The sequence below is a fragment of the Schistocerca nitens genome, chromosome 2, assembly GCF_023898315.1.
Source record: "Schistocerca nitens isolate TAMUIC-IGC-003100 chromosome 2, iqSchNite1.1, whole genome shotgun sequence".
NCBI classification, from domain to species: Eukaryota; Metazoa; Arthropoda; class Insecta; order Orthoptera; family Acrididae; genus Schistocerca; species Schistocerca nitens.
This window is the reverse complement of record NC_064615.1, coordinates 285,374,024-285,518,202: the sequence shown is the minus strand read 5'-3', so window position 1 is coordinate 285,518,202 and position 144,179 is coordinate 285,374,024. Positions and strand designations below refer to the sequence as shown.

The 144,179-nt window shown below is 39.8% G+C and overlaps 1 protein-coding gene across 1 annotated transcript; it reads left to right on the top strand.

Moving 5' to 3' along the window:
• The first annotated feature begins 45,428 nt into the window (after window positions 1-45,428).
• On the top strand, window positions 45,429-139,685 carry LOC126236035 (transmembrane protein 104 homolog). Its single transcript, XM_049945067.1, has 10 exons — window positions 45,429-45,752; window positions 45,836-45,957; window positions 56,486-56,570; window positions 86,583-86,649; window positions 118,023-118,087; window positions 120,947-120,977; window positions 129,021-129,120; window positions 134,044-134,149; window positions 134,251-134,344; window positions 138,775-139,685. The coding sequence occupies exons 1-10, from the start codon at window positions 45,708-45,710 to the stop codon at window positions 139,551-139,553; spliced, it is 1,494 nt and encodes a 497-aa protein (XP_049801024.1). The 5' UTR covers window positions 45,429-45,707; the 3' UTR covers window positions 139,554-139,685.
• Window positions 139,686-144,179: the final 4,494 nt, after the last annotated feature.

The window sequence follows — 144,179 nt, the reverse complement described above, 5'->3', positions numbered from 1 at the left end:
AGGATGCGGTACGTGTTATTATGCCTACCCAGGAAAACAAATTCATAAAGTTTAGGAATGCTCACCACCAGGAGCAGTGTCCGTTTGTAGTGTATGCCGACTTTGAGTGCCTCCTCGCTCCTGTGACCCGCTTTGAAGGCGATCCTACGACCTCCCACACCACCTTTACAGAAAAACACGTACCTTATGCTGCAGCGTACCAAATTGTATCGTCATATGACACCAACCTTAACCGATACAAATCTTACGTCGGCGGTAATCCATCGATTTGGTTGGTCTCTGAGCTTGAAAAATTTTCACTGGAAGTTGATAAGCTGTACAGCGGCAACGTTCCAATGACCAAATCGAAGGAGAATGAAGATTTGTATAATAAAGCCACCGAGTGTCATATTTGTGGGCTGCAGTTGGACAGAAAAGCGGAAACTCCCCTTAGGGACCACTGTCATCTTACAGGGAAATTCCGTGGCGCTGCTCACAATGCGTGCAATTTGAAGTACCAGTTACCTAGGCACATACCAGTTTTCTTTCATATGACGCTCATTTTCTAGTTGAACACTTGGCCGATTTCGGTTGGGAGAAAAATCAGGTCCTACCTGAGAGCGTCGAGAAGTAATCATTCTCCAAACGAATGACGCCAGGAATTACGCTGTGCTTCCTCGATACACTACGTTTTATGCAGGCACCACTACAGAAACTTGTTGAAACTCTACCTCCGGCGGATATGCATATCACTCGAGCTGCATTTCCCGACGAGGAAAAGTTTCAACTTGTGACTAGGAAAGGGGTTTTTCCATACGAGTATGTGAATAGTATGGCCAAACTCGACGAAACCACGCTACCCGACATAACTGCATTCTCCAGCAACCTCACAGGCGACACGATAACGAATGCAGAGTATGAGCATGCCGTGAATGTCTGTCGGGAATTCAACATTTCTAATTTAGGAGAGTACGCACGTCTTTACATGGACACAGACGTGCGCTTGCTTGCGGACGTTTTCGAGAAGTTCCAGAGTCTATGTATGACCACATATTCTCTGGACCCTGACTTTTATTACACGGCACCTGGGTTGTCTTGGGACGTGATGCTCAAGAGAACGAAGTGCAGTATTGAATTATTGACCAATCCTGACATGCTTCTTTTCTTTGAGCGAGGGATCCGTGGGGGGCTCTGCCAATGTATTCATAGACATGCGAAAGCAAATAAGCCACGGATGGGTGACAGGGTTAACGCATCCCTTGATTCAAGTTATATGTTGTATCTCGACGTGAATAACTTATATGGACACGGTATGAAGCAATGTCTCCCCATTGGCGAGTTTACGTGGCTGTCCGAAGATGAATGCCAGGGATTAGGTGGAAAAATCAGGGGGGGGGGGGGTATAGCCGCCGATTCTGATGTAGGGTATGTTGTGGAGGCAGAACTCAAATACCCTATTAGTTTGCATGACGCGCATACCGATTTGCTGCTGTGTCCAGAGCAACTAGTTCCGCGGGGAGGTTCCACACCGAAACTGATGACAACGCTGGGGGACAAGCAGAGGTACATCATTCACTATCTTAACCTCCAGCAGTGCCTCAGCTTGGGTATGGAGCTGGTTAAAATCACCCGGGATATCTCCTTCAAGCAGTCCCCCTGGTTGAAGGAGTATATTGATCTGAATACGAGACAGAGAACTTCCGCGTCATGTGACTTTGAGAAAGATTTTTATAAATTAATGAATAATTCAATTTTCGGAAAAACTATGGAGAATTTCAGGGAACGACGTGAAATTTTTATTATAACGCAATGGGATGGGCGTTATGGCGTACGAAAATGCATTGCCAGACCAAATTTTAAACGGGTGACCATTTTCAATAAGAATTTTGTTGCGGTGGAGATGGCTAAAACTGCAGTAGAGTTTACTAAACCTATCTATGTGGGATGTGCATACTAGACCTATCCAAAATCCACATGTACCGCTTTCAGTATGAGTTCGCGAAAACTCATTTCGCTGATCCTAAATTACTTTATATGGATACAGATAGTTTCATCTATTGGGTGAAGAACTGCGATCAATATGAAGTAATTAGGTACCACGCCAATGAATTCGACACGTCTTCTTATACGGCCGATAATCCTTATGGTATTGTTCCGTAAAACAAGAAGGTTATCGGTCTCATGAAAGACGAATCGAATGGATTGCCGATTGTGGAGTTTGTAGGTCTTCGGTCCGAGATATATGCATAGCGCACATTGGAAGGTCCCACTCAGAGACGGGCTAAGGGGGTACGACGGATGGCATCACGAGCTCTGTCTATTGAAGACTATTTGCAGTGCCTACGTGGTGGTGTTCGCGGTGCTGAGCTACAGCCGCCGCATATGGTCCGGTAAACTAGTATTTGATCGATAGCGCACGAGGTGTACACTGTGCTGCATTTTAAAATCGGTCTGTCGCCTCATGACGATAAAAGGGTCATCTGTGATGACGGCGTTGAAACTCGCCCGTACTCACACTACTCACTTGTAGCGAGAGAAGGGGTGGGGGACCCTGATTGTGAGGGAGAGAGAGATAGTGAGAGAGCGAGACAGAGACGGCGAGAGTGTCTGCAGAGTAGTAGTATGACCCTTTTATCATAGTGTAAATACTGGATGAGAGTGTTTTGTAGTGTGTGTGTATCAGCTTGCGTACTTCCGTGTAGGTCTGAGTGTGTGTGAATGTGTGCGAGCCTGTGTTAAGTGTGCATGTGTGTAAATATTATTTATTCTATCAAAGAAAACAAAAAAATCATAAAAAACAGAAAAATCTAAAATAAACCCATTCATAAAAAAGTCTTTATATATATATTTTTTCGCCACGATTACTAGTCAATGGGTATATGACTGAAAACAGATAAAAATTTTGTTGTTGTTGTTGTTGTGGTCTTCAGTCCTGAGACTGGTTTGATGCAGCTCTCCATGATACTCTATCCTGTGCAAGCTTCTTCATCTCCCAGTACCTACTGCAACCTACATCATTCGGAATCTGCTTAGTGTATTGATCTCTTGGTCTCCCTCTACGATTTTTACCCTCCACGCTGCCCTCCAATGCTAAATTTGTGATCCCTTGATGCCTCAAAAAATGTCCTACCAACCGATCCCTTCTTCTAGTCAAGTTGTGCCACAAACTTCTCTTCTCCCCAATCCTATTCAATACCTCCTCATTAGTTACGTGATCTACCCACCTTATCTTCGGCATTCTTCTGTAGCACCACATTTCGAAAGCTTCTATTCTCTTCCTGTCCAAACTATTTATCGTCCATGTTTCACTTCCATACATGGCTACACTCCATACAAATACTTTCAGAAACGACTTCCTGACACTTAAATCTATACTCGATGTTAACAAATTTCTCTTCTTCAGAAACGATTTCCTTGCCATTGCCAGTCTACATTTTATATCCTCTCTACTTCGACCATCATCAGTTATTTTGCTCCCTAAATAGCAAAACTCCTTTACTACTTTAAGTGTCTCATTTCCTAATCTAATCCCCTCAGCATCACCCGATTTAATTTGACTACATTCCATTATCCTCGTTTTGCTTTTGTTGATGTTCATCTTATACCCTCCTTTCAAGACACTGTCCATTCCGTTCAACTGCTCTTCCAAGTCCTTTGCTGTCTCTGACAGAATTACAATGTCATTGGCGAACCTCAAAGTTTTTACTTCTTCTCCATGAATTTTAATACCTACTCCGAATTTTTCTTTTGTTTCCTTTACTGCTTGCTCAATATACAGATTGAATAACATCGGGGAGAGGCTACAACCCTGTCTCACTCCTTTCCCAACCACTGCTTTCCTTTCATGCCCCTCGACTCTTATAACTGCCATCTGGTTTCTGTACAAATTGTAAATAGCCTTTCGCTCCTTGTATTTTACCCCTGCCACCATCAGAATTTGAAAGAGAGTATTCCAGTTAACGTTGTCAAAAGCTTTCTCTAAGTCTACAAATGCTAGAAACGTAGGTTTGCCTTTTCTTAATCTTTCTTCTAAGATAAGTCGTAAGGTTAGTATTGCCTCACGTGTTCCAACATTTCTACGGAATCCAAACTGATCTTCCCCGAGGTCCGCTTCTACCAGTTTTTCCATTCGTCTGTAAAGAATTTGCGTTAGTATTTTGCAGCTGTGACTTATTAAACTGATAGTTCGGTAATTTTCACATCTGTCAACACCTGCTTTCTTTGGGATTGGAATTATTATATTCTTCTTGAAGTCTGTGGGTATTTCGCCTGTCTCGTACATCTTGCTCACCAGATGGTAGAGTTTTGTCATGACTGGCTCTCCCAAGGCCATCAGTAGTTCTAATAAAAATTTTACACCTCTTATAATCAAATAGAAGAAAACCAAAATACAATTTTGGCAGTTTGTATCTGCTTTGATCTTAGTAGTAGTTGTAAGTTTCACCTGCCGCTAGCCATCCAGTCAGAACTAGTTTTTTAAGAATGTGAGTTCCACCAATTAAATTCTTTATATATACTTGACTGTGGAAAAAGAAATCTTTATACCGAGAAATGTGTTCACCTGCTTGTTGTAGTGGAAAATGTGTAGAGCCACTTACTTCAGTGAAATGTAATTTAAATTGCTAGTGGAAAATGTTTTAGATCCACTATCTTGAACTAAAAATACGTTTGCCATTAGTTAAAAAAGTGTTTCCGGTGGAACTTCACTAGAGATATTATTTACCCTGTAAGATACTATAATTACTTTTTAGTACCTCTGCTTTATATATATATATATATATATATATATATATATATATATATATATATATATATATATATATAGAGAGAGAGAGAGAGAGAGAGAGAGAGAGAGAGAGAGTTATCGCTGCGCTATTAACATCGAGTATAGATTTAAGTGTCAGGAAGTCGTTTCTGAAAGTATTTGTATGGAGTGTAGCCATGTATGGAAGTGAAACATGGACGATAAATAGTTTGGACAAGAAGAGAATAGAAGCTTTCGAAATGTGGTGCTACAGAAGAATACTGAAGATTAGATGGGTAGATCACATAACTAATGAGGAGGTGTTGAATAGAATTGGGGAGAAGAGGAGTTTGTTGCACAACTTGACAAAAAGAAGGGACCGGTTGGTAGGACATTTTTTGAGGCATCAAGGGATCACAAATTTAGCATTGGAGGGCAGCGTAGAGGGTAAAAATCGTAGAGGGAGACCAAGAGATGAATACACTAAGCAGATTCAGAAGGATGTAGGTTGCAGTAAATACTTTGAGATGAAGAAGCTTGCACAGGATAGAGTAGAATGGAGAGCTGCATCAAACCAGTCTCAGGACTGAAGACCACAACAACAACAACAACAATGCTTATATATTTATGAATAATGTAAAAACACGTATCTGCTAAGATCAGAACTTTCATATTTTTACTTGAAGACAAATAATGTATCTGTAAACTCATATAATGTGAAAAAAAAGAGTGAATCATTTTACTGTAAACTGATATGTCGCAAACAACGTTTAAAAAAAATCTCAATTGAATAATAAATTCAATTATTTTATTGTAAAAAACATTGCCCGAGTTTGTTATTATTTCACCCTCAATCATGATCCATATATGATGCACTGGCATAGAGAGAGACCTATAAGGTTTTTACTAATTTAAAGACAGAGATGAAATCTGAATGACACGTGCTGAACTTCGTCCGCCGGTCACAAACAGACCCCGCCACTCTCTTTGTGGTCCTGTCACTTTAAATGGCGGGCATCTGGCGAAGCCGACCCCCAGCACTCTCTCTTTCAGATGCTGTCACTTTCAACAGTTGAGTCATCGCCGCGCCGGCGAGGTGGAAGCAGGTAAACTGGCTCAGAAAGCCCCAGTAGAATCCGCTTCACGCACAGTATCACCAATAAACTTACTTCTATGGAAGTAGGTGTCACAGAAAGAAAACAACATGATTTCTTATGGAGAAAAAAAAAATTATTTATTTGTGAGCCATTTTAAAAGTAATTTTACATTTCCAGATGCAGACACAAAACTATTTTTTTCTTCTTCACACGTTTGCTGTCTAAGTTGATGGATAGGTGGACAATCGTAGTATTCCAGGTTCTGGATAGCCGCATATTTGAAGATTCGACGCAGCCAGCTACTCTTCTCATCGCCTTTAACGTAGATTATTGTCTCCTTGTGATCAAATACTCTTAGCAATTGCAGCAAATGTTTATAAGAGATGCCAGGGGCATCCCACATAATCCCAAGATAGAACTTTGTTAGCCACATCGCGCTTCTGACTGTCTTATTGCACTTGACGTCTTTAAATGTTTTCGGCGATTCAACTCTTGATACAAATGTATCAAGAGTTTGCGTGAATGCTATTAATGCACAATCTTTAATTATGAAACGCCTGCACTCATCATAGTAAAATCCTTGAACGTCAGCTATGATCCTCACACCGTCAGGTAACATCGTGATCTACGCTAGAGCTAGCAGAGTGCATATTAATTTATACAACTCGTTGCACTACACCAGTGAGCGGACAGTAGTTAACGAGACGATCATGCAGAACGAGAGCATATGCCGAAGTCTGATCAGGGAAGTTTGCTGAAGATTCAAATTCAATCCGTACATCTATAGGTCCTGATTTAATTATCTCGTTCTGTTTTGAACAGTCAATCACGACTATTGGCGCTAGCTTCTTGAAACCCTGTATGCTGAGTAGGCATCCTTCATTTTCAACACCTTCGTAGTAAGATGCTCGGAATCTAACATACATATCAAATGCCAGACTGTATACATTGCTGTCCCTCTTAGATGTAGATTCTCATATGGGTAGTATTCTGAATTCAAGTAGACTCTGGCGTTAGTTAACCTGCAGTGATCAAATTCAGTTGAGTCCTTTGATACATTAGCATGCCTTTGAGTTTGAAATGCGAGTATGATGAATCGAGGTGCTTCCAACTGCACTGATGTTTTAATAGTCCAAGTATGCGTGGACGCTGTAGGTAGGACTGGGTATTCAAAAAGCTCCCATGATCGGAAAGTTAGTGGTAGGTAGGTGCCAGCATTCAGAACTTTTAAGAGCTTCAAGTGCTCCTCGTCGGCAACAGTGATGTGAGACATTTTCCATGTTATGCTATTAATCTTGATTTGAACATTCTCTGCAGCTGTTTGAGAGAATGAATTCGTGTCACTTGCACTTCTCACCAAAATAAGTTCCTGTTTAGCGTTGATAATTATTCGCTGCATATCCTCAGAATAACCCATAAGCATTTTTAGTGGCACGCACGCGGTAAATCGGCTTTGTCCACCCTCACCATCTGCTGCATCTGTGAACCACCCAGCATTTTCCAAACTGTTTGAATCAGAGGGTGAGGCTGAAACGTACGTCTTAAGGGCTGATGTAATACCAATATTACGTGTTTGGTCTATTTCAATTCCGTTGATTTCGTAGCGTATCTATTGAAACAGGAATGCTACGGCATTTCGAGTGAGCTTCGAGAGCGCTACGGCAGCTCCGTCAGCTTTCTTAAATGTGTAGTCCCGATAGAGGAAGCTCTAGCTAGGCAGTTTTACCGCGTCCTGATGCTGAATAACAATCCTAATTTTATCATTTTTGTTAAATGTGCTTGAACCGTAGGGTTTGTGTGATTGGTATTCATGACGAATTATTGGGTCATCATACTCTACTGACTTAGTTACGTTGAGCGACGTCATTCTGCGGTTTTAAACCTGCTGAAATGAGGAATTCGTAACGAAGGCGTGTTATCACCTTGCTCTTCTGCGTTGCACTGATGGGTTGTGAGCCTGGTGTGCTAGCTTTATACCTTATTCCCATCTCGCCTTAGATGCAGGCGTACAATGATCTCTTCTCCTCTAAAGTTAACAAGCTGATTATTCTGGTCCACAATACCCAGTTCAAGGTATTCCAGTGTCTGAACAGTCACCGGGGGATATGCAGCTTTTGTGGGAGCTTGAACTATTTTATACCCTGTGCCGACTGCAGGAAAGAATCCGTAAATTGAGTGAATCAATTTATCGTTCAGGTATGAGTCTGTGGAAATATTACACTCAACGTGGATTGTACTCACTGGGAGTATATCTACAGCATGATCTGATGCGTAAAATTTACTTCCGTCCTTCACCAAAACACGATCCTTCGCAAAACCTAGCAGTGGACCAATTGAATGTCCCTGTGTAAAGTCGATCGAAGCACTCTCTGTCTGTATTTCAGATTTAAGGGTATTTATGTTTGCCTGTAGTTCAATACCTTTTTCTGACTGTTTTAAGAGTTCGTTTAACTCATCAATATCGTAGACACCAGGTTGTATTTGTAGGATCTCCTTCCAGCCATCAATTTCAAGATGTAGTTTATTGTTGCTCTGTGTAATATTTGGAATGCTGTTATACGTCTCTAGACCAATCAGCGCAATACTCCAGTCCCCAGCACTTAAATCAATCAGCGGAAAGTAATTTGCGCGTAATACTGATCCCCGCTCTTTTAAAGTCAGAGTGTACGACATTGCATCTAAACATCAAATGATGGTCATGTGCTCAGTGACAGCTCTTTTATATATCGCGCACATGATCTGACGATGACGCATTCTACATGGGGTTCGCCGTCGCTGTGATGAGGAACATAGCGCAGAGATGACCACAGAGATATGTGTTAAAGTCCTGATATCGCCGGACATTGTAGAAGACGCGTCTTTTGCTTGTGAAGTAGCGTTGTAATTCTTCGGGCGGCTGTAAATCGCCGAATGAATCGAAATACTGAACTGTATTTGGACTTTTCTTAACATACGCAACCCAATGGGTCCCTGGACCCCCAGCAACATCTAAATTTACAATTCCGCACTCATTAGTCCGCCACATGGTCTTCGGTAATGTATTCCGCATAAAGACGCCGCGGAATCCACGAATGTGAAGTTTTTGTTTAAGGATTTTAACTAGAACTTTATTCGTGAGCGCTCGGTCTGGTAGGATAACTAACGGCCTTTTTTTTTTTTATTGAAGAGACCTAGTCCTTTCCTGTATGGTTTCAAGTAGAGGCTTTTTCCGATAGCTGCTGCTTCCATAGCGCGATTATGTCTTCTGGCTTCCTCTAGTTGGGCTTGTGCATTCTGTGCGTTTTTGACCGTTTTGGCGACAGCTGCGGCCCCGCCTGTGGGTGAACCTACAGCGGACAGGGCTGCAAGGGCTGGAACGAGGAACGGGATAATTCTGCCCGAAGTCTTTGGTAGTGGTAGGACCCTAGGTGGTTTAATTGAAGTCGTGTTTTTCTTCTTGTTCCCACCATTCAACGCACGTTTAGCTGCAGACATCGAGGTGAGAATACAGTTTTTCAAGCAACCGGGTTTGTTGTTCTTCTTCCTGTTCTTCTTCGCTCGCAAAGCTGTTTGCACTGCTTTCATAATTCGTTTGAAATTCATCACACCCAAGCCCAACTTAATTTTTCCACGCATGGTTTTATCAACCACGAATGCAGCAATGCGTTGGCCTATTCCGAGATCTTTTGTTCGCCTTATTTGCTTGGCTTTATCTGCTGATATCCGGTCGGCGACGTGGCGTGCTGGGAGATCCTTATTTGCTGCGTATGCGAGGTCGTTTTCAAGGCAGGCTTCGTCTAGTAGGTTAATACCTTTATCGCCTCGTGCCACGCGCTTCTGAAGCTTTGTTCCAGGCCCACAGAAGTTATATCCGGGAATGTGCAATTCAACAGGTAACTTGTCGAGAATACCGCCTCCACCTCTCATTATGATGTGCCTCCTATCGTACATGGTACGCTACTGAGGAGATACAGGTCCACTCTCCCTGTTATATAGTAACATGTCAGCTTCGATCCAACTGTTTTCTGATGATGGAAATCCTACCCATTTAACCAGTGCTCTACTCCCACAACGTCTTATCACGCGCTCGATGAGAAATACATCTGGTTCAGAACTTTTCTGCAATTCCTACGTGTAAAAGCATCCTGCAATTTCTTCGCACTTGACGTCCTTTATGATATATGTCCTAGGGTTGGTTCGCTGCACTTTGGATACTGTGAATATCTCAGCCGAACAATTTGGTAAGTACGATTTCTCGAACGCTGTCTTGTGTTTTGAAATACGTACTAAGTCGCCTATATTGAACCTCTGTTTGCGAGGGTTGAGCATTTTAATCCGGAAATATACTGTGTCCATGAGTGAATAATCCTGAACATCGATCGGTCTCATTTTTATTGTACTACACTCCTGGAAATGGAAAAAAGAACACATTGACACCGGTGTGTCAGACCCACCATACTTGCTCCGGACACTGCGAGAGGGCTGTACAAGCAATGATCACACGCACGGCACAGCGGACACACCAGGAACCGCGGTGTTGGCCGTCGAATGGCGCTAGCTGCGCAGCATTTGTGCACCGCCGCCGTCAGTGTCAGCCAGTTTGCCGTGGCATACGGAGCTCCATCGCAGTCTTTAACACTGGTAGCATGCCGCGACAGCGTGGACGTGAACCGTATGTGCAGTTGACGGACTTTGAGCGAGGGCGTATAGTGGGCATGCGGGAGGCCGGGTGGACGTACCGCCGAATTGCTCAACACGTGGGGCGTGAGGTCTCCACAGTACATCGATGTTGTCGCCAGTGGTCGGCGGAAGGTGCACGTGCCCGTCGACCTGGGACCGGACCGCAGCGACGCACGGATGCACGCCAAGACCGTAGGATCCTACGCAGTGCCGTAGGGGACCGCACTGCCACTTCCCAGCAAATTAGGGACACTGTTGCTCCTGGGGTATCGGCGAGGACCATTCGCAACCGTCTCCATGAAGCTGGGCTACGGTCCCGCACACCGTTAGGCCGTCTTCCGCTCACGCCCCAACATCGTGCAGCCCGCCTCCAGTGGTGTCGCGACAGGCGTGAATGGAGGGACGAATGGAGACGTGTCGTCTTCAGCGATGAGAGTCGCTTCTGCCTTGGTGCCAATGATGGTCGTATACGTGTTTGGCGCCGTGCAGGTGAGCGCCACAATCAGGACTGCATACGACCGAGGCACACAGGGCCAACACCCGGCATCATGGTGTGGGGAGCGATCTCCTACACTGGCCGTACACCACTGGTGATCGTCGAGGGGACACTGAATAGTGCACGGTACATCCAAACCGTCATCGAACCCATGGTTCTACCATTCCTAGACCGGCAAGGGAACTTGCTGTTCCAACAGGACAATGCACGTCCGCATGTATCCCGTGCTTCCCAACGTGCTCTAGAAGGTGTAAGTCAACTACCCTGGCCAGCAAGATCTCCGGATCTGTCCCCCATTGAGCATGTTTGGGACTGGATGAAGCGTCGTCTCACGCGGTCTGCATGTCCAGCACGAACGCTGGTCCAACTGAGGCGCCAGGTGGAAATGGCATGGCAAGCCGTTCCACAGGACTACATCCAGCATCTCTACGATCGTCTCCATGGGAGAATAGCAGGCTGCATTGCTGCGAAAGGTGGATATACACTGTACTAGTGCCGACATTGTGCATGCTCTGTTGCCTGTGTCTATGTGCCTGTGGTTCTGTCAGTGTGATCATGTGATGATCTGACCCCAGGAATGTGTCAATAAAGTTTCCCCTTCCTGGGACAATGAATTCACGGTGTTCTTATTTCAATTTCCAGGAGTGTATGTTTGGATTGATTATACTTTGCAATAATAAGATTAAACTGCAGCCACATATGAGCTTTGACTGTTCTGTTCAACAGCTCGACAATACTAGCTTTAAGGTGGGTAAACGTGGAGTAGTGGTGTATGCCATACCGCTCCATCACAGTCTTGAAATGTTCATTGTAAAACTCCCCACCGTGATCTGTTTGAAGATTGGCCGGGCATCGATTCGTTCCTGTCTGCAGCAGATGCTCAAACACCACAGCAATATCTCTATCGGTTTTCGTTTTCACAGGTAATGCCCATGCGAATTTAGAGTATGTATCAATAACCATTAAAATGTATTTGAATCCATTATTGTGAGGTGAATATCGATTCGTATCTACAGAACAGCTTGCCACAGGTCATCCAGCCCTTTAATCATGACATGCCTACGAGGGTATGTTTTGCGTGCTGGCTTGTGTAGTTCTCGAACCACGATCTCCATACTTATTCGATGATATCTCTCTCTTGAAGCTTGGAGATTATGGAAACAACCTCATTCGAATGAGCTGTATTGCCCGCAGCAGCCGAAGCCATCAACAGTCAAAGTCTGTCTATTAGTTCATCTGGGTCATCGTAATATATATATATATATACTGCGGGACTTGATTGCTCACTCCTTTATGCTGAAAGTCTACACCCTTACCGACACTTTTAGCTTGCTCGTTGAGCAAAGGTTGTATAATGGTAGTGTATTTAGAGTTTTCAGGCTTTTTCAGTGTTCCGTCGGGATTTTTATACAGATCAGCCAAGTTAAGTATTTCCCGATAGACTTTGCGATCATCGGCAGAGTATTTTAAGTTTTTGATTGCCTTTGGAAGATTAGGTTCATTAAGCCAGGTGTTCTTTTAAACTCTGTATCTGTGGTGTCACCGCCAGACACCACACTTGCTAGGTGGTAGCTTAAATCGGCCGCGGTCCATTAGTACATGTCGGACCCGCGTGTCGCCACTGTCAGGATCGCAGACCGAGCGCCACCACAAGGCAGGTCTCGAGAGACGTACTAGCACTCGCCCCAGTTGTACGACGACGTTGCTAGCGACTACACTGACGAAGCCTTTCTCTCATTTGCCGAGAGACAGTTAGAATAGCCTTCAGCTAAGTTAATGGCTACGACCTAGCAAGGCGCCATTAACCATTTGTAACGTTGCATGTACCTCAAGATAGTCTCACTTGTATCATCAAGAATGCTGTATACCGAAGGACGATATAAAAGTTAAGTGTTCTAGTAGCTACGTTCTTTTCTTTATCACATTCATTACGAATCCTGTTCCAGACTTAACGCCAGACGGCGTGAGTTGACGCGTGCCCTTTCGGCTACTTCACTGTGGACTGGCTGCCTTACCAGTCCACTACAGTATCCCCGATGCATATTGTGCTATCGGATAAAGTTATAGTTTGAGAGCCTAGCGTGTACGGTCTCGCCCTGCTGACACCAAATGTTCTATCTATCTTAACGGTCGAATACTGGTTGGTGAATTCTGCGATTGGGTCATTATTATGCAAAGATATCTTGGTGATAGATTCTGTAACAGGTTTAAAAGTTTCATTTAGTGTTTGCTCGCGATCTATATGTCCCAACTTCAGCAAACGTAATTTCTCTCGAACTAATCAGAGCTCTGAATATCATGTGGTTTTATATATGCTTTGTTGTGCTTCTTCTTCTCCTTTTTTCCTACGCCACCTTCTTCAATAACAATGGCCTCAGCTTCTATCTGGCCCTCAATTGCGCTAATTCTGTTTGCTATCCGGTTTTGGTTAATGGCAAGAAGTTTCTGGGTGTCCTTTATTTCCCTTGCAACTTTAACTAGTCTGGACTCAAGATTTTTAAATTTGATATTGGTGTACATTCGGGCATTCGGGCACACCTAATCTCTCAGACTGCGCGTCCGCCATGCGTGCGAATTATGCCATGGTGCAGTGTTAACTGATGAGATAAGGTATTTTCGTACGTTTATATATGGAGAAAGTCTTGGAAGTTCCGGCTATACCTACTGTCATTCAATTTACGGGTTTTATCAATAACGAGAAACCCGTATTGTGAGTGGTTCCAGCAATCAGCGCATTTCTTTACAAATTCATTGTATGACATGTCGGTCCCTACGTGAGCATGGTCAATGTGCTTTAAATTGAGGTTGTCTTGTTTGTATGCTATAATGAGGTTTGCGTTGTCCGTCACCAACTGTTTTGAGATCCTGGAATACGTTTGACTTAGATAAAATACATCAACACCCATATGATGGCCAAAGCAGAAATATTTACGGATTTGATCTTGCTTTTCAACAGCGACATCGTCAAATATGAAGGCAGTGTTAGGCTTTACCTCTTCAGGTGGGGGGACGTCGTCGCTTTCACTAAAGGCTCTGTACGTTTCACCATCTAAACCATCTAATATTTTCTTTAGTAACTGGTACTTGGGCTGAAAGAGTGTTTTGGAGAAGACGAAAAGGTGCTCGAAGCGGACTCCATCTATGTGCGTTAACAGAGCCATGGGGACATTTGTCTTACCACCGCTGGATGGAACTACAATTATACCTCATATGCTGTCAGGAAGGAGTGGTCCATTCTTGTTGGTCTTCCGGTCTTGGTCATCATCACAGGACCAGTCACCTACAACAAAGCCCTTGAGGCGAGGGTGTTTCACCCAGCCCGCCATGATACCTACTGCGGTAGGTCAAGGTGTGGAATACGATTTTATATGATTAAAAAATTTGTGTGTGTATCACTATAGCACAGTCACCTTACCAACTGAGCTACAACGGCTACACAATAGAATGAACTCCATGTGGTGTATTTAAAGGGAAGACTGTCATATAGATTAACTTAGGTGACATTTTCTCTTGACAAATAAAAAACACGCAATGACAAATTTAATATTATAAAGTAATATATTTATTTATTAAAATATTTACAAATATGATCAGCATGAGAAAAAATCAGTACATTCTTTTTTAAGTGATGCAGCAGAAGTACAGTATTTGGAAAATAGCTGCTTCTTGTATGCTTGAAATTCAGCACGTATATCTCGCAATGTTATGGGTGAATTACAATAGACCAGTATTCCATCAGTAAATTTGAGTTCGACATTTTCAACACTTATTTGAGAAATAGCACAAGACTTGGGAACTGGTGTTATACACATACTAAAACAATATTCTATATCATCTATGTGGATGCTACTTGTGTGAAGCCAGTTAATGATGTCGGTGTATACTGCCTGAACATATGGGCACCATCTATTTAGTCTTATGAAACGTCCCCTTTGAACAATTATACATGACTGAGCTTAAACTGACATACAAAATTTTTTAGCGCAACGCAGTCTGACTTTCAATAATCCCTACAAAAGAATGGCCCTGACTAACATTAACCTATACCTTTCACAAATCACTTACCTCACAAAAATCTTCGTTACTCAAACTACTGCAATACAGCGAGCGCCAATACTGACAACTAAATAAAAGATTCAAACTACTGAAGGCACTAACTACTGATAGGCACAGTTAGCAAATGAAAGATTTTAATAGAGAACAAACAATGTATTTACCTTAATAGTGTTGAAAAATCATAATATACATAGCAGTTCATGACATCCAGTCGTACAAATTTCCAAACTCCGCCATTTCTCTCCCCACATCCACCACTGCTGGCAGCTCACCTCCAACTGCGCAACGCTATGCGTTGTTAACATCCAGCTGCCCAACACTACAATGGCAGACAACAATGCAAACCAGCCACAGACCGCACACAGCACAGCCAGTGATTCTCACACACAGCGCTACGTAACGTTGCCAATAATAAAACATAAACAGCCTACTTACATAGCCCCCATGCTCCCCACAAAAAATTTTACAAATTATTTTGGGCAGTGGCCAATACAGATTTGAAAAAAATTTTCACAATTACAATAACAAAGAAATCAAATGCACACACTTATCGATACAATGTTGGTCAAAATCTAAAATTTTCTCACAGTCCATAAAGACAGTCCTGATCATTCATCACAGTAAAACTGCCATTTCTTTTCTCAAAGTCTGAGCAGTAAAAGACAATGCACACGGAACTAGTGGATTTCCATGCAGTCTTGAAGAAGTAGTGTTGTCCTTCCAACAGAAAGACAGTGCTGACTCTCGACATGCAGACAGGTAATGGACCACAATAGAGCAAACCCACAGCAGAGTCATTCGATGTTTTGAAGAATATTGGTAGGTAGGTCATCACAGAGCAGACCCACTGTAGTCCTGGTAGAGATGGCCAGCAGCCATCTGTTTGACTGTGCAGGTGCACAATCACCATTGAAGAGTCTTGCGGATAATATAGCAAGTCCATAAACCACCACTTGTGCACTCACAAAACTTTTTGGAATGTCCTTAGAACTAGCGATGCTCTTATCCAGTCCCTTGCTGAATTATTAACACACGTGCAAACACTAACAGTCCCTACTTCTCACATATTGTCCATATACTATGGCTAACAGAAACGTGTGCAGTGAAATGTAACTTACGAGTTAATAATTTGATGAACTGGTGTCAATTACAATTTTATAACATAAGCATACAATATCAAAGGTACAAAATACATCATTAACGAACATAACAATAGAGATAACATTTGTAGTAACACAGACTTTACAAAAGAATAGAAATAAACATATACATCAGTGTTACAGGAATTATGACATAAGTAAGTACATAAAATATCAGAATAACTTTTGAAACATCAACTCACCCACGAGCATTAAAACAAAACAGAATAAATAATGTCTAAACATCTTTACAAAGAAAATAACATATTATTAGAAAAATTCCAAACGTAACTCATATCAGCTAAGCACATAAAGACAGGAAAAACACAAATATACAAGAGTACACAAACACATAGCAGAATAACACAAGAGCAAAGGGCAGGGTTTGTTTTCAGTGTAACATTTGGTACTGCAGTCCAACCTAAAACTTCATTCCATAGATCTTTCGTCTTATTTCAACATTTGTTTCCACCAAAAAAATCCTATCCAAGCATGCTTTCTGTATTTATATGTTCACATATTTCTTACCTCATTATTTATTTTCCATTATCTTACCTCATCATTAATTTCCAAGAAAATCCTACGTAAACCTGTTGTCCCTAAACCCTACTTTTTTGCTCATATCCTCTTTCTAAATACTTTTTTGGCCAAACCATTTTCTTATAGCTTCTCAATGCATTTCTTTCAATTCATCACAACTCGTTCTCTCATATAGCCTACCCATCTTAAACTAACTTAAATCTACTGAGCTCAGATGCTAAACTAAGGAACGAGGCAGTGCAGCAGCACAAAACAATTAACACAAACAGCAATGATAAAAAATACAAATGGCAAAGAAAGCAGCATAAATTAGCAAAGCAAATGCAATATTACAACTAATATAAGGCAATGCACAGCAAACAAGAAAAATAAATTCGTAGTAAAACTGGCTTAACAGAGTAATATAAAGTGAAATTTAGTAGCACTATGCCTGGCAAACAGCAGCAGCAAATGCAATAACTTATATCTAAACATGACATAGCTCAAGCAGAAAAAATATTACACTAAAAATGGCCATGTCTAATACCTATGTCACATCTTAACACTAGAGTGATGCATCACAAAAACTTACTCTGCAAGAAAGTTACCAAGTCATTAAAAAAATTATTTATGCAATTCCTGTGAAGGGAAATGTCTATTTGTGCTCTCTTTTCCAAGAAAGTATATGAGAAACGTATTCTTTACTGTATCCGTAGACAGAAAATAGTGATATTAGTACATCGATAAAATTTTATTTTAACCAATGCTGCAGTGCAGCTAGAAACTAGATATTACACAAAATGAGCAAATATATACAAAGCAATTTGTGAAACGTCGTTCACTAGGCAAATGGCGTCTCCAAAGGCAGTAAAAAATCACTCAACTAGAAAGACAATAGATGTAAAATGTTTCTCATCATTTCATTAAGCATTTTAGTAAATATCATAAATTAAGAGCTCCACAGTATAATCATATGTTTTCAAGTTTGAGCGTGTCGTATTTGCGATGCTTTCGACAAGGAAATGTCAATAGTGAGGATAATGGCCTCCTTTTTTCTCCACCTGTGCCTCTGAAAGGCACACACTAATGGCTTTTTTCCAGGCGACTGTCGCGCAGGTGCCCACGTAATGCGTCGTGCCCACGACGTATTATGTGAAGGTCACTTAACTTTGTTACTGAAATATTTACAACACCAGTTTGCACTACAGTGGCAGTCTCATATACAAAATTTCACGGGTCGAGAATTTGCGTTGCAAATGTGTGGAAACAAAATCTTATGAATATAACAGTGTCCAAAAAATTTTCGCCGGCATTGTGATACACTCACGCATATACACACATTTCATAACTCTTAAAGTATGATTCTTGGTTTCCAACATCCTTTTCATAAATCAGAGTCCCTAACCACTACTCCATATTCCTTACCTTATTACACATGTACATATTCGTCGACACGTCAATCTTGCAGCGACACTTCAATATTTCATCATAATAAATACATAGCATAATCAAATTCCTCATATAGCATCAGCTTATTTATCATAAACATACCTCAACAGCATAATACACATTGTCGTCGTAATAATGTCATAACACCTCAGTCAAATCTCAAAAACGTCGTAGCTTTCTGCAATAATTTCAAAACTTAAAAAAAATTCTCTGCTCATTTCAATAGTGTCATCTACCTCAAACATACTTTAAAAATCATGATCCCATATCAAATATATCATTCAAAGCCCTCATAGTATCACAATGGTTCCGAAAAAATATGAACAGTTCACAAAGTACAGACAAAATACAGTTTCATAAGTGTGAAGTTATCCAACTGTGTAATTGTGTTAACATGTGTCACTGATGTAGTAAAAAAAATGTTTGTCTCTCTCAGTTAAATGATCATATAGCTGTGTAATTTATGTGTTAGAGAAATATGGTACCGATCTGTAAAGTTGTATAAGCAAATACCATATTAGCTAGGGTTCCTTGTGCTTGCCAAACACATGGTACACAAAGTAAGCAGTACCCCCCTGAGGATTAATGTAATTATACCCTCAGGTGTTACAGATTACAGCAATGGAATGAAATGTATCATGGAAAACCTTTGTATCATTGTACTTCAAATATCCTTAAAAATAAATGTTTTAAGTACAAAATTAATCACTCAAATACGTGTACTGTAGCGCTAAACTGTGCGTCTTGTTGTAAGATAATCTCTGTGGAAGTGTCATAGTCATCGTCCTCCGAAAGCTGAGTTCTGCAGAAGTCATTGTACTTACCTCATGATAAACAAAATTGAAATGCTTTGCGTATAGATATCTCAGTTATTACGCTTATTGCCATGATGAAGAAAGTACTGTGCTGTAACGTATTGTTGTGCTATGGAAAAGGCTGTCTCCTTGTAGCTATACCACAAAAGTTACTACTAAAACATGTTTTACTTTCCAGAAGAATTCAAAAAAACTGTGCAGATATAAAACAGATACACCACAAAAGCAACAATGTAAATTGTGTCACATATTAATAGCATCGTGATATAATCGTGTAGCTATCAAAGAAACCAAATGCTAAGTCATCTTTAATCTCACCGAATGTACTTCAAATAAAGAGTATCTTTTCAAGTAAACCAAAATGTTGCATTAATATCTCATTAGCAGTATAAGTTCTAAGTATGTAAGCCTGATAGTCGTTACGTAATCGTGCAACTTGTTGCAAGAATGTATAACACTGTGTCGTCTGTTCACTATAACAATGCATTCGTAATTACTGTCTAAATAAGTTGCCCAGGTTCTTGACTGGATATTTAACTTTAAACATTGTTGCATGGTAACAGTTTCATAAGTCTGACAAAGCATACTAGAAATGTGAAGTGAAAAGTTTTATGGCAAAGACAAAGATAAAAAGCAGATTATCTTTCAACAAACGGTTTTACATGTGAAATGTGGTGTAAACCTTTACTCTTCCTAGTACGCAGAGCTCCAGCTTCATCGGAATTGTCATGTGGTATATGGTACATCGGTAAAGAATGCTCAAATTTTTCTCAAGGTTAGAGTCTATGTTATTTTTCTCTGAGCCAGCCGGCGCACGTGGCTGCCTGCGGTGCGAGTCATTGTCTGCTATCTCTTTGTTGGCGTGCGTCGTTATTGGGATTAGGAGTCGTAACTTCTACAAATTCACCTTGCCGAGAGGGCCCAGCCCTGTTTAAATCCCGCCAGTTCTGACGAAATTCAGGTCTGTCGTTATGATCAATCGTCTGTAGTCATGTCGGTAATTCCTGTAGTTTCTTTCTTGTTGGTTAAGTGGTGGAGAATTTCTCCCTGAATTATCACTGCACGGTGGACCGTTGCGTCTGAAGTTATTTTGTCTCCCGTGATAATAATAGTTCTGGTTGCCATGTTGTCTGTTTCTATGATTGTCTCTGTCATATTCGTTACTACGGAAATGCGATCTTTCTCTGTAACTATTACTCTGCCAGTGGTTGTCATATGGGTGGTGTCTGTTTTGTTCACGATTTGCGTTATAAGAATAGCCTTGTCGTGTCCAGTTATTATTTCTTTCATCGCGGAATTGTGACGGATGTGACCTGTAATTGTTGTGTTCCTCTTTTCGCGTCCCGCGGTTGTCAGTGTCAATTTCTAATTCTTGTAAGAGTCCCTGAAAAGCTTCAATGTCGTCTTTGCAACGTCCTGCCAAAATAATATGTCGTAAATGTTCAGGTAATTTGATTAAGCAAATGCGGATGAGTTCTGAGGGGCTGTATGGGTTTGACAGGTACTGATTCTTGTGCAGCATGTCTTCAAAATATTTCACAAGACTGGAAAATTCAGATTGTTCGAAATGTTTCATCATTATGATGCTATGTTTTACTCGGTCTTGTGTAGCTTGAGACCAATATGCTGAGAGGAAGGCATGATAAAATTCTCCTTCACTGTAGCAATCGTGAATGACCGATCGCATTCTTACAGCTGGTTCATTCTCTAAATAGCCACACATAAATTCTAATCTGTGCTCTAATGACCAGTTGGGAGGAAAACAATGAGAGAATTGATGGAGCCATGCTTGTGGATGAATGTCGTTGCCAGAATTCTTAAATGTTTTGAATTTACGTGTAGTAATGAACAGCTTATAGTCAAAATCATCATGTCGGCGAGTCGCATGTCGGTCATTGTTACGTCGTTTCGGCGGTTCCATCTCAAAATTCGGTGTACCTTGCCAATTTCTTTCATAATTTCCGAAGTGCCCTGAGTTATTATTTTGTGGCTGTTCCGTATTTCTATGTCCCTCTTCCCGTATTGGAGCACGAGTGGCTTCTCAAATATGTAATTCCTGTATTACCTGTGTCAACTGATCTTGTACTTCCCGGATTTCTCTTTGGTGTTGCGTATTAATTAGATTCTGATTTTGTTTGAATTTCCTAATTTGTTCGCACTCTTCTGTGTCATTAAAGACTACCGGTTTTGTGTCATTCAGATTATCATCTACCTTCGTAGATAAATTATTTAGCTGATCCGAAAGTTCAACTACTTTCTCTGATAATGAACTAATTTCCTCCATGTGTCTTTCTGAACCAATTTTCAGAGTATCTACTGTGTCCTTTAAGTTTTCCTGAGTTTTTGCAAGTTGCGTAATTTTTCTGATAATGAACTAATTTCCTCCATGTGTCTTTCTGAACCAATTTTCAGAGTATCCACTGTGTCCTTTAAGCTTTCCTGAGTTTTTGCAAGTTGCGTAACCGAATCGGTAGATGCAACTGAGTCAAATTTAGCTTGCAAGGTCTCATGATTTTCGTGAACAGTAGTTTGCAGTTCCTTTATGGCTGCTTCGTGATTCTGTAATGCATTTTCATAATGCGAAAAAATAGGTTGGAAATGCTCACAAATTTGTGTTTTTACGTCATTACAGACTTTTTGACATTTCGATTCGATTTTATGTAACTCAGTAGTTAAATCTTCACGTGTTTGTTCAAGTGTGGTGTCTAACTTTTGAAGATTTTGTTCCATTGTGTCTAACTTTTGAAGATTTTGTTCCATTGTGTCTAACTTTTGTAGCCTTTGTCCCATTTGTTGCATTAACTGTAATAACAATGCACTGGTGTCTGAAACATGTTCCTCAGTGCTTTTCGGCAGTGAAGTTGCACCGGCAACATTCACATTTTGACAAGCAGAAAATGTGTCTTGACTTATTTGAGAAAATGGTAAGGACCCAAAACCTGAATCTGCAGTATTTGCAAAATTGTGTCCTGTCATTCCCGATTCCTGAGGCGGGCTGTTGCCGACCGATCGATCGATAACGCTTCCCTGTTCACTAATTGTTTCACTGTCTACACCATTGTTTGCCGCCCGCTCCATTTCCCTATGCACAATTACCAAATTACTACTTTGAACATTAGTTAATTCATTACACGGTGGCGCTAACACACTGCTTTCGTCTTCACTGTCATTTCTCAGTTTACTTTGGAGCCTAGTATAACGTTTTTCACACGCCGTTATTGTCACAATATTTCACACGACAACACAGAAAAGCATAATTTGAAGAGCAAAATAAGAAAACACATTAACATAGCATTGAAAATGATATCTCGTTAATTGGAAGCGCAGCTGCGAAATACTTGGTGCAAATCTACATGGATGCTGCAACTGTTTTACTGTACAAGAATGAAAAACTACAACTACAAAGGAAATTCTCTCTACAATTACGCGCTAGCAATAAACAAAAGCTACACTAATTACACAAACTACAAGAAAAAAATCAGAAGATTCCAGCGAGGTATCCTGGCAGGGTCGACATATGAAACGTCCCCTTAGAAAAATTATACATGACTGAGCTTAAACTGACACAAAATATTTTTTAGCGCAACGCAATCTGACTTTCAATAATCCCTACAAAAGAATAGCCCTGACTAACATAAGGCTTTCACAAATCACTTACCTCACAAAAATCTTCATTACTCGAACTACTGCAATACAGCGAGCGCCAATACTGACAACTAAATAAAAGATTCAAACTACTGAAGGCACTAACTACTGATAGGCACAGTTAGCAAATGAAAGATTTTAATAGAGAACAAACAATGTATTTACCTTAATAGTGTTGAAAAATCATAATATACATAGCAGTTCATGACATCCAGTCTTACAAATTTCCAAACTCCGCCATTTCTCTCCCCACATCCACCACTGCTGGCGGCTCACCTCCAACTGCGCAACGCTACGCGTTGTTAACATCCAGCTGCCCAACACTACAATGGCAGACAACAATGCAAACCAGCCACAGACCGCACACAGCACAGCCAGTGATTCTCACACAGAGCGCTACGTAACGTTGCCAATAAGAAAACATAAACAGCCTACTTACAGTCTCTCTATCGTACTAGTTAGAGCCATGTCTAAATTGAACAAGTTATCAACAGTGGGGTGATGCATGAAAATACTATAAACATCAGCACTTTTAATTTTTAGTGTAGCATCATCATACATTGATAGAATACTCAGAGTTAGACTGCCAGTACATGTCCTGGTAGGAGTGGGATGGATAATATTCGGTAGTCATATGGTCCTTGATGTGTGTTTTTAATCGATGCAGTTCATCCCACTTGTAGTCAGAAAATTTCACTTTAATATATTTGAGCACATTTTCCATCACTAACACAGTTGAGAGGCTACCGTATTGTGAAACTTCAAGTTCTACATGGATATGTTTTGAAGCACTAGCTGTTAACACATAGCTTGAGGCGAATAGTAAAGGTTGAGGTGAAGCGGCGGTCGATATCTTCTCATCCACGACATCCACACCAGCACTGTTAGCCTGCTGTTCTTGCACTGATGGTGGGATGTCCCTTGAGAGATTATGATCAGTGGACGGTGCGTACGAAGGAGCCCAGTACTGTGAAGCCCCGTCAAGTGCAGCCTCTGGCACCGACATTAACAACTGGCTATCCTGCTTCAGTATGCTGAGAAGCTGAGCTACAGGATCCTGCGTGGACGAGTCCAAGGCCTTCACGTGTGTGGACCGGTACGTGCTGGGACCTGCTGATGCTGGCGTCATGGGTGGAGCTGCAGGAGGACCAAGACGAATATTCATATGAAATGATGTGATGTTGGTAGAGAAATAGTAATAATAGCAATAATAATAATAATAATAATAATTTGGGGACTTACTTTTCTGGTGCTGCTTGCTCCTCCTCCTATTCTGCTGTGGTGGTGACAGACGCTTCATCTTGACCGACTGGAACAGAAATGGAGGAGCTGCTGAGTGCTTGCGTGCTCCTTATATAGAAGCCAACTACGTCATCAAGATGCTGTGCTGCTATTGGTTGAATGAGGTGAACACGTGACCTATCGAAGTGCCCTCTAGCGAAGAACTCGTGAACTAGATCAGTTCGTCGCTCTGCTGGATCGGAGGCAGTCGTCTCTTGTGGGCTGGGAGCTTATATGTGGGCTTTAGAAAAGGTAAACAGTTCCAACAATAGCAGATGTTTCCATGAGATGGGTAATGCATTTTTAAAGCATTTCGCTGGAGGGAATTTATTTGGAGGACTGTGTTCCTGTTCTTATTCATATGTTCCAGGATTAATGCACGTTTGCATTCAGCATGTAGGAAGTTATGGGGACAGTCCTCGGCTGTATGCTTGCAAACTACACTGCTGTTAAACTCTTCGCGGTCAAACACCGATAACTCATCGACTGAACACATTCTGCAGGATGGTCTTCAATGGTTTATACGTTGTATACGAATATGCTTACGCCGAAGCGAATTGGTGTCAACTGAACGTCTCTAGCGTTTTGGAAGAGTGAATGTTTGATGGTAAATAAGCCTGCAGTTTGCACATGTGCATGAGCATATGCCGGATATGGGGTGCACCCTGGCTCCATCCCTCTGCATTGCCGAAATCTGCTGAACAGAATTCTTGTATTTATTGCTCCGACACACCTCCATTATCATACGCTTCCACACCTCATGTAGTGAACTGTGGCTACAGTCCTCCCCAGAATGTCTACATCAAATGCAGTTATTGAAATCTACTCTATCACCCACATCCATCTCTATGATCGAACACACGCCAACAACAGTCCAGCAAAGACTGAATGTGAAGAAGAACTGTAATGGTAGTTCAGTGGAGGTAGCACAATTGTCTTTCTTCCCGCCAAAATCAACCATCTTTAATGACATCACAGTGGCGCTCTCTGGTGGCAAGGGTATGAACAAACACATGTGCATGATATAAATAATAATAAATAATAATAAATTATAATGAATGTTAATAAATGATAATGAATAATAATAAAGATAAGTACGGATTTGCATGCATTATCCTGTTGGAATTCAAACTTCCCGCCATTTTTTTCTTCTGGAGGCTTAGGTTAGTGGACTTAGCCCAATTGGCCTATTTTCCCGCCAAAATTCGAACTTCCCGCCATTTTTTTAGGTTAGGTTAGTGGACATAGCACAATTGGCCAATTTTCCCGCCAAAAGCCACCATCTTGATGTCATCGCCGCCATCTTGAATAAATTTGGCAACAATGCAGCGTGTCGTGACGCGATGGTTGCCCTACTACTGATATGGCCAAATGCTACCCACGTGTAAAAATCGAGTCAGACAGAAATACTTCACTGTTGGATCACAAGGCTATTACTCATAAGTCAAGTTCAGTACTTAATAAACTACATGACAATAAAACGCTATTAAAATGATAATAACAATTAAACCCATATATTTTTAAATAAACCAAGATGTTTGCCCAAAAGCTTACATCACACGCTTGCAAGGACCTTATAATAACAGAAACACTGAGGAAATTACTTCCTCAGAATTACTAAAGTCAATTCCTAGTCCGGCAGTACTCCCACCACGGCACCATACCTAAGGAATGGCAATGACTTCCTCAAGTTGAGGCAGGAATGGGAGATCTGCAGAAGCATGTGTGACCTGCCAAGACCTAGGCCTCCTGCGATGTTGGGAAAGCTGCTGAAGCAGAACGAAAATGCATCCTTGCTCCGGACCAGCAAAACAGCAACACATCAACCATTGCCGATACAAGGATGTCAACATATACCAAACCACAAACAGCAAACAAGTTTGATGGAAATTAACATACACAGCAATACTTAAATGGGCAATTAAAGATTATTTTCAGGGAAATGAACCATTAAAACTTGAGTACAGGAGCGGTCCACTCATAAACGTTGCAAGTTAATCTTCCTAGCAATAACAAGAAACAATGTACAAAGTCATTTAAAAGAATAATTACACAATAATTCAAAAAAGGTTACAAAAGGCTAGATAGACCTTTACTGGGGTCTCTTAGGGACTTATGGACACTGTAATTTGGATACACACCAAGTGGCGGATGGCCAGTTAAAATGTGCACCTATAACCTGAAAGACTCCTCAACAAGGAGTAAGAAAGTGTGCAAATACAAGCATACACACACACACACACACACACACACACACACACACACACACACACACACACACACACATGACCCACACATACATACCTTTAGCCTCAGTGGACACAACTTTAGTTATAGGCCAAAACCAATAACTCGAGCCAAGAAGGGCCATAAAGGCTACAACAAACAAAAATTACAATCAGTAGTATCAAATACTCAATGATAACAAAAAATGATTTCTAGTACCAAATTAACATTGTAATATACTGGATTGTTGCTTACAGAAACCTCCAGATTGACACACCCAGCCCTGAAAGGCATCACTGAAAGGCATAAAGGAAACGGATTCCTGGCCAGTTCATAATAGGGCAAAATTAACAATATTTAAGTACAGCACTTACTGAATGGTCTTCATACATAGTTAGAAACAAATGCCAAGGAGGCCAATAGCTGCAGGACTCCAGGCAGGTACCAGATAGTACTGCCCTCCTGCTTGTAGCTGCTAACAAATTGTTCAATACATCACACGTATTTAGCACACCACAACTAACCTATGCACTTTGTAACCAGGTTGCACGCAATGAGAGCGCTTCTTGCCCGCTAAACACGCCGATAGCAATGGTCAACGTTGCAGGAAAAAGCTGCCCCCATGACCAAATGGTCAACGGTTGCAACTCACTGCAATCGCCATGACGCCGTGTACCCAGGCATATCCATCCAGCACCATGGCCCACCATTCCCTACCACAAAGCCCCAAAGGGAACACATAACCAAGTAAAGATGACACCACAAGGTCCAGAATTGATGGAATGCGCACACCCTCACAAGAGCCACCACGGCCCATCTGCACTAAATTGTAAGTTGCTGTCATGGACTTTTATCACCAAATTCTGGTATTTCGGTTCTCATGCACAGAACTTAAGTTCCTATTTAGCAGAAAAGACTTAAAAGTCGTATCACAGACGCCATATGTAACAGTACTTGCAGATTCCTCATGTGACCATTACGCCTCTGTATTTGAAATGTCAGATTTGCCTCTATATAGCCTTACCTTACGACAGGGGCACTGAAAGAATACTATATCTACAACGAATGTTTTGGTCGCCAGGAGGAACTGAAAAACTTTCTTTCAGTTTATGTTTTTGAATGTGCCAGAAGTAAATCTACATTAATGACTTTTGCAGAAACAATTTTAAGTGGAATCAAGATTGAGGCGGACTGAGATATTCTTACTTTGGCTGCCATCTTTACTTTGAATAATTATGTAAAGTTAATATTCCGCTAAAGCAAATTTAAAATGTAAGAAATCTCATAAAACTGAACTTTACAATGACAGATCAAGGCGACCACACTTTTTGTCTCTTCAGAATGAAAGTAAACAATTATTGTTGGAAGTTACTTTTATTTGACACTGAAAGATTGTCATAGCATTAAAATTAGTTAACTACGATCTTCTGAGCATACTGAATGACACTAAAGTTACATTTAAGAAAATGGGCACCAAAGTTTGGATCAGTATATGACTATGGAACAATGAGTTAAACAAACACTTTTAAGAAAACTGTACAAAAGCTTTGGCAAACTACGAGTTGACTGTAACATCCTGAGACACTGCTACATATGGTTAATACGAAAATTTCTTGCCTTGTTGGTTACAGTCAAATCGGTATTGAAGTTGTTGCTTGCTGAATGACAATTTGGAAGGCTCTTCACGTCTGCAGTGGTGGAATTAATCCATAACTACCATGAACATGCTGTAGTCATGTTAGCTTACTGTATCTTCAGCTCTATATTCCATACTATTAAACTAGTTGGATATTCTTGCTTTCCAACACCAAATACATTGGAGATGACTTCAGGAACTATAACCCAGTGTTATACCAAATATTAAGAACTTCCACATCGAATTTCTTACTGTTCAAGCATCACATCGCCAGACATGGAATACCACGATACGTACACTGCCAAGGATCGACTCCAACTGCCTCTGGTTTTCCGTTATTTGCCTCCCTTGCGCTGCTCACGCCAAGGTCATCCAGAAGACTTGTGGTCGGAAACTACTTGTGGTCCCTAACTTTATTATTTCAGTTTGTTTAAATGAATTATATGTTCTGATATCCTTAGAATGTTACTGTCATTGTTGTGGTCTTCAGTCCTGAGACTGGTTTGATGCAGCTCTCCATGCTACTCTATCCTGTGCAAGCTTCTTCATCTCCCAGTACCTACTGCAACCTACATCCTTCTGAATCTGCTTAGTGTATTGATCTCTTGGTCTCCCTCTACGATTTTTACCCTCCACGCTGCCCTCCAATGCTAAATTTGTGATCCCTTGATGCCTCAAAACATGTCCTACCAACCGATCCCTTCTTCTAGTCAAGTTGTGCCACAAACTTCTCTTCTCCCCAATCCTATTCAATACCTCCTCATTAGTTACGTGATCTACCCACCTTATCTTCAGCATTCTTCTGTAGCACCACATTTCGAAAGCTTCTATTCTCTTCTTGTCCAAACTGTTTATCGTCCATGTCTCACTTCCATACATGGCTACACTCCATACAAATACTTTCAGAAACGACTTCCTGACACCTAAATCTATACTCGATGTTAACAAATTTCTCTTCTTGAGAAACGCTTTCCTTGCCATTGCCAGTCTACATTTTATATCCTCTCTACTTCGACCATCATCGGTTATTTTACTCCCTAAATAGCAAAACTCCTTTACTACTTTAAGTGTCTCATTTCCTAATCTAATTCCCTCAGCATCACCCGACTTAATTTGACTACATTCCATTATCCTCGTTTTGCTTTTGTTGATGTTCATCTTATATCCTCCTTTCAAGACACTGTCCATTCCGTTCAACTGCTCTTCCAAGTCCTTTGCTGTCTCTGACAGAATTACAATGTCATCGGCGAACCTCAAAATTTTTACTTCTTCTCCATGAATTTTAATACCTACTCCGAATTTTTCTTTTGTTTCCTTTACTGCTTGCTCAATATACAGATTGAATAACATCGGGGAGAGGCTACCTGTTACTGTCATTAAATTTATAAATTACGTTCATTTCCACATTTTGTTTCCCATAGAATTATTAATGTTTTCACGACATACATTCTCATTCCAACGAGCATTTATTGCAAATTTGACAGTTTGAAATCCTGACATAGTTACAGAGGTTTCCTTAACACTAATTTTACTGAGACAGTTTCCATTCAATACTGTTTAAATAAAAAAATTAGACATTTCAATTTGAATTTAACTGTATCATCACATACTACCTTCTCCCAACCCCTTCAGTTCCTTAACAGAACCAGTTGACGTACAAGTCATTAAGAAGATTAAGCAGGGTAGGTAGAATGTAAAATGTGACTCCTTCACATAACGTTTGTAAATTGTTTTCTGTCTGATGCTGTATGGTTGTAACAGCCTAAGAATTATGTTATGTACCTTGGTGCATAGATATTTACAGGTTTATAATAAGTTTGGTACTATGTATTAAATGAAAATAGGTTTAAGATTTTCGACTTATTTGTTATCCATGAGGAATATTTCATTTGTGATGTGAAGAAGAAACAATAGTATATCCCATTTATTTGTAAATTTGTGAAATATTGTTTTATGAAAAATTCTGCATCATTGTGGGTATCCTCAATTAGTCAGTTATTTTCATGTTACATGGATCATTAGTACAATTATAGTTCATTTGACATCCTCATTACACTTTCATTTGTAAATATGGTTGCATGCTGACCATTTACAAGTGTTTTTTATTTTAATTTTTTAATACATATGTGAACTAGTAATTCCTATCTAGCTACCATCGTTTATGGATTACAAAAATGTAAATACTGGCTCAGAATATGAGTTGTCAGGTAGAAATTTTTCAGTTTGTTTTCAAATTGGACTGTGCTGTCAGACATTTTATATCACTGGATAATTGGTGAAACTGTTTGGTTGTAGCACTGTGCACCCCATTTACTGATAAAGACAAATTTAATGTGGAATAATGAATGTCTTTTTTTCTTCTGGAATTGTAATTATGTACATCATTATTCCTTTTGAACTGCAGTAGATTATTTACAACAAATTCGTGAAAGAATAACTCTACTGTGAAGTAGTAGTCAGGATGGTTAATACCTTAAGCAAATTTCTAGAGATGATCATTGCTCAGCACCACTTAGACTTCCAGTACAGTTTTGAACAATGAAAACTTTCTTTTTTAATGGTGAGTTACCCAATAACATAACATTTAGTTGGTTTCATGTTCCATGGATAATTTTGCAAATGAATTGTAATGATGTCAGATGTGTTACTTTACATGTCGCAAATTAAATTTTTTTATTATACAGATTTGAGTTAGTAATTCCTACCCACCACCTTTCACAAATTACTACAATAGATATTTTTCTAAAGAATAAAAGTAGTTGTCAAAGAGAAATTTTTTCAGTTTGTTTTCGGATTTTACTTTGCTGTTTGTCACACATTTTATATCACTTGTTAAGTGATCGAAAATTTTTGTTGCAGCATTATGTAGCCCTTTTCATGTCAAAGACAACCTCAATGTTGAGCAATGCATGTCATTTTTCCATCTAGTATTGTAATTATGTGCATTATTGTTCCTTCTGAACTGAAGAAGATTATTTACCACAAGGCCGGCCGAAGTGGCCGTGCGGTTAAAGGCGCTGCAGTCTGGAACCGCAAGACCGCTACGGTCGCAGGTTCGAATCCTGCCTCGGGCATGGATGTTTGTGATGTCCTTAGGTTAGTTAGGTTTAACTAGTTCTAAGTTCTAGGGGACTAATGACCTCAGCAGTTGAGTCCCATAGTGCTCAGAGCCATTTGAACCATTTACCACAAACTTTATGAGGGCATAAATATATTATGAAGCAGTAAACATACTGCTCAACTCATTAAACAAATGTCTACAATGTGATCATGGGCGAGCACCACATATATTTATTACAACTTGTTTCTGAGCAATGAAAACGTTGTTTCTTAAAGATGAATTTCGTATGACATAACTGAACGAAAATATGCACTATGCTCTATGACATTACTGAATGAAAATACGAAGAATATGTGAACTGATGTTTTTGTTTCCAATATTTGTAGTGACTCGAAATGCAAACATTGATGCACTAAGTTGTTTTAGGAGTTCCAATATGCGTTTTTCTGTTTTAAATTATAATCAATAGGTGTACCTAGAGTTTTTGGTTTCTCATCCTTGTTATTATTTCTTCACCACGTGTTACACTATCATTGGTGTAGTACCACTAGGTGTGCTGAACTGAAGATGTTGCATTTTTTGGAAATTGAGACTTATGACATACTTTCAAGAACATTATTTATAATTTTTTTCTGTTATTGTATGTATGTTTGGATTGTCATCCTCAAAAAGAACTAATTATGCTTGTATATTAAATGGAAGATTGTATGTATACAATCGAAACAATAAAAGCCCTAATAATGAGCCTTGTGGAACCCCATGCATAAAATCTCCTTGTCAGAAGAATCCCCTTTCTGCATTCTTTTGGTTAGATATGACATTATCAATTGGTTAGATATACCATCCGTTCTGCTGAACCACAGTGACTGGTTTGCTACTTTAGACACAAAAAATTGTAATTGTCTCAGTATACTGAGCTCCAAGCTCTGAAAATATTGAATTTATAGAGAAAATTAATGTTTTAATGTTGCAGTTGTCCAAATATAAACAGATTAAAATTATAATTGATGGTAATATTATCATAGATATAAGGGCAAAGAGAGAAATATAATCCATGTGATTAATTCTCTGATATCACTGAACTATTACTGTGTCAATGAAAAGCTGGCTAGACTGCATATGCATCTTGATAACATAGATAGTAATGCACACAGAGACTATCTTGCATGTGATGTTACAGAATTAGAAATAGCAGGTGGTGAGGGGCTGTTTCTTCAAATAGAAAATTCAACTTTCACTACTAGAGAAATACACATATTGTATAGAACTCTTTGTGAATCAAATGTAAACGATATAATAAATAGAAATAGATTAGTTTCATGTAATGGATTATAATAAAACTATTGATAAATATCTTTCCATTTTCCTGGTGGAGATTAAGTGAACAGTAGGACGAACATGCTCCACTGTAACCAAAAGATATACTAATACTAGACTTAAGCAGTATCATACCAAAAAGTGGTATAGTCTTTAATTTAAAACAATCTCTGCTGATTCAGAAAGATAAGTCTCTTGAAAGTGATATGGAAAAGGAAAATTACATAAGTATGAGAAAACTCTACAGATCCAAAATGAAAATTGATAGGGGATGTGGAAATGATGAGTATATTTTAAATCATAAAAATAAATGTAAAGCATTGTTGGATGCCAATAAAATGTAAATTTATAATACCAGAAAATAGAACAGTATCTCTATTGACTGTGCTACTCTCAATTAATATTATGTAAACACTGCCAGCATCACCACTTCACTCAGTAATTTTACCTTCAAAGCAGAGGCCCTAATCACTTGTGCAAGCAGACAAGTAGTGAGAAATTTATCTGGACCATAGTCACTGTAAATGACATCTACAAGTCGTTAGAAAACTAAGCACTTCCAAAATAGAAAACTACTTTGGACTCATTAATTTTATCATAAAGTGTATAGGAATGGAAATCAAAATGCCACATCTCTCACTGTCAAACAGAATGCTAGATGGGGTAATTTTCCCAAAATGCCTCACAGTTACATTGCCTATGCATAAAAAGTGATAACCCTTTATGATAACTACAGACCCATTTCAGTAACACCAATTACATGTAAGACAATAGAAAATTGTAAGCATAAGCAGATCAACAGCTTTTTTGAAAAAACAAAATTTTAAGTATGTAACAGTTCAGGTACTGGGCTCACCTATCAACTAGCCAATATAGATTTTTGTTGGATAAATTAAGAGTGTGAGAAATCAGTTGTTACTCCACTCATACTTTGCTTTCTTCCATTAACCTCTGCAGTATGAAATATCGTTTTGCGATAATTCCATGGAAACTAAATGTATTTACAGGGTGGCAAAGAAAGCAATCAGGTGTGTATTAGGGTTAGCACTGAGATAGTCCCATAGAAACTACTTTAAACATTTTGTGGGGTTTGGTTGTTTTGGGGAAGAGACCAGACAACGGGGTCATCGGTCTCATCGGATTAGGGAAGGTCGGAGAAGAAAGTTGGCCATGCCCTTTCAAAGGAACCATCCCAGCATTTTCGTGGAGCGATTCAGGGAAATCATGGAAAACGAAAATCAGGATAACTGGACGTGGGATTGAACCATCGTCCTCCCAAATGTGAGTCCAGTGTGTTAGCCACTGTGCCACCTCGCTCGGTTAAAATATTTTGGCATGATGGCAATGTACATGAGTAGCTGTTTAATATACATTGGAGAAAATATGAAAAAAATTCAAAATGAATTGTGGTATACATCTACACAAGAGCGGAAAGTCACTTACTGGGTTTGCCTTCCTCAGGCATTGCAATAATCCATAACAACTAAAAGTAATTAAGCGTAATTTCTTAAATAAGTTACCATACTCAGCTCATACAGGACTACTAAATGTAAGAATATATTACAAAACTGGTAAAATATAACTAATTCTATTCAACTGAAGAATTCTTCAAAATTAATCATAATATATACTTTTCCTAAGTGATAAAGAAAAGCTTCCAGTTCTTGAATAAGCTAGTTGTTTTCAGTTACTTGCCATACACTTAACTCATTATTGAATACAGCTCGACTCAACTGTATACTTTAACAAAACCAATAATTTGAAAAAAAACTGAAAGGCAATTAAAGATTCCATCCTGTCCAGAAGGATACTGCTCACACTGTCAAATGCCTTAGATAGGTCACAGAAAATACCAGCTGGTGTTGTTTTGTTATTTGATGCTTGTAAAATTTGATGAGTTAAGGTGCAATGGCATTCTCAGTTTATCGATTATGATTTACTGAGAATACTATTGTTCTGTCTGTGTACACTGGATGTCTCTTGTAAGAGTCATCATGTTGTAATCTACTTTTGATACAACCACAGAAGGCGATTTTACTCATCACCATCGTCAACTATTCATAGTGTTCTGAGGGAAACACTATGAGAGGGGAACGAGGAGAACATTGAAACACTGATAATGATTGGTGGCAAGAACATATGCTTTTATCGACACATGCTAACTTTGTACAAATCGGCTCAGGCAGCAAATCCTGGAGTTCGATTACTATTCCAGTAGCTAAGGCTGGATAGTAAACACTTCTTACCCCACTAGAATGTACACTGAAGGCTGGCTGGTGTGGACTCGCTAGAAGCAGATGATGTGAGAAGCACACAAGTAGAAGGAGGTCTTTTCGGTGGTAGAGCTGTCTTGGAAATGTTTGTTCTGTTGTGGAGCTGGTGCATATCGCTTCTCTGTCGGCGTCATTGCAGCGATTTCTTGGTGTGGCAATCGTTGGGGTATACGCTGTCTCTGGAGTGTGTTGTCAACCTGTGGCAATGCCTGGTGGTGTGTGCGGTGCTTGTGACACCACAGTGCTCTCCCCTAAATCTCCTGGCCGTGATCACATATAGTTGCAGTGCTAACCAATGCCAAGGGGGAGGTCGGGTAGTAGTTGCAGCAGATGGGATGGGAACTGGGACTGAAGCCAGCGACAGGCTGCTGTCTATGACCTGGCATTCACCCTGGACTCCCATGTGAATGCCTGGCAAACTACAGGGAGGGCGCACGCCTACATCCAGGGTCAGAGTATCAAAAGCTGGAGGACACCACTAGGAGAGGAAGGCGGCAGGGCACAGAGGCATCACCCACGGCGACATAGTCTGCTGTGATCATGGCGTTAGGGAAAAGGGCGCGTCCACCTCTATGGGAAGCGCCTTAGGCTGGGATGCCATCTGGGCAACAGCAGATAGCTGCAACCCTGGCTCCTGAGTGCATGCTGAATCTGTAAAACGAAATGCAGTGGCAGGGTCATGGAGTCTCAGAGGGTGAAGCTGGTTCTGGTGTCTTTTGAGCAGCAACCCTGTAGGGGAAGGAACCAAGAACATGGTGTGTCTAAAGGCATGGGAAACGGTCTCCTGTTGCCATCACTGTTCAGACCTGAAGGTCCTGAAGAGTATTGAGTCCTGGATCTGAAAATGAGACTGTTTGTATTGATCAGTACTCCTCATTGGTGGCTGCAGTAGATGAAGCAGGATGCGATTCCAGTGGCCATGCAGGGGTTTGACTGGGGAGGTCCATCTCGAAGCATGGCAAAGTAGGTGCAAGACCTGCTCCCGTGAGTGAGTTCCATGGTATTTACTCATGTGCACCTTGAATGTTCGCACAATATGTTCAGATTCACAATTTGATTGCAGCTTGAATGGTGCTGTGGTCACATGTTCAGTACCGTTCGCAGAGCAAGACTGTTCAAATTCCTGTGAAGTGATCTGTGGTCCATTATCAGACACTAACACTTCCAGGAAGCCATCGATGCAAAAAATTGAAGTAAGTGTTCTGATAGCACTGGTTGATGGCATAGAGTTCATCAGAGCCACAAAGAGAAAGCGACTGGAGGCACCCACCACAATAAGCCATTGTGTGTTCCAGAAAGGTCTAGCAAAATCAATTTGGATGTGTTTCCATGGACCACTCGCGTGTGGCCAGTGAGAGAAACATTGGGGTGGAGCTGCCTGTTGCTCTATTCATGTGGCGCAGCATGATATCATGTCTTCAATATTGGCGTGCATTCCTGGCCAAGAACAACCCTAAAACATCCTGCTGAATTGCGCGTGGGATGTTGACCTGGGCCTGGTCATTCTCAGTGTGTAATAGTAAAATACCATGCTGTACTGACAAGGCTCGATGGTGAACAAAGTATCGATATACTTCCGGGCGAACAGTGTTTTTCACTCCCCTTGACCACACTGTGCACATATAACGTGCGAGGTGACTGTGGTTAGCACTCTGGACTCGAATTTTAGACTTCGACAGTTCAAACCCGCATTTGGTCATCCAGATTTAGATTTTCAATGATTTCCCTAAATCGCTCCAATCAAATTCCAGGATGGTTCCTTTGACAGAGCGCAACTGATTTCCTTACCCATCCTTCCCCAGTTCGAACTTTCACTCTGTCTCTAACGACCTCGTTGTCGACGGGACATTAAACACTAATCTCCTCCTCATCCTCTTCCTCCTCCTCCACATGTACTTCAGCACAACGCTTATATGTCCATCCACAGCTGTCTCTGTGCTATGCGACGAAAGTCCATGGGAAAATAGTGAACTGTGGAAGCGTCCAGAGCATCTATCTGGCAACACGATGCTTCAGAGGAGTCGAACCGATCACCCTTATCCACCAGCAACCTTGATAACACGTCGGCGTTGGAATGTTGAGCTGTAGGGCGGTGTAAGACTTCATAGTTGTAGTTCGACAGCAATAAAGCCCATCGTTGAAATTTGTGCACTGTTTATAGCGGAATAAGCTTGATTGGGTGGAAGAGTGAAGTGAGTGGCTTCTGTTCCGTGACCAAGTGGCACTTCCTTCCATAAAAGTAACAATGAACATCGGTTACATCATAAATCATCTCCAATGTTTCTTTTTCAAATCTGACTAATTTGCCTGGTCTTGGTCAGAAGTTTGGAGGAAAATGCTATTGAACTGAGATGCTGTTGAACTGACACATTGTGACAGAATGGTGCCTAGGCCAATAAAAGAAACACCAACCACTAACACTACTGGTTTAGCTGTATCAGAATATATGAGGCACATGTTACTAAGTAGCACCCATTTCAATTGATCGATAGGCAACTAACATTCGTTGGTCCATGCAAACAGAACATCCTTACACTGTAACCTGTGAAGTGGAGCTGCAATCTGAGAGACATGGGAAATGAATCTGAAGTAGTAGTTTAGCTTGCCTGACTCTGCTTACAGTTCGTTTAGAGTTTTGGGAGCCAGCAAATCTCTGATGGCTCGCAAAAGGGTCTTGGTGGAGAGGATAGATGCACATTAATGACAAGCAACATTTGAGGCTGCCGATAACAGTACTTGAAAAATGCACTCGAGATTGGCTAAATGTTCTTCTGCAGAACGTCCAGACAACAATGTCATTTAGGTAATATGAGCAAGAAGGCATCTTGGCAGTCACCTGTTCTAAAAAGTGTCGGAAGATCGCCAGTGCTGAGGCACTAACCGCAGGGCAGGCACTGAAATTCAAATAACCCAAGATGAGTGTTAATAACGAAAAATTTCTTTGAGTAATCATCCAAAGGCAATTGGAGATATGCACCTGCCAACTCTCTGTCTTGGAAAACCTGTCCATCTGCGCAGGGCAAAGGATATGTGTCTATCACTATCGTAGAATTCACAGTCGACTTAAAATCAACACACAGTCGAAGACGCCCTAAAGGTTTGTCAAGGATGACTAATGGGGAGGACCACTGACTTGTGCTGTTTGGCTTGTTGACTCCATCAGCTTGCCATTGCCATAACTGCTTAGCTACCTGTTCCTTGACGGCAATAGGCATTTGCCTAGCTCAACAAAACTATCATTGTGTATTATCTTTGAGTGATACATGAGCTAAAAAGTTGTTCACACAACGGAGACCGTTGCTAAAAATTTCACCAAATTTGTCACATAGTGCTTGAAGCTTGTCCGTAGGCACATCTGTTGAAATTTGCAACACTGAAGTGTGGATTGACAATCCGAAAATGTCAAAAGAATCTAAGCCAAAAATATTCTGTGGAGACTGGGTGGAAAGCACTGTGAATACAACTGTCTTCGTTAGACTTTGAAAAGTAGCTGGCATCCTGAATGTTCCCAAAACTGAAATTTCTTGTCTGGTATAAGCTGACAACACATGCATAGCTGGATTCAGTATTCATGAACCTAATCGTCCATAAGCAAGTTCGTTCAGAAGTGTAACTGAAGCACCATTCCCAGTTGCAATTTGACATCTTTCTTAGCTACCATTAAAATAACAAACACCTTGTCTCGACTATGTTCCACATCTAAGAGACAACTATCATGTCCTGCCTATTACTGTGAGCTGCTGCGATGTACGACGGGTGAAGTTGGAAAAGATTTACCAGTGGACCTGGCCTTGCATTGGCGTTACTTGTTTGGCACATGAGAATCACCCCACTGATGTTTGCTAAATTTTGTACTTGGGCGACCTTTTACAACATTTACTATAGCTGCTGGGTGACACTGTTTCGTGGCTGGCTGTGCCGTGACAACGATAATGATTTGAACTGGTTTAGTGGCTTGTTCCTAGGGAATTTGCTGTCCACTCTGGTTTTTATGCACACTGACGGAACATGATCTTTTGTGTTGCAAAATCAAGTAGCGTTGCGACTAGGGCACTGATCACGCTTATGGCAACTAAAGCACTTTGGGAAAGACTCTCTACCAGCTTTCTGCCAGCGCAGCATGCCACTGTTTGTTTCTGTAAATGATATCACATGTTGTGTCACACTGGCCCAGTGGCCACGGAAGTGTTCATGTTCCACAGTACTACTAACACTGTCACTATCCAATTCGTTATTATTTGGCATTTGTATCTCTAAAGAAGGATCAGATCGTTTCAAAGTAGCAACACGAATTTTGTCCTCACAAATATTTTGAGTTATAGCGTCACACAGCATGACATTGCTGTATGATTGTCCACAATGTCACAAAAATTTGCAATGTCCCATTAAACCTTTTAATCAGTGATCCACTGTTTATGTGTTTGACCTGCTGACCACTAAAGGTAGAAAAACTTGAACTTTGCAGCAGCTAAGAGGGTTTGTTCATGAAAGTAAGTGATTAACTTGCTAACTAAAGTCTCAAACTTTAAATCTTTTGATTGCTTGTCCGGAAACAATTTCACTATGAGCCTGTAAACTTCCCTGCCCACTAAAGAAAGAAAAAAATGTTTTGCTGTTGGTGCCTTTCAACTGGTGTACGTCCATACGAGTCATCAGTTGAGCTAAGTATTCCGACCAGTCCTCATACTGTTTGTTGAAACTGTGGAATGGTGGAATGGCTGATGAAGTCTGCATCTGAGGCTGCTCTGCTGCTTGTAGATTCTGCAGTTGTTATTATGTTAGCTGCACCACGATTTGCAGCAACTGCTAGATTTGCTCACTCTGTAACTGAATAACACACATTAGAGAACTGTTTTGTGATGCAGAGGCCATGCCCCTAAGGAATATAAATTAGACAACACAGACAAATAACATACTCATTCAGGAGTAGTGTGTATCCTGCGCCAAAAGTCCACATACTTATGAGGTAGACATATAAAAAGAAATACCAAGAAATAAATAACAAGTAATAAGGGTTGGTGGACAAAAACAAAAGTTGATTCTGTAACTTGCACAGACCCTATCCTATCCTTGTTGCCAGCTGTTGTACCGTTCGTTTGATACAACCACAGAAGGAGATCTTACTCGTCGCCACCCTCAATTACTAGTAGTGTGCTGAGGGAAACACTATGAGAGGACAACAAGGAGAACATTGAAACACTGATAACGGTTAGTGATGAGATAACACACATTTATTGATGAATACTCAACTTTGTACAAATCGGCTCAGGCAGCAGATTCTGAAGTTCAGCTACTATTCCAGTAGCTAAGGCTGGATAGACCTGTCCCACAGAATATCCACTGATGGCAGGCTGGTGTGGACCCGCTAGAAGCAGATGATCCTGTAAAAAGTACACAAGTACAAGGCAGTCTTCTCGGTAGTCGAGCTGACTTGGAACTTCCTGCTCTGCTATGGCGCTGACATGGCGACTTCTCAGTGTGGCAATCACTGGGCTGTGTGCTATCTCTGGAGTGAATTGTCTACTTTTCGACGTCTGTGGTTCTACCTGGTGGTGTGTGCTGTGCTACGAAACCACACATCTGTTGCAATTTCTCTGGTGTTTAAACAGGTACTTGCAATTTTTTTAATGTATACTGGAAGTTGGACAAAATAAATGCATTGTCCAGCATCAAGGGAAGATATCGATTTCTGTCCCACTGCAAAAAAATGATTTTTAAAGTGGAAATTTACTTGCCTGTTCAATAGAGCAGTCCCAAATTCATGTGACATTCATTTTTTCGGTATTTATTAAAGGAGACAATAAAACAGGAAGAATCTGTATTATTACATGACTATCCCAGCGGATGGAACAGGGACTCTGTCGCAGTTTGGTTATTTAACAGTTCCAGGGGAAAGCAAAAATCTTTTTTTGAGTATTTCATGTAATTAGTGACCAAATTTAAAAACTTAAAATGCTGACATAATTTGCTCATTGAGGAGTGTAATCTTATGTGAAACGTTTGACGCAGTAAGACCAGTATTAAAGTCATAAGCTGGGTGTACATCTTGAGGCAGTGTAACTCACTAAGCACAAACACCCAGACTGTATTCATCCAGTATTTGAGAATGAGAGCACTTATTTACCTGCAAAAAACTTTAAACATAATATCAAACCTTTATGAAACTTTTCCTCTCTTTCACACACCAGAAAATGATTAAAGGAAAAACAAATGTTCCTTATTACACTTTTTCTGTTCACGGAGTAAAACTGCCACATCATACACAGAGTTTCAATTTTTTGGTTGTTTACTACTAACTCTTTTCGCAACACATTCTGCAGACAGTATCCACATGTAGCACTGAATGTACCTCCAAAATTATATCAGTATATGATATATGGATCAGGAGATATGACGTTATAAATACTGAGATGCACGAAAAACTAGCTTTTACTTAAAATGCAGTGCAAATTATCTAGAATATACTGATCCAGTTTTGTTAATAACAGCTCTTAGCGATTTCATCCCATTAACTTTAAACATAATTTCAAACCGTATCTAAACTTTTTTCTCACTTACTTGCTGAGCTTCAAATATTTAGCACATTTACTCATTTGTAAAGTAATCAGAGGTTTGAAGGTGTTTTATACATGCTAGTTCTATTCTTTAAAGAGTCGAGTGTTTACCGGGAAACACCATTCCAGCATTGATTAGCATGGCGGCCTACCTAGACTTTCTGCTACCGTCATGCAGCAGCGCTACTCAGTCGCTGCTGGAGTACTGGTTATTTTTCCTATTTCACTGTCCCTGTAGATACACATCGATAAAACGAATATCGAAATATAATAATTGTGGATCTCTCCATCCAATGGGCTCGTAAACTCCACTTTAAGAATAATTTTGCTTTAAAGTGGAAGCCAACTGAGGCTTTCTGTTGACAATGCAGGCCACATGAAAGACGTGTTGAGCAGTATTGGTTGGGCTCACTCCAGCTGCACACTGCAAAACTAAATTGCAGATTTCTGCCGAAACACCGGGAAAAATGTGCATGATGATTCTATCTGTTTTGAATCTTTGTGTGCTCATGGTGTATTAATTAGGCCATAAAATCATCTATCGACTTATTTATTTAAGCAACTGATAATTATCTGAGCTAGCTCCAGACTGACTTTACCCACTGAGCAGGTATCTGTTGCACCAAGCTGGCCGAAATTTAAACATTCGTACTGTGGTTTAACTAGTTTCTCAGAGTTTACAATATTCTTTTTATTATGCTATTACTTATTATCGAGTACAAATAGTCTTAGTCAGTTGATGATGTATGTAGGAGGTGGTTAGGTTAGGATGGTTTGTGACATTGCAGGTATTTCAGTTTTGTGTCTGGGTCTATTAATCGTTATACAATCTATAAAAGGAGTCCCACATTAGACATACTTTGTTTTCGAGTGATGTACTTTAGCTTTGCGACACATCGTATGATGGGAGAGGATGTCCTGCAGTTGAAAATGTTAAGTAAAATAATGGCATCAGCACAGTCAATTCTGAGGAGTCCATTAAGTCATATTACATGAAATTTCTGGTACATTTCCCTCAAAACCATCAGAAGCATTGGAAATGCCTAAAACTAAATTTACATGATTCCAACAAAAATGAAAGAAGGAAGAAATTTTAGAGTTTGACATGAAGTCGATGTAGAGTTTATAGCAGATGTAGAAATAAATCATGAATAGACAGGAACATGGAAGAAATTTTGTGTGTTCTAGTTTAAGAAACCAAACCAGCATTCAACCAAAGTGGTCAAAGACCCTAAAAAACTCAGGTAAAAATGCCTAGGAGAAATAGTAGATGATGTACCATTATGTCTGTTTGCATCGACAATTGCAGTGAAAGAATTTCCTAAAATAAAATTTTCGATTGGTTGGTTGGTTGTTGGGATGTTTAAGGGGGACTTAACAGCTAAGGTCATCAGTCCCCCAAAATTTTCGAAATTAACACAAAATAGAAGTACAAAATAAAGCTGTCAGAAAAGGATTTATGTACAACATAATGCTATATAAAGAAAGATTATTATTGACCTGCTGAACTTGATAGAAGGATGGCAGAAGCAATCCATGAACGTAGTTTACAGGAAGATAAAGCAAGAAAAGAAATTTCAATCGATTTGGTTCGGTAGCTCATAATTGGGGTACCCTTCTTGAATAGAAGGGTAACCACCAAACCAAAAGAATGAAAGAATGGTACACACCACAATTAAACAATTTAAGAACAGTTATGCTCATGTATTGTGACAGGTCTCACAATAGTGAAGCAGATAAAAATATGTACAAACTAGCCAGGAAACACTATAGGTCTGAAATCAAGACAGCAAAATGCAAAGCCAACGACACATTCATACTCAATTCCACAAAAAACTGCTAATCACCATGGAAGGTCATTAAAACAGAAATAAACCGCCAAAAGAAAGAAAACAGTATACAGATTCCTTCACATATATTAAATGCACGTTTTGCCAATCCTGTCTCCTGCATTAGGATAGAGGAAGATGTGAGAAAGGCAGAAGCACTGCTACCTGCAATACACAGAAAGCTGAGTGATTAATTTTTAAATGGGCATTAGTAACTCCTAGACAGGTTAGTGAGTCAATAGCCAAGCTCATTAACTCCAGAGCTGAAGACTACTATGGTTTACCTAATTATGTTATCAAAATATAAGAGAAGAAATAATAATTCCCTTAACAAGGGTAATAAATAAGATATAAAATGAAGGTGTTTACCCAGATTGTTTAAAAATTTATGTTATCATACCTGTGTATAAGAAAGGTGACACAGGTTTACCTTGCAATTACCGACCCCTATCGCTAGTATCCTTCAGCAAATGAGTCAGTGTTTTGAATTGAATAAACTGCTATGCTCCACACAGTATGGGTTCAGTACTGGTCTCTCAACTGTTAAGGCAGCAGAGAGCATTGTCACTAAAGTATACAGCCCTCTTGAGAATAAATCCATAATTAGTGTGAGACTATTTGACCTTCAGAAAGCATTCGATACTGTATCCCACAATATTATTATAAGCAAGTTACAGTATTATGAGATAGGGGAGAGTGCTCTTCAACTATTACAATCTTATTTATGCAACAGAAAACAAACATTGGCTATAAATGATAAAAGATCCACTTTATAGCCAGTTACCAAAGGAGTAACACAGGTTTCCGTACTTGGACCTTTTCTTTTTGTAGTCTACATAAATGATTTGCCTTCTTCATTTCCTTGTGACACAGTGCTGTATGCAGACGATACAACGCTAATCACTCAGGGAAACAACTTGGATGAATTACAGAATAATGTAACAATAGCAATGGACAGATGCATCAGCTGGTTTCAGGCAAATTCCTATCAGATAAATAATATTAAGACAGAAGATATTGTATTTAATTTGAATGACCCCAGATATGAAAACAAATCTGTATAACTATTACGGTTCCATATCGACCAAAAACTTAACTGGGAAACTCACATAGGCATGCTATGCAAAAAACTCTCACATGTTATCTTCTTGTTACATAACCTGATACTCTCTGTTAGTAGAACACTCCTACTATATGCATACTTTGCCATCTTCAACTATTGTCTCGCTGATTGGATTATGCTATGAGGAAACAGCCCAATTTCAAAGACTGTGTTTAAATGGCAAAAAAAAAAAAGCGATCAGATGGCTTGTAGGACTACCACCCAGAGACTCATGCAGGTAGCATTTTAAAGAATTAAGTATAATGACAGTCCCTGGCTTGCATATTTATAGTTGTCTGATATATGTCAAAGAAAATTTAAATAACTTTGATCTTAGGATGGTAATGCATCCACATAATATAAGAAATGGACATACAGTTGACATACCATTGCCAGACTATCAAAGATTCACTGCAGTTATAAGTATCTAGCACCCACATTTTTAACAAATTATCCAAAAGTGCACAGATAAATTTAAGGTAAATTTAACAAAATAGATAAAAAGTAAAGTATTTTATACAGTTCAAGAATTTCAAGACAGTGCAGTAAATAATATTGAATTTTGATGGTGCTTTTGTGAAGAAGTATATATTACAAAATATATAATATAAAGTATATATAATATAAAGTATATATTACAAAATTAGAAATATAATATTATGCAGGCAATTTGTCTTGTCAAAAATATGTATATGTAGATGTATACAATGTATCTGTAACTTTTGTTATGACACCGATTACATGTAAAATGAGAATTTTCACTCTGCAGCGGAGTGTGCGCTGATATGAAACTTCCTGGCAGATTAAAACTGTGTGCCGCCCGAGATTCGAACTCGGGACCATTGCCTTTCGCGGGCAAGTGCTCTACCATCTGAGCTACCGAAGCACGACTCACGGCCGGTACTCACAGCCTTACTTCTGCCAGTATCTCGTCTCCTACCTTCCAAACTTTACAGAAGCTCTCCGCTGCATAGTGAAAATCTCATTCTGGAAACATCCCCCAGGCTGTGGCTAAGCCATGTCTCCGCTGTATCCTTTCTTTCAGGAGTGCTAGTTCTGCAAGGTTCGCAGGAGAGCTTCTGTAAAGTTTGGAAGGTAGGAGACGAGATACTGGCAGAAGTAAAGCTGTGAGTACCGGCCCTGAGTCGTGCTTCGGTAGCTCAGATGGTAGAGCACTTGCCCGCGAAAGGCAAAGGTCCCGAGTTCGAATCTCGGTCGGGCACACAGTTTTAATCTGCCAGGAAGTTTTACATGTAAAATGTTTAAAGGTGAATAAATATGAACAGTTTTGTGTAGCAACTTGTTGCGTCCCGAACAAATAACCCATAAATTTTGTTCTTAGATCTCTTATACATTTAGCGGCGGAATGTACGTGTTTTTTAATATGCCGTGATGCCGTTTTAGTTGAAACCATTCAAGTAGATAACCGTCGCTTCCACCAACACTCAAGGCTTATTGACAAAGCGCTCCCACAGTCTAACGTGGCGCTCCTGAGTACCGTTCCAGTCAAATAGATAGAGAATACTTCCACTTAAACTCAGGTGTCTCGTGCTTAGTTGACCGTTACACTAAACACAGTGTAGGTACATCAGGTTCGTGGAAGTTTCTTTTAGGTAAATATTGTCTCAGCTGTGGTTGTTTTCCAACTCCCGAAAATAAACATGTCCACCTGCCACTGACGCATGTCGATACCGTTTTATCGATAGTGGCGAGGTACACAATGAAAAAATGATTTGATAGCTGGTGTGTCAGACTTTTACAAAGGAATGTTGGCGGAGATATGCGTGGTTTCACACTTGACTGTGCCAGTAAAATTTGACGCGTCTGATTATGCCAGGAATAGTGTCACATGTGGAAGATCAGTACTCAACATGGGTAAGTGTGAGGTTAGGTTTCGTGTCAGAGCTCGCAGCTAGGTGCTTTTTTTTCTACTGTTTGTTGTTAATTGCATTTTTCAGACTGGCCTAGTATACGTATTCAACCTCATTGTCGGCACCGGGGCATTAACTTTACCAGCCGTTTTCAACCGAGCAGGATGGCTGCTAGGGCTAACTGTCATCTGCACATTGGCTTTCATAAGGTATGTTTCTCAAAGACCTGTTGACCCCTATTTAAAGCACAGTATTGTATTCGATAAACATATTCAGTATTCCAATATGGACACATAATGATGTACCTGTTATTATTTCTTTATGTCACTTGCTGTATAGACAGTAAGCAATGAAGAGGTGGGTTTCCTGCTGATTGTGATACCCAGCGTACACCCCATCAGACATTACACGGTGACTTACAAAATGGAGATGTGTTTAGCAGTATTGTATTTAGGATGATAGTTGCTTTGAAATTCAGAACTTAATATGAACTGTGAAACGGCTGTAAATTAAGTTTTAGCATAAACTTAAAAAACTGTCCATATAGAAAAGTTGCACATTATCATTGGACGAGTCAGAATGCGAAGAGGGATAGGTTGGTGGGGGGAGGGGTAGGAAGAAAAGGAGATGGCTGCTAAACTCTAACACTACCTAATGCCACAGAGTCCTCTGGCAAGCTGGATCTGCCAGTAACTGCCTAACTTCCTGTACCACACATTCATTAGTTTTGTCATCGTCTTAAAAATTGTAGATGGTGCTGCTTCACTCATATAAATGGAATACTGTGTAAACCCTTACAAGCTCAAACATTTTATATGAAATAATGGTGCTTGAAAACACAGAAGATTTTATTCAGACAAACTGCCACAAGAGAGTTGGATGATAAATATGTCTAACTTCATGTAGATAAAAAATCTACTCATCAAGCAGTGGCAGAACACACATAGAAGATTGTTGTGATTGGCAATCTTTCGGAACCAGTAGTGGCTCCTTCAGGCAGAAGGGTTGAAGGGGAAGGAAGAAGGGTCAAGGAAGAGGACTGGAGAGGTCAGGGAAAATGTGTAGATTTTGTGAAATTCACCCAGAACCATGGGTCAGGGGAGAGTTACCGTATGGGATGAGAAGGAAAGATGCAGACCCCAACAGTCAGTCTTTCCTTCTCATCCCATACGGTAAGTCTCCCCTGACCCATGGTTCTGGGTGAATTTCACAAAATCTACGCGTTTTCCCTGACCTCTCCAGTCCTTTTCCGTCATCCTTCTTCTTTCCTGTTCAAACCTTCTGCCTGAGGGAGGAGCCACTGGCTCTGAAAGCTTGCCACTCACAACAGTATTTTATGTGTGTGTTCTGCCACCAATTGATGAGTAGATTTTTTAAATCCATCCAATTAAATAATTTTATCAATCTGTTGTTTTCATTGTTATAACTTCATGCAGAGCTGTCGGAAGCATAGTTTCTTTCAAAAAGTTTCAAATGTTGGATACTTTGCTGCAGACTGAAAATTTCTTTCTTGATAGCACCTCTTGACAGTTGTGCAGCTTGCCCTGCTTACTCAATTACTCATTTACAAATTTTGTTCTTTGCTATATTCAATTATTCCACAACTCTGAGTGAGAAGGTTCTCATTAATGCAGAACATATCAGCTAAAAGAGATGCACCATACATAATTTACACAAGTTTTGATAAGACAAGATGTTATGTTTATTTGGTATCTGAAGAGAAATGGCCTTAAGGAAGTGGGAAAAGTCAATAGTTGATTCGTTTCCATTTAAAGTACCTAATACAGTAATTTCCATAACTAAACATGTTTAAAACACTTATAATTTGTATTCTGTTGTAACCAAGCATCATCAAAAGAAAAGTTAGGATTAGTTAACATTGCGATACCATACATAGATCGATGGCATCACTAACGTAGCACAGATATGAGCATTAAAAAGTGACCAAGAGACTAAAAACATTAATGACATAAAAATTGTTTTTGCTGATGTGTGTTCATGCTATTCATGATTATTATATATCAAAAACCTGAAAATATCAAACCAGAGTGGGAAAATAGAGGGATGCGAATGTAATTATGTAATGTGGAACGTTTACAAAAACAAAAGTAAAATAGTTGTGGCACATTGATTGAAACAAGAGTTACTTGAAAATTGACAGGAAAGTTAGGTTCATTTTGTTGTAATTCAGCCAGTGCACAAGATCAGTTTAGTTAATTGCATCAGAATATCAGAGGAGTAAGGGGTAAGCTTAATGAGTTCCTTATTTGTGTTGAAGAATTAGGGGTGAGCAAACCGGTTGATATAACCTGCCTCTCTGAACGTCATGTGACCACTGGTATAGGTATGCTGAATGTTGCAGGATTCAAGTTAGCTCCTTACTTCTGTTGAGAAAATATGGAGAAAGGCAGAGATGCCACATTTGTGAGAAACTGTTTTGATTTCAAGAATATTGATATTAATTGATTTTGCTCAGAGCAGCACTTAGAAGCTTGTGCAGCAGTAGTAGTATTTCATAAGTCTTTTATAATAGTAGGTATATACAGATCACCTTCAGGAAATTTTGACCTCTTCATAAAAAAATCTGGAAGCCCTGTTGTCCTATCTCTCAGTAAAAAACAAGGTAATAGTGGTTGCTGGTGATTTTAATGTGGGTTGATTGAAAATATCTGTCAGTGAATAATTATTGCAGTCAGTAACATAATCATTCAATTTAATTCCTACTGCGAACTTTGCAACTAGGATATGTAAATGCTCTGAGACTGGTATTGATAATATCTTTGTAAACAAATCTAGGGAAAAAAATTATATCACAAAACCAATTGTAAATGGGCTATCTGATCACTAAATGCAGCATCTTCTGTTTAATGTTGAAACTTGTCAGGATAAAAAATTTATTAAATCTGAGTACAGGAGTGTAATGAATAAGTCGAAAATTGAGAAACCCAGGAAATTGCTCAAAGACGTGAACTGGATATATGTTTCCAATACTCCTGACTCAAATGGAAAATACAAAGCATTCGTTAATAAAGTTACCTCAGCTTTTGAATATCATTTTCACCTAAAGGTAACTCGAATCACACAGAAGTCAAAAAATAAACCATGGATTACACAAGGATTAAAGATATCATGTGGGACAAAGAGGAGAGTGTATCTACTTTCTAGGAACAGCTCGCATAATTACAGTAGGCAACAAAATTAAAGCAGTATGGGATATAGTGAAGACAGAGACAGCTGGGGCCAAAAAGGAAAAGGGACAGATAGCTCTAAAAATAAATGACACGTTGGTAACAAGAGCATGTAGTGTTGCAAACCTGTTAAACAAGTACCTCATTTCTGTTACGACAGCTTGGGATTATCAGGTTTGGTGAACAGTGTAGTGGAGTATCTGAGATCAGACTTGAAAAAAGACTTCAGTAAAATGGAAATGACACTCGTGCCTCCAAAAGAAGTAGCATCCATCATAAAATCCATAAAATCTAAGTTTCTAATGGATATGATTATATAACAACGAAGTTAATCAAAGAGTGCTCATGCGAGTTGAGGTCTATCTTAAGTTATTTGTATAAGCAATCTCTTATCAGTGGAACATTTCCCAACTGCATAAAATTTGCTGAAGTTGTGGCACTTTACAAGAAGGGGAATCAAGCGATACCATCAAACTATCAACCAATAACACTTTTGCTGGATTTCTCAAAAATATTGGGAAAGGTTGTGTTCAAGCACTTTCCTTTAAAGCATCTGATTGCAAATTATATGTTGTCCAAATCACAGTTTGAATTTCTTAGTGGTTCTGATGGAGAGAAAGCTGTTTACACTTTTTATGGAAAAAGTTCAAGTCAATCCTAAAATGCGTTTTAGACAGGTACGTGCCAAGTAAAAACGGGGACGGGAAAAACCCACCGTGCTTCAACAACAAAGTTAGGAAACTACTGCGAAAGCAAAGAGAGCTTCACTGCAAGTTTAAACGCAGCCAAAACCTCTCAGACAAACAGAAGCTAAACTATGTCAAAGTTAGCGTAAGGAGGGCTATGCGTGAAGCGTTCAGTGAATTCGAAAGAAAATTCTATGTACCAACTTGACAGAAAATCCTAGGAAGTTCTGGTCTTACGTTAAATCAGTAAGTGGAACGAAACAGCATATCCAGACACTCTGGGATGATAATGGCATTGAAAGAGAGGATGACATGCGTAAAGCTGAAATACTAAACACATTTTTCCAAAGCTGTTTCACAGAGGAAGACCACAGTGCATTTCCTTCTCTAAATCCTCGCACGAACGAAAAAATGGCTGACATCGAATTAAGTGTGCAAGGAATAGAAAAGCATCTGAAATCACTCAACAGACCACTGGACCTGATGAGATACCACTTCGATTATACACAGAGTACGCTAAAGAACTTGCTCCCCTTCTAACAGCCATGTACCGCAAGTCTCTAGAGGAACAGAAGATTCCAAATGACTGGAAAAGAGCACAAGTAGTTCCAGTTTTCAAGAAGGGTCGTTGAGCAGATGCGCGAAACTGCAGGCCTATATCTCTGACATCGATCTGTTCTAGAATTTTAGAATGTGTTTTTTGCTCACGTATCATGTCATTTCTGGAAACTCGGAATCTACTCAATCAACATGGATTCCGGAAACAGCGATCGTGTGAGACCCAACTCGTTTTATTTGTTCATGAGACCCAGAAAATATTAGATACAGGCTCCCATTTTCCTTGGCTTGAGGAAGGCGTTCGATACAGTTCCGCACTGTCACCTGATAAACAAAGTAAGATCCTACGGAATATCAGAACAGCTGTGTGGCTGGATTGAAGAGGTTTTGGCAAACAGAACACAGCATGTTGTTCTCAATGAAGAGATGTCTGCAGACGTTACAGTAACCTCTGGCGTGCCACAGGGGAGTGTTATGGGACCATTGCTTTTCACAATATATATATAAATGACCTAGTAGATAGTGTCGGAAGTTCCATGTGGCTTTTTGCGGATGATGCTGTAGTATACAGAGAAGTTGCAGCATTAGAAAATAGCAGCGAAATGCAGGAAGATTTGCCACGGATAGGCACTTGGTGCAGGGAGTGGCAACTGATCCTTAACATAGACAAACGTAATGTATAGCGAATACATAGAAAGAAAGATCCTTTATTGTATGATTATATGATAGCAGAACAAACACTGGTAGCAGTTACTTCTATAAAATATCTGGGAGTATGTGTACGGAACGATTTGAAGTGGAATGATGATACAAAATTAATTGTTGGTAAGGCGGGTGCCAGGTTGAGATGCGTTGGGAGAGTCCTTAGAAAATTAGTCCATCAGTAAAGGAGGTGGCTTACAAAACACTCTTTACAGGGTTATATGGTAAGTGTGATAGTGTTACGGAGATGGTTAGCAAACTCAAGTGGCAGACTCTGCAAGAGAGGCGCTCTGCATCGCAGTGTAGCTTGCTGTCCAGGTTTCAAGAGGGTGCGTTTCCGGATGAGATATTGAATATATTGCTTCCCCCTACTAATATCTCCCGAGGAGATCACGAATGTAAAATTAGAGAGATTTGAGTGAACACGGATGCTTTCCAGCAGTCGTTCTTCCTGCGAACCATACGCGACTGGAACAGGAAAGGGAGGTAATGCAGTGGCACATAGTGCCCTCGGCCACACACCGTTGGGTGGCTTGTGGAGTATAAATGTAGATGTAGATGTACAGTGAGAGTGTACTTAACTCATTAGATAATAAATTAAAAGCTACTAGCATTTTCTGTGACCTGTCAGAAGTCTTTGACTGTGTGAACCACACTATTCTCTTCAGTAAATTAGAATATTATGGTGTCACCAGCAGTGCTGCGAAATGGTTTGAGTCTTATGTAATTAACAGGAAACAAAGGGTGTTGTGGCAAAATACCTGTGCAGTAAGCAGTCAATCTTCATCTGATTGGGAATTAATTACATGTGTTCCTCAAGTTTCCACCTAGGGTCCATTGCTTTTTCGTTTAAAGCTAATTCACTGTCATTAAGCTGTGAAAAAAAAAAAAAAAAACTATATGCAGTTCAGAACATGTAAGAGATTTCCTTCCAGCATGCATATAACGTGAAGACATGCAGATCGGAGAGGTTGACAGTGTTAAATTTCTGGCATTACAACTTGATAATAAATTCAGTTGGCAAGGGCATACCGCAGAATTGCTTAAGTGCCTACACAAGTCTGTTTTTGCAGTGAGAATGATGTCATATGTAGGAGATATAAATATGAAAAAATCTTGCATACCTTACTTCCGTTCTATTGTCATGTGGGCTGATATTCTGGGGTAACTCATCAAACCGAGCAAAACTTTTTAGTGTGCAAAAGTGTGTAATAAGAATCATTTGTGGTGTAAATTCAACAACATCATGTAGAAACATTTTCAAGGAACTTTGTATTCTAACCACTGCTTCTCAGTATATTTATTCCTTAATGAAATTTGTTGCAAGTAATATATCTCTGTTTGCAGCCAATAGCTCAATACCTACTAGCAATATTAGGAATGAGAACAATCTACATAAAGACCTAAAATCACTTACCTTGGTCCAAAAAGGGGTCCAATATTCAGGAACACACATTTTCAATAAATTGCCAGCAACCATTAAAAACTTGGTTTCAGATAAAGCACAGTTTAAACAGAGTTTGGAAGACTTTTTGATAGGCAACTCGTACTCTATAGATGAATATCTTAACTGGTACTGTTAGGCCAGGTTAAATAAAAATGTCTGCTACATTTCAGTTTTGACAGCACTTGGTCAAAACAGTTAAGATAAGGTATTTTGTGTATAATAAGTTTATTAATATTGCATAACAGCGATTCATTCTGACAGCGTATTATTCTGTAAATATTAGCTGCTCCAGTTTACTGTATTGTATTCACCTATTTTCACAATCTCTTGACAAATGATCAGGGAAACAAGTATTACATTCATATTTTTTTGTTTTTCATGTTATACTTTCTGACATGTTCCACATCCAAGAGAATCGTCTCATTTTTTGGGTCTGTGAAATGAAAAGTCAATATAATCTAATCTCTGTCACCAATTTGCAATGAGGCTGTCATCTTCCAACCATTCTAGACCTCAGGCAATAGTAAATTTGTCTCACTGCAACCTAATAATAGTAAAATAAACAAGATTTCATGTAGGTTGAGTCACATATGGACATATTGCTCATTAATCATGTCTGAAATAGTATGGCTGATCGGAAAAATGTTACCGAGAGAAGTAGCCCAGTTGTTAGTGCACTGGAAATGCATTCGGTAGGACAATGGTTCACATTACTGTCCGGCCATCCTGATTTAGGTTTTCCATTATTTCCCTATAGCACATAAGGCAAATGATGGGATGGCTCCTCAGAAAGGGCAAGATTGATTTACTTCTCCATCCTTCCCTCATCCTAGCTTGTGCTGCTTCGATAATGCCCACTTTGTTTACGGGACATTAAACACCAACCTTCCTTCCATTCTTTTTAGCAGCATGTTTGCTGTGGTCCTCCGGCAGCCACTGTTGTTCCTTTGTGGAGTCTTGCACAAAATGGAATTAGAGCTTCCCTAGGAAAGCATCCTAGGAAAGCACTCAGGACCTCTTTGACCCATGATGCTATGATGTTTAAAGATTGATTACTGTAAGCGGGTGTTAAACAACATACTGAACTCTTGATTGGATGGTCATGTTTCATTCTGTTGTCCTAATCACTCCTGTATTATCATTTACATAATCTGTAGTGTAAAGTTTATCTGAATCACTTATATACCTTCCGGCGTTCTGATTTTAACAAACATATGTGTATTAAACGTGAAAATACTATCTGCTTCTGAGCTGCACACACCAGTAAAACTGAGACCTCACAAAAAAGTTGATGTTGTCATTCATCCAACTCGTGTTGCCATCATCATAAGGAGGAGACATGCTGAGAGATCCATGTGAAGCTATGGGCCATTATAAAAATTTTTCTCTTGTGTTTGCATAATGCAGGTTGCTGATGTGGGAAAGTTATAATTCATCAAGTTGACAGTGCCATTTTACGGTCCAGCCTCATTGGCATGTGACTTGCAATAGCCAATTTTTCATGCCAGGGGATTGTTGTGGATTGAAAGCAGTAGCAAATTAATAATTCCTTCAAATGCAGCCAAGTATTAAGAGCTTCCTGATTTGCAAAAAGCCAATGCAAAAGAGACATCAAATTGAATATGAATTAGAAATATCCATCCCACTCCTCCTACAGTGGTATTCTGCCCTCCACCTGCGCTATGCAATATCCTTGCCTGGCCCTACTCTACCCTTGCTCCCAAACCCTTGCCTCATGGCTCATAAAGCCCGCAGTAGACCCAGAAGCAAGGCTTGTCCCATACATTCTCCTACTACCATGTTGTTGTAATTTTAGTCAAATCATTGACAAGTAGTTGATCATGTTTGTAAACCCAGAATTTATTATTAATTATTATTATTATTATTATTATTATTATTATTATTATTATATTACATTAATGCCCTCCACTCCTTCCAATTTGTGATAAGATTGAGAGATCTCTCCAAGAACACATTCAAAATTTGTTCCTCCCTTATGGTCTGTCACCACTTGCTTAAAAACTCCATCCCTTACTAAACTGTTCGGTTCCTGCTGCTGTTTGGTGTCTACCTATCTCCTTTCCAGTTTTATAAATTATAGGGCACAGCAATCAAGTCATCCTTTTTTTTTTCCAGCTTTTATTTGGAAAATCCAGATTTCGGCTAGTTCCTAGCCATAATCTGTGCACTATTTTCTAGTTTCAATACATGTCACTTCCCTGTTGTTCGGACTTTAAAGTTCTTGGTATTCGAAGAACTTTCCTAATGGAAGGTAACCTGATCCTTTCAGTCATTACCAGTCAGTTTAAGCCACTGCAAGATTATTTTAGTCACTTGTGTGGTAAAATGTTGTTGCACTGGACTCTTTCCCATCTTGTATCATGCCTGTATGATCAACCAGCCCCACTTTCTTAATTTTCCCTCCCCTGGTTTCAACCCAGGATTCTCTCTCCTCACCCCCTTCCCTTTCTCCCCCCCTTTCCCTCTCTCTCCCCCCTTTCCCTCTCTCTCCCCCCTTTCCCTCTCTCTCCCCCCTTTCCCTCTCTCTCCCCCCTTTCCCTCTCTCTCTCCCCCCTTTCCCTCTCTCTCCCCCCTTTCCCTCTCTCTCCCCCCTTTCCCTCTCTCTCCCCCCTTTCCCTCTCTCTCCCCCCTTTCCCTCTCTCTCCCCCCTTTCCCTCTCTCTCCCCCCTTTCCCTCTCTCTCCCCCCTTTCCCTCTCTCTCCCCCCTTTCCCTCTCTCTCCCCCCTTTCCCTCTCTCTCCCCCCTTTCCCTCTCTCTCCCCCCTTTCCCTCTCTCTCCCCCCTTTCCCTCTCTCTCCCCCCTTTCCCTCTCTCTCCCCCCTTTCCCTCTCTCTCCCCCCTTTCCCTCTCTCTCCCCCCCTTTCCCTCTCTCTCCCCCCCTTTCCCTCTCTCTCCCCCCCTTTCCCTCTCTCTCCCCCCCTTTCCCTCTCTCTCCCCCCCTTTCCCTCTCTCCCCCCCTTTCCCTCTCTCTCCCCCCTTTCCCTCTCTCTCCCCCCTTTCCCTCTCTCTCCCCCCTTTCCCTCTCTCTCCCCCCTTTCCCTCTCTCTCCCCCCTTTCCCTCTCTCTCCCCCCTTTCCCTCTCTCTCCCCCCTTTCCCTCTCTCTCCCCCCTTTCCCTCTCTCTCCCCCCTTTCCCTCTCTCTCCCCCCTTTCCCTCTCTCTCCCCCCTTTCCCTCTCTCTCCCCCCTTTCCCTCTCTCTCCCCCCTTTCCCTCTCTCTCCCCCCTTTCCCTCTCTCTCCCCCCTTTCCCTCTCTCTCCCCCCTTTCCCTCTCTCTCCCCCCTTTCCCTCTCTCTCCCCCCTTTCCCTCTCTCTCCCCCCTTTCCCTCTCTCTCCCCCCTTTCCCTCTCTCTCCCCCCTTTCCCTCTCTCTCCCCCCTTTCCCTCTCTCTCCCCCCTTTCCCTCTCTCTCCCCCCTTTCCCTCTCTCTCCCCCCTTTCCCTCTCTCTCCCCCCTTTCCCTCTCTCTCCCCCCTTTCCCTCTCTCTCCCCCCTTTCCCTCTCTCCCCCCACTTGCAGTTGAAGGATTACATGTATAGCCCCAAGAACTCACTTCTTCCACAGTAAAATATTTATATTTACATATATTTCAGATTTATATCGCTACTAGCTCAAGCATTTGGGTTCAGTTTGGTCTTAATACAGAAGAACTTTGCTGTAATGCCAAAAACATGTATTGGATATTCAATGCAAGAATTTGGTTGTAATAAACTTTGCTGTTAAAACATGCACTCATATCTCCATCAGTAATGTGTCAAATATGAACATATTAGTTTTTGGCAGTGAAATGTTAACAAGTTTCATGCTGAATAAGATTGCAGTGTGAGTGTAATGTTTTTGAAATGTAATGCTCACACTGCGTCATATGTGGCAAGAAATCTGTGAATATTTTATTGCATTGACACGTTATTACATCTTCATACCCAAACATTGGAGGTTTGGTTATGTTAATAACTTGGATGAATGTTTGTAAACGTTATTTGTGACAGCTTTATCCCTTCACCCTCATTAAATATTTTCAGGATACTTATTATTATTATTATTATTATTATTATTATTATTATTATTGTTATTCTGTTATGGTTATCATGTCTCATTTGACTGATTGCAGCCTATAATTATCATTTCTTATCATTTCAGCTTCATTACCGTCACATTCGTGATAGAAACCATGGCTTCAGCAAATGCTATTATGCAGTGGAAACGTTTGCAGCAAATGAAGAGAGTAAGCCAAACCCTTCTGGTAAATGCTTGGTAGCTTATGGCTAAAGTAATCAAATCTTTTAGTACCTGTCACCTTTGTCGTCTCCAAAATTTCTTGGAACGGTTGTGTTAACACTCTGCCTTCAGTTAGAGTATCGTCCCATACTGTCTGTCACTGGACAGTCTGGGTTGCAAGTTTGTGCACTTTCTGTAGCACTCCCAGGAACAAGAAATGGAGATAATTGTGTTGTTTTTATGAGAACTTGCTTTCAAACTGCCTACAACCAGAAACAGATGCACGGAACACATTTCATGAGCCCTTGGAAGAAAATGTTGCCTCACAAGAGGGGATGAAAGCAGAGCTGGCCTTGAGGGAGTGTAACATGCCATCTCCCACAAAGAGCTGACACTGGAGAAGTAGGCAGGAATGGGAAAATAAAATGAGGGATGAATGTGACAAGGAATTGAAGGACCTGTGAGGTGTGTTCAAAATATTCCAGAACTTCAACCACAAAATTTTTCTACGATTGCCTTTTACTTATGTTGCAGAGTAACCTTCAAAATATTCTCCTCCGCAATTGATACACTACTCCCAATGCCTTTTCCATTTTCAAAAGCGGTCTTGGTACACTTCTTGCTAGATTGTGTGAAGTGCTGTCTGCAAATTTTCTTTGATTTTAATTGAATCAATTGTCAGTTCTTGGTGAAACACTGTTAATTAACTAAACAAACACTGTTTTTTGCTTTGTTTGACAGTCTTATTATTAATGTTACTGCACAACCTAGATTTCGGGCTATAAGTCCATTTTCAAGTATGTTACTGATGCCCAAAGATAGCTTAATGTAAAATGAAATGAGCGTGTGGCATTGCTGGCCGGGAGGCCCCATCTGGGGAAGTTGGGCCACCGACTGCAAGTCTTATTTCAGTCGACGCCACATTGGGGAACTTCCGTGCCATTGATGATGATGAAATGGTGATGAGGACAACACAACACAGAAAATCCTAGGAAGTTCTGGTCTTATGTTGAATCAGTAAGTGGATCGAAACAGCATATCCAGACACTCTGAGATGATAATGGCGTTGAAAGAGAGGATGACACTCGTAAAGCTGAAATACTAAACACCTTTTTCCAAAGCTGTTTCACAGAGCAAGACCGCACTGCAGTTCCTTCTCTAAATACTCACACGAACGAAGAAAATGGCCAACATCAAAATAAGTGTCCAAAGAATAGAAAAGCAACTGAAATCACTCGACAGAGGAAAGTCCACTGGACCTGATGGGATACCAATTCAATTCTACACAGAGTACAAGCAAGAACTTGCTCCCCTTCTAACAGCCATGTACCGCAAGTCTCTGGAGGAACGGAAGGTTCCAAATGATTGGAAAAGAGCACAGGTAGTTCCAGTTTTCAAGAAGGGTCATTGAGCAGATGCGCGAAACTGCAGGCCTATATCTCTGACATCGATCTGTTCTAGAATTTTAGAATGTGTTTTTTGCTCGCGTATCATGTCATTTCTGGAAACTCGGAATCTACTCAATCAACATGGATTCCGGAAACAGCGATCGTGTGAGACCCAACTCGTTTTATTTGTTCATGAGACCCAGAAAATATTAGATACAGGCTCCCATTTTCCTTGACTTGAGGAAGGCGTTCGATACAGTTCCGCACTGTCACCTGATAAACAAAGTAAGATCCTACGGAATATCAGACCAGCTGTGTGGTTGGATTGAAGAGTTTTTAGCAAACAGAACACAGCATGTTGTTCTCAATGAAGAGATGTCTGCAGACGTTACAGTAACCTCTGGCGTGCCACAGGGGAGTGTTATGGGACCATTGCTTTTCACAATATATATAAATGACCTAGTAGATAGTGTCGGAAGTTCCATGTGGCTTTTTGCGGATGATGCTGTAGTATACAGAGAAGTTGCAGCATTAGAAAATTGCAGCGAAATGCAGGAAGATTTGCAGCGGATAGGCACTTGGTGCAGGGAGTGGCAACTGATCCTTAACATAGACAAACGTAATGTATTGCGAATACATAGAAAGAAAGATCCTTTATTGTATGATTATATGATAGCAGAACAAACACTGGTAGCAGTTACTTCTATAAAATATCTGGGAGTATGTGTACGGAACGATTTGAAGTGGAATGATCATACACAATTAATTGTTGGTAAGGTGGGTGCCAGGTTGAGATTCATTGGGAGAGTCATCCTTTATTGTATGATTATATGATAGCAGAACAAACACTGGCAGCAGTTACTTCTATAAAATATCTGGGAGTATGTGTACGGAACGATTTGAAGTGGAATGATCATACACAATTAATTGTTGGTAAGGTGGGTGCCAGGTTGAGATGCGTTGGGAGAGTCCTTAGAAAATGTAGTCGATCAACAAAGGAGGTGGCTTACAAAACACTCGTTCGACCTATACTTGAGTATTGCTCATCAGTGTGGGATCCATACTAGGTTGGGTTGACGGAGGAGATAGTGAAGATCCAAAGAAGAGCAGCGCATTTCGTCACAGGGTTATTTGGTAAGCGTGATAGCGTTACTGAGTTGGTTAGCAACCTCAAGTGGCAGACTCTGCAAGAGAGGCGCTCTGCATTGGGGTGTAGCTTGCTGTCCAGGTTTTGAGAGGGTGCGTTTCTGGATGAGGTATCGAATATATTGATTCCCCTACTTATACATCCCGAGGAAATCATGAATGTAAAATTTGAGAGATTTGAGTGCGCACGGAGGCTTTCCGATAGTCGTTCTTTTTGCGAACCGTACGCGACTGGAACAGGAAGGGAGGTAATGACAGTGGCACGTAAAGTGCCTTCCGCCATACACCGTTGGGTGGCTTGCAGAGTATAAATGTAGATGTAGTACACGAGCGGAGACTCTCACCAACCACGCCGGGAATCGAACCCGGCCCGCTGCATGGTAGGCAAGCATGTAACCTCCCGGCTAAGCAGGCGGACTGCTTAATGTAAAATTATGTCAATGAACATTTTTTAACAAATTATATACATAATTGCACATTTGGATTTAGTTAACAAGATGATAGATGTTAAGGTTCCAACAAATGCAAAATTAGGCCTTCTTGATGTGCATAGCTTGTTCACATGTATTCCAGTGAAAGACTGTGTAGATATTGTCACAATCATTGTATTCACATATCATTAATCCAGAAGAGCAGCTGAGCATTGTTAGTGCAGTGGAATGTTGTTTAAATCAAAATTATTTCTGTTTTCAAGGGAGCTATTATCAGCAAGCAGATGGTCTGGCAATGGGCGAACCTTTATCACTCTTACTAGCAGAAATTTTCATGGACAAGTGGGAGACTGATTTTCTTAAGGGGAGTTGGAATGCCGGAAAATGGAAAAAATTCACATTTTCAGTTTTTAACCTTATAACTTAATTTGAAATTTTCTGCTTAAAATGGTGCAAAATTTGTTAAGAAATTCCAATTGGAAGTATTTTTATTTAATTTTTCAAAATTACATGTGCGCCCAGCAAAGTTACCCATCTTGTGATTTGTACACATTTAAATCTTCGCATTTCCGAAAACATTACATATAGAAGGCTGTGGATTTCACTCTTCAGTTGTAGAATCTTTGATCCTTCCATAGGTACCATTGTTTTTACGACTAGCTGTGTTTATTGTTCAGTTTTTGATCTGTGAGTGTTTGTTTTGAGCCTCGAGTTTAGTTTGTCGCTCATTTGGAGTTTGTTATCTGTCTTGTTTTGACTTTCAGTGGTGAGTGCGTAGTTTCTACGATGCCTAGGAGTGCATCATTATTTAAAAAGCGAAAGTTTCGCGGTAATAGATTTACAAATAACGTTTGTTCAAGTGATTCTGCTTCAGCACCTGTTGATGCTGGTGAAAGTTCTGACGTTTGTACAGCTGAGATGTGTGAAGGAGACACGCCCACCAGTGCATCAAAAAAGAAGTTATCAAACTGTGCAAGTGAAATTACAGATGAAGCTTCTAATGAACAATATGTTTTAGTCGACTTTCCTGTTTTTACTGAGTTTATGAAGAAATGTTTGTGTTGTAATCTTTGTGGAGGTTCTTTTGATATGAACATAACAAAATCTATAGGACTTTCCTGCAAAATTGCTATAGTTTGTGCCAGTTGTGAAAATGAGACCTGTTTTTGGAGCTCTAAAACATGCAGTAGCAATTTGTTTGAGAGTAATATCAGGCTAATGTATGCAATGAGAGCAATTGGTAAAGGACATACTGCTGCTCAAACATTTTGTGCCATAATGAATCTTCCACCTCCACCTGCTAAAATTGACAATTACACTGAAGTGATAGGAGATGCTGTTCAGTCTGTAGCAGATTTATCAATGAAAGCTGCTGCCAGTGAAGCAAAATATATAAATGAAGGAAACCCAGATATCCCTGTTGCTTTTGATGGAACCTGGCAGAAAAGGGGTCACACATCCAAAAATGCTGTTGCTACTGTTACTAGTGTGGACAGCGGTAAAGTTTTGGACTATGAAGTGCTCACTAAACATTGTTACCATTGTGCATCTGGTAAGATAGAAGCAGCTCACATATGTAGCAAGAATTATGAAGGTACGAGTGGAGGCATGGAGGCTGCCGCTGCTGTGAAAATGTTTAGCAGATCAGAAAAAGAACGGGGAGTATTTTACACAAAATTCCTTGGAGATGGGGACTCCAAGGCATACAAAAGTGTTACAGAATCCATGCCATATGTCAATAAGACAATAACTAAACTAGAATGTGTCGGTCATGTTCAGAAACGAATGGGCACTCGTCTAAGGAAACTGAAACAGAATCTGAAGGACAAAATTTTGTCAGATGGTAAAACCATTAGAGGTCGCCTGTCAGATAAAATTATAAATGAATTACAACAATACTATGGTATGGCAATAAGAAATAATGCAAATAATTTGCAGGAAATGAGACAAGCTGTATGGGCCACATATTTACATCGATCATCAACTGATGATAATCCTCAACATTTTGCTTGTCCAGATGGTCCTCAGTCATGGTGCAATTATAGAAAATCTCAAGCTACTGGGGATCCTTATCACCATAAAAATTATATTCCATTGGCTGTTATGGAAGTAATTAAACCAATATATAGAGACTTGGGGCATCCTGATCTTCTGCGAAAATGTCTTCATGGTTGTACCCAGAATCAAAACGAGTCGTTCAACAACCTCATTTGGACTCGTGTACCTAAGAATGTATTTGTTGGGATAAAAACATTGAAATGGGGAGTCAGTGATGCTGTTATTTCATTCAATGATGGTCATATGGGTAGGCTAAAGGTCATGGCAAGGCTCGGCATTGCTCCTGGTATCAACACCATCAGAGGTCTTCAGCTTCTGGACAGCGTGCGAGTAAGGAAGGCTCAGTATGCAGCTGAATTTAATACAAAAAAAGCAAGGGCAGCAAGGAGAAGAAAGCTTCTAGGTGAAGAAGAAGAACTAGAAGATGACCCTGATTACTCTGCTGGACACTTTTGATAATAGAATAAAAGGTATTTGTGAATTTTCATAATAAATTACTTTAATCGCATTTTCTGGCATTTGACATTTTTAGTGTTACATGTACCTTTATCTCATAAACCACTCAACCAACAACATTCAAATTTTCAGAAATGCTGCAAAACAGTTCAAAGAGGCCACTGAACTAGAATCATGACAAGAACTGGCTTATTCTCTGAACTAGGGAAGTTTATGTTATACTTTTTCCAATAAAAAATGGCTTAATGGTAAAAAATTCATAAATACTATACCAACAAAAAGAAAACATTGGTTCTAGTTCAGTGGGCTCACAATATATGCTGAAAACCTCTGCCAGAATTTCAAAGTTCTGAAGATAATAGTTCCAAAGAAAAAGGTACACAAAGTTAGCAAATTTAACATTGGCGAGATAGGGCATTCCAACTCCCCTTAAGAGGGAACCACAGGAAAAACATGTTCTGTATTGATACAGATATGTAGATGACATTCTTTGTATGTGGAAATGTTCCCATAGACAACTCCATAAATTTGTGGAAAATATGAACCAGTAGCAACCTAACTTAAAGGTCAGCATGGTTCCTGGACGGTAGCTTAAAGATGGAAGATAGTAACCATAAATTTAAAATTTACCGAAAAGACTCCTTCACTGTCTCATTCATCCTGGCTTCCTTCTGAATAGGGATGTGGAAATGGATTAATAGTTCCTTGAACAATTGGAAAAATTGATTGGAAAGAATAGTTGAAAAATTTTTGAAGTTAATTTATGAATCTGTGCACAGTCTTGGGTTAACTTTAACTGATACCAATATCAACAGACCTTTAATATCATTACATTCAAGGTCAGTAAACATAGCCTGTATTACGTACTGCTGCTTCCATTAGTGTGTGGTACCAAATAATCACCGCAACCATTGAAATTGTCAGTCTGTCACATGAAGCACAATATTTTTAGTATAAGGAAACAAAGTTCAGTAGGCGCCTATCGGCTCAGAGTCATTACCTTTACATTAATTCCATTGTGTTTAGTCTTCAGTGTGACAGCGTTGATGATGAAGAAACGCTCCTCCAGGTACTGCATGAATTATTCTTGTCTGCACTGAACCTCTTGATGCAGGATCTCGGCAACGAGTGAAATGATGAACAGATAGGATAACTTTTTATAGTACTTTTAATGAATGGTTAAAATATGCATTTTTTAACAATGCTGGTATGACGGATCCAAGCATACATCCATACGCTCCCACTTCCTGAAACAAAAGGATGAAGATATATGAATTAATAAACTGAAGAGCATATTTCTTATTTTGTTTCATACAGATATTTAATGATGTATCAAACCAAAACAGCTCGTTAGGTGTCTTTGGTTTAGAGCTCATTCAGTGTACATATAGCTTACATATAAGAAAAGAAAAGAAAAATAATAATATGATTCAACACACTCTTAACATCGTACAACCTATAAACACACAATATTCTACCACATGATCCACTGTCTCCTTTCAGTCCCTATGTCCCAAGAAGACTTGGACCAGTAACTTAACACAATAAAAACAATAGCCACAAATAATCAATTTAATCCCAACATTATTGATAACATTTTAGGTAAAAATATGAAGAACCAAACCAGGTCCCTACTGTCCCCAATGAAAAATGCAGGTAAATTGGAAAAGAAATGCTGCAGATTACTGTTTGTAGGAAAAACATCAAATAGGATAAGTAACATTTTGAAGGCAAACGGTTTCTCTATGTTTTTCTGTCTCCCTCAGACAACAGATTGTTGCTTGTTCAATGCAAAAGACAAACAACCAGCCATCACAAAAAGTGGGGTTTATGAAATCACATGCCATGAGTGTCTTGCAACGTTGGACAGATGGAGAGGTCAATCTGCACTAGGCTTAAAGAACACCACAGAAGCTGGAGATTGAAGAAGCCTGATTGAGCCTTTGTGGAACATTGCATGAACAATAACGACAAATACATAATAGATGCACAAGTCTTACACACAGAGGAAAATGGGGCTAAACTCAACCAATTGGAAATTTTAGAAGTTTAAAGATAGATGTGTACATCCCCACACCTATCATTGAATGAACAAACCCAGTTCAATTATTCACCCCTTTTAGATGATAGGGGGATAGAAGCGAAGTTTGGGCCCCAGTCCATCATAGTTAAAAGTTCGTGGCTGATGCATAATTCAGTCCTGTCATGTTAGTGTAATTGCCGAATTATGTAATTTTTAAGTAATTTGTTAAGTGTTCATTGACATAATTTTACATTGAGCTATGGATCGATACCTTAAGAAGTTGAGATGATTATCTTTGCCTTGTAATCATGTTTATCTGTGCATCACCATCTATGAAATCAGTAATGTACTTGAAAATGGGCTTATGATCAAAAACCTAGGTTATGCAGTAACGTTGATAATGAAATTGTGAAACAAGGCAAAAAACATTGTTTGTTTAGTTAATTTTCTTTTATCTTGTCTATTGTTGCAAATCTTCATCCTTGCTAAGGCGTTTTCGACTTTGGAAATAAAAAAGCCCACAGGGGTCAGGTCTGGAGAGTACAGAGGGTGCAGCAGCACAGTGATTTTGTGTTTTGTGCAATAGTTGCGCACCAACAGGAATGAATGCGCAGGTGCGTTATCGTGATGCAAGAGCCACGGATAGTCTCGCCACATTTAAAGGCATTTCCTTCAATCATTTTCTTGCAAGCATCACAACATGTCCTGATAATACCATCGATTAACAGTTTGTCCCTATGTCACGAATTCCTTCAAAGTCAAAGAAAACTATCAGCCTGGCTTTGACATTTGATATGACCTGATGAGCTGTTTTTGATCTTGTAGACCACGTCTTATCACCAGTTATGAATCTTGTAAGGAACATATCATTGTGATTTGCATGATCCAAAAGCTCTTCACAGATTGTGAGATGAAGATCTTTCTGGTCGTGATTCATGAGCCGTGGGACAAACTTGGCAGCAACACAATGCATTCCGAGATGATGTGTCAGGATTTCATGACATGATCCTACCAAAATGTTACATTCTTCTAAAATTCTCAGACAGCCAGTCTTCGATTGGCACGCACAACTTCATTGGTGTTCCTGACATGAGGATCGTCGGTAGATGTCGGAAGGCAACCTGTACAAGGGTCATCTTTAAGTTCCATCAGGCCATTTTTAAACTATGTGAACCATTCATAACACTGAGTAGCTTAAGCATTAACACCCATAGGCTTCCTGCATCATTTGGTGTGTCTCTGTAAAGGTTTTCTTGAGTTTCGCAGGAAATTTAGTGGAGATGCATTGCTGCTCTAACTCTGCCATCTCGAAATTCACAAAGTGTGTGACACAACGTTCTACTCAATACAGCACTGAACAATAACTAACAGACATACAGCAATGAAACTTGTGGCAGTTACACATTAAGCACAGGTATGTGCAGTGATGTCAACTGCATTTCACTCCAGCTCACCATTGGTGCGAAATTATGAATGTTCCGGAATTTTTTTAACAGACCTCGTATGTATGCATGGATAAATTAAGAGAATATTAGGGGAGACAGAGGAAGGGAATACCATTTGACTCAGTTCCTGGGATGTTTGTTCAGGTAGTCCTTGGAGATAGCTTTTGCTAATTATTTTCTGTTTTTCAGTTTCTGCATAATTATTGTTTATTTTTCAACTTTTGCACTCTAGTCTTTCCTTATTTTCTTGCTTTCCATGTAGATTTAAATTTACGTTACACTGCGTGTCCAATTAGTACTGCTTTTTCCTCGTTTGTAAATAGTTATAAATATAGATTTCAGATAACTTTTTAATCATTGTAAGCCTTTTGGTCATTACCAGTTATCAGGATGATGATGTGACAGACATCATATGACTGTGTGATTTGTAGAACAGTTTTATTTCTGTGTGCTTCACTCCTTTCAAGGAAAAGTAGGAGTTCCTATAAGGGCAGTGGAGATAATTTTTTTCATTCTTTAATTCTCTTGTTTATTCTCAAACATGAATGAACTGCGGACAGCAAATTTCACCATAGATGTCATCATGTATGAGGTTGTAGTTATTTTTTTTTCCAGTTGCTGAAGTAAGCTCTTAGAAAATGTATATGTGTGAACCTACATGCATAATTATAATTGTTTTCTTCTATTCAGTGAGCACCACCCCTCCCTCCTGCCATCAACACCACTAAGAGAATCAAATTTTATTCTATATGATAACAAGAATGGTGTAGTCTCACTTTCTCAAAGCTTTTGTGCTGCTTCTCAATAAAGCATGATGTTCCTTTTTGTGAACTTATCATTTTTTTAAAAAAAATGTTATTTCTGCTCTGTTACTATTATTTTTACTAATTATAATCTCTGTTATGAAATGGGTGAAAGCTGTTGTGATAGTCTGGTTTGGGGGACAAGAAATGCTCTCGTAGATTTGGTAGAACAAAGTTTATTTAACAAAAGAGAATGTATTCTCTGATACATGTTAAAAACAATTTAAGCATTAATTACTTTGGAGAGACAGCCTTTACTTGAGAAAGGAAATCTCTTCTTGAATGTGGAAATAACAGTAGTATTATTAGAGAGGACAAAGGTCTGAACTAAGAACAATCACTTCTCACTAATTATGGTCTAATTCTGAAGGCCTTTAGGAAGAAACAAATACTGGTAGAGAATATCACGAACTAGTGAGTATGCACTGTACTAGCAAAGGATCAAGTCCCAAAGGGATAGGCCACATTTTTTGTACACTTGCACTCAGTACATGGTATTGTCCCCAAAGGACAGTCCAGTTTCGAAGTTCCATATGAGGAAGCACAGTGATGTCTGGGATAGAAACAGACAAGAAACCTTAAGTAGACTAACTGACCACAGGCAAGAAACGAGCAGAGTTGTTGTGGTGGCTCCTGATTGATGGAATTGGCACCTGCCCTAGGAAGCCCACTTGGAACGAAGTTGCTCGAGCGCCAGGGTACTGCAGGCACTACTTTGTCATGTTGGAGGGAAATAGAATCATGGTACGTGATTGTGTCCCTCGGATGTAATGTTGGTTGCTGGCTGGGTAGGCATAAAGCCTACCTACATCAAAATCATTTAGGATGAATTGAATGAAATTGTATCATTGAAGTACATGCAGAAAACACTGAATTCCAATGTAATGTAAAATTGTGACAAGCCAGATCTTGAACCCATACTACCTGCTTTTGCGAGCATTTGTCTCTACCATCAGGCTGTTTGAGCACACCTCCTAGCCTGAATCAAGCTTTTGTTATTGCAGATATTTCCTTCTGTATGTTCAGAAGTAATGGGCAACCCAACTTGCTGCATCTGACAAAGATGGTGGGCTAGATGATGATGGTAGTGACACTTGTGTAAATGTCAATGAACTTGCATGTTTGAAATCCAAGAACTTTGTCATTTTAACTTCCCAGAAAAGACAGACATTAAACCACATACATCTGTTTTAATGCAAATATTTCCTACAGATAATAAAAATTGTACCTTTCAGTTGTTAGCTTGGAGTCTTATCTAAATCCAGACTATGTTAAAGAGCCTGTAAGCGAATGCATTCCAATCATGCTGTACAAGTAATTTCACAAAGAAAATAATCAAATATGGATAATATAAACATAGAGATAAAAAATCTACTCACCAATCGATGGCAGGGGAACACGCACCCAAGGATTAACTATTACAAACTTTCACAGCCAGTGGCTCCTCCTCCAGGTAGAAGAGTTGAAGGGCAAGGAAGAGGGGTGAAGGAAAAGGACTGGAGAGGTGTAGGGAAAGGGGTACAGTTCAGAAGTCACCCAGAACCTTGGGTCAGGGGAGACTTACCAGATATGATGAGAAGGAAAGACTGATTGTTGGAACTGCACCGGATGAGATTCGAAAACCTGAGAGCTCAAAAGTTGGAGACAGGGTAATACGCAAGACAGAGATAACTACTGAAAGATTGTGCACGAGTTTATAAGAGTGACAAGCTAAGTGCACTGTATGTAACGGAGGTGGGAGAGGGACAACAAAAACAGACGAATCAGAAAATGAAAGGTGTAGGAAGGTAAAATGAAGTGAAGAAAGGAGTAGTTACTGTGAAGATATGCTGAAATGGCAGAAATTAATGTAAATTAAGGCCCTATGGATGTTGTACCGATAGTTCCCACCTGCGGAGTTCTGAGAAACTGGTGCCTGGAGGAAGAATCCAGATGGTGCGTGTGATGAAACAGGCACCGAGGTCATGACTGTCATGTTGTATAGCTTGTCCTCTGCAGAACTCCAGGCTCTACGTTCCCTAAAAGCTGATGACTCCGTCATTATCCTCCCAGCAGACAAAGCATCTACCACTGTGGTACTTGACTGCCAGGAGTATGTCAGTGAAGGTCTAAGACAGCTGTCCAACATCTCTACTTACAGCATCTGCCATCAAGATCCCATACCTATGATTTAAACTGACCTGCAGTCCCTCCTAAAAAACATCAGGCCCCTCACGAGGACCTACACTTCAATACGTAGAACTTCTTACCCCACCAAACCACACACCCCCACCTTTTACATTCTTCCTAAGCACAAACCCAATCATCCTGGCCATCCCATAGTTGCCGAATTCAAAGCACTCACCGAACATATATCTACCTTAGTTGATCAACAAAGTTCAAAGACTTTCTCCTATATTATAGATACCAACCATTTCCTAGATCTGAAATCTGTGCCTCATGTACATGGTCTGTCTACTGAATGTTTCCTCAGTCAATTCCCACCTGATTTCAATTCTATGATGCCCTTATTGCTCACCTTAATCAACTTTATACTTGCCAACAATTACATTGCCTTTGAGGGGCCGACATACAAATACAAAAAGGGTACAGCCATGGGAACGAGGATGGCTCCTTCCTATGCCAACCTTTTCATGGGTCGCTTGGAGGAGGCTTTCCTGGAATCCATAAGCCTTCAGCCCCTGGTTTGATTCATATACTTAGATGACATCTTTGCTGTCTGGACTCATGGTGAAGGTGATGTTAAAATTCCCGGAATCTTGAAATACCTTCTCCCATTAAATTTCACATTATCCTATTCCGAATTCCATGCCTCTTTCCTTGATGTTGATCTCATCCTCACCGAAGGCAAGCTACACACCTCTGTCCACATCAAACCTACTAACAATAGTACTTACATTTTGACAGCTGCCATCCTTTCCATGTCAAACGTTCCCTCCCATACAGCCTTGGCATTGGAGGCAAACATATTTGTTTGGATGCAGACTCTTTACAGCAGTACACCACCACTCTCACTTCAGCTTTCATTGGATGTAATTATCCCAACAGCCTAGTTCAAAGGTAGATTTTGTAGGCCATCACATCCAATCTTGGTACTGCTGATCCCTCCAAAAAACAACTTCGGAGCACACTACTTGTCACCCAATATTATCCTGGTCTTGAATATATGAATCAGCTACTTCGATAAGGCCATGACTTCCTAAAATCATGCCCTGCAATGAGATCCATTCTGTTGGAGATTTTTCCTGCCACACCTAGAATAGCTTTTAGTCACTCTCCCAATCTCCGCAACATCCATGTCAGACCCTTTCCTCCTCCTGCATCCATCTCCATACCCTATGGCTCCTGCCCCTGTGACCCTCCCCTCTTCAAGACTTGCCCTATGCATCCTTCTATCACTACCTGTTCCAGCCCTGTAACTAGCAAAACATATATTATCAAAGGGAGAGCCACCTGTGAAATGATGCATGTCATATACTAGCTGTCATGTAAACACTTCAGCCTTCTGCATCGGCATGATGACTACCCAGTTATCAGTCAGGATGAGTGGGCATAGGCAGAGGGTGTACACAGGCAACACACAATATCCTGTTGCAGAGATGCTGTACAACATGGCAATCATGCCATTGGTGCCTGTTTCACCACACACCATCTGGATTCTTTCTCCAGACACCAGCTTCTCAGAACTCCGTAGATGGGAACTACAATTGCAATATGTCTTTGGTTCTCACCATCAACCTGGCCTTAATTTACGTTAACTCCTTCTGTCTCAGCATTTATCCACAGTAACTACTCCTTTCTTCACTACATTTTAGTTTCCTAAATCTTTCGTTTTGACTCATTTATTTTTCGCCATCCGCCTCCCACCTCTGTTACATACAGTGTGCTTAGCTTGTCACTCTTATTAACTCATGCACAATGTTTTAGTTGTTATCTCTGTCGTGTGTATTACTCTGTCTTCCACCTTTAAGCTCTGTTTTCAAATCTCGTCCAGAGTAGTTCCCAATAATCAGTCTTCCCTTTTCATCCCGTCCGGTAAGTCTCCCCGACCTGGGGTTCTAGGTGACTTTTCTGAACTGTCGAAGGGCTGTTAGGTAGTTCTCATGGCAGAGGTGTAGGCCAGCAGTTGCAGGAAGTGTTGGGGTGTGAGTACCAGGTCACCGGCATTGTGAAGCCTAATGCAGGATTGGGTCAGGTGACTGTTAACATAGGGGGGTTATGTAGGGATTTTACTAAAGAGGATCAGGTAGTGATTGTGAGTGGGGCTGGTAATAGTATTGATAGGGATGGGGAGTATGACATAGATGGTGACGTGGAAAAGATAGCCACTCAGACTGGCAACATGAATGTGCATTTCGTGGAACTGTTTCAGCGTTACGATTGGCCTCATCTTAATACAGTCGTCAGGTGTAATAACATGAGACTTGGGGGGTGCACTGATGACAGAAAGCATGAGTCACATTTCAGTGGTGTCGTTTCACTAGACATGGCCTGCACCTCAACAGGTATGGGAAGGGGAGGTTGGCAAAGCTTATAGGTGACAACATAGGTGGGGGTGGTGGGATCACTCATGGGAAAATTGCTACAGTAGTGGGTGTTAGAGCTGCACCTTTTTTAGATTGAAGTCAGCTGATAGGTATTCCTGCTTAAGGGACGTCTCTCTAACAAAGGAACAACTTTTGACAAAGCTTAGGTATCCGAGTAATGAGGGAATTAGTATATTTCATCAAAATATACAAGGTATTAGAGATAAAGTTAGTGAACTGCTTATAGATGTTGACTCTGAAATTATTGGTATATCTGAACACTTCTTAAATAAGAAGATAATTCAGAGGCTTCCTTTACCAGGATACAGGTTGGCTGGCAGCTTTTCTAGGGGCTCTTTGCGGTGTGGGGGAGTATCCATGTATGTGAAAAACGGCATCCCATTTGAGTCAATTGATGTTTCAAAGTACTGCACTGAAAAGGTGTTTGAATGTTGTGCGGGTGTGGTTAAATTTAATGGAGCTTAGCTTCTAACTGTTGTTATTTATAGATCTCAAGACTCAGACTTCACAACATTTTTGCTAAAGCTAGAGGAGGTTCTTGGTTCACTTTATAGGAAATACAAAAAGTTAGTTATATGTGGTGACTTCAACATTAATTGTATAAGTGATTGTGCAAGGAAAAGGATGCTGGTAGACCTCGTTAATTCATATAATCTTATGCAAACCGTATTCTTTCCAACGAGAGTGCAAGGGAACAGTAGAACAACCATAGACAACATTTTTGTTCATTCCTCATTACTAGAAGGGCATTCTGTTAGCAAAAAGGTGATCATGATGCACAAATTTTAACTCTAAACGATTTTTGTGCTGCAACACATGTTAGATATATTTATCAACTGTTTAGGAAAGCTGATCCAGTTGCTGCAGAGACCTTTGTAAACCTTATCAAGGAACAAGAGTGGCATGATGTTTATAGCACTGACACAGTAGATAATAAATATAATGCTTTTCTCAAGACTTTTCTCGTGGTCTTTGAAAATTGCTTTCCTTTAGAACGTTCAAAACAGGGTATTAGCACAAACAGGCAGCCTGGGTGGCTGACTAGAGGGATAAGAATATCTTGTAGAACAAAGTGGCAATTATATCAAAACGTTAGAAACAGGCAAAATCTAAATGCAGCAGCCCATTACAAACATATTGTAAGGTGCTTAAAAATGTTATTAGGAAGGCAAAAAGTATGTGGTATGCAGATAGAATAGCTAAGTCTCAGGATAAAATTAAAACCATATGGTCTGTCGTAAAGGAAGTGGCTGGTCTGCAAAGACAGGTCGAGGATATAGAATCAGTGCATAGTGGGAAAGTCCGTGTTACTGATAAGTCACGTGTATGTACAGTATTTAATAATCACTTTCTGAATATAGCAGGTGAACTAAATAGAAACCTAGTCCCAACAGGGAATCACATAGTGCTCTTAGAAAAAAGTGTTCCGAGACTGTTACCTGAAATGCTCCTCCATGACACTGACAAGAGGGAGATTGAGTTAATAATTAAATCACTAAAGACCAAGAACTCTCATGGATATGCCAGGGTATCTAGCAGAATACTGAAGTATTGTTCTATGTATGTTAGCTCAGTACTTAGCCATATCTGTAACTTTTCCTTTAGGAGTGGTCGGTTTCCTGACAGATTAAAGTACTCGGTAGTGAAGCCACTTTATAAAAATGGAGACAGGGATAATGTTGACAATTTTAGACCTATTTCTATGCCATCGGTGTTTGCTAAAGTTATCGAGAAGGTTGTATATACGAGGTTACTGGAGCATTTAAATTCACATAATTTGCTGTCAAATGTACAGTTTGGTTTTAGAAATGGTTTAACAACTGAAAATGCTATATTCTCTTTTCTCTGTGAGGTTTTGGACGGATTAAATAAAAGGTTGCAAACGTCAGGTGGTTTCTTTGATTTTACGAAGGCTTTTGACTGTGTTGATCACAAAATATTACTGCAGAAGTTGGACCATTATGGAGTAAGGGGAGTAGCTTACAATTGGTTCGCCTCTTACTTTAAGAACAGAAAGCAGAAGGTAATTCTCCGCAATATTGAGAGTGGTAGTGATGTTCAGTCCCAATGGGGCACTGTTAAGTGGGGCGTTCCCCAAGGGTCGGTGCTGGGGCCACTGCTGTTTCTTATTTATATAAATGATATGCCTTCTAGTATTACAGGTGATTCAAAAATATTTCTGTTTGCTGATGACACCAGCTTGGTAGTGAAGGATCTTGTGTGTAATATTGAAACAGAATCAAATAATGTAGTTCATGAAATAAGTTCGTGGCTTGTGGAAAATAATTTGAAGCTAAATCACAGTAAGACTGTTTTTACAGTTTCTAACTCACAATTCAAAAAGAACTGATATTTTGATCAGACAAAATGGGCATATTATAAGCGAGACGGAACAGTTCAAGTTCCTAGGCGTTCGGATAGATAGTAAGCTGTTGTGGAAAGCCCACGTCCAGGATCTTGTTCAGAAACTAAATGCTGCTTTATTTACCATTAGAACAGTATCTGAAATTAGTGACAGTTCAACACGAAAATTAGTCTATTTCGCATATTTTCATACACTTATGTCGTATGGTATTATTTTTTGGGGTAATTCTTCATATTCAAAAAGGGTATTTTTGACTCAAAAACGGGCTGTTCGAGCTATATGTGGTGTAAGTTCGAGAACCTCTTGTTGACCCCTATTCAATAGTCTGGGAATTCTGACATTGCCCTCACAGTATATATTTTCTTTAATGTCGTTTGTTGTTAGCAATATTAGCCTGTTCCCAAGAGTTAGCAGCTTTCACTCACTTAATACTAGGCAGAAATCAAATCTGCATGTGGAATGAACTTCCTTGACTCTTGTGCAGAAAGCAATGCAGTATTCTGCTGCATCCATTTTCAATAAGCTACCACAAGAACTCAAAAATCTTAGCAGTAGCCCAAACTCTTTTAAGTCTAAACTGAAGAGTTTCTTCATGGCTCACTCCTATTCTGTCGAGGAGCTCCTGGAAGAGCTAAAAAATTAAGCAAATTCCAGTGTTACATTGTTGATTTTCTTTATTTAAACTTAAGACTTATCACCTGAATATGTTTTTTATATTTCATTTTATCTTTTTCTACTATCGTATTATAATTCCATGTATTGACTCGTTCCATGACCATGGAGACTTCTCCTTAATTTGGTCCCACGGAACAATAAATAAATAAAACCACTTTCCCTAAAACTCTAGAGTCCTTTTCCTTCACCCCTCTTCCTGTCCCTTCAACTCTTCTGCGAGGAGGAGGAGCCACTGGCTCCGAAAGTTTGTAATAGTTTATCCTTTCATGTGTGTGTTCCCCTGCCATTGCTTGGTGAGCAGATTTTTCATATTATGTACAAATAAATTGTTGAACATGTAACAGACTAATTAATTCTAGTGTCATTTAGTAATTTGTGTGTTAAAAAATGTGGCAGCCAATATCACCTTCAGATTCAATATTTTTATATAGGGTGAACCATTGCCTCATGGCACATCGTTATTTCTGTCCATCTGCCTTGTTTTCCCGTTATTGTATTAATTTTGCGTTGTTTATTAGATTTAATCAAACAGTATGATGAACCATAATTTACACACACCTTTGTTGTTGCAATAATCAGGGAACCACATTTGATGCTTGCAAATACATGGTTTAAAGATGTAATTTTAATCACATTGTTTTGATGGCAGAAATCTAAAATAATTAAAAATAGTCATATTTGTACAGTCTAAAAATAAGGGGCCTACGAAAAATAAGAATAAGAAAAGGAAATATATCTCCAGTGCTGCCACATGATATAACACACATGCTTAAAGAAATGGACTCCTAGAAATTTTGACCAATATTGACCTAGGAATAAGAGCATTATTACAGAATCTGGAAAGAAATCTGTGATCTGCATGAGAGGTAAAAGAACAGAGGGGAGAAGGAAGTTCAGAAACAGAAACAAAAAAAAGGAAAAATACTGTAGAGAAGGCTTAGCAATGAAATATGAAGCACAGTTGTGTGTGAAAGGGGAAAGTCATTAGAATGCTAGGTAGTTGAGGAACTGGAAAGTAAAAGTTCAGAATGCAGCTTACAACCAAAAGAAATCTGCAAAAAGCGCTGTGAAATTTCCTAAGAGGTGAAAAGGAGGTGGTGTATAAGGGTGGAGGAGTGGGGGTTAGGACCCTAACTGATGGGAAGATTAATGAAAGAAATGATTGGAGTTGTGTATATTAACTTCTTAATGGTCATTTATTGTGCTAAACATGACATGTATGAAGGGTTTATTTGCATTTTATAGAATATTTCATATGTATAATTGAACAAAAAAGTGAGTTCAGACAGCCGTTCCCCTGCAGATGAAGTGCACGTACAGTGTCAGTGGATTTTTGTTGTTTGCTGTTGTTGGCAATTCATTATCGTTGGTCATAGCCAGTTAGGCAACAGCATGCATCTACATTACATCTGTATTCTGCAAACTACTGTGAAGCGCATGGCAGAAGATACATCCCACTGTACCAGTTATTAGAGTTTCTTCCCGTTCCATTCACATGTGGAGTGTGGGAAGAATGCCTCTGTGCATGCCGTAATTATTCTAATCTATCCTCCTGATATCTATGTGAGTGATATGTAGGGAATTGTAGTATATTCCTAGAGTCATCGTTTAAAGCCAGTTCTTGAACCTTTATTAGTAGACTTTCTCAGGATAATTACATCTATCTGCTACCCCACAGATCAAACGAGCCTGTGACCATTCATGGTGTCATTCTGTGTATACATTCAATATCCCCTGTTAGTCCTATTTCATATGGGTCCCAAGTGCTTGAGCAGTATTCTAGATCCAGTTGCACGAGTGACTTGTAAGCAGTCTCATTAGTAGAATGAGTGCACTTCCTCAGTATTCTACTAATAAACCAAAATATACCACCTGCTTTACCCACAACTGCGCATATCTGATTATTCCATTTCATATCCCTACAAAATGTTTCGCCTTGGTATTTGTGAGAGTTGATGGATTACGACTGTGACCCATAGGATGCTATGTGTTTCTGTTTTGGGAAGTGCACAATTTTACATTTTTGAACATTTAAAGTAAGTTGCCAATCTTTGCACCAATTTGAAATCTTATCAGTATCTGACTGAAAATTTATGCAGTTTCTTTCAGACAGCGCTTCATTATAGATGACTGCATCACTTGCAGAAAGACTGAGGCTACTGTTGATATTGTTGCAAGGTCATTAATATACAACATGAAAAGCATGGGTCCCAGCATACTTCCCTAGGGCACTCATGATGATACCTCTACACAGGGGCGCCGACTTATAAAAAATATTGGAGGGGCCCATACTGGGGGTCTTGCCCCAGGAAACTTTCTAAATTTTAGATGAAAAATAGTGATTTTTAAAGTTTTTTAAGCATTTTAGTCCTATGATCAACATTAGATCCCCGGAAACTGGACTCTCGATAACTTGACACTCCAGGAAACCCTAAAAGCCTGACACATTTTTTGGCTTTGAAAAAAGAAACAAAACATAAACACACACAGTATTTTTGTAAAAAGCTAATTTTATTTACAGTAATAATCATGCTTATATACTATTACAGAGCAGTGAATATATAGCTCTGAAAAGACTGAAATTATATTTAAATAAATCCTAAACTATCATTAAAAGAATAAAATATAAAATATTGCTGTCGCACAGTAATAGCACTTTGATTAATAAGTGAAATAGCTAATTTAAGCTTACTTTGAATAAGGCTCAGGGTTCATTAAATAAAAACAATATCTCAGAGTTACTGCTTTAATACAGTTAATAAAGTTAGAGGTTGTACAACTTTGCTTCTGCTGTTTTTTCCCCAACATTTGAGGCTTTAATGAAACAAATTGGTTACACATGTATCATTCAAAGTATTTTCCATCACTGGCCACTACTTCCTCCCATCTTTCGGGCAGTGTACAAATCCCGAGTCAAAAAAATTGTTCATCTTTTGAAGCGATCCACAAATCAATCCAATTTGTGACTTCTTCATGAGATCGGAAGTGTTGGTCTGTTAGGCCATGCTCCATTGATCTTAAACAGGTGATAGTCAGAAGGAGCAATGTCTGAAGAATACAGCAGGTGGGGTGGGACTTCCCATTTTAATGTTTCCAAGTATATTTTGACCTCTTTTTGCAACATGGGGTCAAGCATTGTCATGCTGCAAAATCACTTTATCGTGCATCTTGCTGTACTGCGGCTGTTTGGCTTTTAATGCTCTGCTCAAACACATTAATTGCATTTGATTGCCCGCATCTCGTGGTCGTGCGGTAGCGTTCTCGCTTCCCACGCCCGGGTTCCCGGGTTCGATTCCCGGCAGGGTCAGGGATTTTCTCTGCCTCGTGATGGCTGGGTGTTGTGTGATGTCCTTAGGTTAGTTAGGTTTAAGTAGTTCTAAGTTCTAGGGGACTGATGACCATAGATGTTAAGTCCCATAGTGCTCAGAGCCATTTTTTTGCATTTGATAACTAGCACTTGTGATTGTTTTACTTGGTTTTAACACCTTGTAGTACACGACGCCGAGCTGGTCCTACCAAATGCAGAGCATGATCTTGGAGCCGTGAATATTGAGTTCGGCTGTTGACGTGGAAGCATGTCCGGGATATCTCCATGATTTTTTGCATTTACGGGTATCATAATGAACCCATTTTTCATCCCTGGTCACAATGCGATGCAGAAATCCCTTCCATTTTTGCCTCTGAAGTAACTGCTCACAAACACCGTTCAATGTCTGTTGGTTTCAGCTCACATGGGACCCAAGTTCCTTCTTTCTGAATCATGCCCATAGCCTGAGACGTTTTGAAATGGCTTGCTGTGTCACTCTCACTAACCATGCCAATTATTCGTGAGTTTGACTTGAGTCTTCACTCAGCAATGTCTCTGATTCTACATCTTCAAAACCTTTCTCTCTTCCACCACTAAGCCAGTCTAAGATGTTAAAATCACCGTTCTTGAAGCGTTGAAACCACTCACAACACGTTCTTTCACTAATAGCATCATTATCATACATACTTCAGAGCATTCGATGAGACTCAGCCACTGTTTTCTTCATATTGATACAAAACAGTAACACCCGCCGCAAATGACGAGAATTATGCCCGTAAACTGACATTTTCGATCAACAACAACTTTATGACGCAGACACAAATAGACTAATGTTTGAATGAGGTTAAGTTGTCCGAGGTCCGAGCTAACTGCCTGACATCTGCGATATGTTTCTTTTGACCGCTACTTACCGTTGTCATCACCTATCAGCAAACGGCGGAAGCACAGTTGTACACCTTGTAATACAGTATGCCTTATACTTTCAGTCAAAAAGTTTGTAAATAGCAGGTTTTAATTGGGTCTTAAACCTAAAAAATAGTTAAGTATTTGAAAATAACTAATACAGTACTATAGTAACATAGTAATATTTCAAAACTGAAAATTTAACATTATGTGTGTATTTATTTCTCTATTTTTATAAAGATTTTTAATGTTGCTCTAAATGCCGTTCTTAGGGCTAGAGTGTCTTCAGAAAGGTGCAAATGTCGACCGTCTGACTGGATTACTGAATACGAAGTCGTTGATGACTGGTTGGATATCTAATTCATCCAAAACATCTCAGTGGGCATGAAGAACAGCCAAGTTGTTAAACCGCTTCTGTCCCATTGTTGATCGGAGGTATGACTTCAGACGCCTAAGGGCGCTAAATGACTGTTCTGCTGTTGCTGTCGTGATTGGAATTTCTTGGAGGAGGCTAAAGCACTTCACTACTTCAGATAACATTTCTCCAACTGCAGGCTCTTGTGTAATGTACTTTCTTAAGTAGCGCATGTTTTTTAAGACCAGTTGTTTTTTATTAGCGATGTTGTTGTGGTTGTGGTCTTCAGTCCTGAGACTGGTTTGATGCAGCTCTCCATGCTACTCTATCCTGTGCAAGCTTCTTCATCTCCCAGTACCTACTGCAACCTACATCCTTCTGAATCTGCTTAGTGTATGCATCTCTTGGTCTCCGTCTACGATTTTTACCCTCCACGCTGCCCTCCAATGCTAAATTGGTGATCCCTTGATGCCTCAGAACATGACCTACCAACCGATCCCTTCTTCTAGTCAAGTTGTGCCACAAACTCCTCTTCTCCCCAATTCTCTTCAATACCTCCTCATTAGTTATGTGATCTACCCATCTAATCTTCAGCATTCTTCTGTCACACCACATTTCGAAAGCTTCTATTCTCTTCTGTCCAAACTATTTATCGTCCACGTTTCACTTCCATAGATGGCTACACTCCATAAACATACTTTCAGAAACGAATTCCTGGCTCTTAAATCTATACTCGATGTTAACAAATTTCTCTTCTTCAGAAACTATTTCCTTGCCATTGCCAGTCTACATTTTATATCCTCTCTACTTCGACCATCATCAGTTATTTTGCTCCCTAAATAGCAAAACTCCTTTACTACTTTAAGTGTCTCATTTCCTAATCTAATCCCCTCAGCATCACCCGATTTAATTTGACTACATTCCATTATCCTTGTTTTGCTTTTGTAAATATAAATCCTCCTTTCAAGACACTGTCCATTCCGTTCAACTGCTCTTCCAAGTCCTTTGCTGTCTCTGACAGAATTACAATGTCATCGGCGAACCTCAAAGTTTTTACTTCTTCTCCATGAATTTTAATACCTACTCCGAATTTGTCTTTTGTTTCCTTTACTGCTTGCTCAATATACAGATTGAATAACATCGGGGAGAGGCTACAACCCAGTCTCACTCCTTTCCCAACCACTGCTTCCCTTTCATGCCCCTCGACTCTTATAACTGCCATCTGGTTTCTGTACAAATTGTAAATAGCCTTTCGCTCCTTGTATTTTACCCCTGCCACCTTCAGAATTTGAAAGAGAGTGTTCCAGTCAACATTGTCAAAAGCTTTCTCTAAGTCTACAAATGCTAGAAACGTAGGTTTGCCTTCTCTTAATCTTTCTTCTAAGATAAGTCGTAAGGTTAGTATTGCCTCACGTGTTCCAACATTTCTATGGAATCCAAACTGATCTTCCCCGAGGTCCGCTTCTACCAGTTTTTCCATTCGTCTGTAAAGAATTTGCGTTAGTATTTTGCAGCTGTGACTTATTAAACTGATAGTTCGGTAATTTTCACATCTGTCAACACCTGCTTTCTTTGGGATTGGAATTATTATATTCTTCTTGAAGTCTGTGGGTATTTCGCCTGTCTCATACATCTTGCTCACCAGATGGTAGAGTTTTGTCATGACTGGCTCTCCCAAGGCCATCAGTAGTTCTAATGGAATGTTGTCTACTCCCGGGGCCTTGTTTCGACTCAGGTCTTTCAGTGCTCTGTCAAACTCTTCACGCAGTATCTTATCTCCCATTTCATCTTCATCTACATCCTCTTCCATTTCCATAATATTGTCCTCAAGTACATCACCCTTGTATAAACCCTCTATATACTCCTTCCACCTTTCTGCCTTCCCTTCTTTGCTTAGAACTGGGTTGCTATCTGAGCTCTTGATATTCATACAAGTGGTTCTCTTCTCTCCAAAGGCCTCTTTAATTTTCCTGTAGGCAATATCTATCTTACCCCTAGTGAGACAAGCCTCTACATCCTTACATTTGTCCTCTAGCCATCCCTGCTTAGCCATTTTGCACTTCCTGTCGATCTCATTTTTGAGACGTTTGTATTCCTTTTTGCCTGCTTCATTTACTGCATTTTTATATTTTCTCCTTTCATCAATTAAATTCAATATTTCTTCTGTTACCCAAGGATTTCTATTAGCCCTCGTCTTTTTACCTACTTGATCCTCTGCTGCCTTCACTACTTCATCCCTCAGAGCTACCCATTCTTCTTCTACTGTATTTCTTTCCCCCATTCCTGTCAATTGTTCTCTTATGCTCTCCCTGAAACTCTCTACAATCTCTGGTTCTTTCAGTTTATCCAGGTCCCATCTCCTTAAATTCCCACCTTTTTGCAGTTTCTTCAGTTTTAATCTACAGTTCATAACCAATAGATTGTGGTCAGAATCCACATCTGCCCCTGGAAATGTCTTACAATTTAAAACCTGGTTCCTAAATCTCTGTCTTACCATTATATAATCTATCTGATACCTTTTATTATCTCCAGGATTCTTCCAGGTATACAACCTTCTTTTATGATTCTTGAACCAAGTGTTAGCTATGATTAAGTTATGCTCTGTGCAAAATTCTACAAGGCGGCTTCCTCTTTCATTTCTTCCCCCCAATCCATATTCACCTACTATGTTTCCTTCTCTCCCTTTTCCTACTGACGAATTCCAGTCACCCATGACTATTAAATTTTCGTCTCCCTTCACTACCTGAATAATTTCTTTTATCTCGTCATACATTTCATCAATTTCTTCATCATCTGCAGAGCTAGTTGGCATATAAACTTGTACTACTGTAGTAGGCATGGGCTTTGTGTCTATCTTGGCCACAATAATGCGTTCACTATGCTGTTTGTAGTAGCTAACCCGCACTCCTATTTTTTTATTCATTAGTAAACCTACTCCTGCATTACCCCTATTTGATTTTGTATTTATAATCCTGTGTTCACCTGACCAAAAGTCTTGTTCCTCCTGCCACCGAACTTCACTAATTCCCACTATATCTAACTTTAACCTATCCATTTCCCTTTTTAAATTTTCTAACCTACCTGCCCGATTAAGGGATCTGACATTCCACGCTCCGATCCGTAGAATGCCAGTTTTCTTTCTCCTGATAACGACGTCCTCTTGAGTAGTCCCCGTCCGGAGATCCGAATGGGGGACTATTTTACCTCCGGAATATTTTACCCAAGAGGACGCCATCATCATTTAATCATGCAATAAAGCTGCATGTCCTCGGGAAAAATTACGGCTGTAATTTCCCCTTGCTTTCAGCCGTTCGCAGTACCAGCACAGCAAGGCCGTTTTGGTTAATGTTACAGGGCCAGATCAGTCAATCATCCAGACTGTTGCCCCTGCAACTACTGAAAAGGCTGCTGCCCCTCTTCAGGAACCACGTGTTTGTCTGGCCTCTCAACAGATACCCCTCCGTTGTGGTTGCACCTACGGTACGGCCATCTGTATCGCTGAGGCACGCAAGCCTACCCACCAACGGCAAGGTCCATGGTTCATGGGGGAAGCATTAGCGATATCGGCTAACATATTAAAGTCTGTCTAGGTCATTTTTGAAAAACTCAGTTGATTTTTCCAAATTTGTTTCACCTCTGTTTACTAAAAGGAAGCAGTCTTGTTCAACTTCAATGACCTGTGTGAGTCCAGTTAAAGCAAACCGTTCGGTATTGCAAGATTGCACCATAGCACAAACTTCAATGTAAATCAATTTGTAGTATTCCTTTGGGGTTTTGAAAGTGTGCGGTGAGCTAGCTTTGTTGTTTTCATACTTCTTTGGTATACTTAGATTCCGAGGTAGCGAAGGATCATCAACTTGTGAAGGTTTTTCTTTTAAACACAATTCCCAAAAGTGTTCAAAACTATCACGCCTTCCACTCAATATACAAATCAACCCCTCATATATTTTTTCCAGATCAACAACACTTAGATGAGGGCATTGAGTTTTTTCATTGACATCCTTTACTGGGTACATTGCATGGCGATAAAGAAGTAAAAATAAGTCTTGAATTGTAACATTGACTCAAGGTAGCCTGCACATTTGTAACCTGCCTCTGTTTTGTCCTCTGCAGAAAATGTTTCAAAAAACGCTAGAAGTTCTTCAAAGTTGTTCAATATTCTCAAGATACTAGAAGCTCACATAGTCCATTGAGTTGTGCAGAGGGGTCATAGACCAGCTTGGTCGTTGGTGCTCTCACAGCATAGGCTTCTGAAAAGTCCCATCCTTTTGTTGGATTTCCTTACTATGTTTATTAAGTCATTGGCTAAAGCCATAATATCCATCATAGATGTAAGATGGCGGAGACTGTCTACAACTGCCAAGTCTAAACTGAGCAGTGCAGTCCATGAAACGTGCTTTTGGTTATATATCCAAAACTAACTTTTTTAGTCCTTTGAACGTACCTCTCATATTTGAGGCACCATCATAGCACTGCCCTCTCAAGTTATCCATTGACAAATAGAGACGAGCAAAAATGTCTTTTAAAATACTAAACAAAGTTTGTGATTCAGTGTTGGGGGTCTCGATAAGCCAATAAAGTCTTCGTTGATGATTAGGGAATCATCGACAGTACAAATACAAAATGACACTTGCTCATGAATTGAAGAGTCACTTGTTTCATCAACTGTAATAGAAAAATGTTCAGTCTTCTTCATTGAAGCCAATACCTTTCTCAACAAACTTTCCTAGTATATCAATGATCTTGTTTTGAATATCGTGGGACGTCCACTTATACCCAGAACACCCTAACCAATCTTTAAACTCAGGTATGTCATTCTTTCGGAGTTCAAACAATTGAAAAAAAAATTTGAGTTTACATCTTCGTGCCCTCTAATTGCTAGTCCTTATTGGCAAAGAAATTGCACGGTACTAAAAATTGTCTCAAGAGCTAAACTGCCTTTCTTCATATCACTATCTAACTGTTCATTCAATTGGGAGGCCACACTTCGGTTAGTGATAGAATTTAGTTTCAGAACACCTTCTTTATGCGTAAATGTATTTTCATTAAGAAGGAATTTTTCCAATGCCTTCTTCCAGTTAGAAAATACAAGGGAAGTAAATGCATCGTGTTTTTTTTTGAAGAAAATTGTAATAAATTTTTGGCATCTGCCTCTTTGCAGGTTTTGCAAAAAAACTGTTTCGGTAGATGCTTCATATTCTAGCCACATATATTTGATCAACCAAGGCTTCTGAAATGATCTTCCCGTAACGGATTGTGCAGGTTTCGTCTGTGAACGGTTCTCACCTGAAGACAACGATGCAATTGATGATACAATAATTGTTGGAGGTTAACTTGCAGTATCATCAGCTTCCAAGTACGCTCTTTGGTAACAGATTTATCCATTGCAAACTTAATTCACAATACACTAAGAGACTAAAGTAAACGAATAAAATATAGTCATATAAAATAGTCCATTAGACAGTAAAGTCGAAACACTAAACGTATCAGCAGCGTACACTGAATGAAACCATCCACACTGCATGACTGCAACAGCAGGGTGGGCTTTATATAGCCGCGTCGTCGTAATGTCTCGAAGTATCAAGGTGACGCGAGGCGGATGGTTCCAGGCGCTTCTGCTCCAGTCCTTTTGATGTCGCCACGGCCACAGCGCTGGCCTGCCAGTGCCAGACTTTACCACCCAAAGGTTCGTGCACCGGAACAAATTCTAAGTGTACCCGCAGCACCGTAACACTATCATGATTCACACCGCTCATTTTCAGTTAACCTGCTTACTACCGTAATATTTATTTGTTTTGACTCATTACTGAATGTATTTTAAAAGGTAACTATCGTCAAACAAGGAAAATAAAAAAAATTCCAACATAATTTTGTGATTTTATGAACCATAATATAACTAATAATTTTCTTAAGTTATTGGTGGGGTCTCTGCCCCACCAAACGAAGTTTTGAGGGGGCTCAGGCCCCATGGAGCCGGCACCTGTGCCTCTACATCTGATGATGTCTCTCCAAGATAACATCCTGCATCCTCCCTACCTAAAAAATCCTCAATCCTGTCACAAATATCAGATACCCCAATGTTCGTACTTTTGACAATAAGAATTGGTGTGGTACTGAGTCGAAAACTTTTCTGGAGTCAAGAAATACTGTGTCGCCCTGGCTGCCTTGTTCCATAACTTTTAGTGTGTCATGTGAGGAAAATGGAAGTTGGGTTTCATATGATTGACGTTTTCAGAATCCATCCTGGTTGGCATGGAGGAGGTCGTTCTGTTAGAGGCACCTCATTGTTTGAGCTCAGAATATGTTCTAAGAGTCTACAACAAATTAATGTCAAGGATATTGGTAGTTTTGTGGATGACTTGTACTACCATTCTTGTTGACAGGTGTGACACGATCTTTTTCCAAGATCTGGGCACTGGTTTTTGTTAAAGGGATCTGCGATAGATTGTATTCAGAGGAGGGGCTAACTCAGCTGAAAATTCACTATAGAATCTATGTTCAGTTTTAATGATTTCAGTGGTTCCTCAACACCACTTATACTAATACTCATTTCACTCATCTTTTCAGTGGCATGAGGATTAAATTAGGGCTGTTTTCCTGGGTTTTACTTTGCAAAGGAACATTTGAAAACTGAGTTGAGCATTTCAGTTTTTGCTTGGCTTCCTCAGTTTCAGTTCCTGTCTCATTCGCTAAGGCCTGGACACTAATGTTGATGCCACTAACAGCCTCTACATACCACCAGAAATTATTTGGTTTTTGTGAAAGATCATTTGACAATATTCTGCTGTCATAGTCATTGAAGCCATCGTGCATTGCTCTCTGGACAACCAAACATGTTTCATTCAGCATCTATCTATCTATCTATCTATAGCCCTACGCTTTGTTTTACACCTGTTGTGCAGTAATTTCCATATCTTTACAAGTTTCTTTACCTTGAGTGTGTACCATGGAGGTCCCTTCCTATTATGAACTGTTCTACTGGTATATACCTATCTGATGCATGCTCAAGTATTCTTTTAAACTTGAGCCTGGTTCCCCTTCATGCTCTTATCATGTGCTGAAAGTTTAAAGTTCCTCATTGAGATATGACACTACTGATTTTTTTTATCTAGTTCACTGAACATATGTCTCTTTTCGCTTGTTTTAGTTGTTGTTTCACTTTGGTAATCATTGTTGCCACAATCACATCATGGTTATTGATAACATTTTCAATGTGGACATCCTCAGAGATCAGATATTTGTTGTCATTAGGTCCAATATATTTCCATCATGAGTGGGGTTCCAAACTATATGTCCTATGTAATTTTCAGAGAAGGCATTAGTAATGTTGCACAGGATGCCTTCGCTCACTCACCACTAACAAAACTGTTATTTTATCAATTTATTGACTGAATGGTTAAAGTCTCCGCCGATGATTACAGTATGATTGGGGAACTTGTGTGTTAAATCCTGCCTCGTCGTGGAATACGGGGTGTCTTGGATATCTGCTTTCTTGGATCGCTAGACAAAAATTCAAACAAATTGTATTAATGAGTTTTATTACGAGAAAAAATGACCCATTTACAAAGCAAAGGAAGTTACAAATGAGAAACTCATTGTCATCCACATCTAACTTGTGTTGGCTTCCCATCATTGAATGTGTGAACTGTTACCAACAGCAGTACACAACTACTAATCCACTGACACTGTAAGTGCATTTTTACTGAATGATAGGTGGCACATAGGCAAATTCAAAAGGTTTTAATATCTTTGAGGATAGTTCTATGATGTCAGGGTAATGGACATTTGTGTGTGTGTGTGTGTGTGTGTGTGTGTGTGTGTGTGTGTGTAATATGCTCAGTCTTACTCACACTGACCTGAATTTTAGTTTAGAATTTTGAGCAGTGGTTTGTTATATAATTTCTTATAACTTGAGTGGGTGAACTTGGAAAATGGAAGAAACATTTTTGAGAGATCGGCTCAGTCCTCTGGCATTATGATATAGTCCAATTCCTAGAAGGCTAAATACATTACAATGTGAACATGTGGACAGACATTGAAGTACAATTTTTATATACTGTTGTGTAGACTGAATTACTTCTGCCATTTATTACTTACAAAAAGTATTGTTGTTTTAGGCTTTGCAAGTGAATGAGTCACAAGATGAAGACAGTGATGAAGATCAGCCACTGGTCTCCCCAGGAGGTTTGTATTTACATTGGATGTGAAATACTTTAATTATTTTTCTGCACTTTAGCTGTTTCTTATGAAGAAGAAAATTTAATTCATGTGATCCACCTGACTGTAGGTGAAGACAGTATGGAAAGGATAGATGCCACTCACCACATAGAGGAGGCATTAAGTTGCAGACAGCAGAATGAAAAAGTATGCTAGAAGAATGTTTCAGCTTTCAAAGTCTTTCTTCAGAAGTAAAAAACTGACACACCCAAGACCCCTGTCTGTGGGTGCTAAGACCTGACTGTGACTTCTTCTGACGTGTGCAGCAATGTAGTTGGGCTGAGTGGGGTGTGGGAGATGTTAGAAAGAGGTGTGGGGAGGGGAGGAATAGTGTTGCCTATGGGAGTGTGCTGAGATATGGTAGGGACAGAGTAGGGCTTCTACATGCAGCATTGGGAGACTGTGTGCGGCAGGAGGGGGGGGGGGGGGGGGAGCAAAGAAGAAGAAAAGAACATGTAGGTGCATTGGTGACGTAGGAAGTCATGTGTGTACTAGAGTGGGAACTGGGAAGGGGATACGCAGGAACAGAGAGGATGCATAGCAGGGAGAGTTCCCACCTGTGCAATTCAGAAAAGCTGATGTTGCTGGGGAGAATCCAGATGGCATGGGCAGTGAAGCAGTCATTAAAGTGAGGCACATCATGTTGGATGGCATGTTCAACAGCTGAGTGGTCCATCTGTCTGTTGGCCGTAGTTGTTATTTGCTCCTAGGCTTTAGATTATCCTGGTGCAGATAGGATCATTTGAAGTTTTATTCACCTAACACAGAAGAAAAGTTTGTTCTTTTTAATACATGGGTAGAGAAAACAACTTGCCAAGCAGTTACAGATGAAATGCATAGAAAGACCCCAAATTTCTATCTTTTGGAATCGGGAACTACTTATTTTTGTGGAAGAGAAGGAAGGGATTGAGGAAGAGAGGTTAAGTGTGAAGAATACAGGGAAAGTAGGGATCTGGTCAAGAGACTTACTGGACAGTATGAAATGGAAAAAAGAATTATTGGAATTTGATGTAATTTGAAAAGCTAAGGAGAAGGTCTAGGAAATTCAGATGAGTGGGAATGACGAAAATGAGTAGAGGGGGGGGGGGTGGGGGGGAATAAGTGTAGGAAATATGGTAAAGAGAAAGACAAAAAAAATGTTTATGGAGGTAGGGTGAGAGACAATAAAGAAACATACACTGTAGGACATATATATCTATGAAATTAAGAACATGTTCTTTAAATTTCATCATCTCCAGAGACTTGGAATAAGTCAAAGTATACATAGAGAGTAGAAACCATTGTGGGCTACTTACATAAAGTTTTCTAATAACTAATTATAACTGTTGCTGCTTACTTTTATTGTTAACTATGGGAATTACTTTTTCTAGATTATAAATTATGTGTGTAATGAATCATGATATGTGTATTATTAGTGTGATGCTATGACTGATAAGTTTATTAGCTATTTGTGTCCAAAGGTGTATAAGAAAGAAAACAACTGTATATGGAATAGTGATCAATTTTTGAAGTTTCACTAGGTCGTGAAACACACATTCTTCATAACTATTAGCTCTGAGTGCGTAAATGTTTTCTCATTAATGAAGATATTTGTGGACTGCATGTTATTTCCAGTCTTGGATGAATCTTGGACATGAAAAAGTATTATTGTTAAAATTGACGTGAAAGTTCATAGTAGTCCAAACCAGTGTTATCTCAGTTCCTTATATACCAGCTTTAATGAAAATACAGAAATAACTAAATATTCAGAACAGCAACTATGGCATATTTACTTACTATGTTGTTTAGTTTTCAGGGAATAAAATCTTTATTGTAGTGTGAACTATGTAAACTTGAAATAATGAAGTTCTCAGCAGTAATATTTATTCCTAGTTAAAATGTTCTATTACATAATGTCCATATGTCCTCAATTTTTGTTGTACAGATTTCAATAAAACAGAAATTGCTGTATAAAGATGTGGTACAAGGGTTGTGGAGAACATTGTATCACGTAAGTTTTTTAATTCCACAAACGTAGTCTGCAGCTCTGAAAGGCGGTGTCTTCTTGAGTGTGGTGCTTGTTGCTCTTGCCTGTCAGTGGCCGATCTTCTGTTGTGAAGAATACCGCCATCAAAATGAACCCTAAAGAAATATGCAGCTATTAAGTATGAGTTACAAATAAATAACTTATGTATAGAAATCAAATTATTTTTGCAAATAACATATTACTTTCCTACGCTGTCTTTCCACCTGTGGTCACTTAGATGGGAAGGGCAACAGTGTAAAAGTCTCACTACTATAGGCAAGCAGCTTCTTTGGAAAAAAATCCATTGCTGCTTCTCAGCTGATTTTTCTATCTAAAGCTTTAAACAAAGCATTTATGCAACTCTATAAAAGTTAAACCGCGTCTAATGTGAACATAAATGCTAGCTGGAATTCTAAATATGCTGATAAACTGAGAATCCATATGGAGCTTGTTGATGGAGATTGAGGTCTGCAGCTGTATCATGAATGAAACTGAGAAACTATTTTAATCTTTTACTTTGTTTGTTGATATTTAAGGTTTCCCTATTTCCTGTCTGGCAACATGTTTGGACTTCTGCGCCAGTAAACAAATTTAGCTGTGAACTCTAGACATGGTAATTACTTTTGCTTCTAGCATTGTGGTTGTGAATGTCACTGTTCATCCTGGAATTCCAAGGTCTCTAAAGAGATTTTTTTCCAAAAAGTAAGTCATTTGTTGTGTATTTAAATGTTGAAAGCTGAGAACAAAGTAGCATGAGTACAGCACAGTCTGCTGATTGTCTAGAAAGCCACAGAAGTCTATTTTGATTCAGTAGTCATTTGAATCTGAGTGAAAGCTAACAGTTAGTTCAAAAATCATTGTTTCTGCCAGTTGGAAAGTGTTTGCTGTAACTAGATGGTTGCATGTGAAAGGATCTGGAGCTCGTCAGATTCATCATGAGTTACATCTAATTTGTGGGCTTACAGGAATGAGTGAAGGAAAGTTCGACAGTGTTGTCACGGCTTTTAAAGTTGTGATGCAGATGTACATAATGAAGAGTGATGTGGCAGGCCCAGTATTCATCCAGTGAAATCAGGACAACAAATGGACCAAAAACTTTAGATGTTCTTGCTCCTGTTGTTTCTCATGTTCAATGCATCTAAAATTCCAACATTGCTGCCACAACTATTACCTTAAACAATAGATTGGTGGACAACAGTTCGAAGATGATGAGCTGAAAACAGCTATCAACTGGTTCAGTTCTCAGGTGGAGAATATTAGTGCAAAGGTTTCAGAGACACTGTCATCAGGGAGCTGAATATTGTGTACTTTAGCATGTTTGATTGGTATTCCAAATTGCCTTTGCCTTGTTCTCAGATTTTGAAATTTTTTATGTACTTTTTTGCTATTTCAATGACATGGTGAAGAATTTTGTTGTGTTGCTTTTGGCTCATGATTACAGCTGGTCCTTTGTTCTAAATAACTCTCTCCTCCTTGTGCAACAAACTTCTGAACCAGGTGTTGCCACCCTTACTATGGGCTTGCACTGTAACTGTCCCTGATCTGTTGTGAAGATAAACTTGATTCACAGTGTTCTAGGAATTACTTTAAGAAGAATTAAATTTCCCAGCTACTATGCAGCCTTGGCAAACTTCTTCTGAGTATTTGTCCCGTTAACTAACTCTGCATAGTATAACTGAGTCAATAAAACTTTTCAGACAACAGAGATTAATGGGTATCTGTTACTGCTGTCATTTGACCATTGTGATCAGACTGTTTACTGTGAGTTTCACGTATGATTCATAGACAGTTGGATGTAGAGATATTGCTGATCACTGTTTTCATTGTTCTTCTTTCTTAATTGGAATGTTACTGTGTTTACAGACTAAAGTGGGGCATCAGTAACTCTAGATGTCCTTGATCAGGACTATCAGAGGTGAAGTAAATATTGAAATCGTATCATACAGTGATGTCCCAGTTATTACTGCAGACAACTAAATCCGTATATCGCTCGATATCAGTCCTTCGTAGAATTCTGGAACATGTCTTGTGCTAGATTATCTGACTGAAAATCTCCTCTTCGAGATTCAACAGGGATTTCACAAGCAATGATCATGAGAAACATAGTGAACTCTGTTTGCTCACAAGACCCTAATGGCAGTCAATAGTGGCGTCCAGGTCTTTGCCGTGTACTTTGTCTTGCACAATGCCTCTGATACAGTTCCATGCTGTCACTTAGTGAACAAAGTGCAAACATGTGGAATATCAGACCAGCTTTGTGATTGGATTTAAGAACACCTTGCAAATAGGAAATAGCATCTACAATGTTCCTACTCTACTGTAAAAATTTAGTGAAAAGTTATATTTATAGATAGCATTTTCCTCAACAACAAAAATGAGTTTTGCTAATCACAGAGAAGGAAACATAACTTTTCTAATTAGTTTATTGTTCATGTTGATTTGCTGTAGGTGTCCTGATTTCATTGCCTTTTTGGATAATACTGCTTTTGTAAACAAAACTTGCAGGGTAACTTTTTGAAATATAAAGATCCAACACTAATATACTGCTAAACTTTCTTCATTTATTCATTCCAATTAATTTACAATCATGCTGCTTTTAACAACTTGTATGAACCAGCTGATAACTAAACAGAACAGCACTCCTTCCTCTGTGCTCATACATGTGATTATTTATGTATCTCTTGTCGTGTATGGTACTTACTGTCTGGTTATACTTAATATTTTGTATTATTCACAGTGAAGAATAACTTGTAAAAATTATTCATGCAAACCAGTACCGTAGCAGAACAATTTTACATAAAAAGCTTCATAAAGTAAAGAATCTTTCAATGTTAAATTTTGTATGATGAATATTTTAATGATTAATATTAGAATATGCGAGTCTTATTCAAAAGTAACGTATTATCCATCCATCCACTATATATTCTAAATCCTCACCATTTTATACAAAATACACTGTTCTGTCTCCCATTGAAGTCTTAGCATTTGAAAGTGTTTACATTATGAATAAATGATTGTTATTTTTCAAGTTTATATTGAGTCAATACCTTTGAAGTCAGAAAGTGATTGGTGTAAACCAAAAATTAGGACGTGGTCTACACACATTTTTACGTGATGAAATTTCCAATGTATTGAGAGGAATACTGAAAAGATATATCGTGTACTACAGGGTGTATATGACCCGGGAAATCCACGTAAAACATGAGAATTTGGAATTTTTCATTGTTTTAGTTTCCAGTTAAATTTTTGTAATTTTGACTGGTGATAACTGATATTGTAACAAAGAATTTTACTTTGATCCACAACTGCAGAATAATACTGTGGGAATAAAACTGAACGTGCAAAGAAAAGGTGCCATTTACAATAATAAAACACAGTGCATACACAAGTGTCTGCCAGCAGTGGAAAGTGTCAAAGGCTTTAGGATGAAGACTGCAACACTTCATAACAACAGTCTGCTTACAGTGAGGGTGACAGAATCCAATGATTTTTCGTATTCATCCATGAATGGATGAATCGTGCATTTCGAAGCTGCTGAACATCAAACCATCGTTACTGTAAAAGAATAGTTATGAGAGAGGTGTTAAGTTATGTGGAGAGGCTGTTAGCTACATTGATTTCTGGTGACTGTCAGAAGTAAAGAGGACATCAAATTCATTGCTGTTGTATGCCCACAGTTATTAACTAAAATGATTCCTGAAACATCCAACAAAATTGCTAGTTGCATGAGAAAATTCAAATACATTGTTGTAAAGCAAAACAAATCAAACAAAAGATGCTCGCGTAAACTTTATTAATCTATTTGTGTGTGTAGCATAAAAGATTGTCATGTAAGTTTAAGGAACGATTTATTTATTCCTATTAAAGAATTCATCGATGGCATAGAAGGAGTTGTCAAGGAGATATGATTTCAGTTTGTTTTTGAAGCTATTGCTATTGTCTGTCATACATTTTATTTCATCTGGTAATTTGTCAAAAATTTTTATAGCAGCATATTTGACCCCTTTGTGTGCCAAAGATAGGATGAATAAAGGATAGTGTAAGTCTTTCTTTTTTTCTGGTATTATAATCATGAATGTCACTGTTGTTTTTTAAGCTGGTCCATATTGTTGAGAACAAATTTCATTAGTGAGTAAATGTACTATGAGGCTGCTTTAAGAATTCCCAATCTTTCAAAAAGGTGCCTACAAGACGTGCAACTATGAACCCCACACATTATTCTAACCACTTTCTTTTGAGGAGTGAATACCTTTTGTCTAAGTGTTAAGTTACCCAAAATATTATTCCGTATGACATCAGAGAGTGAAGGTATGCAAAGTATGTTAGCTTACTAATTTCTATATCCTCAAAATTGGCAATTATTCTGATTGCAAAAGTTGCTGAACCTAGTTGCTTTAAAAGATCCAAAATCCCCCTGCGGGTCCGAGGTAAGAATAGGCCTGAGGTATTCCTGCCTGTCGTAAGAGGCGACTAAAAGGATCCCCCCCCCCCCCCCAGGGGGTTGTTTGCGCCTGTGTCCAGAGACGGACAGTTCAACGACTTACATTTGTGGTCATTTTGGTTTTTCGCTTATTCTGGTTTCTTCCTTCCTTCGTTTGTTTCCTTTCTTTGTCCTTCTCCCTCTCTCACTGTCTTCCTCACTTTTTACCTTGCCTTCTTCTCCTTGCCTTCTTTTCCACCCTATGGTCTCTGCCTCGGCGTTTGAGACAGTCTGTCCTTTCTCTCCCTCTGTCCCTTTTTTTCCTATTTTTCTTTCCTCCCTGTGTGTGCCTGAAGGCCGACCCATGCGTTCGCATGCGTAGCCGGTGACAGGGTAAAGCGTAATCCTCCACCTGGGTAGACAAGTAGGACCTGTGCGTACCCCCTGGTAAAGGGCAGGCCCGGGGAGGGGTGATTGCCCGAGCCGACACCTTCCGACCATGCCGATTGGTCCCTCCGTCCTTTTCTCGGGAGGTGTGACCTGAGGTGTAAACATTCACCTAAGGCAGGAGCGCCCTCTGAGAGGGTCCCCACAAGGAAGGAGTGTGCGATCGGAGACGCTGACAATCATGGGGGATTCATCCGCAATGGATTTCTCTTCTTCTTCTCTCTCAACTTCTGCCCAAAAACTGAAACTTGACCAGCCACCAGTGACAAAAGAAGTACCGCCTGCCCCAAAGTTCCTTGTAGTTTCTAGATCTGAGGACGGAAAGGATTTTTCATCTGTCAGCCCTTTCGTTATTCAGAAGGGCGCAGATGCCATAGCTGGACCTGTCAAGTCTTGTACCAGGATGCGTAACGGTACCTTATTGTTGGAAACTGAGAGTGCCTTTCAGGCACAAAAACTCCTTCGGGCCACACCCCTGTGCATGTTCCCTGTCCGGGTGGAGGCTCATCGCACTTTGAATTCGTCGGGTGGTGTGGTATATACTAGATCACTCCACGGATTGCCTGACGAGGAGATTCAGTCTTTCCTCGCTGAGCAGGGCGTGATGGCTGTACCCAGGGTCATGAAAAAGGTCGACAGTGACCTTGTACCGACCCGAACACTTTTCTTGACCTTTGATAGTGTTCAGCTGCCGTCGCGCATCAAAACGGGCTATGAGGTTATTTCTGTTCCCCCCTATGTCCCGACACCTACGCGCTGCTACCAGTGTCAGCGTTTTAACCACACCTGCCAGTCTTGTTCACATGCGGCTAAATGCGTCACTTGGGGCAGGGACGGCCATGAGGGTGACTGTCCACCTCCGTCTCCTTGTTGCATGAACTGTCACGGTGACCATGCAGCATCCTCTCACGACTGTCCCATCTCCAAGGATGAACGCTGTATACAGTAAATTTGGGTCAAAGAGAAAGTGTCCACCTTGGCTGCTCGCAAGCTTTTTGCTAGTAGGAAGCCCACGCTGCTCCCAGCGGGGAAATACAGTACCGTCCTCGCCTCTCCTCGGCCTACCAGGCAGGTATCGATGCAGACATGCGATCTGATCTTTAGCTCTACGGTCGTCCGTTCGACCAGTGCTAAGATCGCCCGGTCAACGTCTCCTCTTCCACCTGTCACCCCTAAGACACAAGCACCTTAATCAGCTTCTGCCAAGACTAAGACCCAGAAGTCAGATGCACGGGCCTTCAAGAAGGAACCGTCCCGTGAAGACTTCTTACGTACCCCGAACCTCCCAGCCATCGACATGTACTTCGACTAAACGACTTTCCAAGAAGGCTCATAGGAAGCAAAGTTCTCCTTCTCCGCCACGGCGCGTTTCTTTTCCTGCGCCACCCAGCGGTTGCCGCCCCAGGCCGTCATCCGTTTCACCTGACCACACCGCTGGTAGCTGAACATCTGGCCGTTCACCGGCAGAGGAAGCTCCCCCTCCCGAACATCTTAACATGGTGGCCGATGAACCTATTGAAAAAATGGATGATGACTCTCCGCCTATTGATAGCGGCAGCAGTGCTCGCTCGAAGCCAGACCCTCAGCGGCCTTCGAGGTGACCCCTTCTTGCTTCTCCTTTTTTTTTATCTTCTCACGATGGCACTTCTTCATTGGAATATTTGTGGCATTCACTCCAACCGAGAGGACTTAATGTTGCTGCTACGCTTGCACTGTCCGCTCGTAGTAGCTCTCCAGGAAACAAAGTTACGCCCATGCGATCGTATTGGCTTTGCACACTATACCTCTGTGCGTTTTGACCTACCCCCTGTGGCAGGTATTCCGGCTCATGGAGGGGTTATGTTGCTGGTCCAGGATGATATCTAATATGATCCCATCACATTGCACACCGATCTGCAGGCAGTTGCCGTCCGAATTACTCTCCCCACTTTCACATTTTCCATTTGTACTGTTTACATTTCATCGTCGTCTGCCGTTACTAGGGCAGACATGATGCAAATTATTGCTCAGCTACCTGCACCATTTTTGTTGACTGGAGACTTCAATGCTCACCATCCCCTTTGGGGCTCTCCAGCATCCTGCCCGAGAGGCTCCCTGTTAGCAGACCTTTTCAACCACCTCAATCTTGTGTGCCTCAATACTGGCGTCCCTACTTTTCTTTCGGACACAACTCACACCTATTCCCATTTAGACCTCTCTATATGTACTACCCAACTTGCACGTCTGTTTGAGTGGTACGCTCTTTCTGATACATATTCGAGCGACCACTTCCCTTGTGTTATCCATCTCCTGCATCATACCTCATCTCCATGCTCAACTAGTTGGAACATCTCCAAAGCAGACTGGGGGCTCTTCTCTTCCAGGGTGACATTTCAGGATCAAAACTTCGCAAGCTGCGATAGTCAGGTTGCACACCTCACGGAAGTCATTCTCACTGCTGCTGCTTTTCCATCCCTCATACTTCTTCTTCTCAACGTCGCGTACCGGTCCCCTGGTAGACCGCAGCATGTAGAGACGCTATACGTGCTCGTCGACGTGCTTTACCCACCTTTAACTGCCACCATACGATGGGGAATTGTATTAATTATAAACGATTATGTGCGCAGTGTCGTCGTGTTATTAAAGAAAGCAAGAAAGCCAGCTGGGCTTATGAAAAACTTCTTGCGGAAACACCCACAGTGGCAGTGTTCTTTGATTTGGAGACGGCTTACGACACCTGTTGTAGGGCGGGCATTCTCCGCACCATGCATACTTGGGGCCTTCATGGTCGCCTCCCTCTTTTTATTTGTGCATTTTTAATGGATCGAAAGTTCAGGGTATGTGTGGGTTCTGTCCTGTCAGACGCCGTTCGCCAGGAGCATGGGGTGCCACAGGGATCAGTTTTGAGCGTTGCTCTCTTCGCCATAGCGATCAATCCAATAATGGATTGCCTCCCAGCTGATGTATCAGGCTCCCTTTTTGTGGACGATTTTACGATCTACTGCAGCGCGCAGCGTACATGTTTCCTGGAGCGCTGCCTTCAGCATTGTCCTGACCATCTTTACTCCTGGAGTGTTGCCAATGGCTTCCATTTTTCTGCCGAGAAGACGGTCTGTATTAACTTCTGGCACTACAAAGAGTTTCTCCCACCATCCTTACATCTCGGTCCCGTTGCTCTACCGTTTGTGGAGACAACAAAATTTTTAGGTCTTACATTTGACAGGAAACTTAGCTGGTCTCCACATGTGTCATATTTGGCTGCCCTTTGTACCCGTTCCCTAAATGTCCTCCATGTTCTCAGCTGTATGTCATGGGGAGCAGATCGAACTGTTCTGCTTCGCCTATATCGGTCGATCGTCAGCTCAAAGCTGGATTAGGGGAGCTTTGTATATTCCTCTGCACGGCCGTCCATCTTATGCCGCCTCAACTCTATGCAACATCGGAGGTTACGTCTTGCGATCGGAGCGTTCCATACTAGGCCTGTCGAGAGTCTTCATGCTGAAGCCGGTGAATTGCCACTAACCCACCGGCGCGATATACCGCTTTGTCGGTATGCCTGTCGGCTATTATCAATGCCCAACCACCCGTCTTATCGTTCCTTTTTTGACGACTCTCTCGACCGTCAATAAGGGTTGTATGTATCTAACTTGCTACCCCCTGGAGTTCACTTTCGTTGCCTCCTTCAGAAACTTGATTTTCCACTCCCTGCAACCTTTAGAGTGGGCGAGAGCCAAATGCCACCTTGGCTCCAGGCTCAGGTTCGCGTTCACCTTGACCTCAGCTCGCTCCCAAAGGAGGTTACCCCAGCTTTGGTATACCACTCGCGGTTTGTCGAACTTCGTTCGCAGTTCATTAATACGATCTTCATTTATACAGATGGCTCTAAGACCAATGACTGTGTTGGGTGTTCTTTTATTGTCGGGGGCACACAGTTTCAAATACTGGATCCATGGCCATTGTTCGGTCTTCACAGCTGAGCTATTTGCCCTCTGTCAGGCTGTTCTTTACATCCGCCGCCATCGACATTCTGCTTACGTCATCTGCTCTGATTCCCTGAGTGCCATCCAGAGCCTCTGTGATCCGTATCCGGTTCACCCTTTCATGCACCGGATCCAATGCTCTCTTCAGCAGCTGGCAGACGACGGTTCTCCGGTTACCTTTATGTGGGTTCCTGGCCATGTCGGTATCCTTGGGAATGAAGTTGCAGATGCCGCAGCCAAGGCTGCGGTCCTCCAGCCTCAGACAGCTTCTTGTTGTGTGCCTTCATCTGATTTTAGCAGGGTCATTTGTCAGCGCATTTTATCGCTGTGGCATTCCGATTGGTCTACACTTACTGAAAACAAGCTTCGGGCCTTGAAACCTCTCCCCACGGCTTGGACGACCTCTTCACGCCCTTCTCGGCGCGCAGAGGTCATTTTGGCCCGGTTACGGATTGGACACTGCCGGTTCAGCCACCGCCATCTGCTGATGGCTGCGCCGGCGCCGTTCTGCCCATGTGGGCAATTGCTGATGGTACACCACATTTTAACATCCTTTCCGAATTTTAATACACTGCACATTGATCTTGGCCTGCCATGTACGCTGGATGAAATTTTAGTGGATAACCCAGGAGCAGCTGCTTGCTTTCTTCGTTTTATCCACTTGACAAACCTGTCTAAGGACATTTGATTATGCTGTTTTCTTTTAATCCCTTGCCTGTTAATGTGCCTTTTAAAGTGTTGTCCTTTTTCGTTGCTGTTTTAACATTGTGCCTCGCAGTGCATTCATAATTTAGTCTGGGCACTAAAGACCATTGTAGTTGTGCACCCTAAAACCACAAAAAATAAAAGAGATCCAAAATCTGAATTTTCCAATTAAGATTCTCATCTATACATGCACCCAAAAACTTAATATGCTCTACCTTGTCTACTGACTTAATTGACGTGTTATATTTATTGAAGGAACTGTACTTTTTGCAGCAGAAAATTGGATGTACTGTGTTTTTTTCAAAGTGTAGAGCAAGCCCATTTGCAGAAAACAAATTAATTACTTTTCCAAACACCTTATTTGTATCACTTTCAGTTGGAGTTTCTTTTACTGGATTAATGATGATACTTGTATCATCAGCAAACAGTGTCAGTTCAGCTTCTTGTTTCAAATAAGAAGGGGTCGTTCACTTATATCAAGAACAGAAGTGTACCCATGATTGAACCCTGTGGAACACCTAATGTAAATTTTTACCCCAGTTAGATGAAATGGCAAACTTAATTAAATCACTTGACCCATATAGAGAGACTTTTTGTTTCCCGTTCTGTAGGTATGACTGAAATCACTCGTATGCTATTCCATTTATACCATAGAATTGTAATTTCTGCAACATAATGTCATGGTTCACACAATCAAATACTTTGAACAAGTCACAGAAGATTCCTATTGGTGACATTTTACTATTTAAAGACTCTATTATGTGGACAGTGAAATTGTATATGTGGAACAGCATTTTTGAAATCCGCACTGTGATTTACTAAGTATCCCATTACTGTTGAGATGGCCAACCACTCTTGAGTACATTATTTTCTCGACGATTTTTGAAAAGCGAGGATACTGGCTCTTAATGTTCGACATCTGTGGTGTCCCCCTTTTTGTAGTGAGGCCTGACAATGGCATATTTTAACCTGTATGGAAAAATACCTTGAGTTAGTGATGGATTACATATGTGACTCAGAAGATCAGCTGTAATTGCTCCACATTGTTTTAATATCTTATTAGAGATGTCATCTACTCCAGCAGAACATTTATTTTTCAAAGATTTAATAATTCATTCACAAGCGGTTTTTAGGTGAAACTTAATCTGACTAAAATTTTTCAAAACTGACTCTTCTGTGTACTGCCTGGCTTTTTCTTTTGAACTATTCTCACCAATTTTTTTCTCCTACACTTAAGAAATGGTTTTTAAATACATTAGCTACTTGTGTAATGTTGGTTAGGATGGTCTCTTCTCTTTAATAGTAATACTACCTACCCCAGTGGTTACTTTTCCTGTCTCCCTTCTAACAACATTCCATATTGATTTTATTTTATTGCCAGAGTTCTTCATTTCTTCTCTAACATACATATTTCTTGATTTCCTTAAAACTTTTCTCGGTGTGTTGCAATAATCTTTATAGTGTAAAACTACTTCTGGCTCTTTGCTAGTTCTTGCTATCTCATAGAGTTTTCCTTTTCTTTCTGAAGACACTTTAATACCTGTAGTAATCCAAGGTTTCTTTGAAAAGTATGTGGTGTTACATTTAGTTATTGTCTTTGGGAAACAATGTTCAAAATGGGATATAAATTTATCAAGAAATATGTTGCACTTATCATTTGGCTCATTATATACATCTCCCCAATTAACATTTCTTAAACTTTCTCTGAAGTGCTCTATAGATACTGTATTGAGCAACCTCACAATTTTACTGAGTGGTTTCTGAATTATACACCCTGTTAGGTTTTGTAAGTTAATCAGTTGTGCATCATGGTCTGACAATCCATTTACCACACGGAAAGCATCTATTTGTTTTACATCCTTCCTATAAGAATTAATTAGAAAGTTTACATTGAAATCACCACAGATTAATAACTTTTTCTATTTGTCTGACACAGTATAATAGTGAGTCAAACTTTTTTTATGCATAGTTCCCAGTCTGTACACTGTTGCTAATATCAATACTACATTATCTAGCTGAAGTTCACATGCACAAACCTCAAAGCACTGATCAACACAAAATTTGCTTACTTCTACAGTTTTGTATTTATACCCTTGTTTTATAAAAATGGCAACTCCTCCTCTATCCATCCTAGATCTACAAGTGTAAGATGCTAAATTATACCCATTTATACTGACAGTATCCATCCCTACAGTTAAGTGGTGTTCAGACAGACAGAGTATATCAATCTCATTCTTATTTTTGAAATCATCTAAACACACTAATAGCTCATCTACTTGATTTTTTATTCCCATGATATTTTGATGAAGTTAGTTGATACTGCCCTTAGATTTGCCCCTATTGTCTGTACATGAAGTTTCTTTTATTCTGTTTATCGTGATTGTTGTATGTCTGGACTTTGGCTTTAACATAAAAAACCTGTCTGCCTGGACCCATTAACCACAGGGATCACCCCCATGTGTGACTGTGGCACCCCTTACAGTTTCTGCTAATAGAGAAACTAACTTATTTTTTCCCTTCCTATTCAGGTGCACTGTCGAATTAAGTCGGGTGATGTTGAGGGTATTAGATTAGGAAATGAGACACTTAAAGTAGTAAAGGAGTTTTGCTATTTAGGGAGTAAAATAACTGATGATGGTCGAAGTAGAGAGGATATAAAATGTAGACTGGCAATGGCAAGGAAAGCGTTTCTGAAGAAGAGAAATTTGTTAACATCGAGTATAGATTTAAGTGTCAGGAAGTCTTTTCTGAAAGTATTTGTATGGAGTGTAGCCATGTATGGAAGTGAAACATGGACGATAAATAGTTTGGACAAGAAGAGAATAGAAGCTTTCAAAATGTGGTGCTACAGAAGAATGCTGAAGATTAGATGGGTAGATCACATAACTAATGAGGAGGTACTGAATAGGATTGGGGAGAAGAGGAGTTTGTGGCACAACTTGACCAGAAGAAGGGATCGGTTGGTAGAACATGTTCTGAGGCATCAAGGGATCACCAATTTAGTATTGGAGGGCAGCGTGAAGGGTAAAAATCGTTTAGGGAGACCAAGAGATGCCTACACTAAGCAGATTCAGAAGGATGTAGGTTGCAGTAGGTACTGGGAGATGAAGAAGCTTGCACAGGATAGAGTAGCATGGAGAGCTGCATCAAACCAGTCTCAGGACTGAAGACCACAACAACAACAACAACATTCAGGTGCACACCATGTGCAGTATGTCCCCACCTACAAATGGCATTAACTGGAACAACATTTACGTGAGATTTTGCTGGTGTCTGGAGCATCCTGTTCAGCTCAGTGTTAACATGCCTTACAGCAGTATTTACCCAGGGCTGATCATGGCACTGAAAGACCTCCACAAACCCCACATTTGTGCGCCCAGTTTCTGCTCCTATTTTATCCAGGTCACTTCTAATACTGTATCTTGGATTCAAAGAAGAAATGAAGCATTTAGCAACTGTTAGATTTGCAAAAAAAAAAAGGTCTGACACTTACTCATCATAGCAGACGGCTTGGATATTGGCTGGACTTTTTTAACACCTATAGCAATGAAGCAAGTATATTTTATGAATTAATGACTATTAAGTGTCGATATTTTGGTTTTTATATTTCATTTCCAGTAAGTATCAGAAGTAAAACCTAAAAACAGAAATGTGAAAGATTGACTGACTTATTCTCTCTCTGTGACATGAAATCCTTATGGATTCATTAAAATATGAAAAATGTGCTGCATTTCTTGCATCTGTAGGTATACCATAGTAGGGGCCAGTATTTACTACTGCCATAAATAACAAATCCAATGGATACATTTATGTAAACTTTATTAGCCAACATAAATACATGCAACTGCCTTGGACAAAGACTCAGATGAGTTTCTCTCTCTCTCTCTCTCTCTCTCTCTCTCTCTCTCTCTCTCTCTCTCTGCACAGTCCAAAGGTTGTTCACTTCTCATGGTAGAGGATCTATGGAGACTGCATCGAGATGGATACTCCCACATATCTATATTGCTATAATCCTTGCACAACATGTCCTGCAAACATATTCAGTCTTTAAATTTCTTCAGAAACTCTACACTGGATGTACATTCTGGAGGATGTCTGTTGAAATCCGCATCTGGACATCCAGATTTAGGTTTTCCGCGATTTTCCTAAATCGCTCCCAACAAATGAGGGCAGGGTTCCTTTGAAAGGGCACAGCTGATTTCATTCCCCATCTTTGTCACAATCTGGGCTTGTGCTCTGTCTCTTATGACCTCGATGTCCCAATCTTGCCTCCTGAAACACTATCCTTAAAGTTTTGTCTGCCCTGCACCCTATCATGCATGTAGAATAGCATTTAAGTTTAACATCCATTGGCACCACATAGGTCCGACCAGTTGGATGGTCATATATGAGTGCAAGCGGCTGGCTAATTCCAAGGCTTTATCGTGTTTTGTCACAGGGCTGCATCCACTGCTTGTGGCTGGTGACAGACAGATCCCATTGAAATGGGATTGGTTGGACATAGCTGGTGCAAGTGAGCATCTGTTGTGGCTTGTGTCTGACTGTCTTTTGCACTTGACTATCAATTGTTGGTGTAGAGAAACTTACAGGTTTTGTGAATGAGAACAGGTTACTGTGGAATACCCGAGACAAGAGATATCACTTCTGTGACTTAGAGGAAATTATGTTTGATAGCTGCAGAGGAGATGAATGTGGAAACAAAGTGAAAAGACTAACTGTGATGTAGCAAAAAACATAATACTGTGTGATCCAATTTATTTGAATACTTGATAGTGTACATTCAGTAAGACTATTTACAGAACTCTAGAAACTGTAACCTAAAGAAGCTCCATAATGCAGTTTCGCCTACATGTGTCAGATCAACTTTGTAAGCCATGGTGACAGAAACAGTACAGATCTTGGAAAAAGAAAGCACAAGTTGCGTATTTTCCTACTGAATTCTCTGCTCTTCCTTGTACATCAAAGACCAATCTGAAATACTCCATTCTGTTGTTGTTGGTCTTCAGTCATAAGACTGGTTTGATGCAGCTCTCCATGCTACACTATCTTGCACAAGCCTCTTCATCTCTGAGTAACTGCTGCAACCTAAATCCTTCTGAATCTGGTTACTCATTCATCTCTTTGTCTCCCTCTCTCATTTTTACCCCCCACACTTCCCTCCAATACTAAACTGGTGATCCCTTGATGTCTCAGAATGTGTCTTATCAACCAATCCCTTCTTTTGGTCCAGTTGTGCCACAAAGTTCCTGTCTCCCCCATCCTGCTCAGTACCACCTCATGAGTCACGTGATGCACCCATCTAATCTTCAACATTCTTATGTGGCACCATGTTTTGAAACCTTCTATTCTCTTTTTGTATAATCTGTTTATCGTCCATGTTTCACTTTTGTACATGGCTACACTCCAGACAGATACTTTCAGAAAAGACTTCCTGATACTTAAATCTATATTCAATGTTGGCAAATTTCTCTTCTTCAGAAATGTACCAATATTATGAAAAGGGTAGTTGCTACTCACCATATAGCAGAGATGCTGAGTCTCAGATAGGCACAACAAAAAGCCTGTCACAAAGTAAGCTTTTGGCCAACAAGGCCTTTGTCAAAAATAGATGTCACACACACTCGTACACTCATGCAAACGCAACTCCCACACACATGACCACAGTGTCTGGCAGCTGAAGCCACACTACGAGCAGCAGCTTCAGAAGTGCATGATGGGAGTGGCAACTGGATGGGGGTAAGGAGGTGGCTGGGGTGCGAAGGGGGGAGGGGTAGCAGGGCAGTGGTGGGGGACGGTGGTTGCAGCTGGAGAGGGTGCAAGGACGAGGTGGAGAGAGGGTAGGACAGCTAGGTGCAGTCGGGAGGTTAGACGGAGGGTGGGAGAGAGGTGTTGGTGGGGGGGGGGAGGGGGAGGTATAGCAGAAAAGGAGAGAAATAAAAGGACTGGTTGTATTGGTGGAACAGTGTAGTGCTGGAATGGGAACAGGGAAGAGGCTAGATGGGTGAGGACAATGAATAACGAAGGTTGGGGCCAGGAGGGTTATGGGAATGTAGGATATATTGCAGGGAGATTTCCCATTTGTGTAATTCAGAAAAGCAGGTGTTGGTGGGGAGGATACATATGGCACAGGCTGTGAAGCAGTCATTGAAATGAAGAATGTTGTGTTTGGTGGCGTGCTCAGCAACGGGGTGGTCCAGTTGTTTCTTCATTATAGTTTGTCGGTGGCCATTCTTGCGGACAGATGGCTTGTTAGTTGTCATACCCACATAGAGAGCAGCCCAGTGGTTGCAGCTTAGCTTGTAGATCATGACTGGCTTCACAAGTAGCCTGCCTTTGATTGGATGGTGATGTTTGTGACCAGACTGGTGTAGGTGGTGGTGGGAGGATGTATGGGACAGGTCTTGCATCTAGGTCTATTACAGGGATGAGAGCCATGAGGTAAGGGGTTGGGAGCAGGGATTGTGTAGGGATGGACGAGTATACTGTGTGGGTTTGGTGGAATAAAACTGTGGGAGGGGTGGGAAGGGTAGTGGGCAGGACATTTCTCATTTCAGAGCAAGATGAGAGGTAGTCATAACCCTGGTGGAGAATGTAATTCGGTTGCTCCAGTCCTGGGTGGTACTGAGTTATGAGGGGAATGCTCCTCTGTGGCCGAACAGTGAGACTTTGGGAGGTGGTGGTGGGTGATGGGGAGGATAAGGCACAGGAGATTTATTCTTGTACAAGGTTGGGAGTATAATTAGTCTGTAAAGGCCTCAGTGAGACCCTCTGTATATTTCGAGAGGGACTGCTCATCACGGCAGATGCGACGACCATGGGTGGCTAGGCTATATGGAAGTAGTGATGGGGAGCTCGTGAATGAGTCGTTTAAATGAACGCTTCACTCCAGTGAAGTGTGAACTAACCACTCAATTTTAATGAACTGGCACTTCAAACTCTCCACAGATAGTACACTCCACACTTTTTTTCTAGTTTGTTCACTCACTCTCTTCCCCTCTCCCTCTCCCACTACATTGGCGCTACGTCAGTCATTCTCCCTTCACTTCAATCCTCCCTGTACTGCCTGTCGACGAATCGCACGGTGAAATACACTTAGAACAACAGTTGCACTTTGCTTTCACATAACCTAAATCGGCGAGGAAACCCCAAATTTCACTACTTTTACGCGATCGCGTGTTGCTTGCCATTGTATAAGCGTGAACAGACACAAAAACTGCTTTCGAATAAAATAAAGAGGGATTTTACCTGAAATCGTACCAATGACTACAGGTGACAGTTTACGTTTTGAATTTAGAGGGTTATTATTCTCAATAAAAATAAAATCCCGGAAAACTTCTGAATAATTACTTAACGTAGGTATATAGACTTTGTGACAGTGGTAAACATACTCATTCTATTTTGGATTAAATTTTAAAAGGAACATAAACTTGGACTGCATTTCGTTTGTAGCCCAAGTTTTCAGTCCATAAATACAACAAATAAGGTTTCACTTGGCAGATGAAGACTTTTTGGCGCTTCATGAGAAAATGTCGAGCAAAATTAAACGTAATACCTTCTTTATATGTGACAGGCTTCTCTGTTTATCTTTCCTTTGTCCCCTTCGACCATCCTGTATTTAACTCAGACGCTGTAAGACGCAAAACGTTGCGTGCACGTTACCGCATAGTTCGGCCATCTGTTGGTAAAAATATGAAGTATTACGAAGCTTTATTGTACGAGCGAGGCGAAGCGAGCAACTTCGCCAGGCTTCCGTACTTCATGAATGAACTACTTCATTTGAACGCTTCACGGCAAAGAGTGAAATGAATGAAGTACTTCACGGGAATGAATGAGTTCGACCCATCTCTATATGGAAGGTACTTCTTGGTAAGGAAAAGGTTGCACCTGTCAAAGTGGAGATACTGCTGGTGGGTAGTAGGTTTGATATGGACAGAGGTGCAGATGTAGCCATCTTTGAGGTGGAGATAAACATCTAGGAAGGTGGCTTCTTGCAGTGAGTAGGACCAGTTGAAGTGAACGGAGGAGAAGCTGTTGAGGTTATGGAGGGATGTGGATAGGGTGACCTCACCATCAATCCAGATTGCAAAGATGTCATCAATGAATCTGAACCAGGCAAGGGGTTTAGGATTCTGGGTGTTTAGGAAGGATTCCTCTAGATAGCCTATGTATGGGTTGGCGTAGGATGGTGCCAATGTGGGTGCACATAGCCATACCTGGATTTGTCTGTAGGTAATGCCTTCAAAGGAGAAGCAATTGTGGGTGAGGATATAGCTGGTCATGGTGACTAAGGAGGAGGTTGTTGATTTGGAATCCATCGGGCATTGGGACAGGTAGTGTTCAATTGCAGTAAGGCCACAGGCATTAGGGATGTTAGTTTAAAGGGAGGTGATGAGCTGGGCTCCATGTGGTAAAGGGACAGGAACTGTGGAGAGTCGGTGGTTGGTATCTTTTGTATAAGAGGGTAGGTTCCAGGTAATCGGTTGAAGGTATTGGTCTACGAGAGCAGAGATTCTCTCAGCTGGGGCACAGTAGCAGGCCACAATGGGGCATCCTGAGTGTTTGGGTTTATGTACTTTACGAAGCATGTAGAAGGTAGGAGTTTAGGAAGCTGTAGGTGTGAGGAAAGAGATGGACTCCGAGGATCTACAAGCTAAGCTGCAACCACTGTGCTGCATTCTATGTGCGTATGACAACCAACAAATTGGCCAAGAAACAACTGTACCACCCTGTTGCTGAGCACGCTGCCCAACACGACATTCTTCATTTCAGTTACTGCATCACAGCTTGTGCCATATGGATGCTTCCCACCAAGACCTGTGTTTCTCAATTGGGCAGGTGGGAACCCTCCCTGCAATATATCCTATGTTCCCGTAACCCTCTTGGCCTCAACCTTCATTAATCATTGTTCTCACCCATCTAGCCCCTTCCCTGTTGCCAGTCTAGCACTGCACAGCCCATTATTCCACCAATACAACCAGTCTTCTTGCTTATCTCCTTTTCCTCTACCCTCCCAACTCTCCCCCACCCTCCCTCTAACCTCCCGACTGCACCTAGCTGCCCTACCTTCTCCTCACCTCATCTCTGCGTGCTCCCCAGCAGCACAGCACCATCCCACTCCCCCAACCTGTTATCCGTCCCCCGCACCCTCCCTCCCCTCCCCACCCCAGCCACCTCCTCCTTACCCCCACCCTGTTGCCTCTCCCATCATGCACTGCTGCTGCTGCTTGTAGTGAGGCTTCAGCTACCAGACTCTGTGGTTATTACATTCTTCTTAAGTCTAAGGGTATTTCTCCAGTCTCATACATTTTGCACACCAGATGGAAGAGTTTTGTCATGGCTGGCTCTCCTGAGGCTATCAGTAGTTCTGACGAAATATTGTCTCCTACTGCGGCCTTGTTCCGGCATAGATCTTTCAGAGCTCTGTCAAATTCTCCTCACATCACCATATCTCCAATCTCATCTTCATATATGTGAATTTCCCATTGTATAATCTTGCCTTCTAGTTCATCCCCATTATATACAGAGTGAAGCAAAATTTGTGCACACGAGCTTCACAGTGCAACTCCTCACATGGCAGCGATAAAAAAATGTCTGTCACAAAATTGCATCCGGCAAGTATATCTGGCAGAAAAAGGATGTTAAAAAGTGGCAATCTGGCAACACTGTAACCACATGTATGGTAACTACCTCTGTCAGCACATATTAGTTGTGCTGTACAATTTGTGCAGTGGATAGAGTTTTGGTTGGCATGCAGGAGGTTGAGGGTTCTCTCCTGGGTTGGGGCACATTTTTTTTATTTGCTAGTTTCATTCTGACATTTCATACTGTAATAGACACCATTTCTTGGGTCACATGTATCCTAAATTTACAATGTTTTGTAACACTGACCATAACAAATATGTGGTTACACGAACAAATAGGCAGTTGAAACAGATGACCTGTCATAGGACAGAATAACTACAAAAACAATATCAATATAGCACAGTACAATAACACATGATCTACTGGTCATTTATACTTCATGTAATATGAGCACTCAGTTGTTGCACATTAGCAACCAGTGACAATAATGATGTCCATATTAATGACCTTCACAACAGAATATGTTGTCCTCAGAACAACAGATGCTCAAAGCGACCTCCCTGCATGTCCAAACATTGTGCAACCCGCCGGATTTGGACCCTTCGCATCAAAGCTGCGTTCACCGTATCAAGAGCAGCATGAACACGCGCTACCAATTCTTCCACATTCGTCAATGGAGTAGAGTATATCTGCTCAGTCAGGTGACCCCACAGGAAGAAATCCAGGGACTTTAGGTCAAGTGAATGTGTTGGCCATACAACTGGACCTCCATGTCAGAGCCATTTCCCTGGATATGTTCTGTACAAATACTGTCACATATTAATTCCAGAATGTGGAGGTGTACCATCATGTTGGAACCATATCTTCTGCCCGAACATGTAGGGGAACATCTTTCAGCGCATCAGGCAGATAGTTTGAGAGGAATGCATGGTACCTTCGTGCAGGTAACTGGTCAGGTAAAACATGTAGGGGTCCAAACACCTGTCGCCCAATATTCCAGCCCAGACATTGATACCAAAGCGAACTTGATTTCCGTGGTCGCAGGTGATGTGCGGGTTAATCGCACACCAATGGTGGGCATTGTGCATATTTGAGACTCCCTCATGAGTGAATGCTGCTTCATCCAACTATATTATGGTGTTCACGAAGTTATCGTTGGCTTCCTGTTGTTGTTTGACCCATTCACAGCATTGCGTCCACTGATGGCAGTCTACAGGATGCAGGTGTTGTGTGAAAGCATGATGATAATCGTGCAGCCCATGCTCGTGCAGCACCTTAACGACCGTGCAGCACCTTAACGACCGTGCATTGTTAGACATGCAGCTGCCTCGCTATGCTACGTGTACTTTGCCAAGGTTCTTGGTGTATGACCTCAGAATAGCTTCTTCAGTAGCTGGAGTACGGCGGGTCTGTGGATGACCTCTGTCACGCGATGGTGGAAGGAGAGATGAAACACATTTTTATCTGGATGCCATCGATGAGGATATCTAGCAGCATATTCAAGAGTTGCAACACAAGCCTGGTTATCAGATGCACCAAGGACCAGAAGCATATCCACATATTCATTGTTTGTGTATGCCATGCATCTGCCCCTCTGGTTTAGAGGTTTACAATGAGAAAATTCGATGCCGGTATGCATGTACATGGAGTCTGTCACGGGCGTGTTACTCCTCTCGCAACTAGTCCCTGTCTGGTGGACAGCGCATACAGTATAAACATGCCATCAGTCCTGCGTGCTGTTCCACCTAACACACATTACCCCTCTGACAGATATTGTTCTGCGTCATTAATTGATACAATAATAATAATGATAATGATAATAAGCAATTAATTCTACTCTCAATTGGAAAGCCCCTGGAAAAGATAAAATAGCAAATTTCTGGGTAAAGAAGTTCACCTCAACACATTCACATCTAACTAAATTATTTAACAGTTACATTGCAGACCTGTACACAGTCCCTGATACACTTACACAAGGAATAACTTATCTGAAACCTAAAGATCAAGCAGACACAGCAAACCCAGCTAAATATCGCCCCATAACATGCCTACCAACAATATACAAAATATTAACTTCAGTCATTACACAGAAATTAATGACACATACAACACAGAACAAAATTATAAATGAAGAACAAAAACACTGTTGCAAGGGAGCACGAGGATGTAAAGAGCAACTGATAATAGATGCAGAGGTGACATATCAAGTTAAAACTAAACAAAGGTCGCTACACTACGCATACATTGATTACCAAAAAGCTTTTGATAGTGTACCCCACTCACGGTTACTACAGATATTGGAAATATACGAAGTAGATCCTAAATTGATACTGTTCCTAAACATAGTAATGAAAAATTGGAAAACCACACTTAATATCCAAACAAATTCAAATAATATCACATCACAGCCAATACAGATTAAGCGTGGAATATACCAAGGAGACTCATTAACCCCTTTCTGGTTCTGCCTTGCTCTGAACCCACTATCCAACATGCTAAATAATACACATTATGGATATAATATTACTGGAACATACCAACACAAAATCACACATTTGCTATACATGGATGATCTAAAACTACTGGCAGCAACAAATCAACAACTCAGCCAATTACTAAAGGTAACAGAAGTATTCAGCAATGATATAAATATGGCTTTTGGAACAGACAAATGTAAGAAAAATAGCATAGTCAAGGGAAAACACGCTAAACAAGAAGAGTACTTATTGGATAACCACAGCGACTGCATAGAAGCGATGGAAAAAACAGATGCCTATAAATATCTAGGATACAGGCAAAAATAGGAATAGATAATACAAATATTAAAGAACAACTAAAAGAAAATATAGACAAAGACTAACAAAAATACTGAAAATAGAATTGACAGCAAGAAACAAGACAAAAGCTATAAATACTTATGATATACCAATATTGACCTATTCATTTGGAGTAGTGAAATGGAGTAACACAGAACTAGAAGCATTCAATACACGTACACGATCACAATGCCACAAATATAGAATACATCACATACATTCAGCAACAGAAAGATTCACATTAAGCAGAAAGGAAGGAGGAAGGGGATTTATCGACATAAAAAACCTACATTATGGACAGGTAGACAATTTAAGAAAATTCTTTCTAGAACGAGCGGAAACTAGCAAAATACACAAAGCAATCACTCGTATAAATACATCAGCTACACCTCTGCAATTTCATAACCACTTCTACAACCCTTTAGATCACATAACATCAACAGATACGAAGAAAGTAAATTGGAAAAAGAAAACACTACATGGCAAGCACCCGTATCATCTAACACAGCCACACATCGATCAAGACGCATCCAACACATGGCTAAGAAAAGGCAATATATACAGTGAGACGGAAGCATTCATGATTGCAATAAAGGATCAAACAATAAACACCAGATATTACAGCAAGCATATTATTAAAGATCCCAATACCACAACAGATAAATGCAGACTTTGCAAACAACAAATAGAAACAGTAGATCACATCACAAGCGGATGTACAATACTAGCAAATACAAAATACCCCAGAAGACATGACAAATGTAGGAAAAATAATACATCAACAACTTGTCTTACAACATAAACTAATAAAACAACACGTTCCCACATACAAGTATGCACCACAAAATGTACTGGAGAATGATGAATACAAATTATACTGGAACAGAACGATTATAACAGATAAAACAACACCACATAACAAACCTGACATCATACTCACCAATAAAAAGAAGAAATCAACACAACTAATCGAAATATCCATACCCAATACAACAAATATACAGAAGAAAACAGGAGAAAAAATTGAAAAATACATCCAACTGGCTGAGGAAGTCAAGGACACGTGGCATCAGGATAAAGTTGACATTATACCAATTATACTATCAACTACAGGAGTCTTACCACACAATATCCACCAGTAAATCAATGCAATACAGCTACATCCAAACTTATATACACAACTACAGAAATCCGTAATTATTGATACATGTTCAATTACCCGAAAGTTCCTAAATGCAATGTAACATATACCGTACAGTTAAAAGGAAGTCAGGCTTGATCAATGTCCACGTCACCTTCCATTTTTAACCAGAAATAACATCTGAGACAGGAAAGAGAAATAATAATAATAATGCATTGAGATATGTACTAAAAAGCATGCCGTTACTAGTCAGTGTTGAAAGGCATAATTAGTGGGACCATGGCGATACCACATACAAACAACAGAGTTTGGACATTATTCGCAAAGCACACTGCTGGTCCTATTGCTAAGGTAAGACCCTAACGAAATGTAATGGACTTAAACGAAGCAGGAATAGTAGTTGGTACTAATCTATGGGACCATTGGAGAAGGGTATAAAGAAAACAGGTTTCACATCTAGTAGATGAAGTGGTGCAAATAAATTTGTGCCCATGACGTAGAACGTAAGTGCAAATGTTTTCTAGGGGACCTGCTGTAATTGCTGTTGATGATTAAGGTGCTAGATACCTTACCACCTGGACCATGTTTGCCAAATAAAAAAACATATGCCTCAACCCGGGGTCAAACCATCGATCTCTTGCATGTTAACCCAAAACTCTATCCACTGCACCAATTGTACTAATATGTGCCGACAGAGGAAGTTACCATACACGTGTTTACAGCATTGCTAGGTTGCCATTCTTTAACATCCTTTTTCTGCCAGATGTACTCGCCGAACGAAATTTTGTGACTGACACTTTTTTATTGCTGGCATGTGAGGAGTTGCGTTGCGAAGCCAGAGTGTGCGAATTTCACTTCACCCTGTAGATCCTCTATATACACTTCCCAGCTTTCACCTTTCACCTCTTTTTGTTAATACTGGCTTCCCATCTGAGCTCTTGATATTCCTACAGCTGCTTCTCTTTTCTCCAAAGGCCTCTTTAATTTTACTGTAGGTGGTATTACAATGATACACCATACTTCTTGATCGTTACTTAAAATTACTTAACTTTTTCCTGGAGTTCATTTTGATGATCTCTTTTGACAAACTGACCTAACAGGTTGGCTTTCAAACAGACACGCAAGCAGACTCAACAACTCACTCGCAGTCTCAGTGCATCCATTTATATAGGATTTTAACAATAGCTTCCAAAATAAAGCATTGTTAAATTTGTACAGTTTCAATATTACAAATAAAATTTACAAAACATAAAGAAATTGATGTTACAGCTGAATAAGGTATAAAATACAATATTTGAATAACAATATTTTCTAGTAATATCTTTAGTTTTCCATAAGAAAATCATTCTGAACTTGAATTACAATAATGTGTCTCATATTATTTTAGTTATGTAATTAATTACAGTATGGACTTGGTTCCTAACATTCAATGATATAACAAATCTTGTGCTTTAACTGACTGCATATGAGAAAGTTACAGCCTTTGAGGCTGAAAATGGAAAACTGTGAAATGTAAATTACAAATGTAATTAGAAATGTAATTACAAAGACTATTAATTTCAGAGGAAGACATAAAAATAAATAACAAATGAAAATACATCACTTGGTAATAACTTTTAAGCTGTTCCTTATTATAAAGCTTCTTTTCTGTGTTAACTCGTTACTCGATTGTAATTATGGTAATTAGAGGCGCCGGCCACCTATGCCAACACTTCCACAGCATTTTAATATTTATCCCTTCAATTTCTTTATTATACATTCAGTGAAGCATTTGTACGTAATTTTGTTAATGACAGTCTCTCGATAATGATGACAATGTACATTCCTCCAAAAGCATTTTACAAATCTTCACAAAATACTCAGCTTTCTAGCAAATTGAGTCAAATGACACTTGTGTGTGTATCTCTATAATGTCGTAGGAAGCACCAAATCGTCCGACAAACATCCAGATCCATATAAAAAGGTGGTATTAAAAATTTCCTATGACTTTTGGGGAAGGCCATTTCATTATAGTATCTACATTTCCCTTAGAGAATTATGCTTCTAAATCTTCACATTTGTCCTCTAACCATTCCTGCTTAGACATTTGCACTTTCTGTCAATCTCATTTTTCAAACTTTTGTATTCTCTTTTGCCTGCTTCATTTGGTGCATTTTTATGTTTTTTTTCCTTTAATCAATGGAATTCAATACATCTTGTGTTATCCAAGGATTCTTACTAGGCCTTGTCTTTTTACCTGTTAGATCCTCTGTTGTCTCCACTATTTCATCTCTTAAAGTTACCCATTTGCCTTCTACTGTGTTCCTATCCCCTGTTCTAATCAACTGTTACCTAATGCTCCCTTTGAAACTGTCAAAAACTTCTTGTTCTTTCAACTTATCCAGGTCCCATCTTCTTAATTTCCTACTTTTTTCCAATTTCTTATGTTTTAATGTATTTCTAGAAGAGGCTGTCATATCTAGAGGAATCACAATGCTAGAAAATTGTAGTAAAATGCAGGAAGACCTGCAGAGATCGGCAAAAGGCAGTTGACCCTCAGTGTACACAAATGTAACATATAGTATGTAAATAAGTTGAAAGGTCAACTAATATATGACTGCTGATCAATCACCAGAAACAGTCACATCCATTAAATATCTGACATTACACATACAGAATGATTTAAAGTCGAACAGCCATATAAAAATATTTGTAAGAATGGCAGATGTCTGACTGAGAGTAATTGGAAGAATGCTCAGGAAGTGTAGTGCACCCATGAAGGAAACAATTATAAACATTTCTTTTGTGATTCTCGACTACTGCTTGTTATCCTAGCACCATACCAGGAAGGGTTGATAGAGGAAATGCAGATGATCTAAAGGAGTGTAGCACATTTCATCACAGGTTTGTTTAGTAACTGTTAACACATCATAGATATTCATCTAACAGCAGTGGCACACTGCAAGTAAAGTGTTATCCATAACTGTGTAATTTACCTTTAAAATTCTGTGAGTGTACATTCTTGGAAGACACAACCAATATATTGCTTCCTCTTACAGATGTTTCTCAAAAACATCATAAAGCTAAAATTATAGAGATTTGAGTCTCATAGAAGCTTACAAACATTTATGCAATTTCAACATTCTGTTGATGTGGGACCAGCAACCCTTTTAGTTCATGAAGAGTTTATTATAAATCTGTCACAGTTACAGTACATATATTTTGGTGACTAGTTTTGAACCTTCTGGTCCATTCTCAGGACTGACCTACTGAGGCTGTACTGAAAGTGCCTGACCTCAATGACAACCATCAAAAATTGCCAAATACATGCATCACACAGTGATAGTGGATAAATGTCACAATACACATGTGCTCAAATTGCCAAATACATGCATCACACAGTGATAGTGGATAAATGTCACAATACACATATGCTCACTATACGAGTCAGTTTGATTTCAAACTGTTTCTTACTCGTCTAGTGAGCATAGGTATATAGGGATATTTATCCACATTCACTGTGTGATGCATGTATTTGCCAATTTTAGATGGTTGTCATTAAGATCAGGCACTTTCAGGGTAACCTCAGTAGGCCAGTCTTGAGAATGAACCAGTCGGTTTGAAACTGATCGCCAAAATATATGTACTGCAGCTGTGGCAAATTTTTAATAAACTCGTCATGCTCTTCCCATGGATCATTCGCAATTGGAATAGGAAAGGGGGGAAAAGATGGTGGTACACAAGTACACTCTGCCACACAACATAAGATGGGTTTTAAAGTGTTTGTGTGAATTTTGGTATAGAAGTAAATGCTGTCTATAATTGAAACTAACTTATTGGGGTCCTGTACACTCTCAGAATGTTATCAGATGTAACACTGAAGCTCACCACTCAGAGCTGTTTAATGCAGTACTCATTTAACTCTACACCATAGCACTTTGTTACACTTTTTGTGTTTATTGCCGTTTCTCTGTCCGTATACTATGTGTACAATACATGATAGTAACCTGTCTGTCTCCCTCAATGTGCATCTCTTCAGTTTCTGTGACTTTCAAACAATGTTCTGTCCAGTGTAGCACATTTGTAAAAATACTTTTGGATTTTATGAATACCTGAAATGAGATTTTCTTGTTTTACAGTTTTACAGACCTCTTATGTTTCAATGGGACCTGGGGAAAGTCCAGATATTTTGTGACTGTTACCCTGTTACCCTGTGTGCTGTCAAAGCTGTCATTTTTTGTTTCTCCACTTTTTGTTGCAACTATGGATGTAGTTATGTGGCAGTGCTTCCAGAAACATTCAGGCAAAAAAGAGGGCTAGCAAAGATGTGGAACATCAGAGGTTGGGGTTCATGCTGCTGGAGAAAGTGCAAGTGGACAAATGTCAGTAGTAGTACACAAGCATTCTAGGATCTTGTACTTTAAATGTTCTGTTAATTATAAAAGTCAGAAGAACAGAAAGATTGGTTGATGGTACTGGGTAGAGATCAGATTGACTTAAGAGAGTTTATAATGGTAAGACAAATGATCGAGAAACTGCACTTAGTTATGGAAGGGAGAGACAAGGCAAACTGGAACACTTTTGTGACATTTAGGGGAAAGGTTTAGAAATTTTAAGGTAGGGCAGTAAGACATATAAGAAATTTGAGAAAAATGAAAACAAAACAAAGATGAAGAAGAGTTTTCTACAGCATCAGTACAAATTCCAAGTAATAGCACTAAATATGGGAAATCAGTCCAGAGTGGATGTGTAGCAGATGTGATGAAGGATCTTCTATGTTCATGCTATTCACTGGAGTTTAAGTTTACAGTTTCTTTCTTTTGGTATTTGCTAGAGTCACTGGGTATGTATAGACATTTGGCTTCATCCATCTCAGATGATCAAGATTGGAAACTACTCACAATGCAAGCCATTGCTATGGACATGGTACAGTGATGGATATGTGTGGCACTCGCAAGTGCACATTGATGGTTGGAGAAACCTGGATATCTGTACTGGTGATTGTACCCATAATAATGCAGTGTAAGGAATAACAACAAAAAAATCATGTTTTGGCAATATAATGTAATTGAATAGATAAAAAAGCTACTCACCAAGTGGCAGCAGGAAAAAAAACCACACACACACACACATACACACACACACACACACACACACACACACACACACACACACACAAAATTAAAAAAAAAAAAACGTTTTACTTAGGCAACCCTCCAGAGCCAGTGACTGCTCCTTCCAGCAGAAGGTTTGAAGGGGAAGGAACTTGAGAGATTTAGGAAAACGGGTAGAGTTTGTAAAAATCACTCAGAACCCTGGGTCAGGGGAGACTTACTGGATGGGATGAAGAGGAAAGTGTGTCTGAACGCTTGCATAAGTGAAACTTCTCTCTTTAATGTGTGTGTTGTCCTGTTGCTGCTGGGTGAGTAGATTTTTTTTACCTATCCAATAACAATGTAAGAAATAAGTATTTTATGAACTTTTGAAGCAGCAACATTCTTTTGCACAACGTTCGCATACCAAACAGTGATAATTAACAATAAATAGGCACAGAAGCAAATCATGAGAAATGGAGACAGAAGTGAAAAATGTATTAATGAAAATAGGAAGGGCAAGAGCGGAAGGAACAGAAATTTAGTGGCTCGATTAAAACTAAATAAGTAAGATAAAAACAGGAGAACAATAATTTTCTTCCTTATGTTTACCTAACTGTCTTAACTTTTAAATGCTTTTCTGATGTTATTTTTATATGCTATTTTTATCTTTCCCATGCCTTTATTTGTCCTGTTTATTGGACTCTGGGTCTTAACTCCATTGTTAGTTTTTATTTCTATTATGTGCCTGGTGTGACTTTTATGGACAACCTTCTTGAGAGTTTGATTCTTGTTTTTGATATGTTACAAGTAAATCACACTCATCCTAGGGTCCAAGTGATTTCCTATTTCCTAACTTTGCGCAACCCATTCCTCTTTGCTGTCTGAGAAAGGAACTAATAGTCTTGATCATTAACGTTTTAGTCAAATACTGTGTGTGACATGAGATGACATTGTGACAAGTAATGACACATCATCTGAGATTGGCTTTAATTCCTTGGTGGGTACATTGGTTTCTTGATTTCAAATATTCACCACAGGTTAGGTTTTGAATCAAGTAATTTGTGCCCATCTTGATCTTAATTAGCTGTTAAAAATTGTGCTACCTGTTTCAAAACACACACATTAAAACAATAGGTTAGTGAATGTACTGTCCTGTGAACGTACTTTTCACAAGGAAATTATTTTTCCAGTCTCCTGGGAAAAGTTTCCAAGCCAGCTGCAGCGGTACTACATGATCCAGGAAAAAATTGAAATGGTGAGTGTAACATGTAGTAAGGAAGCAAATGTTTTACCTAGCGAATGTTTATATGATTTAATGTGAAGAGCTGCTTGAGTAGTGAAATTATGTTTATATGTGTTACTTTTATTGCGAGATGTGCTTCATTAAAACAGTGTCTGTTGCTAAATGTGGGTAGATAACATGCATTACTATTGGTAAAGTCATTAATTAAACTAAGAATATTTCTTTAGAGAATGGAATCATATAGTGACCTGAGACATGCCATGGTGTGAAATGTACTGCCAATACCTTGGATAAATTTCTTAATTGTTAGTCTGCAGAATGTAACACTTCAGTTGTCTAGGCTATAACCATTACCTCACCTACTGTAGGGTGCTCAAAATGTAAGGAATTCTGTCAGGCTTATCTCTCAGGCACAAAATGGATGACAGTGCTATGTACAAAGAGATCTTACATAGTGCTATTAACATTCACGGTTAGATCACTTATAGTGGCATCTCTGTCTTAACCTGTGTGTATTGGGGACCCAGACCTGATATTCATGTCTTCACTTCTGGAGGAAACTGTGGAGTTATAGACTGGCTACTGCCTTGTGGCTGCTCTTGTTATAATAAGAACTAAGTATGGCACAGTACAGTACAGATAGCACAGATTTTTCTGAAAGCTGATGTTGCTATTTTTCTAAGCTGAGCAGAGTTCTCTAACAATCTAGAAGTTCCAAAGGAAAACAACTCACCAAAGGAGCATTGAGTTGTCGACAGGCACACAAAAAAGAATGAAAACTTGCTGGCTTTCTGATAACGCCCCTGATGGATCAAAGTACACATACAAATTAGTGGCCTCCTTTCATCTTAAAGTATGTACGTTCTGCCAGAACTTTCCGTACCATATCTGTAGAAACAAAACCTATCAAAGGCAAGTAGAAATTATTTGTTGCCTTTAAGTCAAGTACCTGCCAAGCCTGAAAGTGCGTAACTAATTGCTGTGCATATGAGTTCCAATCTTCACATGTCTCTTCAAAAGAAGCGTGTGTAGTAGGGCTTTGTCAACTGTTGCGGTCGAACTTGCGCACTAAGTAACTGTGTTACAATCGTATTTAGAATATCAGTTTGCTGTAGCTGAACTTTCTGCAGCAGTTTTAACTGCTGCTGCATGAATTATACTAAGACTCTACCCTGAATTATTAGCACTTGAAAGATACAAAACTCCTCAACACCAACTGTTGTGTTGTAAGGACAGGGTTTATTTAACAAGAAAGAGAACATGGTAATAGTACAAAATTGAATGGCTAGGTGCAACTATTCTGTCATTTTCATAACAAGATAGAAATAAACCACGAGTTGGCTTTGTAGGACGTTACATACAACAGCATGGCAAGGAAGCTTCTCAAATTTAAGTATAGATCAGAGACACATTTCATTGATTACTGGACAGTAAAAAATAAACAAGAGGTGTTTATGCCACAAGATGCAATCATGAACAAAGTCCTCTTCCAGCTAGCTTTACCCTTTTGAAGCTTCCTCCGGTCATAGGTGGCAATCACAGATGGTGGTGGTGGTGGTGGTGAAGTATGTAGTTCAAGGAAGGTGCCAATGGTTGGACACGTTCAAGGATGAGGTGTTGCCTTCAGATCTATTGTGGAGGTTGTAGTTCAATGCCACCATGGGTTTTCATTGATTGTTGTTGTTGCATCCAGATCCCGCTCAAGCTATTGCTGGGTCTGGGTGCTGATGAGTCCTCTCCATTTGGCTCAATCCTCCCATCTCTTTTCTTCCTCCACTTGCTGCCAGGTCACACCTATCCTTTCCACAGATATTCTCTCTCCCGTTTTCCACCGTGTTCTTGGGCACCCTCATTGGTTGTACCGTAGTACAGGATGCCACTGATATTTTGAAGAAGTGGAATGAGACAGATAGTCTGCTCATCTTCAATCATTTTCCATTGTTTTCATTAATTACTTCACCTACATATTGGAATCTCCCTAACAATAAAATGTACACACACTATTTCAAACATTACTACATCGTTGCTGGTGCATTGGATACATGGCTGCTGATTTCAGTTTACAGTGAAAGAGAATAATAAACCTGCCTCTAGTCGATGTTTTTTTTTTTCTAGTTCATCACAAAGCATTTTGGAGGATGTTTCCCATATTCAAGTAATGGGAAGTCATACAACTTGTTCTTGGAGTTCATCTGCCTTAGTTTCTGCTGCCACGATATATACAGTTTTCTTTATGGAACTCTCACAGTGGAGTTTAGAAAAAGTTAAAATTTTCTTTTAACAATAGTGACATAAGTTGAATAGAAACTTTCCTTTTATGGCTAGAAGCTTCTTTGGAAGCAGTTTCATTTTTGGCATGATTGTCAACAATTTTTTATTCTAAATACAAAGATGCTTTAGCATACACACAAGGGCACACATGTCCCTTGTATACTACATTACATTATGTTAGCTATTAGTAGTTAATTGGTATGCTTAATACTACTTGTTTTAAAAATTTTACCTCCTGTAAGCCATTGAACTGAATCTTTACTGACTACAACAGTTGTATTATTTTGCTGTTGTGACCTGTTTCTGCAAGTCTATGCTTTTCTCCTATTGTGCATCATACCACCTTCCATCCTTTTTGCCCAAGGCATCTCTTTCACCATTACACATTAGGTGAGTGCTGTAGCTTGGCTTGTCCATGGCTGTCACAGGAAGTGAAATTTATAGTCTGTATACCATTTTTGTTTGGGAAAAGAAAAATATTACTTTCGTGTCCTTTCAGTTTTACTGTACGTCTTGGAAACTATTGATAATACCTGCTGTTTTCATTTTTTTTGTGTAACATTTGAGGGCCATTTGTTAATATTTGCTTTCATTTCACAGGGTCAGATGGCATCCCTTTTCTTTACAAGAGGTAATTATAATTGAGCTTAATGTGCACACCATTCAGTGCTTGTCAGAACAAATATGAGCTAACACTTGAGCTTTAATATTGATTGATACTTTTAAATGCATAAACAGGAAGGAATAATAGTACTTACTTACTTGAAAGGAAACAGCCAAGCAGAATGAAAGGGTGATTAAAAGATAATGTGTCTGAGCTCAATAAAAATGGTAGCTAAGCAAAATAAGGAAAGAAATGTCTTTCTGGTAATGATTCTTTGGGGGGAAAGAGAAGTTTTTGACAAAAATTAATTTCTTTATTTTATAATCTAAAACATAGATAACATAAAAATCCAATCACTTGCTCCATGTTTGAGGACATCATCTTTTCTGGCAGCATTTGGTTATGATTAGGCATTAAAAGTGATCATATTAAATTTGCTGTTTATTTTTTGCTACTAAAAAGTAAGGTATAATTCTGACTGGCAGGTACTCAGGCAATTAAATTTTTAGACCTTCCAATACTGATGATAGCGTATTAGAAAGGTACATTTAGTATTCCTTAAGAAATACATAAAAATAGATTAAAAAACTGGCACAAACAACAATTCACTTGCAAGTGATTAATGGGTCTGGTACATTTGTACACTTTAAAAAACAGGAAATCTCACTATCTTTGGACGTTTTGCTCTCCTTCAGCATCTTCAGTCGTGGATGTCCACATGTGTGTGCATCCATGCACAAAGACACACGCTCAGGAGACAGTTTGCCATTCATGAATGTTCGTCGGTTTCTGCTGTTAGTTGCATCCTGAAGCAAAAATTTGAGGAGATGCTAATATAGTTCAATTTTTTTGGCAACTGTAATGGAACATACAAGAGCAACTTTGGAAACTGAATCAATTATTGATAATATTATCACTAAGATGGATAGCAATGAATATGTAATGAAGGTACTACAAACAGGACTTTCTGATCATTTTGTACAGCTGTGTGCAGTAAATGGAAATCGAAACACACAAACAGAAGTTAAAAAGCAGAAAGAGATATTAGGCTTTTCAGCCAGTGAAACATCAATATATTTAAAATAATGTTGAGAAAAGAATGTTGATTAGCCATTTTTAAGCTCAGGGAACATATGAAATATACAATGCTTTTCAAGAAACTTTAACACATTACTTCAATACAGCATTTCCAAAAACCAAGAGGAAAAGAAAATCTTCCAAAAAAGCAGTGGATCATGAAGGAAATAGTAGAACAGAAGCCCACCTAAAGAATGATGAAACGGAGGGAAAGCATTGAAACCTAGAAAAAGCCAAATCAGTTTATGAGATTATTTCAGAATCAATAAAAAAAGATTAAAACTTTGAAAGAGACAGCTAAAAATACACACAGAAAACAAATGGAAATAGAAAGTATGAAAGTGAGTAACAAAACAGAAATTGCCAATGTTCTGAATAATAACTATGTAGATACAGCAGAACACCTAAAGTGTGGAAACAGTAATCAAGGAACTCATCAGACCACACTGAAAGATAAGCCAAGCCACTCAATGTTCCTGAAACTAGTATCTAAAGAGGAAATGACAAAGGTTATAAAAAAGCTCAAAGGAAGAAGTCTGCTGGACATGATGAAGTGTCAAACTACCTAAACAAGCAGTTGGCAGCAGAAATGATTGCAGCACTATCGAGTGTTGTCAACTGCTCGTTCCAAAAAGAGTATTTACTGGTCAACTTTAATTAATTAAAGCAGAATAATTACAGACCCGTATCCTTAGTATCACACATCTCCAAAATATTGGAAGTGCTCATGCTCAACAGACTAACTGCTTATCTAGAAAAGCATAATATTCTAACTGCAGCACAGTATGGCTACCAGAAAGGGAAATCAACAGAAACAGCAATTAGATCATTAACAGAATTTATTGTACAGGCCTTCAACAATCAGATGGTAGAGTCTGGGAATTACCTTGACTTATCCAAAGCATTTGACGCAATTAATCATACAGTCCAAGGAAAGAAATTAGACAACACTGGTATTTGTGGACAAGCAGCAGACTGGATAACATCATAGCTGAGTAATAGGAGGTAATATGTAACCTTTAAAAACTTATACAGATCAGAAGTTAGAAGCATTAATCATGGTGTTCCTCAAGGATCTGTTATGGGACCTTTGCTCTTCAATTTCTTTGTAAATGAAAGTAAGATAATGTATGCAGATGATGTGATTGTGCCAAATCTTTCCAACAATTTTGAAGCACTTATGAAAAACACTTTTGTATCAGTCAGTAATTCAGCACAATGGCTCATGGACAATGAGTTAATTATTAGTTTGGAAAAAAAAAAAAAAAACACTATGTACAGGATTTTCAACACTAAGTGAAAGGGAGATCACACAAATGTTTTTGTAGGTGAAAAAGAACGGGAAGAATTAATTTAGATAAGTTTTTAGGCATAACAATAGACAGTGAGCTAAATTGGAAGCAGCAGATAAATACTGTATCCAACAAGCTAAGCTCAGTGATATTTATAATGAAGCAACTGGCTCAATGTGCATATCAAGACCTCCTGTGCACTGTCTACATTGAGTTTTTGAACCATACATGCAATATGGAGTCACAGTATGGGGGAACTAAACCATCACAGAAATGAAAAAGCATTTCCAAGGGACTGACAAAACCTCAAAACTGAGATAATGTTCCCTGCATCCCTAAAAATCTTTTTAATAGAAGAAGAATTCTGCAGTGTGTCTGAGTACATGAGCAGAGATTGAGAAAAAGATTGTACTGTGAATGATCAATGTTATGTGCCATATTATGAGAAATTAGAATTACAAATTAGTGTAAGGAACTAAACTAGAATTAAAACTACTCATGTACAATATATGGTGCACAAAAATTTATTTTTAACTCAGGTGTAAATCATTTAGCATTACATACATACTGTGCAAGCCATTATATGTTTTTACTGTGTAGCATATTATAAGTATTTTGTCAAGATGTAAGCAAAATTATGTGGCCTGTATTACAAGTATGTACCTGTACAAAAGGTAATTTACGGGACCAATAAAAATCACAAATACCTATCCACAATGAAAATAGTCCAACCTTTATGTGCAGTCTCTGGTATGTTTTGGTGTGCCCATTGATCCCTTTTGTGATGAGTTGTGAGTGGTATCAGAGTGTTTGGTCACTTTACATGGATACTACCCAAAGCCTGCTGTACACATTACTTGATGATTTCACCCTTAAGCCTTACACAGAATGTGGAAGCAGATGTGCACATGGAGTTGGATGATGTCACAACATGGAATTTCATATTGCAGAGCATTCTCAATCATGAAAGGGAGAAAAAGCATACCAGATTTTTGCTTCATGGAGAGGAATATGGCCAGTGAAGTGCAAGTTCATTTTCTATGTCAAAACTTAGATGCCAAGTTGGATTATGCTATTTGCAGTTGGAGCCTGTATTTGGTGATTTTGTGTTATAATTTACATGCTACTCCCTCTGTCAGAAATGTTTCAGGACAGGATTTTCTTTTATTTCTGAGTTTGCGATACTAAAAAGGAACAAATGTTGTTTTTATGTTACTTGGTATGTACGTGTCCTTGAAATGACCTTGGCCTTATTTCTGCACAAACTCACTAAGTGACAGGGCTGTGCTTAGCAATACACAGCTTGGGTTATTGGTACTTTAGTTACTGTGACACAATGGATGCTGATTGTGAGCAAAGCCTGAACACTAAGTTCTGCATTGAGCTCAGGAAAACCTAGTGAAACATTAGCAATGACAAAGCAAGTATATCCATGCAAGACACTTTCAGGAAGTTGCGTTTTCGAGTGGTGAAAAAGGTTTTGTGAGGGCAGAGTTTCAGTCCGAGACGATCCCAAAGTTGGTCGCCCATCTGTAGCACATACTGATGCAAACGTGGAGCATGAGAGGCAGTTGTTGCAAGAAGACTCACATAACTGTGCGTGCGATATCAGTAGAATTTAATTTGAACTGTGATGTGTGTCATAAGATTTTACGCGAATATTTATGGAAACATAAACTTGATGTAAAACTCATCCCTCACACACTAATAGATGAACAGAAAGAGGAAAGATGATGAATGTCTGCTCAACTATGGGATAGAGTTACATGTGATCCCAAATTTGTGTCAAAGATTATTGTGGTGGATGAAAGTTGGTGCTACCACCAGTAGGACCCTCACTTGAAGCATCAAAGTGCTGAATGCCAGAGTCCTGGAGCACCAGCCTCAAAAATAATAAAACAATAACCTTCAAGAACAAAGACAATGTTGATTGCCTTCTTTTGTAGTAAAGGAGTAGTTCACCATGAAAATGTTTCTCCAGATCAAACAGTGAACCAAACAGTTTGCATCCAAGTCTTGAAACATTTGCAAAAAGCAGTTCGACTTCGCCGCCCAGATTTGTGGCATACTCAGGACTGATTCTAACTTCATGGCAGTGCAAGACCTCAAACTTCTCTATCAGTTACCGAGTATCTGCCCAGACATTCTATTATTGCCATCCCATATTTGCCTGACCTCTCACCTTGTGATTTTTTTTTTCCCTTGTTTCTGCGAGGGAAAAGACGACTTATAAGGAAAGCTTCGTCTATGTTGCAGACCTCCAACAGGCTGCGACATATGAACTTACAAGCATCACAGTTGAAAATTTCCCTGCTTGCTTCCAAGACCCCCACAAACATTGGCAACTATGTCTGGATAGCCAAGGGGACTACTACCATTACTTGGCAAGTGCAATTTTCTTTTTTTTTTTTTTAAAAAAAAAACCTGTCCTTGGTACTTTTCTGACAAAGGAAGTTTGTTTTGAAGCACCAGCACATTGAGGATCTCTCGGCATCATCATGTTTGGTATGATTTGTTATAATGAAATGACTGGAAATTGCTGGTTAAAGGCTTTTTGTACTAAAAATAAATGTCAGGTAAAGACAAATCAATGGTTAAAGGCTTCAGGACATCATAAGGTAAAAGACACAGGAACAGATAACGGATGGTAAATGTGATGTGGTGGCTAGAGGCATGAGTTGAGGTGTGAAAGGTTTCCAGTTCAATCTTGATTAGTGCAAATCTACGGGCCCCATAATTAAAGTTCCAATCTCATAACACTGCAGAAAGAGAACCACTGCTCAGAAAGATGTCACATTTGAATGGAATATTGTTGACTCTGGGAGAAACCTCGTGGAACAAAAGAAATTTAACAAAAATGTTACCAGTGGAGATAAGTGTCTTAATGTAAATGAGATTGCATACAAACGACAGATGTATCTCACTATGATGGCCATGGTGTAAGTTGCACACTACACCATTCTCAGTGTTCAGTGTGCACGAGTGCACAAGTTCTGCAGTCACAGTTGTGACACCGGTTTATAGGTAAGTCCATCCACTACAGGAAGATTGTGCCACATCAGATGGGAAAAATTTGCTTTTAATTGTCCTGTGGCCAAAAACTGCATAAAAAGCAAAATGACACCGGGTTTTAATTGCCCTGTGACTAAATATAACATTTAAAAAAAAAAAAAAAAAAAAAAAAAAAAAAAAAAAAAAAAAAACCAACGAAAATGACCAGTTTTTTTATTTTCCTGGAGCCAAAAATCACATAAAAAGCAAAATGGCATCAGTTTCTAGTTGTTGTGGGGCTGGCACAAGACACATTCAGTATGCTGTAGTCACGTTCAGTGTGTGTTGTGCAATGAATGCCTTTAATTCAGCTACATTCATAACTGGAGCACTGAACACATCTTTTAGATAACACCACAGCCAAAAGTCACACAGATGAAGATAATCTGATAATTCTAGCATTTTCGAAATGCCTGTGCGTCTTCATTGGCTGTGTAATGTGCGCAGGAGTGCCATCTTGTATAAAAATTATACTACTCGCACTTCCACACTGTTGAAGGGTTGGAATTATGTTGGTGTGCAAATGATTCTCATAGTGTTTACAAGTGATGGTACAGGTAACAGGAAACGCTGGACTCATCTCCTCAAAAAAATGTGCTTACGGTAACAATGCCGTCAATCTGTACCACGCAGTCAGTTTTGCAGAATGAAATGGTCCTGGTTGATGTGCGTGCAGATTTTCTGTTGCTCATATTCTGCTTGTTGACATCCCCTTGGAGACGGAAGTGGGTTTCATCTGTCCAGAGAATGTTCCATGCCCATTCATTGACCACTTCCATGTGAGGAAGAAATTCCAGAGCGAACATTTGTCTTGCTGATAGGTCGGCAGGGAGCAACTCCTGAACATGGGTAATTTTGTATGGATAGCAATGCAGGATGTTTCATAGGATTTTATCCAATGTGCTTGCAGGCATGTCTAACTTTCAGGCAGTTCCCCATCCACTGCATGTTTGCACACCACTATTTGACCCCTCTGCTGTTGTCCATATCTTTGACAGATGTCAGATCAACTGCTTTCCTCAATCTCCTGCATTGAACTTCAAAAGAAGTTGTCTTTTTGCATTTTGTGACCATTTTCTCTTCACTCTTAGCAGACATCAGAGCAATGCCTTTTTTTGTACACTTGAGTGTCCAGGTCATCTGCAGGGCTACTGGTGCACAGTCACCATCTTTTAAAAGAGCTTCACCAGCAATATGATCCTTTATGGATAGAGTAATGGTGGGCGTCTTGGACACAGAGGAACGGCCATGTGGTGCATGTCTGTTGATGTGCATATTCTGATGCCTACAGCGCTATCTATTGATCAAATTTTTTGTTAAGGCTTTTTTTCCCATGATGTTTCCCACTGTGTCAATAATACACTGTTCAAATTTGACATAATCCTAAGCAGCAGTTCTCTCTAACCTACAGCATTTTGAAACTGGAACTTTAATTATGGACACACTGTATTTTTATTCACCTTCATGTTTTCTAAAAGATTCCAGGATTTTTGTATTAATTTAGTAGTAGTATGTTGTGCAATATTCAGTGTTATGTATAACTATGAATGCTTTCCATTCAAGATTGAGTTTCTCAGTTTTGTGCATTTTTAGCAGAGAATTGCAAGATTTCTGTTTACATCTGACTGATTCCTCGCAGTTCAGCACAGTGTACACTAAAGATGGAACAGTGGTAGCATATGGACGAGGGAGCAAATGTCCATTCATTTTACTATTTGAATGAAAGAGGAGCAGTGTTTGTAAAATGTTAAGTGTAACAATTGCCACAGTAAACATCACAGAGCTGAGATATGTATCCACATATTTGAAAAGGTAAAATGCGTTAGGCTAGAGTTAATGACTTCAGATGAATGCCAGCGTAAATTTTTAAATGTGCATACAAATTGTTGTTCAGTCCATCAGTGTGACCACAATATTCTTTGCAATTTCTCCGCACATACTTGACAATCACTAAGACTAGTCACCTAGGTATTTTATGCACGACCATTTTTGTAAACAACGTGTGATTTGTGTGCCAGATATAGCTGACAGCTGCTGCTGGAGAGTATTGTAGTCTAAAATCATGATGAATTGCACATTCTGTGTGATGTACCACCTCATTTGTGAGCATGTAACAACAACGTAGCCACGTTTAGTGTGTCTCATGATGAGAAACACATCCCATGCAAGGCCGGCTTTACTGCTGGCTGTAGCAAAGGGTGCTGTTGTTGGAATTTTGCTGTGATCCTACTCTTTTGAGTACATAATGAATAGCAGTAAATATCAAACAGTGGTGTAAATTATAGGTTCTGACTGACCTTGGCTGAACGTTCTGGACAGGAACATGTAGGTAAGAGCATGAACATTTAACCTCATTGCCTATTACACAGTACCTACTGCTTTCCTATGAAATAAGCATTTGTCTTATCCTGTGTGTACACATGGTGCAAGTAGTGTGCCGCGTCACTTGTCTGTTCGTGATAGTTTCATGCAACATTGCCATAGTTACTGAATCGCAAGCTTTAATGTCATTATTGTATTTTCTTGAGTAATTACCATTTGTGATTTTCACTAACCTATGGTAACCAGTGTAGTGACGTACTGCAATTGATACAATCTGAAATGTGTTATATGTTCTAATATTAATGTGGCTATTTTATTATGTCTACAGGTGGACGGACACTGTTTTTCTTGTGCTTTGCTGTTTACCTATATGGAGATCTATCCATCTATGGAACAGCTGTGGCAAAATCATTGGCAGATGTTGCTTGGTAAGTCAAGTGTATCATTTGAAAAACTAAAGAAGAGAACAAGGTTCAAGAGAAAGGACAAAAAACTACACAACATTTTAATGAGGTGGGTGTACTATCAGTAGAGGAACATAGAGAAGCCTGAAATACTGAATTTGACCTTGTAGTAATCAAATAATACAAGTCAAACAAATATGGCTTTATTCTTAACCTCTGAACAATAATGTAAATAAGCCTCTCGGGACTCTACAAGACACAGACCAGCTGATGCACGTGATACAAACTAGAATAACATAGAGAGGGTCAGCAGCACCTGTGTGTGTGTGTGTGTGTGTGTGTGTGTGTGTGTGTGTGTGTGAGAGAGAGAGAGAGAGAGAGAGAGAGAGAGAGAGTGACAGGCAGACGGTGTGGTGGAGACTGCACCGCGTGCACGCCTCCAACGGGAGGTCTCCAGCGGCCGACCTGCGCTGATACAGTTGGCACCCAATTCAAGCGCACATGTGTGATGAGAGCACACTTGGTGCACTCACATGCATTAGTAACAGGATACAGAAAGTCTCCCCAACTTCTTTCACTGCAGAAGATCGTAATACATTTCCTCACAACACTGAAATGGCAAATACTGAGAAGTGGTATCAGAACAGAAATGTAAGTTAAAATTGCTCAACAGTGGAAAGGCATCTCAACTCAAAGAGATAGTTTAGAGATTGTACTCAGAGTAAAAGAACTGCTCCCCTTCTAGCAGCAGTTTATAACAGGTTGCTGGAGCAACCTATTACTGCATATTGAACCAGGTCTGTGCTGGATTCAAGATTTCCTAGCATATAGAATTGAACACATTATTCTAAATGATATGTGCGATGTCTGAAGACACAAAGATATGACTGACATTAGCTGGTAGTGGACATTGATTTAAATCAATGCAGAAAGCTGAAAATTTGTGCCAGATCATGATTCGAAGCCAGATCTCCTGCTTACGAGGCAGGTGCACTGACCACTGTGCCATCTGCACATAGTGATCATCTCAACTGCATGGACTACCCTAGCATGCCTCCCGTTGGACCCAAATTCTCAGCTTATCCATCACACTACTGATGTAGCTCCCCTTGTCCATTATCCTCATCACTCACAGCATTTCGCTGATTCCCATAAAAGTTAGAGCACGGTGTGCATCTGCACCGAAGTGATCAATTGGTTGTCCAAACGGTCACCATGTATACAATTGAGGTGAGAACGACCAATTGATCACTTAAGTGCAGATGCACACTACACTGGAACTCTTACAGGAATCTGTGAAATGCTGTGAATAATGGGGATAATGGGCAAGGGGTACTATATCAGTAGTGTGTGGATAAGTTGAGAATTTGGGTCTGACAGGAGGCATGCTAGAGCAGCTCAAGCAGTTGCAATGACACAGTGTCCAGATTACACAGTGGTGAGCGCATCTGCCTAGAAAGAAGGAGACCCGGGTTTGAATCGTGATCCGGCACAAATTTTCAACTTTCCCCATTGATTTAAATCAGTGCCCACTAGCAGCTAAAGTCAGACATTCCTTTGTGTTTTTATTCTTAATGGGAGGAAACTGACAAATGTAAAAATAATTTTTAGAGTTCCGCAAGGGAGAGTTACAGTGTTGTTCTGTATACAATAAATATATAATGTGAATAAATATGTATATGAATTAATGTGTAATGTCAAAAGCTCTGTGAGACTGTTAGCAAATGATGCTGTTGTGTATAGAGGGGTTGCACCAGATGACTAGCAAATTGTAGAGAATCAGCAAGTAGGAACTGGCAGTTGATTTTCAATGTAAATAAATGAAATGTATCACACATAATTAGGTGAAGAGATCCAGTATTTTACACAGTTGTATTTGTTATGGAATCAGTCTTGTAGAATTGACCATACTGTTTATTTCAGAATCCACTAATGCAATTTCGACCTAAGGTCCTTTATCAAGTGGGTGCATTAGGGAGTACTGAAATAAATAGGATAGTTAGTGGCAAATATGAAGTCATTTAAAAGATCTGTTCCTATTTGATTCCTCCATTGGTAACAAACCGCTGGAAACACTGCAGCTGTTAAATAAATAAGAGTTTGCATCAGGAACAACATCAAGTGGAATGACCACCTAAAACTAATTGTAGTAAAGGCAGATGCCAGTCTTACATTCCTTGAGGTTCTTCCAATGAACCTAATTCATCCATAAAAAAGTGGCTTACAAAACACTTCTGGTTCATGTGTTAGACCCGTTTCCTGTTAGACTAATAGGGGGGGGGGGGGTTGAGCATCAAGACATTACGGAGATTACATTACATTACGTTAAATCGCTTCCACGTATGTCTCATAAGAAGACCTCAGGGGAGAAAAATCAGAGAAGTTTGAGTCCGTACAGAGCCTTATTGACAACCGTTCTTCCTCCACAGACAATCAGCAACAAATGGAACAACAAGAGTTGCTGGGGGGAGGGGGGGGGGGATGATAGTGCTACCAGAAGTACCTTCTGCCATGCACCATAAGGTGTCTTCCAGCGAATACATGTAAATGTAACACAAAAAAAAGAGGTTACCAAGGAATTATTTGGGGTGGCATATTACTACGTAAATATGTTTCAACCTTAATACTGTCATAAGGTGATGTTTTTCAGTTTAACTCAGGAGGCAGTGGATGAGCAACTTAATGCGGGTATGTGGGCTCTCATTTGGATCCTACTTTGAAAGTAAAGAAATGTGTTGTTTAGATCCCATTCTGGTGAAAGCCTTTCCATTTTATGTCAGTTCAGCAGCTTATGTACCAGGTTTGCTGCTCATTTTATCAAGCAGCATCTCATTTTGCTTCGTGAGGTTTAGTGGTCTACACTCCAGACCCTTCCACCACAGATAAATGAAGATTTGGTCACCATATGCGGAACCTTCCACTTCATTGTCTGACATTGCCGAGTACTAGAGCCAAACCCTGTTATTCTGAAATTGACTGACACCAGCTGGAAAATGCATAAATTGACACCATCAGTTTCTTAGATTTTGTCATCACATAATGTCATAGTCTAAAGTAAAAGAGAAGCTGTGCACTAACATGCCATGTCAGTAAAAATATAGATCAGGGTCAGTGTTGTACTTGCATGTTTCGTGCAGCAATGTTGTTAGCACTCTACCCGTGAGGTGCGATGGGCATGAAAGAAGTGGTCAGCTACTGGGTATACACAGACAATGAGAGAGCAGTGGACAGACGACCTGTTTTGAAGGTATACCTTCACAGACGCATGTCAGTATATCACAACCTCCGAAATCAATAACACATTTGGAAGAAATGGGCAAATATTTTGACAACCAAGATTATTAACTTTTAAGCTGTGCTATTAAGTTCCAACCTAAACACGACTTCATAATTCGTGACGTATTAGGAGAAACAGTCAAATGTATGTGACAGCAAGGATTATTAATTTCATTTTTGCAAGTAAAACTGTTGTATTCCAACCTAACCAAGGCCTTGAACTAAACTACTGATCAGTCTGTTACCACAAGCAGCCATTTTAACTTTCACTTTCATTGGCTTCACGAGCTTACAACCAAACCATTACATTCCAACTTAACCTCAGCCTTGTGCCAAGCTACAGATCGCTCTGTCACCTTATCCAGGTTTTGTAACTTTCACATTCATTGGCTTTGTCAGCTCAAAACCAAACTCTCACATTTCAAACTAACCCCAACCTTGTAATTCATGACATCCTGTACTCGGGGAAGAAAGGAGTAAAATATTTGTGACAACAGCAAGGAAGAGAATCATTTCTATTTTGGCACTAGAAATTCATTGCCCATTTTCTTGCCTTTCATTGATTATGTGTATCATCCCATGGGTTGCACAAAATGGGTGCATTGCCAATCTATAAGCTGTAGAGAAACACCGCATTGACTGCCACTGGCCCTGATCTAGACTTTAGCCTGCCACATCAAATATTTCTCTAAGTATAGTCTCATTTTGTTTCCGATTTAGTTGAACTTATATATGTCGAGTGTTTACATATAACAATTATTTCCTTCCTCAGCCTCTCTTTAACAGCATCTGCCACATATTTTGACTGTCATGTCATCCTGAGATCAAATTTGGTGCATTTTACATCATGTAATTATTTTGTAGTTTGCGCATGTGATTTACTAATCAAAGTAAGCAGTGAGACAAGAAGCTTTTGTGTTGTCCTACGCTGGTGATAAAATACGGTAGTTGAAGTTTCCCAGCCGATTAAAACTGTGTGTAGCAGTCAGACTTGAACCAAGGCCCTGGTGACAGACTGTTCAAGAAGAATTCATACTTAACACACAACAGTTATAAAAACGTACTGTATACTGCCATCGTGCACAAGATTTGTTTGCCAGTGTACATTTGGAAATTAATTCCTGGTGGTGTAGAAAAATAGCAGCTACTGCATAGCATCTGCTCTAATCATAGTATGTGCTCTTACATGACTAGTGCATCCACTTTTTGTCTCGATGACGTTCTCGGAAATCTCACGGATGTTATATCTGGTGTAGACGTGGATATACAGTGGAAGTAAAAGATAGCAGTCCAAAAACAATAAAATTTGTTATATAACAGAGCTAAATGAATTGGTTAAAAAACATAATGTGAATAATGGACCCCATCTAAAATTATTTATCAATTTTGAAAAGAACTACATATGCTCACATACAGGTGTTTACATCCACACAGTCACTGACAGTATATAGGTAAGTTATAAAAGAAGGGGCTAGCTGGACAGAAATTTAATCACTCACATAAACAATTTTGTGCTTTCTATTTCATGGCATTATGTTTTGTAATAACAGCTTTTCTGCATTGTGGTGGCTATTGGACATCTGTCTTCATGTAGCATTATCATGCCTCTTACTCTTTATCTAGTCTCCCAGACTTCAGATCATTTAGATAACAGAATGTCATTGTTTCCAGCACATACCAACCCGCCAACTATTCGTGCAACATGACACTACCAGTAAGTGCACTGTGCTGGGAGAATTCAGATATTACAAGAGCAGATGCATACAGGATCTTTCTTGTGAGTTGATACTTTTGTTGGTAGATTTATAGGCTGTATACTATGTGTGCTAGAATTCAGTGCAACTGAGGTACAATAGTTAATTTTAACTTCAATTGCAGGGAGTATTCATCTGTACATTGGGCCCTTTTGTATTTTTCAATGTGCAGAAAACAAAATATCTGCAGATATTGACATCAGTTATGCGATGGCTTGGTAAGTTCAAAAATATATGTAAATTTATATAATAATACCAGAGAAGGAAAGTTGCTACTCACCATACAGCGGAGTATGTGTAGTTTCAGTTCTCTGAGACTGCAGACGTGTGTGTGTGTGTGTGTGTGTGTGTGTGTGTGTCTATATTGCTGACAAGGCCTTAATAGCTGAAAGCTACAATTGTGTGAATCTTTTTGTTGTGCCTAGCGTGACTCAGCATCTCCACTATATGGTGAGTAGCAACTTTCCTTCTCTGGCATTGTTATGTTCCATCCTGGATTTTCCATTGTTAAATTTATATAATTACATTCATTTAAAGGATGACATATTAATATTTCTGATGCAGAAAGTGTGACAGATTTCTGGAAGACAACACTATCTAGAAAGTAAAGGCTGAGATTTTGTACATAATGCTTTCTGTATCCAAACATTATGAATAAGTGTTGTGTAGCTAATTTCTATCCTTAAAGTGGGTAGAACATACTTATATGCAGTTGAAACATAAAAATAATAGATGCTTCTGTTTATCCATAAGTCCCGTGATTACATTAATCATGCATTCTTGACCTCTGTAATGATGGAGCATGGATAACTACAAAATATTTGTGGAATTTTCTATAAAAACTGGCTTTGTGAAATTTCTATAATGTTTCTATCCCTGTACATGTATCAGAACAATAACTTAATCGATTGCCTGACTCTTCAGTTTCTCCTTGTGTTGACAGCTGAACATGGGATTGGGTGATGTTAGAACACTGTTACGCATATATGTTGAATAGCTGTATGAGAAAAAGCAGTGCTATTTTGTGCTTGACACATTCATAAACTGCCCACTAACATGCCGTTTCAGTTGCTTTGCAGGATTGCACTACAACATTTTGTGTCTTAACATTAAATGCGTGTCACAGTGGAGAAAAAGAGCAGGTAATGAAAACAAATCATAACATTTGTGTTACCAGTCGCAAACCTCATCGGAAACTGACTGTGATAATCAACACCTGCATTAACAGTGTGATAATGACAACAGTGAGTAGGGAGCAGAAGGCATTACCAATGTTATTCTTTGATTGGTTGCTGCTTTCATAGTTTCCCCTTAAATAACTAAGTGCCTGGTCCATATAAGTGTCTGCTAAGCCCTTTACAAGTCAATTTTGGTGTGAATCATTCACATTTAATCAACACTTAAAATATTCTTCTTCCTACTGTTACACACACACACACACACACACACACACACACACACACACCATCGCCAAGGCATTCCATCCTGAGATGCTGGAGTTGGCGATCTCGTGTGTGTGTGTGTGTGTGTGTGTGTGTGTGTGTGTGTGTGTGTGTGTGTGTGTGTTACTGACAAATGCTGTGGCCGAAAGCTTCATGTGAGTGTTTCTTAATCGTGCCTGTCTGCAACTTGATGTGTCTTCTTTATGGTAAGTAGCAATCTATCTTTTCCTACATTGTTGATATTCCTGTCTGGAGTTTCCATTGTTCAATCCAACATTGAACTGCACCAAAACAATAATGGAAAGGGTAGATTGTTACTCACCATAGAGATGACACATTGAGATGCAGATAAGCACAATGTAAAGAGTGTTACACATTAAGCAAGCAAGTTGCCAATCTTTGCACCACTTTAAAATCCTATCAAGATCTGACTGAATATTTACACAGATACTAGCAGACAGTACTTCATTATAGGTAACTGCATCATTGGCAAAAATTCTGGGGCTACTATCAGTATTGTCCGCAAAAAGTATTTCTATATCTGACAACAGCTTTTCATCCAAGATAACATTCTGTGCCCTCCCTACCAAAAAGTCTGTAATACAGTTGCAAATTTCACTTGATACCCTATATTATCGAACATTTGACAATATGCATAGGTGTGGTACTGAGTCAAATGCTTGATCCATAGCTTTTATGTCATGTGAGAAAAGTGTGAGTTGGGTATCACATGATTGATGTTTTTGGAAACTATGCTGGTCAGCATGGAGGACGTCATTCTGTTCAAGGTACCTCATTACGTTGGAACTGAGAAAATGTTGTAAGGGATCTATGATAGATCATAGTTAGAAGAGGGGCTAATTTAGCTGCAAATTCAGTATAGAATCAGTGGGCCCTGGAGCTTGGTTCAGTTTTAATGGTTTCAGTTGTTTCTCAACACCATTTGACACTAATACTGATTTCAGTCATCTTTTCAGTGGTATGAAGATTAAGTTGGTGCAATTCTCCTGGGATGTCCTTTCTAAAGGAACATTTAAAAACTGAATTAAGCAATTCAGCTTTTGCTTTGCTACCGTCTATTTCAGTTCCTGTGTCATTCGCTAGGGACTAGACACGAACTTTGGTGCCACTAGCAGCCTTTACATATGACCAGAATTTCTTTGGATTTTGTGAAATATTGTTTGACAGTATTCTGGTACGACAGGCCCTGAGGCTTCAAATATTGCCATCTTGACAGCCAAATGTGTTTCATTCAGCATCTCTATAACTATAGCCTCATAGTTTGTACACTGGACAGTCCCTTCTTTTATTAATTGTTCTGCTGGGTACTTAGCTACCCGGTATTCTTTTAAACTTGAGCCGATTTCCTCTACATGCTCCTGTCCTGTGCTGAAAGTTTCAAGTTCCTTGTTGAGATATGACACTACTTACTGATTTTTTATCTAGTTTACTGAACATATACGTCTTTCTGTTTGTTTTATTTGTCCTTTGTACTTTGGTTATCATTGTTGGCACAACAGCATCCTGTTCACTGATACCTGTTTCAGTGTGAACATCCTTAGAGGCCCAGTCTAGTTATTGCCATTAGATCCAAATATTTCAGTGAGTGGGGTTCCAAACTATCTGTTCTAGGTAGTTTTCAGGAAGGTATTAGGAATGTTTCACAAGATGTCTTATTATGTCCTCCACTAACAAAACTGTAATATTCCCAGTTGATTGTTGGATGATTAAAGTCTTTACCGATGATTACAGTATGATTGGAGAATTTAAGCACAAACTGAGGTTTTCCCCAGAGTTTTCGGTTACATCAGGAGATGAGTCTGGTGGGCGATAGAAGGATCCATTTATCGTTTTATGCCCAACTCTGGTACTGAGTCGTGCCCAAACAATCTCACGTGCAGCTTCAATTCCTATCTCAGTGGATTTGAGTTTCTTGGCTACTGCAACAAATACACCACTTCCATTTCCCATTGGCCTATTCTTTTGATATACACTTAAATTTTCCCCAAAACTTTCACTGCTCTCAGTTTCAGGTTTCAACCAGCTTCCTGTACCTAATATTTTGTGAGTTTCACTGCTTTTCAGGAGCACTTGAAACTCTAGCATTCTGTTTTGAATGCTTCGAAAGTTAACCATTAGGATTTTAATTCTCTCACCTGTGGGAGGCACTTCTTTTGATCTTACACCAATACTTCCGGGTTTCCTACAGCTGTCATTATCTGGATTGAGTGGAGAGTCACCTTACCAAAAAAAAAAAAAAAAAAAAAAAAAAACAACCTTGTGGGCACCCACTAACAGTCAGCTACCTGAGTGGCAGATTGTTGTGTGTGATGCACACGTGTCCCCTTTAGGGGGACTATACAGTTCTCAACCTATTCTCAATCAGTTCTCTGTAGTGGAGTGATTTTGTTTGATGATGGGAGAGAGTCACACAAGTACTGAAGAAACTGAACTGGTAGACTCTTGAAGGTAGACGTAAACTATCCCGAGAAGGTCTCCTAACAAAGTTTCAAGAACCAGCTTTAAATGATGACTCTAGGAATATACTACAACCTTCTACGTTTCACTCACTTAGGGATCATGAGGGCAAGGTTAGAATAATTACAGCACACACACACAGAGGCATTAAAACAGTCATTCTTCCTGCACTCCGTACATGATTGGAACGGGAAGAAACCCTAATAACTGGACAATGGAACGTACCCTCCGCCTTGCACTGCACAATGGTTTGCATAGTACAGATGTAGATGTAAATGTAGATGTACATATTTTTGAGAAAGTCTCATGTTTATTCAGATTCAGAGTTAAAGCAAACTGGTGTAATGTCAAAGAACAGTCAAATAATGTAATTTGTGACTTTAAAGGTGTAGAACAGAAGTAATCCAAAATAGTGAGTATTCAACTTTTAAAAACAGGTACCATGATGCATGCTGTGGCATTCACGGAGTCAATGGACAAATTATGTGTAAATTGGGAAAAGGAGAAATCTGGTATACCATAAAGATACAGAGAGAAAGAAAAATCCTTGTTGCTTTGCCCTCCTTTTTTGCTGTCCAATGACCTGAGGTCCCTGGCAAAGTCTCCATGTAGTCCTTGCGTATCTTGTTTTCTCCAATCCTTTCTGATTCCTTACTTTAGACTGAATATGTAAAGCTGCTATCTTGTAATTGTTTCTATTTCTGATATAGAAATTCATTTCTTTCCAGCTTTTGGCTTCATGACTGTGTATGCTGCATACAAACTTATTGTTGAAGGGCCTAAGGGCCACCCACCAGCTGCCGACCTATTGGGTGTTCCCAGTTTGTTTGGTGCGTGTGTCTATTCATTTATGTGCCATCACTCACTGCCTGCTCTAGTCGCGCCAATAGCAGACAAATCAAAACTGACACGTTGCTTGGCACTGGATTATTTGCTCATAACTGTCTTTTATTTACTGCTTGCCATGACAGGTGCATTTGCGTTTCAACATCTGGATGACCTCTACACACTAGACTTTGGACCACGAGGCTCAGGTGACTGTAACTCTGATGATGTAGGACTTTTAATGAAAGTGATAGAGTACTTCCTCGCCCTTTTCCCTGTTTTTACATTGAGCACAAGTTTCCCGATAATTGCAATAACGTTGCGCAATAATCTGAAGTCACTGTTCCTGACAGATGGCCGTCACTATAGGTGGTGCATTCGTAAAGTTGTTTTCCCTCTCCTCGCTATAGTTCCTCCTTTTGTTGTAGCATTTACAACTGAAGACCTGAAAAAATTGGTAGCTATCACTGGATCGTATGCTGGTGCTGGCATCCAGTATTTTATTCCAGCAGCCCTAGTCTTGGCAGCTAGGAAGAAGACAATGGAAGTAATAGGGATGGGCGTGAAAAATGACTTTTCTTCACCATTTTCAGGCAGAGGCTGGGTAATATTTGTCATTATTTGGGCCATTGCCTGTTTGATTCTGGTGTCTGTAAATTTTATTAAAATTTATGTAATGTGACGCAGGTGTATTTTTAATTCCTCTGTTAATGTGTGTGCTAACGATTGCAATTTAAGTATTGTGGAACAGTCAAACCAGGATTTTTTTTTTAAGTGTGTCATTTTTCACTCTATTTACTCTTGTACTCTACATATGAAGTGCAAAACCTCTGTAGTTCGAATGACTTCAACCATTCCAGTTGTTATAATGTTCATTTTTTCATTTATTGTCCATGGACAGTGTAGTGGTTTATTCAGTGTTTTAAATGATTTATTTTGCTCTTTTAATTATGGAGAGAACTTTTTATGGAATTGTGTTTCCTAAGTTTACATCTGGTGCTATGATGCAAGCCATCTTTAATTGTGTGAGCTTCATATTAATTGTCAGTATGATATAATGAGGCTGTGGTAGTGATTAAACAAATCATAATACAGAACAGTTTGTTATGAAGCAAGCAATGAAGGAAAAGAAATGAAAAGTAAAACTGAAATTTACTTTTTTTTTTATTTTAGTGTTGTAGATGATGACTTATTTTCTTTCAGATGTTTTATATGTATTTATCTCGAAACATGCTTGTATGAGCACTTGATAAGTTTAGTGTATATAGTTAAATCATTTTTACGTAATGTTGACACTTGATGACCATTTGTATGTTCATAAATGAATCACACACTCAAGGACGTTTTCCATGTCAGTAAGAATAGCAGTGAGCTTCGGCTCACCTGTATGTTATTGAGTTTCAACCAGCCAGCCAGCAGAGCTAGAAAAAAGTTTATTTGAATATCAGAGTGCTTTACTACACATGGCCCTGTTGGAGGTGGTATGCCATTGCCTTCCTCTTACCTCTGAGCTGACTCACCCAGCCAGTTACAGATGGACCCACAATTTAACATGGATTTCAAACCACCGTACAGCTCATCATTTTTCACACCAACAAACATTAAGAGGTGAAAGAAGTGATAAGTGACAGATAAAAATCCTAGGACTGACCAGGAATTGCATCTGAAACTTTTGTATCTGTAGTCTGGCACTTTACCACTGAGCCACCAAGCCAACTAAAAGAGACCAGTAAAGAATTATTAATAGTGGATGTCTTAGTCACATACGATAGTCGTTAAACATTACACCATTTTTGAAATGGTGATGCCACCTTGATTTGGATGACACATGCGAATTTGTAAAAATCGGAACAACTACATGGAGATCTAAAGATGAGAGATTAGAATCCTGAAACTGATGATGTAATTTGAATATCTAAAATAAAAGATGGGAAAGTGGAAATTTATCCAGTATAAAATTTAGACAGAAAAAATTTTCTCAGTGTTTGGTAGGAGCATGTGCCTTCTTGTGTAGTGTAGTGCACTAATGCAGGGAGGTTCAAGAATTTTTTCCAAATGAGTGACTTATATTTTGGTGCCTCCACCCTCCCTCCTTCCCTTTTTTCTCTCCTACACTTTCGCCCGTGTCAGTTTTTGCTGCTAATTGTGGTATACACTTTATACAAATCTTGCACTTGGGCACCCCTCTTAGCTTGGCACCCCAAGAGGCGGCTACTAATTATGATGTGTCATGTATAGAAGTCTTACAGAAGCGATGCTCCTGGTGCCCTCTTCAGCTTGCACCCTATGTGGCAGCTTGTGTTGCTTTGATCTAAAATCGGTCCTTCATTAATGATGTTTCATTATTACTGTCGGTATGTGAAGAACCACAGGGAAAAAGGGACGTGCGAGTGTGTTCATTTATTCTTACTGAGTGTGTGACAATTTTTGTACTCTTAATTAATACTGCTTTGTGACTGACTTTTCAGTGAGTGGTCATGTACTCACTGTGTTGCCTGATTTTGGTTTTGTAGTTACACTGCCCTCCACCACTGCAATCTGTCAATCACAAAGTAATTTTAATGGGAATGTAGTATCATAAAGATGATGATAAACCTCCAGATGTGTGTTTCACTTATGAATTAAAAAGTAATTGTTATTCTCTTACAACCATCTATTGTTTTGTTGGGTAAACCCATATTAGTTAGACATCTTCAGCCGTAATATATTCTGTTCATACAGCAAACAGAGAGATATTTGCATGCATATTTTTAAAGAACGAGTTGTGAAATGGAGACTTGGAGAATGAGACAGCTAGAATACACCGTATTTACTCGAATTTAAGCCGCACTCGAATCTAAGCCGCACCTGAAAAATGAGACTCGAAATCGAGGAAAAAAAATTTTCCCGAATCTAAGCTGCACCTGAAATCTGAGACTCGAAATTCAAGGGGAGAGAAAAGTTTTAGGCCGCACTTCCAAATCGAAACAAATTTGGTCCATTGTAATATGAGACACAATTTAGGTTGAATGAATGACGATACAGCTGTAGTAGTTTGGTTCGAGTCGTAAGCTTAGCAGTTAAACTTTACCAGGTAGCCGTTGTTATGCGTCAGGCGCTCCGTCCGTATTTATACGGGTACCCTTCCTTTTTCACGTGCTTCGTCTGGTTTGAATTGATTGCTTATTTTTCTTTGATCTGACAAGTGCAGTTCTCTTTGTTATAGGTGTTTCCGTCACTCAAAGCTGAAAATGCATTACTGTACTGTGTCATGCATTGTTTGTCGCATTTTGAAAATGAGGGTTTACGGCCTGTCGCCACTCGCGGCATGGCTTGCTTTTGTGCATGCTACCGCCGCTTACAATTAAAAAAAAAACAAAGAGAGGAATCGTCTCATTAGCAAAACAATAGCAAGAGACTGCTATTCGTTGCTACTTACACTGCTGCTTTCTTTGATAATGATCAACAAGAACCAAATAATAGACTGCGTATGATAGAAGATGTTCTGAACGAGAATTTAGCGAAAAATTTTTCCGTTTGAAAATCTTTGCAGATGCCTCTTTAGTACATTACATCTTAGCTTTAAAAATCGTCAATTGCCGTGCTTCATTTCTGACTATCACTATTAGGCATAAGAACAATACGAATATAAACATGACATGGTATGTTTCTTCTTCCGCGTCTGCTGTTGTCAAGTTTTGTAGTTTATTAGGCGGACAGGATTTAAATGAGATAGCAGCAAACACGAAAGAATACATGGCAAAATGTTTATATTCGTATTATTCTTATGGTGAAGAGAATACTGCATGTGATTCACAATTCATAAAAGTTCCTATTAGCAACCATTTCTTCTCACAGTTAGGAAAAAATTCAGAAAGCAGAGTTGGCCATATTGACAAATATCCCAAACAGTCTTGCCAGTCGGATTTTCGTAGTACATTGAAATGCTGCTAAGTTCGAAGAGGAACAATACGGAATTTGTATTTACTTCGTTGGATAATGTATGAAAATGCAGTGGTCAAAACTCTGGGCGGAGAAAAAAAAGCTCGTCTTCCACCTTTTTTATTTATTTATTTACTGACGCAGAGGTTTTGGTGCCAGTATTTGTCTTTGTGCCTGCGAAGCGCTACATATATTCGATGACAGAAGTTAGTTGTGGCGGCACCTACCAACATTTTTCAGAACTTCCGCTTACTTTGCACTCGATTCTAAGCCGCAGGCGGTTTTTTGGATTACAAAAACCGGAAAAAAAGTGCGGCTTAGATTCGAGTAAATACGGTATATATATATACACCGAACGAAAGCGCTGGCAGGTCGATAGACACACAAACATACACACAAAATTCAAGCTTTCGCAACATACTGTTGCCTCATCAGGAAAGAGGGAAAGACGAAAGGATGTGGGTTTTAAGGGAGAGGGTAAGGAGTCATTCCAGTCCCGGGAGCGGAAAGACTTACCTTAGGGGGAAAAAAGGACGGGTATACACTCGCGCACACACACACACACATATCCATCCACATATATACAGACCCAAGCAGACATATTTAAATATGTAGGGAGAGGGTAAGGAGTCATTCCAATCCCTTAAAACCCACATCCTTTCGTCTTTCCCTCTCCATCCCCTCTTTCCTGATGAGGCAACAGTTTGTTGCGAAAGCTTGAATATTGTGTGTGTGTTTGTGTTTGTTTGTGTGTCTATCGACCTGCCAGCGCTTTCGTTCGGTAAGTCACATCATCTTTGTTTTTACATATATTTTTCCTACGTGGAATGTTATATATATATATATATATATATATATATATATATATATATATATATATATATATATATATATATGTGTGTGTGTGTGTGTGTGTGTGTGTGTGTGTGTGTGTGTGTGTGTGTGTGTGTGTGTTGAGAAAGAGGGATTGTATCCAAGGCTGAAAAAAGTAAACATTCTCAAGGCAATTATGTTCATTGCCACATCATATAATTGAAAGATAGTGGTAAGGAATCTATGTAATGCTTAGTAAAATATATGTGCTGTTTGGAATTGAATATAAAGATTGTAAAATCTGGGGCCATAAATTGTAATGTTCCGATCATGGAATGAATCACGTGGGATAATGTATTTTGCCATGGCTGCTTATAGTTACTGATCTTTTGTGGGGTTGACTCATGGTATCAGCTCTTAATGTCACATTACAATTGATGTAGAGGATGTTACAGATGGAGTGCTAGTTCAGTTGAACAGTCATGAAAAAATTAATTAGTCATTGTCTCATTACAACTACTCTAGGATTTAAACAGATTAAATTGTGTGCTGGACCAGGACTGCAATCCCGGGA

Bases quoted from the DNA above. Each gene is read 5' to 3' on its own strand.
- LOC126236035 (XM_049945067.1), top strand. From the start codon at position 45,708: ATGCCAGGAATAGTGTCACATGTGGAAGATCAGTACTCAACATGG. The intron at 45,958-56,485 runs GTATGTTTCTCA...TTATCATTTCAG, and splicing joins TGCACATTGGCTTTCATAAG to CTTCATTACCGTCACATTCG. The intron at 118,088-120,946 runs GTGAGTGTAACA...TTCATTTCACAG, and splicing joins TCCAGGAAAAAATTGAAATG to GGTCAGATGGCATCCCTTTT.